General features: G+C 39.3%; 1 protein-coding gene and 1 long non-coding RNA gene across 2 annotated transcripts; both read left to right on the forward strand.

The window, feature by feature from the left end:
- Positions 1–52,174: 52,174 nt before the first annotated feature.
- On the forward strand, positions 52,175–91,636 carry STMN2 (stathmin 2). The gene is made up of 5 exons (XM_090282899.1): positions 52,175–52,354; positions 73,506–73,601; positions 78,242–78,414; positions 86,114–86,305; positions 90,334–91,636. Exons 1-5 carry the CDS (start codon positions 52,336–52,338, stop codon positions 90,391–90,393), a joined length of 540 nt encoding a protein of 179 aa, XP_090139025.1. The 5' UTR covers positions 52,175–52,335; the 3' UTR covers positions 90,394–91,636.
- Positions 91,637–117,792: 26,156 nt separating this feature from the next.
- Positions 117,793–121,921, forward strand: LOC150004565 (uncharacterized). Its single transcript, XR_016512299.1, has 2 exons — positions 117,793–117,900; positions 121,759–121,921. It is a non-coding gene; the product is annotated as an uncharacterized LOC150004565 (long non-coding RNA).
- The last annotated feature ends 22,258 nt before the right edge of the window (positions 121,922–144,179 follow it).

The following is a 144,179-nucleotide window of genomic DNA, read 5'->3' on the forward strand; positions in this document are numbered from 1 at the left end:
AGAAAAATCCACAGAAAACCAATGGTGAAGGAAAGAAATCCAGGATTCAAATCAATAATTTGGAACATAAGGAAGAAAAAAAACAGAAAAACTAAAAAAAAAAAAAAAAAAAAAAAAAAATGAGGAGAGGCTTAGAAACTACTGGGACAACTTTAAATGTGCAAACATCCAAATCATAGGGGTGCCAGAAGGAGAAAAGGAGGAAGAAAAAATTGAAAACTTATTTGAAAATATAATGAAAGAAAACTTCCCTAATTTGGCAGAGGAAATAGATATACAAGTCCAGAAACTACAGAATTCCAAACAAGCTAGAACCAAAAAGGACCATACCAAGATACATCATAAAGTGTCAAATGTTAAAGAGACTATCTTAAAAGCAGCAAGAGAACAGAATAGAGTTATCTACAAAGGAGTTCCCATAAGACTATCAGCTGGTTTCTCAAATAAAACTTCACAGGCTAGAAGAGACTGGCAAGAAGTGTTCAAAGTGATGAAAAGCAAGGACCTACAAAGAAGATTACTTTATCCAGCAAAGCTGTCATTTAGAATGGAAGGACAGATAAAGTACTTCCCAAACAAGGTAAAGCTATAGGAGTTTATCATCATCAAGCCCTTATTATACAAAATGTTAAAAGGGCTTATTTAAGAAAAATAAGATCAAAACCATGAACATTAAAATGACAACAAACTCACAACTATCAACAACTGAATCTCAAAAACAAAAACAAACTAAGCAAACAACCAGAACAGAAACAGAATTATAGGTATGGGGATCATTTGGAGGATTATCAGCTCAGAGGGGAAGAGGCAGAATGGGGAAATGGTGATGGGATTAAGGAGTACAAGTTGGTAGGAATAAAATAGACAGGGGGATGTTAAGAACAGTATAAGAAATGGAGAAGCCAAAGAACTTATATGCATGGCCCACGGCCATGAACTAAGGAAGTGAATTGCTGGAGGGAATGGGGGTACCAAGTGTAGGGGGGGAAACTGCGACAACTGTAATGTCATAATCAATAAAATATATTTAAAAAATAAAGATTCAGAGAAGAAAAAATGAGAAATAAGAAAACAATGTCCTTTATATGTAGATTTCTTTGCTTGTATTATAAAGTGGAAGTTTTCTTCAGGCCTTCATAGCTCTACCAAGACTGGGAAACCTAGCAAATAAGTATGTATCCATCAATAATTACTTTAAAGGAGAATGGATTAAATGCTCCAATCAAATGATATGATGACTGAAAAAATAACAAAACATACCCCTTAAAAATGCTTTCTGTAACAGACTCATTTCAGATTGAAGGACACACACAGATTGAAAGTAAAGGAATGGAAAAAGATACTTCATAAGAATGGAAACAAACCAACAAACAAACAAGCTGAGTAGCAGTACATGTACCAGAAAAATAGACTTAAACAAAGGCTATACCAAAAGACAAAGAATGTCTTTATCCAGCAACTTCATTTCTGGATATTTATCTGAGGAAACCCAAAACACTGATCCAAAAAGACATATATGAGGGGGACACCCCCAAAAACAGAATTATCATCTGGAGGGTGGGCCCCTTGTAGTACAGGCTTTTCCTGCTAGGTGAATGTTCTACAAACCCATCTGTACCAATGTATCAGCTGTCATTGTTGTGATAGGCTGCATTCAGCTTCAGTGAATTTTTCTGAAGATTCTTTCAATACATTTGCTTATTTCATGATGAGTGACTTGTAAGTACACCTGTACACATCACTCTGAGTGTTCAGCAGTTTTTAACCAAAAACAGCATAACCCCTATGCACCACCCTCCTTATTCTCCCAATCTCATTCCAAGCGACTTTTTTTCTCCCAGATGAAAGAAATCCTCAAAAGGAAATGTTTTGCCTATGTGGAAGAGGTGAAACAAAAAATGACAGAAACACTAAATGGCATCAAAAGCAACTAGTTCAAAAATTGTTTTGATCAGTGTAGAAAAACATGTCAGTGGGTGTATTGCATCAAACGGAGAGTACTTTGAAGGTGACTAACGTTTAAACATGTAAGAATAAATACACAATTTTTTATAAATAAATTACAAGGTTTTTGGGCCCCCTCATATATTTCAATATTCATTAACTAAGTAGACTTTAGATCTAACTTTATACATAATACTAAACAAACGCATTTTTATTTTTCCAAAATAGTAACTACTTATTAAGCATGTATCATATGTTTTATAAGCATTGCTTCAATTAGTCCTTACAGACCTGATAGGAAAACTGTGATGGTCCATTCCCATTGCATCCTATGTGACCATGCCTCCCAGGAATGATCCATCTGGTCCTGTGAAGTGACTTGCCCAAGTCCACCCATCTAACCAAAATCCCTGGTCCTATGGCTCAAAGTAAAACCTTCCCACTCTACACTACACCATAAAGTAAGTTTCCATGACTGCAATTTCAGGTAGTTTTACATTTCTGTTGAGCTGCAGCTTTGTGGAACTACATAGTTATGATGTATGAATTGAGCTCTTACCATGTGCCAAGCACACAGTATTTGATGTTCTTCATGTTATTTAATCTTCACAGCTCTCTCATGTAGATGCGATCATAACTCCATTCCACACACAAGGAAACTGAAATAGGAGGTAAGTAAACCTGACCTCAGGAAGTCACTGGTGGATTCAAGTTTGAACCCAGGCATCCCCAACTCATTGTGCAAAGCTCATATGAGAGACTATGGGGGATATCACATGCTCATGAGACTGACTTCCTCATAATAGTCCATCTGAAAGTATATTCACATTTATCTTTTCCTACTTAAACTGTCATACTACTTTGCAATGATTTATTATCACACATCAGATTTCATAGTCACCTCCACACAATTCTGTGGTTGATTAATTAACTAAAATTGGAAGACATTTTGATGTTGAAAAATGTTAAGTATTCCTGTGAATAACAATTAGTATGGTACTCCAACTAAATTATATGTCAGTATTTGGGATCCATCAGTTGAGGGAAGGTCATAGCTTAGATGAGCAGACCCAGTTAAGATGGATTAGCCAGGGCAAGACAACTAGAAAAGATATTAGCTGAAAACAACTTGTGGAACACCTAATATGTGCCAGGGACCAAGACAGAAATGGTGCTTGCCTTCATGGTCTTACCATCCAGGAGCAAGAGGAGAAGAGGGGTGGCCCCAGCACAATGGAGCAAGAATGAGGAAACCTCACAGTTAATAAGCAGACCAGTAGAAAGCAAGTTCAAGGTCATGGTGGCTGTGATTCAGGGCCTGTACTTGGTCCCTGAGAAGATTGCAGTGGGACAAGTCAGGACTGCAGTATTAGACAAGAACCAGGACAGGTGGGGCTGCAACAGGGATTCAGATCCAGAAATGAGGCTGTGACCTCCACAAAAAGTAAGCATGAGCTTGGATCCTTGAAGCAGATTGGAGCCTGACCATCAGGAAGGTCAAAATAAGGTTGGACTTCAGACCAGAATTTCTTAAAACTCTCAGCAGCCCACTAGAAACAGAAATACCCCAGGGACTGAGGACCTCTGAGGTTCTGTCCTTCGGTGCCATTGGCAGCTGTGGGAACCAGACAGCTGTGAGAATGGGAGAGCTGTAAGAACAAGAAAACTGTCCTAGTTTGCCAGGTGAGTTTTCTCTGCTATACAGCCCACAACACTTGTGTAGCTATAATGAGAGGCCATCCCACCAACTTAAGTCTCAAACTACAAATGATAGTCTCCCAGAGGGCTGTCCTCTTCCCTACTAAAGAGATTTTTTTTTTCTGAGCATGAATTAGATAGGTATCTCACAAGTTTTCTTGCCCGGTAATTGCAGTCAGGAGCAACTGTGACCTCCTTTTCTGGAAACTGGACTGCAATGTTTTCTCTAAGTGATGAACTCGCTTAAAAATGTGAGGCAACCCTGACTAAGGTGTGCACCTGGATGTGAGCTCTCTTGGACTGAGGGTGCACCCATGATCTACTCAGTTCTCTGACTCACATTCTTACCAAGGAGTCAATTTCTTCAAAGGTTTCATTTTATTCCCTTCTAATTCTGTGAGTGCCCTTTTCACACTGCAGGAGGCAACAGCCTCTGCTTTTGTCTGACTTGCATTCATTTTTCAGGTGTAATAAAGGGTCATTATTCTTCATTGATACTATACCCATTTCTATAGCCTTATGGTCCCTAGTGGTGAAAGGCACAACTTGCATTTACTTGATCAAAAATATCAGAGCAACTGTCTTTTGCAGAAAAGTCAATATTTTTCCAAAGGATAAAATTTTAAAACAGGGTATTTTGGGTATCACTTATCCCACTTTCTTTAAAGACATTTCTTCTCAAAAGTAATTGTAAACTATAAATTTATTTGCATCTAAGCTTAAACCTATGCATTGCCAAAGTTGTCAGATATTTTCCAGTAAGTATTTGTAATACAGTGGTGAATTTTTCAAGTGAGGAGTGATGCGTTTTCTCTTGTGGGGTGGCATCATGACTCATACAAGTTCTAGCAAATGTGACTGAGTCCTGAATGCTGAAACATTTTTTTTTCTCATCAAAATGTGATGAGTACAGGGTTTGATGAATTCTGAAGTCAACAAGTACCAAGGTATGACTGTATTTCCATCTAAGATATGTATTATAAAGCTAACTGACTCTTCTGTGAGCATATGGTAACTATCTTAATCAAATAGTCTATACAAATCACACAAAATAAACAAAGAAACAAAACAGAAACTGACTCATACATACAGAGAACAGACTGATAGTAGCCAGAGGGGAGGGGTGAGGGGCACTGAGGGAAAAAGGTGAAGACATTGAGATATACAGATTGGTAGTTACAGAATAGTCATGGGGTGTAAAATACAGCATAGGGAATATAGTCAATAATATTATAATAACTATGTGTGGTACCAGGTGGGTACTGGTAATATCAGGGGGAACACTTTGTAAAGTATATGATGGTCCAACCACTGTGCTTTACATCTGAAGCTAATACAGAATAATTTTGGATATGAAATGTAATTGAAAAAATAGTACCTACAATTTCTGATGCCTTAACCTGTAACTTACAAGGCTTTTTTCATATATTTCAAGTAATTTTATGGTGGAAACAGCCCAATTATGATACCCACTTGGCAGTGCTGAGTTCACACAAATGGACTGTGATGACAGCCCAGATCTCCATGCCTGACTCAATTTTCCTTTATGCTCAAAAGTTGTTGCCTGTTTGTTTGTTTTTTAATATGTTTCTGTCCTGTAAGGAAGCTGTTATATTCTGAATTTTTAAAAATATTTTTCTATGGAAGGTTGATTTTTTAAAAAGATGACTTCTAAGTGTATCTTAGAGATCACTTTTATCTGTCTTAGTCTGTTCATGCTGCTATAACAGAATGTCACAGACTAGGTGGCTTATAAAAAAACAGAAATTTATTTCTCATAGTTCTAGAAGCTAGAAAGCGTAGAATCAAGGTCCACCATTGACATGTTATGGTGAGAGGACTTTCTGGTTCATACTTTGGGCCTTATCACCATGTCCACACAGAGTGGAGGGGCAAGGGATCTCTCTGGAACTTCTTTTATAAGAGCACTGATCTCATTCATAAAGGTTCTGCCTCATGACATAATCAGCTGGCAAAGATTCCACCTTCTACTACCATCGACTTCAGGAGATAGAATTCAATATATGATTTTGGGGGGACACATTCAAACTATAGCACAGTCCTTTGCAAAATTCTTGCTAGGCTTTTTCACATTTTTCATGGGGGGATCTCCTTATTATCATAAAAGAATTTCATAGAAATCTATACTTACAGACAAAATAAAAGTGCAGATTGCTGCAAGAAGATACCTACTTTTTTTTTTTAAAGAGCTTTGGCAGCAAGATAAATTGCCATTATTCTTAGAGGGTCTGGGCAAGTGAAGGTCATCTCTGGACAAGACTGGTCCTAAAAACACTGGGTCCTGGTGGTGGCAGCACCAGCAGCAGTGGCTGAGGCCAGCCAGTGGAAAGTGCAGTCAAACATTACAAAAGTTGGGAAGGAAACATGAGGACTATCCCAGCCCCAGATCAGACCAGGGAGCTCATCATTCCAGCACCAGGGGAAAATAAAGCCACATTGCTTCTGTCTGTGAAAACCAGTGGCGGTTGGGGTGTGAGAAAAAACTGCTTATCCCTTAGCAGAGTTCATTTGTTTAGTGGAAAGAGGGAAAGTGATGAGCAGTCAGGATTGTTCCCTATCAGATCCCTCCCTCACATACAGCACCACCACATGGTGAAACAGGTCCTCTACCACCACACTGATGAATACCTAAGACTTCACCCCTTACAACCTAACAGATGCGACAGCTCTACCTAAGACACAGAGACAAACACAGAAGATTGTCAAATTAAGGAGACAGAAAAGTATGTTCTAAAGGAGAGAGCAGATCAAGGCTCCAGTGGAAGAACTGAGTGACAAGGAGATAGCCAACCCAACAGATGAAAAGTTTAAAACATTGGTGTCAAAGATGCTCACAGGCTTGACAGATATATTTGAATACAGTGTGCAATAAAGGAAAATCTACAGAACCAATGGTAAAGGGAAGGAAACCAGAGTTCAAATTAATGAGTTGTAACCAAAGGAAGAAATAAACAATCAGTAAAGAATGAAGAAACAAAAATTAAAAAATTAGGAGAGGCTTAGGAACCTCTGGGACAACTTTAGACATGCCAACATCTGAATTATAGAAGTAACAAAAGGAGAAGAGGAAAAGCAAGACATCAAAAACTTATGCAAAAAAAATATTGAAAGAAAACTTCCCTAATTTGGCAAAGGAAATATCCATACAGGTCCAGGAAGCACAGAAAGTCCCAAACAACCTAGACCCAAAGAAGACCACACCAAGACTAATCATAATTAAAATGGCAAAGGTGAAAGATAAAGAGAGAATCTTAAAAGCAGCCATAGAAAAGTAGAGAATTACCAGTAGTCTTATAGCCTATAAGACTATCAGTTTATTTCTCAAAAGAAACTTTGCAGGCAAGAAGGGACTTGCAGAAAGTATTCAAAGTGATGAAGAGCAAGGACCTACAACCAAGACTGCTTTATCCAGCAAAGCTATCATTTACAATAAAAAGGCAGATAAAGTGCTTCCCAGACAAGGTAAAGCTAAAGGAGTTCATCACCATCAAGTCATTATTACATGAAATGTTAAAGGGACTTAAGAAAAAGAAGATCAAAACTATGAACATTAAAATGACAACAGGAAAGAAGACGGCAGAGGAGTGAGGGGAGACTGTGCTTGCTTGGTCCGGAGACCTATCTGTGGTTTAGGCTAATTGTGAATAGAACATCTCAGTTAACACCCGGATACTGGCGAAAGTTGAGCCTTGGTGCTACTGGATCAGAGAAGACCATCTGGGGGTGACCTCTCTGGTGAAGAGAGTGGAGGAAAAAGGGATGAGACAGGATTTCTGACTGGCTTGGCTCCCAAAGCTGTGGCTGGTGGTGTGCAAAGATTTTTTAGTGACTCTAGGTTTAACCCGAGAGGAGTCAGAAGAAGAGCAAGGCTTTGCCCACTGGCAAAGCCAGGAGTGGGCCAGGAGGCATCTGGCTCTGAGAGGCAAGGAACAGTGTACTGTTGTGTGTATGAATGTGTTTTTCCTTTTTTTTTTCTCTCTCTCTTTTGATTGTTTTTTGTGGACAAGAAAGGAGAGGCTAGGGGTGGGGTGAGATTCCTGAGGAACACAGGTGCAGAAGCACATTTGCCCACTCCCCAACCCTCTCCCTAGGTCCCACAGCATGTACAGTGAAGAACCCCAGTCTGCCTGCCCGGGAGTGCAACCAACCTCCCTGTTGGCATGCCCAGGCACCCCCGGCCCATGCCAACAGGCAAGAAACCAACCCGCTGGCAGGCGTGGCCAGGCGCCCCTTATTTGCCCCAACAGGCGCACAACAAACCTGCCTGCCAGGTGCGTAGAGACTTCCCCATCCGCAAGCAACCAGCCCTCCCACTGCAGACCTCATGACAGTGTGCAGAAGAGCCTTAGACCTGCCTGTACTAGTGCTCAATGGGTCAACCTGCCCCTGGCCTGCGTGAGGGAGTGCACTCACCCCTGGCTGAGGCCAAAGGAGGGTGAAGTGAACTAGAGGCACTTCGTAATAAGTTTTAGGTGCTGGCTCTTGAAAAAGAGCTAGGAGAGCAGCAGACTAGGTCCCAGTACAAAATCAGCCCCAGTGCTATGAGAGAAATTATTTAAGCAGACTGATGCCCTCCAAGTGGCATCAGCTAGAGGCAGCAGCTCAGCAATTATATACAAGGTCACACCACAAAGGTAGAAAATAAAAGCAGATCAATCTAAGAAGCAGAAACAAGACAAGTGCCCAAGATGGGAAAAGCAGAATAACAGGCCACCAAACAGAAACAATGCCCCACGAAAAGGAAAGGAATAATTGCCAGAAGGAGGGATAGATGAAATATAACCAAGCAGACTATCAGACATGGAATTCAAAACAATAGTAATGAGGACGCTCGATGAACTCAACAAACTCAAAGAAAACTACAATGAACTCTAGGGTAATTACAAAAAACTCCAGGGAAACTACAAAGAACTCCAGAGAACCTACAAGGACCTTACTGAGAACTACACCAGCATAAAAGAAGACCTAGAAACTATCAATAAGAACCAGGAAGAAATGAAGAATACATTTTATGAACTGAAGAACACCATAGAATCAATCAAAAGCAGGCTAAACAAAGCAGAGGACAGGATCAGTGAGTTAGAGGACAATGTAGAAAAAATTCCCAGACAATGCAACAAAATGAAAATATACGGAAAAAAAAATGAAGAGAGTTTCAGAAAACTGCAGGACAACATGAGAGGAAACAATATCCGTATCATAGGGATACAAGGAGGAGAAGAGGACATTGAGATAGAAAAGCTGATTGAAAAGGTAATAAAAGAAAATTTCCCTAACTTGATGAGAGAAAAAGTCATGCAAGTCCAGGAAACACAGAGGATCCCAATAAAGGTAAACCCAAGCATGCCCACTACAAAACACATCATAATTAAAACAGCAATGTTCAAAGACAAAGAGAGAATCCTAAAGGCAGCAAGAGAAAAACAGCAAATAACATACAAGGGAGCTCAGATAAGGCTATCAACTGAATTCTCAACAGAAACATTAAAACCCAGAAGGGAATGCCAAAAAATATTTCAAACAATGAAAAACAAAGGCCTACAACCAAGATTACTCAACCCAGCAAGGCTCTCTTTCAAAATGGAAGGTGAAATAAGAAGTTTCCCAGACAAAGGAAGACTAAAAGAATACATCTCCACAAAACCAGCATTGAAAGAGATGCTAAAGGGAATGCTGTAAGAAAAAGAAGAAAAAGAGAAAGGGAGAGGAACACAGGAACAAAAGGAAATGAATAAATACATGTCAACAATAACCTTAAATGTAAATGGATTAAATCCTCCAATCAAAAGACATAGGGTAGTAAAATGGATATGAAAACATGACCCACATATATGCTGTCTACAAGAGAAACACCTGAAAACAAAAAATTTACACAGACTGAAATTGAAGGGATGGTAAAAAGTATTCCAAGCAAAAGGATATTAAAAAAAGCTGGGGTAGCAATACTTGTATCAGAAAAAACAGATTTCATAAAAAAGGCCATAAAAGAGACATAGAAAGACATTTCATAATACTTAAGAGAACAGTCTATCAAGAAGATTTAACCCTCGTAAACATATATGCCCCCATCATAGGAGCACCCAAATATATAAGGAAAATCTTGGAAGACTACAAGAAGGATATCAACAGCAACACACTCATAGTAGGGGACTTTAACACCCAATTGTTAACAATGGACAGATCTTCAAAGGAAAGAAACACCAAGGATATTGAGGCATTGAACAGCACTCTAGATCAAATGGACTTAATTGATATAAATATAAATTTTCACCCCAAAGAAGCAAAATAAACATTCTTTTCAAATGCACATGGGACAGTTTGAAAGACAGACCACATGGTAGGACACAAAACAAGCCTCAACAAATTCAAGAAAATTGAAATTATATCAAGCATCTTCTCAGACCACAATGCCTTGAAACTAGAAATAAAACTCAAGAAAAAACTCAAAGACATTCAAAATCATGGAGAATGTATAATATGCTATTAAATAATGAATGGGTTAACAATTGCATCAAGAAAGAAATCAAGAAGTTTTTGAAAACAAATGATAATGAACACACAACAGCTCAAAATGTATAGGACACAGCAAGAGCAGTCCTGAGAGGAAAGTTCATAGCAATACAGGCCTACCTGAAAAGGATAGAAGAATCTCAAATAAAAAAATATAACCCTACAGCTACAAAAACTAAAAGAACAACAACAAACAAAGCCCAAAGCGAGTAGAAGGAAGAAAATCATCAAGATTAGAGCAGAATTAAATGACATAGAGACTAAACAAACAATTCAAACGATCAACAAAAGTAGGAGCTGGTTCTTTGAAAAGATAAATAAAATTGACAAGCCTTTAACCAGACTCATCAGGAAAAAAAGATAGAACCCAAATAAAAAAAATCAGAAACGAAAGAGAAAAAATCACAACCGATATCACAGAAATACTAAGGATTGTAAGAAATTACTACAAACAACTGTATGGTAAGAAACTTGACAACCTAGATGAAAAAGACAAATTTCTAGAAACATATAATTTTCCAAAACTGAATCAAGAAGAAACAGAAAGCCTGAACAGACCAGTAACAAAGAGTGAAATTGAAGTAGTAATAAAAAAACTCCTGGCACACAAAAGCCCTGGACCAAATGGCTGCACAGGTCAATTTTACAAAACATTTAGAGAAGAACTAATGCCTACCCTTCTCAAACTATTCCAAAAAAACCAAACTCTTTTTATAAAGCCAATATACCCTAATTCCAAAACCAGGTCAAGGCACAACAAAGAAAGAAAACTACAGGCCAATATTGCTGATGAACGTAGATGCTAAAATCCTCAACAAAATATTGGTAAACCGGATCCAGCAACACATTAAAAAGATCATACACCATGATCAGGTGGGATTCTTCTCAGAGTTGCAAGGATCATTAATATTCACAAATCAATAAATGTAATACACCACATAAGCAAAATAAAAGACAAAAACCACATGGTCATATCAATAAGTGCTGAAAGGCATTTGATAAAGTACCACAGTTATTTATGATGAAAACACTCAGCAAAATGGGAATAGAGGGAGCATACCTCAACATAATAAAGGCCATATACGAGAAACCCAAAGCCAACATCATACTCAATGGACAAAAACTGAAAACATTTCCCCTGAGATCGGGAACAAGACAAGGATGTCCACTCTCTCCATTCCTATTGAACAGAGTATTGGAATTCCTAGCCACAACAATCAGACAACAGAAAAAAATAAAAAGCATCCAAATGGGAAAAGAAGAAGTAAAACTGTCATTATTTGCAAATGACATGATAGTGTACATAGAAAACCCTATAGACTCCACAGAAAAACTATTTGACCTAATAAATAAATTTGGCAAAAAAGCAGGGTACACATCAATATTCAGAAATCAAAGGCATTTCTTAGTACACCAGCATTAAAATATCAGAGATATAAACTACAAAAAGAAATTCCATTTACTATAGCAACAATAAAAGTAAAGTACCTAGGAATAAATTTAACCAAAGATATAAAAGCCCTGTACTTGGAAAAATACATAACACTGAAGAAAGAAATTAAGGAAGATACAAATAAAGGAAAGCATATACCATGTTCATGGATGGGAAGAATCAATATCATTAATATGTCCATAATACCCAAAGCAATTTATAGATTCAATGCAATGCCTATTAAAATACCAGTGACATATTCCACAGACCTGGAACAGATACTTCAAAAATTTATATGGAACCAAAAAAGAGCCTGAATAGCCACAGCAATCTTGAGCAAGAACACAGAAGGAGGAATCACAATACTTAACATGAAACTATACTACAGGGCCACTGTAATCAAAACAGTCTGGTACTGACATAAGAGCAGAAATATAGATCAATGGAACAGAATAGAGAGTCCACAAATAAACACAGGTCTATATGGTCAACTAATACTGGACAAAGGAGGAAGGAACATAAAATGAAGTGAGAAGAGCCTCTTCAACAAAAGGCTTTGGGAGAACTGGGCAAGGGCATGCAAAAAAATTAAACTAGACCACCAACTTACACCACACACCAGAATAAACTCAAGATGGATCAAGGACTTTAGTGTAAGACATGACATCATAAAAGTCCTAGAGGAAAACATAGGCAGGAAAATTTCAAATATCCCACATAACAATATTTTCACTGATACATCTCCTAAGGCAAGGGAAATAAAGAAAAGAATTAACAAATGGGACTACATCAAACTAAAGAGTTTCTGCTCAGCAAAAGAAAACATCACCAAGATAAAAGGGGAACCAACCATATGGGAAAACATATTTTCTAAAAATACCTCAGACAAGGTATTGATCTCCAAAATATATAAAGAACTTACACATCTCAACACCAAGAAGACACACAGCCCAATTTTAAAATGGGCAAAGGACCTGAACAAATACTTCCCCAAGGAGGATATACTAAAGGTCCATAGGCATATGAAAGAATGCTCAACATTACTAGCCATCAGAGAGATGCAAATAAAAACCACAACGAGATACCACTTTACACTTGTCAGAATGGCCGTCATTAACAAATCAACAAACAACAAATGCTGGGCAGGATGTGGAGAAACAGGAACCCTACTGCACTGTTGGTGGGAATGCAGACTGGTGCAGCCTCTATGGAAAGCAGTATGGAATTTCCTAAAAAAATACTAAAAATGGAACTGCCTTTTGAACCAGTAATCCCACTGCTAAGATTATACCTGAAGAAAGTGAAACCCCATTCAAAAGAACCTATGCACCCCTATGTTCATAGCAGCACTGTTTACAATAGCCAAGTGCTGGAAACAACCTAAGTGTCCATCTGTAGATGAGTGGATTAAAAAACTGTGGTACATTTACACAATGGAATACTATGCAGCAGAAGGAAAGAAGGAACTCCTGTCATTTGCAACAATATGGATGGAACTAGAGAGAATTACGCTTAGCAAAATAAGTCAGGCAATGAAAGAAAAATACCATATGATATCACCCAATACAGGAGACTAATGAACAACACAAACAAATGATCATAATTGAACAAGGAACAGAATGACAGTTATCGGGGGGTGGGGGGGAGAGGGTAAGTAGGGGAAGGGTTTAGTAAAGGAGCTAGTATAAATAACCCATGGACATGGACAATGGGGTGGGGATTGACTATGGGAGAAGGGGTGGACTGGGTGTGGGGGAGCAATGAGGGAAAAAGTGGGATAACTATAATAGAAAAACAATCAAATAAAAATGAAATAAAATGACAACTATCACAACTATCAAGAACTGACTTTAAATAATAAAAACAAAAACAAACTAAGCAAGCAACAAGAAGAGGAACAGAATCATAGGTTGGGGGTCATTTAGAGGGTTATTAGCTGGGAGGGTGAAGGGGGAGAAAGAGGGAAATGGTGCAGAGATTAAGAAGCATAATTAGTAGGCTCAAAATAGACAGGGGGATGTTAAGAATAGTATAGGGTATAGACAAGAAGATGTTGAGAACTATATGGACAACCAATGGGCATGGACTAATGGGGGGGACAACTGAAGGGAGTGGGTCACTGGGTGGAGGGGAAGAAAGGAAAAGGAAATTGGGACAACTGTAACAGCATAATCAATAAAATATACTAAAAAAATTAAAATAAAAAAATAAAAACACTGGATCCTTTTCATGAATGCCCAGTTGGTTAGCTCTTCCTAAACTGGAAATTTCTACAACAAAATATACTCTTTTTAAAAAAAAAAATAATTAATTAATTTATTTGTTTAATTAATTAATTTATTTATTATTATTATTTTTTTTAGAGAGAGGGGAAAGGAGAAAGAGAGGGAGAGAAACATCACTGTGTGGTTGCCTCTCACTCGCGCCCCCAACTGGGGACCTGACGTGCAACCTTGTAATGTGCCCTGACAGGGAATCGAACCAGCGACACTTGGCTCGCAGGCCGATGCTCAATCCACTGAGCCACAGCAGCCAGGGGAAAATAAACTCTTAAGGACACCTAAACATAGGTTGAAACTTGTTTTTCCCCCTTACGTATCTAGTCTTCCTGGGGTCCTTGAATTTGGGAGACTCATCACCAAGAGCTCCTTCCCACAGATGGCAATCAGAAGAATACAAAGCTGTCTAGACCCATCATCTGGAGGCTGAGGAGAAGACTCAGAGCCTGTGTGGGGATGGGGAACATTGTGGAAGAAACAACTACCTGTTTCTCTCCTTCCTATATTATATTGTGAGATATAGAAAGGGAAGCTACCTGTTAAATGATAATATAACTAAATATCTACCCAGTAATTATGACATACCAGGTACTACTACCCTAGTATGTTTTCTCTGAATAATACCATTTATTCCTCACAACATTTCTTGAGAAAGATGTTATTACCCCTATTCTACAGATGAGTAAATGAATACAAAGAACTTTTTTAAATTGCTCAAAATCGCATAGTAAGTGGTTGTGCCTGAATCTGAACCAGGGAAAGGTAGTTCCAGAACCACTAGGCCACCATGTTTCTCATTGTGTCAATAAGCGCGCGCGCACACACACACACACACACACACACACACTCACTCACATGTACACACACTCAGATACACACACACACACGAACACTCACATAGACAAATGCACTCAGATACGCACACGCACTCACACACAAAATTCAGTTTGCATTATCATTCGCATTGCCGACACTCACAGTCTAGTGCCTGTCCCAGCACCTGTGCAGTTTTTATTATATTCCCTTTTTTTATCCACAACCATGCAAGTCAGGTGACTTATCAACTTAATATGTTTCAACGTAAATATGAAAAATTTTATTTTAAACAAAAATACAGATACAGAGTGAGAAGTATTAACTATGTGAAATCTTCTCCAATGAGCTGGGCCCTTTAGAAACATGACTTCTAACCCCTCATGTAACATACATATTTTTGCATTTTAACTGGAGGAAACCAAGACTCAAAGAATTTAAAAGTCCAGGAGGGATTTTATTATTGGGGAAAAAGGTAATTTCAATTTTCCACTAATAAGATCAGCTAAAGATGAATTTTTATCCCCTCCTGCTGGTGTCTGATGATTGGAAGAACATTCCCCTGCCTGTGAGATGCTCAAAAGATGAAGTGGAGGATGGATTCCTGAGACAGAGGCATCCCAGCCACTTCCTCACCAGATAAGGTTGTTTAAGAATTGCTCCAGGTAGTCTGCATGATCCTTCCCCATGTGGGAAGGCCACCCTCCCCTCCACACCCCCACTCTTATTAGGGATTTCTGGACCCAAGGGTAGGTAGGACGACGACCATGTCCAGCTTGAAGCAGCTAGAGGAGCTTGAGACCTTCGCCCATTGTCCTTTACAAGATTACAAAGGGTCTTAATATCTGAGAGGGAGGGATAGTTATTTTTTACGAACCATGGGTATGGACTTGGGGGGGGGATGCTGGGGGAGGGAGATACTGGGTGGAGGGGAGTAAAGGGGAAAAAATTGGAACTACTGTAACAGCATAATCAATAAAATATACTTAAAAAAAATGTAAAAAAAAAAAATAAATAAAAAAAAAAAAAAAAAGAATTGCTCCAGGTAAATGCATTTCCCCTCCAGAACCAAGGTCAGCCCCTCACTGTGTCAGCCCCCCACTGTGCATGGAAGTGTGCCCTCAGGACAGAGACTGAAGGAAAGAGATGTTGAAAAGGTGTCTCAGCTAATGACCACATGTGAGAAATGGTGTGTCCTCTCTCAGTCACTGTCATTCCAAGTTCTGCAAGGAAATGATTTGTGGGGTGTGGTGATCTGACAATTCACACATCACTTTGATCCCTCTTTGCCCCTTAGGTGGGTTCAGAACTTTAATTTTTAAAAAGATGACTTTTAGCTGTTCACATGACCTCCCATGTTGAGATGGTGTTTTTGTTCCTGGAATTTCTGGCTTTGCTTTCTAAAGGCCTGGGACAGGGGACTCGTTCAACACATATCATGGGGCAGGACAAATTCATGAGAATTAGAGATAGAAAAGAAACACAGGACTGCATTCTTTCACTTTCTCCTATACTCTCCCCAGAGAGGACACAAGTGCCTGCTAGGGCTCAAGGGCTCCTGGAAAAATAACACAGGAAACAGCACACAATAGAAGAGAGAGAAATCCCAATATTTTCCAAGAATGTAATAAAGTTCTTTCATTGAGTATAAACTATGTTCTGAACAAACATATTGCTCTACCTCTTTTCCAGAGAATATTAACAAATTAGATTATTAATTTTCTCAATTTGAGAAAAGATCCTACTATGGTTGATTTATAAAGACTAATAAGTCCTAATTTAATCTAGCCTAGGGAAAAAAAGAAGTTCCAAGAAAGGAGAGTAAAAATACTTTTAAAATGTTGGATCTTTAATGACTTGAAAAACCTGAAACTTATAAGGGAAGAAAGAAAAAGAAAAGTTTATTTGACTTATTGACTTGCAATATACAGATAATGTATTATAGAATTGTATACTTGAAACCTATATCATTTTATTAACCAATGAAACCCTAATAAATTTAATTTAAAAATAAAAAAGAATATATTAACTGTGAATCATATTAACAGATTTGGTTACTAAGTTACAAAATAAAAAACAAATGCCATTTTATATCAGGGTAACAAATAGTTTGTCTTTTTTTAAGTAGAACTTTAGTTCTTTTAAATAGAATTTGAAGAGCATTTGATATTAGACATATAAATATAGAAAAATTTTGCAAGTTTGGATAATATTCCTAAGAAAGTAAGTCCTACTAGAGTGCTGGGGTATGACAGCCCTCAGAGCTTCCCTACTTCCCAGTGTTCTCTGTAACTGTGAGTGACAAGAGCTGCATTTTCTAAATTGAAGCTAATAGAAATGGTATGGTAGTTGCAAAGAGATACAGTTATACCAAATGGTGAAAATGTTTTATCTGATGAAATTTTATTAGAATGGCAAATTCAATAAGGGTATCAGTTGACTTGGTCGTGCTGTAAGGCTACTATTTTTTAAATGTTAAATATCTAAGTAATTTTATCTGTATTTCAGTATGCTTAACACATACATATAAAGTTATTTTCATTAGTAATCAAAGAAAGCTTATAAATAATAGTTCAAGAAAATTGATTTTTGAGTATAATTTTTGTGCTTTTGTTATGCTCTTAAATAATTTTTTAAAGTTGTATTTCTATTTTCAATTGTAGTAAAATACATATAATTTAAATCATTTTAATGAAAGCACTTTGTTTCTGTTAGTACTTGCTATTGTGTTTACATTAAATATTTTGCTTTTTCTAAACCAAGTAATAATGTTTAACTTTAAGCATTTTGAGTTATGCTAATATATTGATATAATAACCAGTTTCCTCTAATGAATCTTTTTGATATTGTCTTTCTCAAGTATAGGCCCCAAATTCAGAATAATAAAATTCTTGATGTCTTTTTCACTCAAATAATCCTCCTTAAATGGACCACTGGGTTTACTGTTTTACCTATAAAGAATAAATATTAAGTATAATTAAAATATGATATTCTTTATATATTAATTATTTCAACCACCGTGAAAGCTAACTAAAATAAATGACCCAGAGATCCTCAGGATCTAAAATCAGAAAATTTCATCCTCTTTCTTAAGCAGACAGTACATCTCCTAAAGTCAGGCACCCAGGTATATAAAACCCTTCTCATTGGAGGTAAAAAAAAAAAAAAAAAAAAAAAAAAAAAACAAGTTGTATTTTATGGTTTTTATGCCCCCAACTGGAACCATGTCATAAGCCTGGGGCTTTCCTTGGAATTTCCCCTGATCCTGTAGCTAAGAATCAGCCATGGTGGTTACATGTAGTAGAGGCAGTACCTTCTTAGCTGAAGTGTCAACAGAGGGTTCTCGCTTTGCCTTTCCCACTACGACTCCCTAATTGAGTATGGGCTTCATCACTCCAGAACAGCACCCAGCACTTCTCAGCCAGCCTTATTACCATCTATAAAATTCTACTTTTTCTAATTCTCATAGAATAGTCAAATGCTGCTCCAGTCTAAATCTGACTACCTTATTTTCCCTTCCTGGTAAAAATGAATTTCCTTACTATTTAACAGCTGTTCAATACTATATCATATACTTGAAAGTTGATAAGAAAGTAGATCTTAACTGTTCTCACCACAAAAAAGAAATGTAATTATGTGACATGATAGAAGTGTTAGCTAATACTATAGTGGTAATTTTTGCAATATGTAAAAGTATCAAAGTAATACAACTTCAACTTATACAACATTATTTGTCAACTGTATCTAAATAATGCTAGGGAAAAAAGAAGAAATTAAAATGAATGGTTATCCATAATGTCCTGTCCTGACTTGGCTAATGTTCTCTTATAAACCCCAATATATTATTTCTTGATGACTCAGATCTTTAAAACAATCAATGTATATTTTCCATGGGTGTTTTTCTTTACAAAGGATAACTTATTTAAAGTTTGAATTTAACATCTTTGTTGATGATAGATACATCTTGAAAGTTGCTCATGATGGCAGCTTTGTCATTTTCTCCAGCAGCAGCATCTAAGACTGAGGTTCATTTGTGCAGATCATTTATTAGGTTGAACCTCTGAAAGGGAAGAGAGAGAATGCAAGATTTGGTAGTGGACATGGGTGGTCTGTGATAGAGTCTCTACCAAGACCTCATAAGGCCCTATGGAGAGCTATGAAGCAGGGTAACTTTTCAGAATTGTTCTCCATAACAGAGAAAACTCAAGCATTTTTACTCTGAGTCGATCACACTGAAGGAGGCTGCCACTCAGAAGAAAGTATTATATAAGCTTGGCTGACACATATGGGGAGAACAATTTCCAGGAAGAGCTGATAGCTGAGGGACTAGGTCCTTCAGTCCTGAAGGGGGATGCAGGCATCATTTCTATTACAAGCATGGCATGAAAACTAAAAGGTTTTCTTACATCCTGAGACACCCAACATGAAGACAAAAATGAATTTTAGTGGCGGTCCAACATACAAAAGAAATCTTAGTTATGAATTAAAGCCTGCACTTCTGAAGTTAAAGGAGTTACTCCACCCATAAACCACCAAGAACGAAAGTCCCCTTTATTAATTCTGTTTCTCTAGGTGTTTAAAAAAAGTTTCCCCTTTGATTTTATGAATTCATATTAGAATGAGGAGTAGTTATTTGAATCTAACAATGTGTCTCTTCAGGAGAGAAAAGATATCTCAGCACTGTCTCATATACTACAATGGGTATGAACAGTCCCAACACATTCACTCAATGGCACCCAACTGAGAATCCAATATTTCAGCCACATGCAAAATAAGCACCAAAAATGGTGAGGGCCAATTTGTCCAAACTTTTCCCAAATATAGGTGGGGAAACATCCAATGAGATACCTAACAGAGGACCAAATATTGCCTTCCCTGCAATTATAATAACTCAGGTAAAACTATAAAGTAAGTCATGACTCACAACACACCCCAAAGATCACCTGAGAATTTACAAATGGATTTTATTTAGTTGTCCAAAGCACAAAGCTTTAAGCAGGTTTACATGCTAATTTTTAAATTGTCTAGTTAAATTGACACTTTCCTTGCTTAAAGTCTAACATGATAACTTGGGGGGGAGGTTGTGTATTTTGTTTTATTGACCACTTTACAGATGAAATGCTTAAGCAGCTGTACGAGATTATTCCTTTAAAACAGAAGCTTCATTGACTTGTCAGCCCCCAAATCCTAGAGAAATAAAATGAATTAATGATGATTTTAATTTTTATATATTTTTATTTTTAATCCAAATTTATAAGAAAGAACAGTTGAATTAACTTCCATACTGTTCACCTACATTTACTAATTAACATTTCAGGCATTTGCTTTATATCTCTCTCTTTCTCTCTCACTCTTTATGTATATTATATTCATATAAACAATAAAATAATTATTATTGCTGATGTTGAACCATTCAAAAGTTGCAGATACCATGATTTTTTATTCCTAAATATTTCTGTATTTATCTCTTAAAAATAGAAACATTCTCTTACATAACCACAGTGCAGTTCTCAAATTCAGAAAACCCAATGTTAAAACAATATCATAATATACTAATCATCTCCTATATGTCCTTTATATAAGTTTTTTCTTGATTCAGAATCCAATCCAGGATCACTCATTACAATTAGTTGTCATGTCTCTAGTTTATCTGGAACAGTTTCTCACCTGTCTTTGCCTTTATGACATTGATATTTTTAAAGAATACTGACTAGTTTTATGGACTCTCCATCCATATGGGCTTTTTGATGTTTTGTCACAGTTAGTTATTTAATGTTTGGCAGGAATATCAAGTTACTGATGTGTGTCCTCAGTAACCTACATCAAGAGGCACATGGTGGTCCTGGCTGCTGTGGCTCAGTGGATTGAGCATTGGCCTGTGAACCAAGTGTCACTGGTTCGATTCCCAGTCAGGGCACATGACTAGGTTGCATGCCAGGTCCCCAGTTGGGGGGCATGTGAGAGGCAACCGCACATTGTTGTTTCTCTTCCACTCATTCTCCTTTCCCCTCTCTCTAAAAACAGATAAATAAAATAAAATAAAATAAAATAAAGTAATCTTGTTAAAAAATAAATTAAAAAAAAAGAGGCACATGATGTTAGTTTATCATATTGCCAATGATGTTAACTTCGATCGCTTGGCTAAGATGGCTTGCACAGGGTTTCTTCATGTAAAATCATCAATATTCCCTTTGTAAGTAATAAGTAATTTGTGAGGAAATATTCTGAGACTGTAATTGTCTGTTCCCCATCAAACTTTCATCTAACAGTTTTAGCATTTATTAGTGGTGCTTGCCTAAGTCAATTAGCACTATGGTAGTTGCAGAATAATGATTTTTTTCCAACCTTCTCTCTTCTTCTACATTTATTGTATAACATCCTGTGAGGGAGAAGTTTTTCTTTTTCTCCCATTTATTTATTCAGCATCACTAGAGACCCATGGGTTCTTATTTTATTTAACGAATTCTAATCCATTTATGCTGTATGTATATTAATGGTTAAAGTGTCCCAGATCTGGCCACCAGGGTCCCTTCAAGTTGGCTCCTGTGTCCCTGTTATAATGTCCCTTGTTTTTTAGAACTTTCTTAGCTTTTGACACAATAAGGTGCTTCGAACTCATCTTGCTTTCTCTCTGTCCCAGCCCTAGAGTAAACCATGTTTCTAAGATGTTCAGAAACCATGGCAGATTTTAAAATCTATCCAGTGTTTATTCTTTAAAATTATATCAATAAATTTATGTCCCCTCAATATGTAACCTTAGAGAATCTTTTTTCCATGAAATTAGATGGTCCTCCCATGCTAACCACATAAAAATGTCACCAGTACTTTGACAAGATCATCCTACTATAGGATTTAATAGAAAATGGTATTTCTGATCCAAAAGCTGGGTGCTAGCTGTGTTTGCTGTACCATGGTGTAATTGTTTCCATTCAGCAGATAGAACTAAGAAACACAGGCTTTTATTATAAATATGCAATATTTTAAATCATGAATTTGGAAAATATATATTTTTATACTATAAATTCTTATATCTCTCATTCCAATCTAATACCATATGTTCTTTTCTACCTTCTTTAATACATATTTGTATCTCCCTTCTCCAACATAGACAAGCCTAGTTCCCAAAAATGAGATTATATTTACTCAGTTTCTCAATATAATAAGATTATATTTAATCAGTTTGTATACACAAAATGGTTCCAGGATTTCCACACCTGCACTATACAAAGAAGAAACAATTGAGAAGTATTTAAGGATCAAGGTTTTGTTTCTGGGTTCTTTTGTTCATTTGTTTGATTGTTTGTTTGTTTGTTGGCGGTCTTTTTGTCTTTATTTTTTTAAGTATATCTCATTGATTATATTGTTACAATAGTTCCAGTTTTTTCCCCTTTGCTCCCCTCCGCCCAGCAACCCCCGTCCCCCAGCAACCCCCCCCCCCAAGTCCATGCCTATGGGTCATACATACAAGCTCTCCCACTTCACCATTTCATATCTTCTTCTTCTTCTTTTTCTTCTTCTTCTTCTCCTTCTTCTTCTCCTTCTTCTTCTTCTTCTTCTTCTTCTTCTTCTTCTTCTTCTTCTTCTTCTTCTTCTTCTTCTTTAATAAAAAATTAATTAATTAATTAATTTAACAATAAAAAATAACAATCCCTCCCTCTCAGACTTAAGACCCTTTATAATCTTATAAAGGGCAATGGGCGAAGGTCTCGAGCTCCTCTAACTGCTTCAAGCTGGACATTGTCATTGTCCTACCTATCCTTGGGTCCAGAAATCCCTAATAAGAGTGGGGGTGTGAAGGGGAGGGTGGTCTTCCCTCATGGGGAAGGATCGTGCAGACTCCAGGTCAGTTGGCTGTCCCAGACAACAGCGTGCTTGGTTTAACAGGCTGGCATATTTGTATTCTGGGGGCAACAGATTTGGAAACAGGGTGAAAAGACATCATTCAATCCATAACCACTAAATGACAAAAGGCAGGTATTAATTTTTCAATGTCCCACGTTAGGGAAAAGAAGGGCTTCTTTGGAGGAAGGTGTGCTAGGCACATCTCACCTGTCCAAAACCCTTTTGCCCATTATACTTAGTTTGGGCTGAGGAAAATATTTTAGGTTTCCCCCCTCTCAGACCTCTGGGCTCTTTCTGTCCAAGCCATTAAGACAGAAAAGAGAAACCAGTTTTAAAGTGAAGCCCACAGACCACCTCATTCTTTACCAACCCAGCCACTTAGTTCAGCCAAACCATTGAGTCTCAGGAGGCAGCAATGCAGACAGGATTAAGTGAGGCCTATACGTACAGACAATCACTCAGGTAATGAGATCATAGGCTTATGCCCTTTGAAAACAGAAAACACATGTTACTTTACGTAACATAACCCCCAAACAAGTCTCTAAATCTGTAAGACTGTCTTATTGAAAAGACATCCAGTTGCAAGGCGTTTGACATTCTTCTTGCTGTAAATTAAAAATCTTTGATGATACCACAGACATAGTTTAACTTTCAAATGAAAACAAATTTTAAATGAAAGAAACTTTTAAAACTGTTAGCTGCACTACTTTATAGTCTACCACTGATCATTGTGATTTTCCTTGAATCACGATGTTTCTCCCTAAGATTACCCTCCTTGTCATTAAAGGGACTGCATTAAGTCCAGTATTAATTTATCCTGTTCATTTGCATAAACACAACAAGAGCAGCAAATGATCACTTATGATCTTTAGTTCTGCTTTGCTAAAACTTACGCAAGGAACATTTAGGGTGACCTTCAGTCTGCCCTTCAGGGCACAGAAGCAGAGCCACATACCTGGCATACAGCATTGCATGTAAACACCTGTGTTTTCCAAGTCCTTCTGGTTTTCCATTGTGCCTTAAGGTCCCTTCTAGCCATCTTTCAGGAAAACAACCTTCATTCCTTCCCTGGAAAGATTGCTGTGGACTTCACAACCAACCAACGTACCACGCCTTTTATCTCGTGGGCTTTTATTACCTTCGAAAGTCAATCCCAGGTCCTCAGTGCTTTTTGGTAACAATCAAAGCCCAAGCATGTCTCCTTTAGGCATGACATTTCAGTCAAAGTCTTGGTCAAAAAAACCTCTATTAACATCTGGTATTATTAGTTTTATGCAAAAAAACTTATATCATTACTTACTTCTTTAGAATGCCAAACTCTGGAGGGATCAGATAGGGAGAAAAATATACAATGTGAAAAAAAATTTTGTCCTTCTAATATTCATTGAACTTCCATTTCCATTCTTTATATTTTCATTTTTCCCCCATTAAAATTTTTTTGTTTGTTTTTCCATTACAGTTGTCCCACCTTTTTCCCCCTCTTGCTTCCCTGCACCCTGCTCCCCGCTTCTCCCACAGTCAGTCGCCACCCAGTTGTTCATGTCCGTAGGTCATTTATACATGTTCTTTGACTAGACCCTTCACTTTCTTACCCCCTTTCCTCCCCACCTGCATCTCCCCTTGTTACTGTTAGTTTATTTCATGTTTACATACCTCTGATTCAATTTTGCTCATTTGTTTGTGTTGTTCCTTAGTGTCCTGTAATAGGTGATAGCATAAGGTATTTTTCTTTAATTGCCTAGCTTACTTTGCTAAGCATAATTCTCTCTAGTTCCATTCAACTTGTTGCAAGTGGTAGAAGTACCTTTTTTTTTCTGCTACATAGTACTCCATTGTGTAAATGTACCACAGTTTTTTGATCCACTCATCGACAGATGGGCACTTAGGTTGTTTCCAGCACTTGGCTATTGTAAATAGTGCTGCTATGAACATAGGGATGCAAAGGTTCTTTTGAATTGGTGTTTCAGGAGTCTTCAGGTATAATCCTTGCAATGGAATTGCTGGTTCAAAAGGCAGTTCTATTTTTAGTTTCTTGAGAAAATTCCAAACTGTTTTCCATAGTGGCTGCACCAGTCTACATTCCCACCAGCAATGCACCAGGGTTCCCATTTCTCTGCATCCTCTCCAGCACAAATTGTTTGTTGATTTGTTTATGATGGCCATTCTGACTGGTGTGACATGGTATCTCATTGTGGTTTTTATTTGCATCTCTCTGATAGCTAGTGATGTTGAGCATTCTTTCATATGTATATAGACCCTCTGTATGTCTTCTTCAGAGAAGTGTTTGTTCAGGTCCTTTGTCCATTTTTTAATGGGTTGTCTGTCTTTGTGTTGAGTACTATAAGTTCTTTATATATTTTGGAGATCAATCCCTTGTCTGAGGTATCACTGGAAAATATATTTTCCCATATAGTTGGTTCCCTTTTCATCTTGGTGATATTTTCTTTTGCTGAGCAGAAACTCTTTAGTTTGATGTAGTCCCATTTGTTTATTCTTTCCTTTATTTCCCTTGTCTTAGGAGATATATCATTGAACATGTTGCTAGGTGGGATATCTAGAATTTTTCTGCCTATGGTTTCCTCTAGGACTTTTCTTGTGTCCCATCTTACATTTAAGTCTTTGATCTATCTTGAGTTTATCCTGGTGTATGGTGTAAGTTGGTGGTCTAGTTTCATTTTTTTGCATGCCCTTGCCCAGTTCTCCCAAAACCTTTTGTTGAAGATGCTCTTTTCACTCCATTTTATGTTCCTTCCCCCTTTGTCAAATATAGACCTGGGTTTATTTCTGGGCTCTCTATTTTGTTTCATTGATTTATATGTCTGCTCTTATGCCAGTACCAGATTTTTTTGATTACCATGGCCTTGTAGTGTAGTTTGATATCAGGTATTGTGATTCCTTCTACTGTGTTTTCTTCCTCAAAATTGCTGTGGCTATTCAGGCTCCTTTTTGGTTACATATAAATTTTTGAAGTATTTGTTCTAGGTCTGTGAAAAATGTCATTGGTATTTTAATAGGGATTGCATTGAATCTATAAATTGCTTTGGGGAATATGGACATTTTAATGATGGTGATTCTTCCCATCCATGAACATGGTATATGCTTCCATTTATTTGTATCTTCCTTAATTTCTTTCTTCAGTGTTATGTAGTTTTCAGAATACAGGTCTTTTACCTCCTTGGTTAAGTTTATTCCTAGGTACTTTATTTTTCTTATTGCTATGGTAAATGGGATTTTTCTTTTACTTTTTATTTCTGAGATTTTATTGTTGGTGTACAGAAATGCCTTTGGTTTCTGAATATTGACTTTGTACCCTGATATTTTGCCGAATTCACTTATTAGGTCGAGTAGTTTTTTTTGTGGAGTCTATAGGGTTTTCTATGTACACTATCATGTCATCTGCAAATAATGAAAGCTTTACTTCCTCTTTTCCAATTTGGATGCCTTTTATTTCTCTTTCTTGTCTGATTGCTGTGGCTAGAACTTCCAAGACTATGTTGAATAGAGGTGGAGAGTGGACATCCTTGTCTTGTTCCTGATCTCAGGGGGAATGCTCTCAGTTTTTGCCCATTGAGTATGATGTTGGCTTCAGGCTTCTCGTATACGGCCTTTATTAAATTGAGGTATGCTCCCTCTATTCCCATTTTGCTGAGAGTTTTCATCACAAATGGATGTTGTACTTTATCAAAGCTTTTTGTGCATCTATTGATATGATCATGTGGTTTTTGTCTTTGATTTTGTTTATGTGGTGTATTATCAGAGAAGGAAAACTCTGATTCCAAAAAACCTCCGCTGCCTTGCGGCATACCTCTTCAGGGGAAAGGTTAAGGGAGTAAACCCCGACAGAAAACCCGGAGCCGGAGTCCCTAAGGCGGTTTGACATTGTAGTCAACACCGGCAACTCCTGCGGCGCACCTGAAGCCAAGCTGTATTGACTCCGTCTTTCCCTTGGACCCTTCAGCTGCGAAGAGAGGGGGGGTCTGCTGCATGGGCAACAGCAGACCCTCCATATCACCCTGCCCAGGCTCTGTAGCTTCAGCTTCACTGGAGAGGACACTCCAGCGTCATCGCAAGATGTCGATTCAACACGGGAGGAGACAGATACCGTGTCACTCCCGAGTCGGACTGCACAGACATTCTTGGTGGTGCAGATAGACTCTTAAGAAGCTACACCATCGTCTCTCGAGGCTCTGTAGCTTCAGCTTCACTGGAGAGGACACTCCAGCGTCATCGCAAGATGTCGATTCAACATGGGAGGAGACAGATACCGTGTCACTCCCGAGTTGGACTGCACAACCATTCTTGGCGGTGCAGATAGACTCTTAAGAAGCTACACCATCGTTTCTCGAGACGGACGGCTGCCGACGGTGTATTATGTTTATTGATTTGCGAATATTAAAACATCTTTGCATCCCTGGGATGAATCCCACTTGATCGTGGTGTATGATCTTTTTGACATATTGCTGGATCATGTTTGCCAATATTTTATTGAGGATTTTAGCATCTATGTTCATCAGCAATATTGGCCTGTAGTTTTCTTTCTTTGTTGTGTCTTTATCTGGTTTGGGAATTAGGGTATACTGGCTTCATAGAACAAGTTTGGGAGTCTTCCCTCTTCTTGGGTTTTTTGGAATCGTCTTAGGAGGATAGGAGTTAGTTCTTTCCTAAACGTTTTGTAGAATTCACCTATGAAGCCATGTGGTCCAGGGTGTTTGTGTGCCGGGAGATTTTAGATTACTGCTTCAATTTCACTAGTTGTTATTGGTCTATTCAGGCTTTCTGCTTCTTCTTAATTCAGTTTTGGAAGATTATATGCTTCCGGGAATTTGTCCATTTCCTCTAGGTGGTCAAATTTCTTGCCATAGAGTTGTTCATAATAATTTCTTACAATCCTTTGTATTTCTGTGGTATCGGTTGTGATTTCTCTTCTTTTGTTTCTGATTTTATTTATTTGGGCCCTCTCTCTTTTCTTGATGAGCCTGGTTAAAGGCTTGTCAATTTAGTTTATCTTTTCAAAGAACCATCTCCTACTTTTGCTGATCTTTTGAATTATTAATTTAGTTTCTGTGTCATTTAATTCTGCTCTGATCTTGATGATTTCCTTCCTTTACTCGCTCTGGGGTTTGCTTGTTGTTCTTTCTCTAGTTCTTTTGTTGTAGGATTAAATTTTCTTATTAGGGATTCTTCTAGCTTTTTTAGGTAGGCCTGTATTGCTATAAGCTTTCCTCTCAGGACTGCTTTCGCTGTATCCCATAGGTTTTGGGTTGCTGCATGTTTTTTATCATTAGTTTCCAGAAACCTTTTGATTTCTTCCCTGATGCCATTGTTAACCCATTCATTATTTAATAGCATATTATTCATTCTCTATGAGTTTGAATGTTTTTGACTTTTTTCCTTGAGGTTGATTTCCTACTTTAAGCCACTGTGATCTCAGAAGATGCTTGATATAATTTCAATTTTCTTGAATTTGTTGAGGCTTGTTTTGTGTTCTACCATGTGGTCTATCTTTGAAAATGCTCCATGTGCACTTGAAAAGAATGTATATTTTGCTTCTTAGGGGTGAAAAGTTCTATATATATCAACTAAGTCCATTTGATCTAGAGTATTGTTCAATGTCTCAATATCTTTGGTGTTTCTTTGCTTCGAAGATCTGTCCATTGTTGACAATGGGGTGTTAAAGTCCCCTACTATGAGTGTGTTGCTGTCTATATCTTTCCTGGAGTCTTTCAAAATGTTCCTTACATATTTGTGTGCTCCTATGTTGGGTGCATATGTTTACAAGGGTTATATCTTCTAACGGATTTTTCCCTTAAGTATTATGAAATGCCCTTCCTTGTCTCTTTTTATGACCTTTCCTGTGAAATCTGTTTTGTCTGATATAAGTATTGCTACACCAGTTTTTTTTTCATGTCCATTTGCTTGAAATACTTTTTTCCATCCCTTCACTTTCAGTCTGTGTAGATCTTTTGTTCTAAGGTGGGTCTCTTGTAGACAGCATATATGTGGGTCATACTTTCTAATCCATTCAGCTACCTTATGTCTTTTGATTGGAGCATTTAATCCATTTACACTTAAGTTTATTACCGATAGGTATTTATTCATTGTCATTTTCCCCCTTTGTACTCGTGTTCCTCTCTGTCTCTCTCTGTTTCTTCATCTTCTTAAAGCAGACACTTTAGCATCTCTTGCAATGTTGGTTTGGTGGAGATGCATTCTTTTAGCCTTCTTTTGTCTTGGAAACTCCTTATTTCACCTTCCATTTTCAATGAGAGCCTTGCTAGGTAGAGTATTCTTCATTGTAGGCTTTTGTTTTTCATTGCTTGGAATATTTTTTGCCATTCCCTTCTGGCTTGTAGTGTATCTGCTGAGAAATCTGATGATAGCCTTATTGGAGCTCCCTTGTATGACATTATATGGCAGAGGTGCCTCACACCTCCTAGGCTCGGTTGGAAGTTGCTCTGTCCAGCAGAGGCTTCGTGACGATGGCAGAAAAAACTTTTACCCAGGACATTTCATTATGTCTGGGGAAGGAAGGTGACTGCCTCTCTAGTGGAGACCAGCAGCTAAACTTTCATCCCTCATGTCTTTTATTGAGGAGGATACATACAAGAGATACAAGGCTAAAATTTATAAATTGTCTATTGTATTCAGGCATTTGACAGTAACAGATAACATACACTAACCCAGGAGTCACACTAACTGATTAGAGTCAAGGTCTATAAAACATTTGGACCAGGTGCAGGGTTCCATATACTCCCTATTAAAGATAGCTTACACTACATTGCTGATAAGGAATGCAGACCAAGTTCTAAAGCACAATGAGCTTATTAAGTGCTCTTTGATCCAATTCCCATGGCAACCCTCTGAGTGGTTGAAAGTTATGTTCTGCACACAGCCTTATGTTGAGACTTAGAGACAAGCATGGCCAGGATGCTGGCAGCTAGTCATGCTCAGGCCAGGTCTACAATTTTCTAAACCATGAGGAGTGGTTGACCACACCCCCCCCTTTTTTTGTGTGTGTGATTCCTATAGTAGATAGGCTTACGAAACTTGCTACTTGCTTTTCTTTATTATGATCATGGGTAGATAACTTTTAGACACATTGAAGGACACAGAGTATAGTAATGATCAATAAACATCCAGCTACTCCATTATCCAAATTCATAAACTTAGACCTTGAAACCAATTTTTAGGGTTAAGCCATTGAAGGTTATCATTTAGGATTTGAAACACTTTTTGTTCAGCAAGCTGCTTAATGTCCATAAGCTGCTGATGGAGTTCAAATTGTAGCCAATCAATTTGGCCTTTCAGGCTGGTGGGAAAGGTATCCTATAGATGATGTATTGTCAGCCTAAGAATGCTGACTAGAGTTCTATTTAAAGGGGGTAACATATAGTCTTAGGAATCCAGGGTTGCAGGCAAGCTGTTGTCAGGTGACCAGGGCATCCTGTCATTCCCCCAGTCACAGTACGGCTGATTTCATGGCTGAGAATTGGGCCAGGATTTCTTGATTAATACAGGTTTTTAGCAGGACATCATAGGGACCAGTCTGTTGTTTAGTCAGCAGCTATTTAGGGCCTTGAGTTTCCCAGGTCTTCAGTAAGATATGGTTCTCTGGTTGGAGTGAATCTAGGAGCTAGTCAGGCAGATAGATAAACCTGTAATGAATAAACTTGTACAAAATGGTTAATTTACATAATAACTTACAAACCAGACTTTGAGACTGTGGAGATATTCATTTGCAAGGCCTTTGCTGGAATGATAGCATTTTTGATGATGTTATAAACCTATGACTTTTTGTACGTAAAGCAGAGACAAGCCTATTTCTGTAATTAAGGGGTTAAACAGTGGCAGCTATATCCTGGGAGGGTGTTGGGAGTGTAGAGTGACCCCTATTCCTGCTTTGAAGCTACAGAAAGAGAAATAATTTTATTTTGGTGATTATTGCATTTAGAGGCCTTGAATGTTTTCCCAGAGGATAGAGAAGGCAGGGGAGATAGCAAGCTTGGCACACCTTGTTCTTGGGACTGCAGATTTAGGTGTAAAATTTACAATATTTTAAAGACTTATATGGTTACTTTTCCTTATTTCTTTTTTATTTTCACCTCTATTCTTGAGTTACCTACTCAAATGTCCTTTCTTTCCATGCCGCACACAATTTCCTTTCTTTATGCCTTCTTTTTCCTTCCTTTTTCCTTACTTTATTTTTTCTTTCCTTTTCCCTATACAATTCTTTTTCAACTTACACAGTCTATTTATGACTTACTTGGATTTTCTGCAACATACACAATTCTCTTGACCCAATATTCTACAAGAAACACAATAAAAAATTTCAAACTTAAGTCTAATTAGGTTACTAGATTAGTTAGATTCTAACTAATAATAAATTCTATGGGGAGGACTTCATACTCCCCCTTTTTTGTTTTTTGAGAAGTTCAAAGGTTTTAGCTAATTGCGCTTGTAAAGAGGCAGCTATTAAAATGTCATCTACGTAATGATAAATGATAGAGTCAGGAAAAGCTTGCCTGACAGGTAATAAAGTTTGGTGAACAAAGTACTGACAAATAGTAGGACTATTTAACATTCCTTGAAGAAGAACTTTCTGCTGATATCTTTGTAAAGACTGAGAATTATTGATGACTGGGATGGAGAATGCAAAGTGTTCCTTATCCTTTTCAGCTAAGGGAGTAGTGAAAAAGCAGGGTTTTTAAAAAATTAATGACTGGCAAAAGCTAGTCTTTAGGAATACAAACTGGGTTAGGAACACCAGGTTGAAGTGCTCCCATTGGCTGTATAATTTCATTTATTTTTCTGAGATTATGAACGAGTCTTTATTAGCTTTCTTAAAAGCCAATTGTTTTTGAGCTTTTTTGTAAAATTTTATTATTTGACAAAGCTTTCCAAGTATTTTAAAATGTATTAAGCCTGATTGGTCTAGAGTTTTCTTCTTTTTGGTAAGAAGAAAATAATAAATTCCTAAGATATTTCAAGGGCCTAAGGTTATAAGGAAGTTTTTTAACTTTTAAATCTTGAAAATTTTGTCAACTAAGGAATATATATTATGAAATATTTGACTATTTATTTAAAGTGATAATAAAAGGTATATAATATTAATATAGACTGACAAAAACTCAGTTCTTAGCATTGAGAAACATATATTTTTGGATATTAGTTAAGTATTTGAGTAATACATTAAGTTAATAAGATACCTTTTCTTAATTCGACATCCAATTCCTTTTACCAGTTGCTGTAACAGCTGAAAATAAAGCTCTTGTTTTTTAAATAACCCTGACCTCATTCTTTCATGGGAAGTGGGCCCCTTTTTTGTTGGTTTTGATTTTTCCCCTTCTCTGTCTCTCGTTCAAAGCAGAGCAGTAATTATTCTAACTTTAACTAGGGATTAATTAGTGTAGTGGGTCGAAGTGTGCTGCTTGTGAGAAGGGCTCCCAAGGGTGTCATGCCTTGGTCATCTCAATGTCTCTTACATGTCTCGGTTTCTTTCCCAGTCGTCTAAAACAACTGAAAGGGCTTGGAGTGCTGAATGACCAGTTCTTATTTTGCATGTCCCCGGATGAGCCAGGAATTATATTACAGTGAAGGGAATTTTTATGAGGCCCCTACACATCTTGGGGGATGACACCAGACACCTCTGCTAGGTCCCAACTCATGTAGGGACACCCGAGAATCAGGCCAGAGAGAGGAAGTGCCTCTTATCTTTGGAGCTCGGTCATTGACAGAGCCCCCATATAAATCCTATTTCTGTCCTAAAGCTTTTTTAAAAAGTATATTTTATTGATCATATTGTTACAATAGTTCTAATTTTTCCCCTTTGCTCCCCTCTGCCCAGCACCACCCTCCCCTAACAATCCGCACCCCCAAAGTCCATGCCCATGGGTCGTACATACAAGCTCTCCCGTTTCACCCTTTCATATATTCGTCTTCTTCTATTTTTTAATTAATTAATTAATTAATTATCTTAACAATAAAAAATAACAATCCCTCCCTCTCAGACTTAAGACCCTTTATAATCTTATAAAGGACAATGGGCGAGGGTCTCGAGCTCCTCTAGCTGCTTCAAGTTGGACATAGTCGTCATCCTACCTACCTTTGAATCCAGAAATCCCTAATAAGAGTGGGGGTGTGGAGGGGAGGGTGGTCTTCCCTCATGGGGAAGGATCGTGCAGACTCCAGGTCAGTTGGCTGTCCCCGGACAACGGCATGCTTGATTTAATAGGATGGCATCCTCGTTGTATTCTGGAGGCAACAGATTTGGCAACGGGGTTAAAAGACATCATTCAATCCATAATCACTAGATGGCAAAAGACAGGTATTAGTTTTTCAATGTCCCACGTTAGGGAAAAGAAGGGCTTCTTTGGAGGAAAGTGTGCCAGGTACATCTCACCTGTCCAAAACCCTTTTGCCCATTATACTTAGTTTGGGCTGAGGAAAATATTTTAGGTTTCCCCCCTCTCAGACCTCTGGGCTCTTTCTGTCCAAGCCATTAAGACAGAAAAGAGAAACCAGTTTTAAAGTGAAGCCCACAGACCACCTCATTCTTTACCAACCCAGCCACTTAGTTCAGCCAAGCCATTGAGTCTCAGGAGGCAGCAATGCAGACAGGATTAAGTGAAGCCTATACGTACAGACAATCACTCAGGTAATGAGATCATAGGCTTATGCCCTTTGAAAACAGAAAACACATGTTACTTTACGTAACATAACCCCCAAACAAGTCTCTAAATCTGTAAGACTGTCTTATTGAAAAGACATCCAGTTGCAAGGCATTTGACATTCTTCTTGCCTGTAAATTAAAAATCTTTGATGATACCACAGACATAGTTTAACTTTCAAATGAAAACAAATTTTAAATGAAAGAAACTTTTAAAACTGTTAGCTGCACTACTTTATAGTCTACCACTGATCATTGTGATTTTCCTTGAATCACGATGTTTCTCCCTAAGATTACCCTCCTTGTCATTAAAGGGACTGCATTAAGTCCAGTATTAATTTATCCTGTTCATTTGCATAAACACAACAAGAGCAGCAAATGATCACTTATGATCTTTAGTTCTGCTTTGCTAAAACTTATGCAAGGGACATTTAGGGTGACCTTCAGTCTGCCCTTCAGGGCACAGAAGCAGAGCCACATACCTGGCATACAGCATTGCATGTAAACACCTGTGTTTTCCAAGTCCTTCTGGTTTTCCATTGTGCCTTAAGGTCCCTTCTAGCCATCTTTCAGGAAAACAACCTTCATTCCTTCCCTGGAAATATTGCCATGGACCACACATACAACCAAGGTACCAGGCCTTTTATCTCGTGGGCTTTTATTACCTTTGAAAGTCAATCCCAGTTCCTCAGGGATTTTTGGGAACAACCAGAGCCCAAGCATGTCTCCTTTAGGCATGACATTCCAGTCAAAGTCTTAGTCAAAGAAAACCTCTATTAACAACTGGTTTTATTAGTTTTATGCAAGTAAACTTACGTCATTACTTACCTCTTTAGAATTCCAAACTCTGGAGGGATCAGATAGGGAGGAAAAATATACAGTGTGAAGGAAAATCTTTGTCCTTCCAATATTAACTAAACTTGCATTTCTATTCTTTATATTTTCATTTTTTTCCCCACTAAAATTTTTTGTTTGTTTTTCATTACAGTTGTCCCACTTTTTTCCCCCTCTTGCTTCCCTGTACCCTGACACCCCTTTTCCCACATTCAGTCCCCACCCAGTTGTCCATGTCCATGGGTCATTTATACATGTTCTTTGACTAGACCCTTCCCTTTCTTACCCCCTTCTCTCCCTCCCATCTCCCCCTTTGTTACTCTTAGTTTATTCCTTGTTTACATACCTCCGGTTCAATGTTGCTCATTTGTTTGTGTTGTTCATTAGTTTCCTGTAATAGGTGATAGTACGAGGTATTTTTCTTTCATTGCCTGGCTTATTTTGCTAAGCATAATTCTCTCTAGTTCCATCCATGTTGTTGCAAATGGTAGAAGTTTCTCCTTTCTTTCAGTACTTATTCATTGTCATTTTCCCCCTTTGTACTTGTGTTCCTCTCTGTCTCTCTCTGTTTCTTCATCTTCTTAAAGCAGACCCTTTAGCATCTCTTGCAATGCTGGTTTGGTGAAGATACATTCTTTTAGCCTTCTTTTGTCATGGAAACTCCTTACTTCACCTTCCATTTTGAATGAGAGTCTTGCTGGGTAGAGTATTCTTGGTTGTAAGCCTTTGTTTTTCATTGCTTGGAATATTTTTTGCTATTCCCTTCTGGCTTATAGTGTTTCTGCTGAGAAATCTGATGATAGCTTTATTGGAGCTCCCTTGTATGTTATTAGTTGTTTCTCTCTTGCTGCTTTTAGGATTCTCTCTTTGTCTTTCAATGTTGCCATTTTAATTATGATGCGTCTTGAAGTGGGTCTGTTGGGGTTCATCTTCATTGGGACCCTTTGTGCTTCCTGGACTTGAGTGACTCTTTCTCTCCTCATGTTAGGGAAGTTTTCTGTCATTAGTTTTTCAAAGATGTTTTCTATCCCTTGCTCTTCTTCTTTTCCTTCTGGAATTTCTATGGTACTGATATTATTATGTTTCATGTTGTCCTGCAGCTGTCTTAGAACCTCTTCGTTCTTGTTAAGTCTTTTTTCATTTTGTTGCACTGTCTGGGAGTTTTGTCTACGTTGTCCTCCAGCTTGCTGATATGATCTTCTGCTTCCTCTAGCCTGCTTTTAATTCCTTCTACTGTGTTCTTCAATTCAGAGATTGTATTCTTCATTTCCTCCTGGCTCTTATTGATAGCTTCTATGTCCTTTTTCATGCTGGTGTAATTCTCAGTATTTTCCTTGTAGTTCTTCTGGAGATTCTTGTAATTTCCCTGGAGTTCTTTGTAGTTTCTGCTGAGCTCATTGAGCTTCTCCATAATCCATGTTTTGAATTCCATATCTGATAGTTTTCTCCCTTCTATTTCATTTAGCACTCTTTCTGGGGATTCTCCTTTTCCTTTTGATGGGGGAGTTGTTCCTCTGTCTTCCCACTTTTGTGACTCTTATTGTTTTTTGCTGCTTCTTAAATTGATCTGCACTTCCTGGAATGTCTCTGGTGGCGTCAGATCATGTAACAGTCTGGCCCTAAGCAGCCTGTTGGAGACTACCAGGAATCTACTGCCTTTGTCTGTCTCCTTTAGTTGTTAATCTATTCAATCTGTGATTAACCCAGGGTATGGCAGCTTAATTCCTGTAGGCAGGGCTTTTGCTTCCCCTCAGACTGATGCCACTCAGAGGAGAATGGTCTGTCTGCAGTACTGGGGATGAGTCAGCACTGGTACCTGGTCGACTGCTCCCCCAGTTCTCTCCTCAAAGCCACCACACCGAACTCTCCCCAAGCATCTCTAGTCCTCTCTGCCTTCCCTCTGTTTGAACCCAGGGTAAGTGGGGGCCAAAATATTTTTATATGTGACTCACTTAAGAGTTCTTTTCCTCCAGCTGTTTCTCTCTGGCTAGCAAGAAACCCTGTGGCTTTTTGCTTTTCACAGCTGGATTCTATTTTACTTTCCACTCTCTTGCTGTAGGCTGGAAAGCCCAGCTGTGGGTTTAGGCCCTGCCCTTCTCAGGGGGAACCCCCAGCTGCTGAGCTGTTTCTCAGTCCCTTCAGCTGCCACCCTTGGGAGCCCAGCCAGCCCTTCCATGTCTCTGCACTCCCTACTGGTCACGTTGTAATGTAGCGGCCTTTTCTGTCTCTCTGTAGTTATAAGACTTCTTTCCAGCTAGTGTTATGTTGGTTATTCCAGATGATTTCTCCAAAATTAAGTTGTAAATCCAGACTAGTTCTGGGAGGAGGTTAGTGTAGCTTCCACTTACTCCTCCGCCATCTTGGATCTCAGTCTTGTTGTCTTTCAACTGAGGATATATAATGAAAGCACTGTGTTTAAAAGTTATGTACTAATGGCCCTGGCTTGTGTGGCTCAGTGGATTGAGCATTGGCTTGCAAACCAAAGGGTAACTGGTTTGATTCCCAGTCAGGGCACATGCCTGGGTTGCGAGCCACGTCCCCAGTTGCGGGCATGCAAGAGGCAACCACACAGTGATGTTTCTCTCCCTCTTTTTCTCCATCCCTTCTCATATCTCTAAAAATAAGTAAAAATCTTTTTAAAAAGTTATGTACTAATGGTATTTAAATTTAGGATAGTTAATATTTACAAAAGAATTCGATCCTTCTCATCCTGAAATTCTTCTCTAGTCTTAATCATGATTCAACTACATCACAGAATGCCCATAAGTGCTTACATTTTTGCTGACCAGCATTAACTTCATTAAATTCTATTTTTTTTTCAGGTGTTTTCAAAGCTTAGTATTATGTACTGAGTCATGCCCAACAAGTACAAAGTATATTTCCTAAAGCTATACCAGTGAACACACCCCTATACAATACACAACAGGTTATACAATGATACAAATGAAGGTCAGTCTCAGAACTATATTGAAAAAGACCATTTCAAAAGAGAGGTTGATGGAGTCTCAGATATATCACCAGCTTGCTGACTCTGTGGAGGGATGGTTTAGAAAAGAGACAACAGCTAGACAGGCACACTGCATTTCCCTCCACAACTAAGAAGGAATACAACTACCTCAAAACTAGAGACAACCAGAAGTTCCAGAAAGTCAAGCTGCATGGAAGTCCAACAAACAAAGTTATGAAGATGAAATACTCATCCAGACAGGGAGGAGGGGCAGAACTAGGGCAGAGAAGATGCGGTGAGGTGGCAGCAACTGTGCAGCAGCAGTGGCAGGCCAGCAGAAAGTACAGTCATATGTTTTAAAAAGTTTGGAGGGACACCTAGGAAGCACTTCCAGCACCAGACCAGACCAGACCAGACGGTGCAGCTTATTGTTCCAGTGCCAGGAAAAATAAAGCCTCATTGTTTCTGACTGTGCAAACAAGTGAGGGTAGGGGCAGAGGACGAAACTGCCAGTCTCTCAGTAGAATCTGCTTGTGTATAAAGGGCCTCCACGGTCCTAGTGTTGCAGCTACATAAGTGAGATTGAACACGCTGGAGCAGTGGATTAAAGCAAGCAAAAGATTTATTTGCCAGCGGTCGGGCAGAGAACTTGTCTCAAACAAAGCACTGACAGGAATGGGATTTTAGGCAACGTTTATATAGGATTTGGCTCCTTCTCTAGTGAGAAGCAGCTTTTAGGAAGCGGGGGTTGGGGGGGCAGGACAGGGTTGCAGGAGTGTCAAACAGGAACAAAATTCTCAGGGCCAAAAGTTCGCAGGGCCATAAATTTATCTCCGGCAGAGGCATAGCTCTCCAGCCAGGGTCATATTCTCTGCAAAGCAATTTATCTTCAAAGGGCTAGATATCCTGTAAAATATAACTTTAAAAATGTTATAAACAAGACACAAGCAAATAGAAGGAGATAGGGGCTGGGGTCTTTTAGCTTGTAAATCATCGAATGGCTGCAACACTCCTCTCTTACATTCCTTTCTCTAAGGCTTTTTAGCAAGTCTTTGCTACTTCTTACAGAGAACATCTGAAGCTTCTACATATTTACATATTTAACAAACCTCTGCGACTTTTTACAGAGAATAGCTGATGCCTCTACACTAGAACATCCACAGATCCATCCACTCTGGGAACGGCAGCCAGAGCAACAGCTAGAGAGGCGCCAGTCCCATACAGAAGTGGGAGAAGTACCTGGAAAAGGGGCGAGTGTCATGGACCTTCGACCAGTAGGGTCCACAGCATTATGGATGAAATAAATAAATGCACATGGACTGCAAGAATCCTGTGGAGAAGAGGGGACAAAACTGGCCACTCTCTAAAGGAGAGAGCACGGTTTGCCCCTGTCTGAACAGGCTTCTATTAACTCTTTAGGTGGATTACATCCAAGAAAGATATAAATCATTGTGCCAATTATTGCCTTATATGATTATTACTTTTATATAACAGAGAAAAGAATGTTATGCATGCATGGATGATAAGGATAACTGATCTAGCCACATCCTGTCCTTGAATATCAGCTCAGAACAGACCCTAAGAAACTTCTTCAAGGTTACATGCTGAACATTGGTGTTCTCAGCCCAGGATGAGGGAGTCCTTTAGCAGAAAGCAAGCTTTTAAGCTATTATAAAAATGCAGGCCAGGGCCCCCATGGGAAAACCAGTGTGTGGAGTGGGTCCTGTGTGCCTCCACCCTCCCAGTGGTTTTCCAAATCTGGGGCTGAGCTACATTTGCCACCACCAAGCACCCCAGCTTCCCATAGGTGAGTGCTGATCAAGCAGCATAGTTCCCTCAGACTCCTCCCCCATATACAGCACCACATTGTGATGAAACGGGTCACTCATACTGATGATTACCTAAGGCTTCACCCCTTACAATATAGCAGGTGCGACAGCTCTACCTAAGACACAGAGGCAAACAAACACAGGAGCCTGTCAAGATAAGGAGACAAAGAAGTATGGCCAAAAAAGGGGAATGGATCAAGGTTCCAGTGGGATAATTAAGTGAAGAAGATAGCCAACCTAACAAACGAGGTTATAGCCAACCTAACAGATGCAGAGTTCAAAACACTGGTGATGAAGATGCTCACAGACTTGACAGATATGCTTAAGTATGGCAAATACATAAGGAAAAAAATGATGGCTATGTTCAATGAAATGTAGGAAAATCCACACAAAACCAATGGTGAAGGGAAGGACCCTGTTGTTCAAATCAATGATTTGGAATATAAGGAAGAAAAAAACAATCAACCAGTACAGAATGAGGAAACAAAAATTGAAATAAATGAGAAGAGGCTTGGGAACGTCTGGGACAACTTTAAACATGTCAACATCCAATAATAGGGGTGCCAGAAGAAGAAGAGGAAGAGCAAGAAATTGAAAACTTATGTGAACAAATAATAAAGGAAAACGTTCCAAATTTGGCGAAGGAAATAAATATACAAGTTCAGGAAGTGCAGAGTCCCAAACAAGCTAGACCCAAAGGACCACACCTAGGCACATCATAATTAAAATGCAAAAGGTGAAAAATAAAGAGAGAATCTTAAAAGCAGCAAGAGAAAAGCAGAGAGTTACTTGTAGTGTTATAGCCTATAAGACTATCAGCTGATTTCTCAAAAGAAACTTTGCAGACAAGAGGGGACTGGCAAGAAGTATTCAATATAATGAAAAACAAGGACCTACAACCAAGACTACTCCATCCAGCAAAGCTGTCATTTAGAATGGAAGGTCAGATAAAGTGCTTCTCACACAAGGTAAAGCTAAAGGAGTTCATCATGACCAAGCCATTATTATATGAAATGTTAAAGAGCCTTACTTAAGAAAAAGAAGACCACAACTATGAACATTAAAATGATAAAAACCCACAACTATTAACAACTGGTTCTAAAAAATAAAACAAAAACAAACTAAGCAAACAACCAGAACAGGAACAGAGTCATAAGTATGGGGATTATTTTGAGAGTTATCAGCTGGGAGAGGGGAGGGGAAGAAATGGGGAAATAGTGCAGGGACTAAGAAGCATTGGTTGGTACAAAATAGACAGGGGGAAGTTAAGAATAATATAGGAAAAGGAGTAGCCAAGGAACTTATATGCATGACCCATGGACATGGACTAAGGGAAGTGGGATTGCTGGAGGGAAGGCAGGTACTGGGAAGAGGGGTGCAAAGGGAAAAGAAACTGGGACAACTGTAACAACATAATAAATAAAATATACTTAAAAATAAAATAAATAGTAGGAAAACAAACTGGATGGAATGTATGAATCATATTTGGGTCCCACTGCAAACAAAGAAATTGTAAAAAGGCAGTTCTGAGGTTATTATAAAAATATGATTATGAACCAGGTATTAGATCATACTAATACATTATTATTAAAATTCAGAGTAGTAACAAGATTGTGCTTTTGTCAGAAAAGGTTCCTATTTTTAAAGATTCACATGTAAGAGAAAAATTAAATGATGTCTGAGATTTCCTTTTAAAGATTTCAGCAAAGATGGGGGGAAAAGAAAGGAATAGAAAAACATTGTGATAATTTTTAACTTGATTGATACAAGTTCACTATCTACTCTCTCTTCCTTTATGTCCATCTGAAATAGTTCATCACAAAGCTTTTCATATATAACGTTCTTATATTTTGATGTAAATATTTAACATATATGTATGCACTGGTTTTTGGAATCCTCTTTCCAAAAGAGAATATTCCCTGCACAAGTAAACCCAAATAGCAAATTTGTGGGCAATTCCTCTTCTGCTGCCATAGGCAGCATTTGCTACCTAATCTGCTGTTGCACCTTTGTTACTGGACTGAATTCCTGAAAAGTTAGGTGGATTTACTTAGCCAGATATTCAGGAAGCAATTTTTTTTAAGTGAAGAATCTATCAAGATGAGAAAAATTAGAATGAGGTTCTATTGTCTGTAGTTGAACTCAAGGTTAGTACTACTGTCCAATTGAATATTTTATGAAGTAACTTTTTTTACAATGTTTATTTTATGCTACGTTTATCTTAGAGAAATATTTTTTTATTATTGTTCTATTACAGTTATCCCAATATTCCACCATTGCTCTCCCCTGCCCACACACGCCACCCCACTCTGACAGTCAATGCCCACTCTATTTGTCCATGTCCATGGGTCATTTATACATGTTTCTTGACTAGACCCTTTCCCTTCTTTCCCCCTTTATCACCCTCCCCCTCCCTTCTGGTCTCTGTCAGTCTGTTCTTTGTTTTTATGCCTCTGGTTCTACTTTGCTCATGTGTTTTGTTCATTAGGTTCCTCATCTAGGGGAGATTATATGATATTTGTCTTTCACTGTCTGGTTTATTTCAGTTAACAAAATACGTTCCAGTTCCATCCATGCTGTCTAGTATCCCACTGTGTAAATATACCAGTTTTTTGATCCACTCATCCACTGATGGATACTTAAACTGTTTGCAGCATTTGACTATTGTAAATAATGCTGCTATGAATATAGGGGTGCATAGGTTCTTTTGAATTGGTGTTTCAAGATTCTTATGGTATAATCCCAACAGTGGAATCACTGGATCAAAAGGCAGTTCCACTTTAGTTTTTTGAGGAAATTCCAAACTGGTTTCCACAGTGGCTGCACCAATCTGCATTACTACCAACAGTGCACTGGGTTCTCTTTTCCCCACATCCTCCCCAACACTTGTTTGTTGATTTGTTAACGATGGCCATTCGGACCAGTGTGAGGTGATATCTCACTGTGGTTTTAATTTGCATCTCTCTGATGGCTGGTGATGTTGAGCATTCTTTCATATGCTTATGGACCCTCTGTATGTCCTCCTTGGAGAAGTGTCTGTTCAGGTCCTTTGCCCATTTTTTAATTGGATTGTCTGTCTTCCTGATGTTGATTCATATGAGCTATTTGTATATTTTGGAGATCAAAAATTGTCTGAGGTATCATTGGCAAATGTTTTCTCATACCATTGGCTCTCTTTGCATTTTGATGATGTTTTCTTTAGCCGTGCAAAAGGTTTTTAATTTGAGGTAGTTCTATTTGTTTATTCTTTCCTTTATTTCCTTTGCCCCAGGAGATATAGTGGCAAAAATATTGCTGCATGGGATATCTGAACTTTTACTGGCTATGTTTTCCTCCAGAGCTTTTATGGTGTCGTGGCTTATGTTGAAGTCTTTGATCCATCTTGAGTTTATTCTTGTGTATAGTGTAAGTTGGAGGTCTAGTTTCATTGTTTTGCAGGTACCATTCTAGTTTTCCCAGTGCCATTTGTTGAAGAGGCTACTTTTACTCCATTTTATGCTCCAGATCCCTTTGTTAACATTAATTGACCATAGAGACCTGGGTTTATTTCTGTGCTCTCTATTCTGTTCCATTGATCTGTGTCTGTTCTTATTCCAGTCCCAGACTGTCTTGATTACAGTAGCTTTGTAATATAGCTTGATAACAGGTATTGTGATCCCTCCTACTATGTTATTCTTTCTCAAGATTGCCAAGGCTATGCGGGATAGCTTTTTGTTCCATATAAATTTTTGAAATATTTGTTCTAAATCTGTGAAATATGTCATTGGTATTTTTATAGGGTTTTGATTGAATCTATAGATTGCTTTAGGTAGTATGAACATTTAATGATATTAATTCTCCCAGTCAATGAACATGGTCTATGTTTCTATTTATTTGTTTCTTCCTTAAAATTTCTTTCTTCAGTGTTCCATAGTTTTCCAAGTAGAGATATTTTATCTCCTTGGATAAATTTATTCCTAGGTACTTTATTTTTCCTATAGCTGTAGTGAATGGAATTTTTTTTCTTAGCTTCTGTTTCTGATATTTTATTATTGGTGTACAAAAATGCCTTTAATTTCTGAATATTGACTTTGTATCCCACTATTTTGCCAAAATCACTTATTAGGACAAGTGGTTTTTGGTGGAGCCTATAGAGTTTTCTATGTACAGTATCATGTCATTGCAAATTATGATGGTTTTACTTCCTCCTTTCAGGTTTGCATGTCTTTTATTTATTTTTTTGTCTGATCATTGCAGCTAGACCTTCCAATACTATATTGAACAAAAGTGATGAAAGAATATATCCTTGTCTTTTTCCTGACCTTAGGGAGAAAGCTTTTACATTTTCCCCACTGAGTATGATATTGGCTGCAGGTTTTTCATATATGGCCTTAATTATGTTGAAGTATGCTCCCTCTATTCCTAGTTTTTATCATAAATGTGTGCTGTAATTAATCAAATGCTTTTTCAGCATCTATTGATATAATCATGTGGTTTTTGTCTTTCATTTTGTTTATGTGGTGTATTATGTTTATTGATTTGTGAATATTAAACCATTCTTGCATTCCTGGGATGAGTCCCACTTGATTCTTGTGTATAATCTTTTTAATGTATTGCTGGATCCAGTTTGTGAATATTTTGTTGAGGACTTTATTATCTATGTTCATCAGTGATATTGGCCTGTAGTTTTCTTTCTTTGTTGTGTCTTTACCTGGTTTTGAAATTAGGGTAATACTGGCCTCATAAAAAGAGTTTGGGAATCTTCCTTCTTGAATTTTTTGGAATAGTTTGAGAAGGATAGGGATTAGTTCTTCCCTAAATGTTTGTTAAAATTCACTTGTGAAGCCATCTAGTCCAGGGCTTTTGTTTGCTGGGAGTTTCTTGATCACTGCTTCAATTTCACTAGTTGTTATTGGTTTATTCAGGCTTTCCGCTTCTTCTTGATTCATTTCTGGAAGATTACATATTTCTAGAAATTAGTCCATTTTGCCCAGGTTTTCAAATTTCTTAGCATAAAATTGTTTGCACTAATTTCTTACAATCCTTTGTATTTCTGTGATATCGGTTGTGATTTCTCTTCTTTCATTTCTGATTTTATTTATTTGGGTCCTCTCTCTTTTTTTGTTGATGAGTCTTTAAAGGCTTGTTGATTTTGTTTATCTTTTCCAAGAACCAGCTCCTGCATTTATTGTTCCTTTGAATTGTTCTTTTAGTCTCTATGTCACTTAGTTATGCTCCGATCTTGATTATTTCCTTCATTCTACTTGCTCTGGACTTTGTTTATTGTTGTTCCTCTAGTTCTTGTAGAAGTAAGATTAGGTTGTTTACTTGAGATTTTTTTCATCTTCTTTAGGCAGGTCTGTAATACTATGAACTTCCCTCTCAGGACTGCCTTCACTGTGTCCCATATGTTTTGGGTGGTTGTGTATTTATTTTCATTTCTCTCCAGATATTTTTGATTTATTTCTTGATCTCTTTGTTAATGCACTCATTATTTAATAGCATGTTATTCAGTATCCATGAATTTGAATGTTTTTGAGTTTTTTCCTTGAGGTTGGTTTATAGTTTCAAGCCATTGTGATCAGAGAAGATGCTTGATATGATTTTAATTTTCTTGAATTCATTGAGGCTTATTTTGTGTCCTACTATATGGTCTATCTTTGAAGGTGTTCCATGTGCATCTGAAAAGAATGTATATTTTGTTTCTTTGGGGTGAAAAGTTTTATGTATATCTAGTCTATTTGATCTAGAGTGTTGTCCAGTGTCACAATATTCTTGTTGATTTTTTGCTTGGAAGATATATCCATTGTTGATAATGGTGTGTTAAAATCCCCTACTGTGAGCGTGTTGCTGTTGATACCTTTCTTGAAGTCCTCCAAGATTTTCCTTATATATTTGAGTGATCCTATATTGAATGCATATATATTTACAAGGGTAAGAACTTCTTGATGGATGATTCCCTTAAGTATAATGTAGTGCCTTTCTTTGTCTTTTTTTATGGCCTTTGTTTAAAAATCTATTTTTTCTGATATAAGTATTGCTACCCTAGCTTTTTTTCATGTCCGTTTACTTGGAATATTTTTTTTTCATCCTTTCACTTCCAGTCTGTGTAAATCTTTCGTTCTGAAGTGGGTCTTTTATAGACAGCAAATATGTAAGTCATTTTTTCTTATCCATTCAGCTAACCTTTATCTTTTGATTGGAGCACTTAATCCATTTACATTTAAGGTTGTTATTGATAGGAAGTTATTCATTGTCATTTTTCCTCTTTGTACCTGTGTTCTCTCCTCTCTCTCTCTCTCTCTCTCTCTCTCTCTCTCTCTCTCTCTCTCTCTCTCTCTCTCCTTACTTCTTCATTTTCTTTTGAAAGCAGTCTCTTTAGCATCTCTTGCTGCAATGGTGGTTGGTGGAAATTTGTTCTTTTAGCCTTTTTTTTTTGTCTGGGAAACTCCTTCTTTTGCCTTCCATTTTTCATGAGAGCCTTGCTGGGTAGAGTAGTCTTGGTTGCAGGCCTTTGCTCTTTATGACTTGCAATATTTATTGTCATTTCCTTCTAACTTGTGGTGTTTCTGTTGAGTAGTCAATGATAGCCTTATTGAAACTCCCTTGTATATTACTAGCTGTTTCTCCCTTCCTGCCTTTAAGATTCTCCATTTGTCTTTAAATTTTGCCATTTTAATTATGATGGGTCTTGGAGTAGTCCTCTTTGGGTTCATCTTCATTGGGACTTTCTGTGCTTCCTGGACTTGTGTGACTTTTCTGTCATTACTTTTTCAAACAGGTTTTCTAACCCTTGCTCCTCCTCTTTTCCTTCTAGTTTCCCTATGATACAGATATTATTGTGTCTCATGTTGTCCTGCAGGTCCATTAAACCCTATTCATTATTTTTGAGTTTTTTTGTTTTTGTTTTGTTGCTCTGTCTAGGAATATTTTTCTACCTTGTCCTCCAGGTCGCTGATCTGATCCTCTGCTTCAACTAGCCTATTTTTAATTTCTTCTGCTGTGTTATTCATTTCAGATATTGTATTCTTCATTTCCTCCTGGTTCTTATTGATAGTTTCTATGTTATTTTTCATGTTTGTGTAGTTCTCAGTATGTTCCTTGTAGCTTCCCTGAAATTCTTTGTAGTTCTCACTGAACTCCTTGAGCATCCTTATAACCACTATTTTGAACTCGATGTCTGATAGTTTGCTTGCCTCTATTAGAATTCTTTGTGGGGATTCCTCCTTTCCTTTCAATTTGGGGTTGTTTCTTTGTCTCCCCATTTTAAATGACTCTTCTTGTTTGTTTCCTCTTCTCGATTGATGTACTTTGACTCCCTGTCTTTGTGGTGTGACCTTCTGTGGTAGGAGACTTGTATAATTCAGCAGTGCAGATTCCTTGATCTCCTGAACTTAATGCTCTTAGTATGCCCTGTATGCTGTTTATGTGGGTTCTCTGGTTATAATTGGGTTTTGGTTGTTGTTGGATCATTTTTTGGTGGGTCCTTCCCTCCAGCTGGCTCACTGAGAATCACTCTGCCCACTATGTCCTGTATGCACTGTTCTCTTCTTGGATCCATCCTTGGTGATGTCAGATATTGTCCCAATCTGTCCCTAGGCAGGCTGTTTGACACTACTAATGATCCACAGCCTGTGGCTGTCTCCTTCAGTCAATGTGTAATCACCAGTCAGGCTTAAGCACCACAGGTGGGGCAGAGTAGTTCCTGTAGGCAGAGCTACTGCTCCCCTCTTGCTGATGCTACTTGGAGGGGACTGCTCTGCCTAAGCAAGATGGCTCCTGCAGAATGGGGAATGACTCAGCACCAAGATCCTGGTGGGTGTTCCCTCAGTTCTTTTCCTGAAACCACCATCCCCAGACTCTCTTAAAGTGTCTCTAGTCCACTCTGCCCCCTCTTTGGCAAGCCAGGTTAAATGGTTGCAGATGAAACTTTATGCGAGGCCTTTTAAGAGGCTCTCTGTTCTGTGTTTCCAGCCATTTCTTCCAGACAGACAGAAACCTCAGCTTTTCACAGCTGAATGTTATCTGGTTTCTTCTCTGACTCTGGTGCTATAGACTGGGGAGCCCAACTTGGGGTTTTGACCCCCACCCTTCTCAGGGGAAATCCCCTGGCTTCTGAAATTTCCCTCTGTCACTTTAGCTTCCACCCAAGGGAACCCAGCCAGCCCTCTCACATCTCCTTCATACTCCCTACCAGTCACATTGTGGTGAAGTGGTTTCTTCCATCTTCCCATGGTTATAAAGCTTCTCTCCACCTATTGTTCAGTTGGTTATTCCAGATGATTTCTCTGTAGTTTAGTGATAATTCCATATTGGTCCTGGGAAGAGGTAACTTCCATTTACTCCTCTGCCATCTTGGATCTTAGCGGAATTTCAACAGCAAATTTCTTTGACATCATGTCTTAATAATTCCAAACTAATTACAGATCTATGATGGTGGCAAGGTTTTTTTTGAGCTTTTATTTGTTTCGTTCATGTCCAGGGTCATTTGTGTAGTAGTATCTGGTTGTGGAAGCTCAGACTACGGTGGCAGCAGGCTCTGAAATAACCCTTCAAAACTTTGGCGATTCATACTTCAGGCTCACTTTCCCCTTCCCAGGGTCTCTCCACATGCTGAGGAACCTGAAATAGCTTTTAAAAAATACTACCTATTAATTCAATTCCACTTGATAAGAAAGTAAGATAGCAGTGGGGGAAGTTCAGAGTATCAGAGAATAAGTGAATAAATGATTAATAGGAAAATATCCTGGTAAGGCAGTATAATAAAAATGCTTTGGCTTTTCTTTTCCCTAATTGCCCCTCCTTCTGGGTGTGATTTAAAATAAACAAAGTTCTTAGGCAAAAATGTTAACTGAAATGTCATAGAGGGGCTGCTGTTTGAAATATAAAATAATATAAGGACTGTGGGATAAATAGAATGAATCATTGTTCTAGATTCTCTTTCAGGCACTTTAGTATTGTCTCACTCGAGCCTTGCAAACTGAAATGCTGCATAAAATTCTGAGGGGAAGCAACTTTCCAGCTTCACTGGTGTCCAACTAATGTTCTCCTTGGACTCAAATATAAATCAAGTCATGGAGAGAAGGAAAGAGTTGCAGTAGTTGCTGTTAATATAGCAAATACTTGTTCAACATTACTAATTTAATATAAAGATTTGGCTTATTAAATTTATATTAAGTTCTTCTTATGTTAGAACAAGTTCATTTCCAAAAAAGTTCAATTATGAAACCATCAATAAGACTTACTCATTTCGTGGGACAACTGTAATAGAAAAACAATAAATAAATAAGAAGATTTTTAAAGACATATCAAATAAGTCGTTATACTTCAGGGTAAATTATACTAATTACTAATATGTACAAGTTCCATTTGAAAAGAAAGAGAACCCTAGGTACAAATAAAAAGATAATAATTAACTAAGCATTCTTCATTTTTAAATAACTGATCTAAAAGGAAAATAATAAGAAATCTTCATTCAGCTTTGCAGAAACTTTAACACATTGGGAAATACCTGCACCATAAAGATTTCATTGTTAATAAGGAACACTAACTCCCCTGTCTTAGATTAACTTTCTTTTTAAATAAACCATATTGGATGGTTCTATTAAGGGCTATCCAATCCTTTTTATTTTTTATTACTCTGTAGGGGCTGAAATATGCCAAAATAATTAAACTTCCAGTCAATTAACTATTTTTCATCTGTTTCTACTTTAAATGTATCTCTAAATACCTTTAACTATAATTGCATTTCCGACCACGTAAAAAAAATTCTGTATTTATTTTTCACAGACTTCCTCTGTAATCAGCTGAGTTCAGATCAAAATAATTAATTCAATTCTAACAGTAGTTTTCATATCTTACTAACATTGAAAAATTACTTTAGGATTCTTTTCCAGATACTCGATTATTATTAGCAGAAAATCATATGACTGACTGCATTAGATGACATCAACTAATCCTCCAAAGCAATTGTTCCTCTCCAATTTGGAAAGAAATCAACACCTCAGGCCTCCACTCAGAGAGAATACACAATACGCTGTAACCCACAGTAATTAAAATCTGTTAGCATGTCTCTAATTTCTACAACTTCATCTTACTCTTATTAAAGTTAAAAAATTTCACAAGGATCTTCTGACCTTATCTCTATCCACCTATGTGCTTTTGTCAATGGGGCAGGATATAGATAAAGAAAGAATAGTGAACAAGCCCAGTACCCACTCCCAGCATGCTCAAATCAGAGAAGAGTAGTTGGAGCATTTCTGTGGCTTCGCTGGGTTTAATCATCTTGAATTATTTTCAAGTGTTTTTGTTGTTGTTTCACAAGTTTATCTACCATGTGAATCATAAAGCCAAGGACTAAAAAGGATATAAATACAAGTATATACACCCCTCAGTCCCTACTGTGACAAAGTTTAAATATATTGGAAACCATAAACACAATCACCACAATTTATTAAATATCTATGGTGCTTTAGGTGGTTTAAATATGATAACCTAAACTTTCTTTCTACCCAAGTCCTACAAGAAAGGATTTTATAATATCCTTATTGTACAATGTACAGATCTAGTACCTTTTCTTTTATTTGGGACCCACCTGTCCCCATGAATACCATTTGCTTCAGGGAAAGTTGACTCTCACCTCCAGACCTTTGGAATCCACTCTACCTTTGAAGTTAGAGGAGTCAGTTTGGGCTTTATTATTATTAATATTATTTGTACCAAAAAGACTAACTGATAAACAGGATAATATTTAACCTCCAAAAGTAATAACATTTTCTTAAAGACACGTGGCTTCTAATTTCCTTCATTTTATATTTTTTAGACCTTAAGAATAAGCTTAGCTGATTTCATAATACTAAAGGCTGAAACTTTATTAAATATTTGTTTGATGAATGATTAGCTGAACAAATGCATGAATAATAAATAAATTACTGAATATGAGATAATTTCTCTCTATTTTGACCTTATTCTTTCAGGCTGAGATACATAATTGGCAATAAAAAGAAGAGAAAAAAAGAAAAAATTAATAAATTATTATAACTCATACCTTTGAGTTTATTTAGTTTTTCTTAGTCTTTTGATGATAACTTGCTATCTTTATTCTACAGTAAATCATACTAACCTACCCTCTCCCCTGATTGACATTTTTTGAAAATCATACATATCTGAGTTCAGGTGCCTAGCACCCAGAAAGTCAGAAACAGAAGAATACCATGTCAGACACCATCCCTGTGTAACGTTCACTGGATAATGAGAGACTGGACAGCAGAATGTGTTTTGCTTTGATTTACTCATAGCAATCAAAAGTGCAACAGATCTTGTTCAACTGCCAATGGTAGTTGTTAAAGACATTAGTGCCATGGCTTAAAGACAGTTTTCTCCAAGGAAGCTAAAGAATGTGTAGAGATGACACATAGCTTGAGGGAAAAAGGTGTGGTGGGGAAAAGAATAGGTACTTTAAAGACATTAGTCACACAGACATGCTGAAGATCCCTCATCTCCTGGCTAGTAACTACTCTGCTGAGAGAAAATCAGTTCTCACATTTAAAGTGTGAAGTGACTATAGAGAGGGAAAAATTGTTTTTTATTTCCTGACCTGGCCAACTTCCATATTGTTCCCTTGCTGTGTCATAGTCACAGACCTATACAATGACAGGAAAAATGATGTCTAATCTTCCTGCTCAAGGAATAATTTTATTGATCTCCACTTTATCTTTTGTTTTCCCTGCAACTCAGCAGATCAGAGTAGCATCAATTCCAAGATGGTCATGGGATTAAAGTGTCTACAAGTTAATAGGAGGTAAAGAAATTTATTTCAGCACCAAGGAGAATGCTCTGTGGTTTTCAAAAGGTTATAGGCATTCAAAACTGCATATTATTCATGAGACTAGAAAGAAATTTTGAAATGTTTTGATATTAAGCTTCTAAGAACTTATTTCACACATGATAAAAATTCTAATCATTTATGTAAAATATAAACTTGCCAGGGTTTTGTACATGTTCATGATTTCAACCATGTGCTATGCTGTTTTTTAGCTCTCAATGGAACTGAAGTAGGGAACCTTTGCCTATTGTCAGATGTCTAAAATCACAGTTTCTGAATGGAGCTAGACTGGAGGAAGGTCAATAAAGTCACAGAAGTGTTACACTAACAGTGATTGAAAGCTCCACGAGAACAAGTCCTAATGTTTTTCCCACTTCTATATACTAAAAGTTTGGCACATGGTAAGTGTGTAGTGAATATTTATGTGAGTCAGTCAAGTGAGAATAAATGAATTGTTAATGACATTAGTTACATGACTGGGGATGAATTCATAAATGCCTCATTTGTAATGAAAAGTCACTTTTTGCAATTGGTCTCGGAGGTCTTCACATACCACACTGCTCAGCCAGAAACTTGAACACACTTATAATTGGCCTATAGCAATAGCAATGGAGTCGCTAGATCTCAAAAAAAAAAAAAAAAGAAAAAGAAAGATCATGCTCCAAACCACACCTTTTATCTTTACTAAGCTTTCAGTGGAAAGAGTTCTTCTTAGAGACCCGGAAAGGTTACTCAGGTTTCAACCCAGGTAATTAATATTACATCTCCAGTCCAGCATGGCCTCCACCCAACTGTGGCTCCTCCAGTGCTCAGAGTGACCAGTCAACCCGTTTCTTCCCTGTTAACAGATGGACAGGACTCAGGTCCAAGAGGTTACTTTTCATCCTCTTCCATGAGTTCTACAGGTGGCCCATGACTACTTGTCTCTTCCTAAGCAGCCCAGGAAACCCCTTCCTTCTGTGCCAAGAGTAGAAAACATAAAGTCTTGCTCCGCTGAGGTATCTTCAAGGGTCCAGAGACAACTGCACAGCTATGCTGGAGAGAAATGATAAGACTGTAGGCCTGCTCTCAGTTGCCACCATAGAGGACATGGGGTCACCCTGGGAAACTAGAATCTACCAAAGACAGGATTAAAGGCAAAGAGAAAAGATGAACAAGTAAAAACAGTGTTTAAACAGTTGTTTCCAACAGTCAGGATGCTATGAAGATCTCTCAAGCATCTGAATCCTTTTTCTTGGTTTATGACTAATTGTGCAATGAAACCTATGAATGAAGTTAAGCCTCCTGGCTCCCTGGTAGGCGCAGACCCAGTTCTCAGCTCCTAGGAGCCTTCTAGGCTAAGGCTTCACTCTACTTGGACTGTACTACCAGGCCCTCAAAACAGGGGGGAGCTGCCCGGGAAGCACTAATTTCCATTTCAAACTGCATTCTGGTACTTTGTACTTCAGCACCATTGGCCAATCAATATTGAATGCTCAGAGATTCTGGCTCTGCACAAGTCATGTCAGGGGACCTTGGGAGCCAATCCGCTTGAGCTTCTGCGTGATAATTATTCATGGGCTCCTGCCTCTCGCTCCTTCTCTCGCACGGTCCCACTCTGCAGACTCAGTGCCTTACTCAGTCTCATCTCTCGCTCTCTCGCTGCTGCTGCTGCTGCTGCTGCTGCTGTTGTAGCTGGACCCCTTGCATCAGCGCTCAGCATCTGCACATCCCTACAATGGCTAAAACAGCAATGGGTAAGGTAGCGCCTCGCTCTCCCTGAGCTTGACCTGGAGCCCAACCTCACCTTCTCTCTTAGAGCTTTGAAGGCATTGGGAGATATTTTATAGGAGATAAAAAGGGCACTAAGGGTAACACAGAAATCAGAAAGGACGGTTGGGGAAGGCCAAGAGGAAGGGGGGGAGATTTCTTTGAAAATCTAAAGCTAAGAATTTCTTTTTAAAAGTTGAAGCAGGTAAATTGCCTTCCCAGGGGTAGGGAATTATTATGCTGCTGTATTTAAATTAAGGCTCAGTCATGGGGGGGGGGGTGCAGGGCCACCTTTACCATTTGCTTTAAATGGAGGTAAGGGAAATTTTAGAAAGTGCTTTGTAACATCCTTTATTTCCTACCTAGTTTTTAAAAAGGAAAAGAAAAAGAAAGAAAATGAGAAAGAGAAAGGGGATGGGAGAAAAGAAAAATGTCAAGTCAAAGTGGTCCCATCTTGGCTGTTTGAAAGATGGGTGGAGTCTAGGGGGTGGGTGGAGAACGAGCAGATTTTACAGTATTGTCTCACAGGTTGGAGAAACCGCCAGACCTGGGACCCAACAGCAGGGAAGGGCTGGAGCTGGGGCGGGGGCCACGCTCCTTTGTTTTAGGGGAAGGAGGGTGGAAGACAGGGAGGGTACAGAGGGGGCGGTGGGCAGCTGCAGGGGTGGGGACTCAGATAGGGAGGGTTGGAAGGACAGAGTTTTCCCGGGCTCAGGGGCTGGGGTTTCTTTGTATGAGGACGCAGAATCCCAGGGGAAGGCACCTGCAGGAGGGGCGCACAAAGCGGGCGGCCCCACCCTGTGCTGAGCCTCTCCCGTGCCCCACCCCCCAGCCTGTGCAGCATCGCCTGTGGAAAGGGGACCGGGTGGAGAGTGCCAGCACGACCCTCAGGAGCCCAGCCCAGGGGGAGACAACGCCACACCCGCACCTGGCCCTCCTTGGCTTGGGAGTGCGACCTGACCATTGCCCCCTTCCCCATCCTGGCCTCACTGTTCTGCTTTACAGAGAGAGCAGGGAAAGAGGGTTGACATTTTTCTTTTCGAAACCACGTTGCATAGGGTAATTAGGCATAGACGCAGATAAAGGCTTTTTTAAACTCCTTTGATCGTTTTGAGGAAGAGCTTCTGGAATTTAGAGATGTGTATATATAATAATACAGATAGAAAAGAGGTCAAGGTCTTAAAATGAGTCACATGAATATCTGTTTTATAGGTCAGACAGGGTCAATTATTGGCAATTTTCATAGGCTCAACCTAGATCAGGGAGGCAGACTGCGGAGACAGAGCCCGAGCGAGATTCCGTATTGAGGGCCTCCATCTCCAGCCAGTCTTGTGCTTCCCCTGTTCCCGGGACTTGTGGCCCTGGGGAGGGGCCCGAGGTTGTTGGCTGGAAGCTGCCCTCCCCAGGGACCTGGTGCGGTGAGGAGCTGGGAATAGCAGTGGGCTAAGCCCTAGACAGCTCGGCCCTTGCCCCACCCTCGGCACAGAGCTGGGAAGACCTTGGGCTTGGAGTCTTGGCTGGGAAGGGGCGGTTGAGGCTCTGCAGTCCTAAGATCTCTTTTTCCAGCTCTGCAGTCTGGAACCTCCCGGGCCCCCTCCTTGTGCTCAGCCATCCAGCGTGGCTCTGCAGAAAGGCTGGCTGGAGCCCTTCCCACAAAGGCGTGGCTTTACCCCAGTCGGTGGGAGATGGTAAAGGTGACCCGTGCTCGGGGGGTAGAAGGAGGGTTCTCTCACCTCTGCTCTTGCAGCTCAAGCCCACCGCCCACTCTTGTTTTCCCAGATTTCCCCGGATGGGGAGTCCTTGGGCAGTCTTCCTAAAAGGGACCCTCACTCTTTGAGCTGGGTGCGGCTCGGACCCACCGCTCCCAGCTGGGGTTCGACCCGACACCCAAGGCCATGTGGGGGCGCATTTGGCGCTAGTGCCTGGAGCGCAGCTGGTCCTGCAAAGCCCCCCACCTTGCCCTGTGCTCCCCACTCCGGAGCTGGACGCTCGCCCCAGCCGGTGCAGCGGAGGAGACTTTTCTGCGCAGTGTCCTGAGCTACCCCTGCTTCCCACAATTCGAGGTTTACTCACAAGTCCAAGAAGGTTCTGAGAATGGGGGATGGAGCGCTCAGCTCCAGCATTGAGAGGCTTCTGCCGGGAACTGGTGGGGTGGGGAATGCGGATACAAACTCGTTATCATCAGTGTTATTGTTATTATTTCAAATCATTATTATTACTTAATGATTCAGTGGCCTTATTTGTTCAAAAGGTTTGTATGATTGCATTTGATTAAGGATTAACCCTTGTTGCGCTCCCTCTTCTTTTCCTTACTCCTCCCTTCTCCACCTCACCCCCAACAAGGAATTCTATCTCTAGTTGCTCATTCCACGTTATAAAACAAACGTATTTTCACGTTTTGTTGAGATTATGTATGTGCATGGGGGTCGGATGTATGCGCAGGTGCATACTAAGGGTAGGGCTTGTGTGGAAGAGACCCATGAAAAATTCACAGAGAACTGTGGCTGCAATGGGTGAAAATATACATATATAATTGAGATATTAGGGTCTTCAGCATGTATTCCATAAGGTATTTAAATAAATAAATAAATGTTAGGAACAAATTTTTAACTTTTCCCCCAAAACTGTTCTTCCCATTGCTGATTTTTGATACGGTCTCAACTCTATACAGAAACATGGTTAGTGAAATGGTGGCCAGCATGCCGTTAATAAAAACCCCACCCCAAATATGACAGATGCAAGGGTTTTTTTCTGCCAAAACTGAGCTGTTTCTGAAAATGATGAAGAGAACCACAACCTCTGCAATATTAAAATAAAGGATTTTGAAATTATTCCAGTTGCAAAGCATGATCAATTAATTTTCAGGAAGGGTGCTTTTTCCTGATTCATTAAACAATTATTGTATTCAGTGTAATTGCAGTAGGTGCATAGAATATTCCCCATACTTTCTCTAATAAAGTGGGTACCTTCTAAATAGATAGATAAATAATAGAAGTGAGAAGATAAGGGTTTGGTCATGATTTCAGGCTACAAGTGAAACAACCAGCAGTCACTTATCAATTAATCATATATATATATTTCATACCAGGTGAATAAGCTGAGCCTGCAGCAAACAAGTACTATGTGATTCCATGTAGCCCAACGCAGATCACTCATGTGATGGCATAAATTAATACCCTGGTGGTGTTATAAATTAATATACTGGGGGTGTTTATCTATGCATGTTCAAATTCTCTGAAAATACAATATATTTTAAAATAATAAAGTAAGATTGGATGGTTAGTAATATTAAAATACAGAATTTTATTTAGCCAAAATTCTCAATGGTTTTGTATTGTGATTTACAGGTTAGTACTGACATACTAGTCTAAGGGAGAGGAGAGTATTTTTATTTTGAGAAATTGCTTCTGCCCTTAATCATTAACATTTTTAGCAGGTTTTTATCTGTTGCATTAAAAACACTTTTACTTACTTTGAGGGAGGTTTTCCATTATTAATAGGTAAATTCCATTATTAGTGGAATAAGCATTTGATCAGTTGGCCCAATATGTTTTCAGCCTTCGTGATGGAAATGCTGCAAATTCAAGAAATGCTCTCTCAGAGTGTCAGGAAGCCAAGTTACCCATGAAAATACTTTTCCTCCCTATAATTTATTATCAAAATACTTAATTCTGTGAATCATAATTTTTAGTTCAATACGTACAATTAAAAATTAAATGGAAGGTTAATCAATTACATATGTAATTGGGGTATTTCTTATTAATAAATCCAGACCACCTTTAGAAAAAATTCCTGTTTTATCAATGACCATTGTTTTTCATTCCAGCAAAATGGGACTATGTACCCCACTCCAATCCAGTAGCAAGATCCTCACCTAAGGCTGGATGCAGCTGGCCTCCCAGCAGGTGGCTGCCTGCTCTGGGCGTGGCCACCTCAAGCTGCTGCTAGCTAACTCCAGCTCACTCCAATTTCCTCTTTGGTTTTGGAAAAACAGACATTATTTTGTGCTCACAAGATGTGTGACCTTATGTAAAAATGCAAGAAATTTGTCGGACAAGGGGAAAAATACCAAATTAGCCAGTGACCCAGATGTTTCCAGTAGGAGTGGCTCCCTCTCCTTGTCCTCCCAATTGAAAATCCTGGAGTCTGCATTAACTCTTCTTCCCACTAGAGGGCAATCAAGTTCTCTAATGAACTAGGTTAATTAAAATCCAAATATTAGTTTTTCATGAAATCCTTTTTAAAAAAATCAGTTTAATCAGTTGCTTATTCAATAAGTTAATGCTATGCTTTACCTTAGTGGATAAAAAGGGTGTGAACCTGGTTAATTACTTATTCTCTTACAATTTTACTTTCTAGTTTTGTTACATTGTTACTATAATATCATTTATGTTAACTGGGGTGGGGATTGTGGATAAACAATAGAAATGGTCCATCGTAATAACAAAATTACTTAGGAACAGAATATATTCATGTTTAAATAAACATTGTTTTGTTTAATTTATTCATTTATTTAAAGTATGCTCCATGTTGGGTACACACCTGAATGTTGGCCACCTTCAGGAAACTGTGGGCTCGTAGGTAAAATAGATGCAATGTAATAATTAGGAGAGGTACCAAAAACAAACATAAGTAATTTATAGAATCATCAAAGGTGGATTTTTTTTTCATGTTTGCATTGGTAGGGAATTTTTTTCTCTTATATTTTATGTAAGTATAATCCATCTGTAAAGTATTTAATAGTTTCATAAAACTGTGTTCCTCAAACTTTAATGTGCAAATGAATCACCTGTGATTTTCATCAAAATGTGAACTCTGATAAGAGGTGTGGTTGAGGCCAGACATTCTGTCTTCCTAACAATCTCCCAGAGGATGCTAATTCTCACCACCAAACACATCAGTTTTAAAAATATAAAATTTGTGATGTACATATCCCTTTCATATCAGCTCTAGTGTTATGCCTTAACACTTTCAAATTCATGGCAAATTTTACAAAATATTTTACTTCCAAACTCATTATTCCTCTGGAGTTACATGTTTTGTGCCATCATTCTCTCTTAACTAGATTAAAAAAAAAAAAATTCTATTGCAGGATATAGGATTCAGCAAAAGACCTCCAAGAGAAATGTCAAAAATGAGAATTTGGCTGTGTGTGTTAGTGTGTGTGTGTGTGTGTGTGTGTGTGTGTGTGTGTGTAAGAAAAAATGAATGTGTCTTGTGTCACAGTTGAGAAGAACTTATAAATCAATATCCAATTTCATCACTAGCTTACTGTTATTTACAAAACAACGAGTCCAACTCAGAAGTTTTTAGTGGTAGTATAGTATGCAAAAGCCTGTAACCCTATTTGTCATACAGCTAATTCACTGTAAATGCCCCACCCACTGAAGCAATTAAAACAAGATGAACTACACTAACACTACCTTCCAATATGTCCCATACTTACTACTAAACAAATTTTTCTAACAGAATTTCTTTCTGGCCACCAGAGGAGGAAATTAGTAATAGAGTATGGCTATAGATCTAAAAACAGAGTATCTGCATGTTTTCTGCTTACTTAAAGGATCTTCCCTTTTTTTATTCTTCCTGAGAAAGTCAACCCAAATGGGTAAAATGGGTCTTTGAAGCCTATCAGCAAAAACATCACATGTCAGTCCTCCTGTGCAGAAGATGGCTGGCCATGCAAAGATTACCATATTTCTGGAAATGCTGTCCTGCAAAAACAATACTACACATGAAATATCTCACATTAGAAATTCAGTGTTGCCCAAATAGGGTACTAAAAACATGGTCCCAAACAAAACTGGACACAGTGTTGGGAGGATAACTGTAATTCAACATGAAGTTGGATTAAGTGCCATTATCGATTCCTTTGCTGTTAACTTTTCATTTCAGAGTCTCTCAAAAACTAGGAAACTTTCAATTTTGCAACTCCTGGTACATTTAAAACATACATTATAATGCTCTCTTACCATGCTTTCTTTCTTTCTTTTTTTGACATTTAATCCTAGCAGTCTGTGGTGGCTGTATGTATACCTCATTTGTAGATAACAAAAATCCAATCTTAAGGACTTTCAGTCAAAAAATGTCTTGCCTGGTCCTTTAACCAACAATTTTACTGTGACTTTGCTTTCTTTTAAGAATCATTTTTCTGGCACAAAGATTTCAAAAAGTCTATAAGAAGTGGCTTTTTTACTGATTTAACTCTTAAATAACTTGCTAGGTACTAAGCACTTTACACATATTAGCTAAGTTAACTATCCAATAATCATAAAAAGTAGATAGTGAGGAAACAGAGGTACAGAGAATTAAAGTAAATTGCTCAAGGTCACACAGTTTGTCAGATCCAGAATTTGGACTCAGGCCATCTGGCTCCAAAATCTGCACCTCTAAGCAGTACCAGATACTCTTATATCTGCTCCTTGTTGAGGTGTTCCCATAGTGGAAGTCAAACCTGTGATGTCGCCATTAAGCTGAATAGACCTGAGATGGTCTTACCCTTTCTGAGCACAGACTCATCTTGAAGAGAAAATATCTTTAAACTGATGACTAGGGTTAATAGCTTACCAGTGACTTATGAAATAATTGCCCTTATTTGGGCTTTTGGGGAAAAGAGAGCTAGGAGAGGTTGGGGGCTGTAATGTATGGAGCATATAGAGCTCATTGCTCTCTTAAGACTGAGTGGTAGGCAGCAGGGATTTCCTCTGTGGACACACTATGATGATTAGTTTCAGGGGAAAAAGTCTCGACTTAATCTAACCAATATCATTATGGTTAACACATTTCAAAATGGATCTTTAACTCCTTCCATAGACTCTAGATATTCTATTCTAATACTCTGTATTATAAAATAAATCTAAAACTAAAAGAAATACACAGCCCTGGCATCCACATTTAATATAATCATTGGATATTACTTCAAGACTCTCCCCATCTTATTGCCTCCAAAGCAGGCAGGCAGGAAAGATCTGTGGAAACCCTGTGACATCCTTGTGAAACAATTTTAATTATTTTTTAATAAATGAATCACAGCCTGTCATTTGTCAAGGAGATACTTGCAGTAGAGAAATCTGTGTTTATATAACCTATCTTTATTAGTTGTAATTAAAGATAACATTTTGTGTACATTCGTTATCATAAAACATTTTTATGTCAATGTAAAGGTTAATTAATGCATCTCAGCAATCATTCTGCTAGTCATCTGGTTATATATCTTATCCAAGAACAGTGCTTAAAAGAAGAAGCCACATGTGCCCTGGCTGGTGTAGCTCAGTAGTCAGCTGGAGTGACTGTCACCTCCCTTGGGACCTTGCTTCATAACATAATTGTCTTTAATACTGCCTACCGCTTTTAAAAAAAATACACACTGGAGGATATGTTTATTGATTTTAGAGCTACAGGGAGGGAGAGAGAGAAACACCAATCAGTTGCCTCCCGTATTCCCCCCGACCGAGGATCGAACTTGCAACCTTTTGGTGTACAGGATAATGCACCAACCAATTCAGCCACCCAGCCAGTGTCTGCCTAGTTCTTTTTATTCCCAACACTGATATCTATTGTTGTTATTTAAGTCATAGCTTTATCTGAGAATTGCCAGTTAGAATCCTTCTCATTATAATTGTTCCATGGCTGCCCCTTGCCCACATCACTTTGACATTCTCTTCCCTCTGCTGGACCCCTGAGCACTTGCGCAAACCCATCTTAGACAAAGCAACCCAGGACCAGATGGTCAAGTGTGCTAAAAATTTGGTTAAAGCTGCCTCCAGGAGTTAAAAACAAAAAAGCTCTGTGTAAAAAGAAAAAGCAACTTGTCACAGAGCTCAAAAGAATGCAAAATCTTATGAAAAATAAAGGTAATACCATTAAGAAAGAGCTACGCTGCTTCACTAGTCACTCTCTGATAATGCTTGAGTAAATTATCATTTCTAGACCACAACTATCTCAATTATGAAAGGGGGGAAATAATACCTCAGAAATCACACAGTTGGTAAGAGAAGATTAAGTAAGTACAGTAATTGAATATTAACTACTTTATAAAAAAATATTAATCCCCTTTCCAGACAACTTAGATAAAATCATAAAAACACTAAATAAAAATATTAATTTAAAGTAAAAATCTAAAATTTTTGAGATATCATTGACATATAACATTATATTAGTTTCAGGCATATAGCATAATGATTCGATATTTATATGTGTTTGATAAATCTTATAATTTGTGAATTTCAAAATGTAATAACAAAGCTACTGGAAATTACTTAGGATTTAGGAAATGATCACTATTCAATAATTCCTTGTGGTAGAGGGAGAAATGATATTATATGTATGACACAGTTGCTAATATAGTGTATCTCCAAGACAAAGTCTTTTTGGGTCATGCCAGAATTAAAACTGTCTTTCTCCTGCACTTATTTCAAATCTTACATTTCTCTGTCATATTTCATATCTCATCCCGCTTCAAATATATACAGAAATAAAACTGACAGTTTCAATAAAACAGTTTCAATAAATTGATCCCTCTTACCTACCCAGTAAGGCTCATCAACACAAAATGTCACATTCAGTAGAAATAGAAACTGATTCTGGAAGAATTAAAATGTAGATCTCTACAATGAGGTTTCATGAAGAGCAGGAAAGGGGAAATTATATCACATATACTATACATGCATGCAAGTACACAGTCTCTCATTATTAAAATCTTATTAAACCATCAATTTTACTCAAATCCCACACCACCTGGTTGTTACACAATCTCTTGTTCCTACCTCTTCCCTCTCCTTCCTGCCTGGCTCTCTCCTGCTTCCTGCTTCCGTTTTCAACACCCTTCCTTCAGCTAGATCTTTTCTTTCACAGGTAAAGGTAACTCCAGGTATTTTACCTAGATTTGCTCAGCCTTTCTCCCCTCCACCCATTAATAGATGGTCACAACGAAGACACTAAAACCAAACACTACAAACAGAATGTTCCAGGACTTCTGGCCAAGATGGAAGCCTAGACAGACACATTGGGTCTCCTTTCACAACTAAGAAGGAATACAACTACCTCAAAACTAGAGATAACCAGAAGTTCCAGAAGATCAAGCTGCATGGAAGTCCAACAAACAAAGATATAAAGAAGAAATACTCATTAAGACAGATAGGAGGGATGAAGCCTGGGCAGAGAGGATGTAGTGTGGTGGCAGGGTGGCAGCAGCAGGCCAGTGGAAAGTAGGGAGGGACACCTGGGAAACGTTCCCAGCTCCTGACCAGACCAAGGTCCCAGCACAATGGAAAATCAAGCCTCATTGCTTTTGACTGTGCAAACCAGTGGGGTTGGGGCAGAGGAAAAAACTGCTGGTGTCTCAGAAGAATCTGCTTGTTTAAAGGGCCCCCATGGTCCTAGAACGTCTGCAGACCCACCGACTCTGGAAAGAACAACCAGGGTAAGAGCTAGAGGGGCTCCAGTCCCATACGAAAGTGGGAGAAGTGCCTGGAAAAGGGGCAAGTGCTGAGCAAGTGGCATTGGTCCCACTATGACCCCTCCTGCATGTACAGCACCACAATATGGTGAAATGGGTCTCCCTGTACTGATAAATGCCTAAGGCTCCGCCCCTTGCAACATAACAGGAGCAACGGCTCTACCTAAGACACAGAGGAAAACAAACACAGGAGCCTGTCAAGATGAGGATACAGAGAAATATGGCCCAAAAGGGAGAACAGATCAAGGTTCCAGTGGGAGAACTAAGGAACGAGGAGATAGCCAGCCTAACAGATGAGGAGACAACCAACCTAACAGATGCAGAATTCAAAACATTGGTGATAAAGATGCTCACAGGCTTGGCAGTATGCTTGAGTATGGCAGACTCATAACGGAAGAAGTGAAGGCTATGCTAAGTGAAATGAAGAAAAATCCACACAAAACCAATGGTGAAGGGAAAGAAATCAGGGTTCAAATCAATGATTTGGGATATAAGGAAGGAAAAAACAGTCAACTAGTACAGAATGAGGAAGCAAGAATTGAAAAGAAATGAGAGGCTTAAGAACCTCTGGGACAACTTTAAACATGTCAACATCTGAATCATAGGGGTGCCAGAAGGATAAGAGGAAAAGCAAGAAATTGAAAACTTATGTAAAAAAATAATGAAGAAAACCTTCCCAAATTTGGTGAAGGAAATAGACATACAAGTCCAGGAAGCACAGAGAGTCCCAAACAAGCTAAAGCCATGGAGGACCACACCAAGACACATCATAATTAAAATGCCAAAGGTGAAAGATAGAGAAAATCTTAAAAGCAGCAAGAGAAAAGCAGAGAGTTCCCGACAAAGGAGTTCCTATAAGAATAGCAGCTGATTTCTCAAAAGAAACTTTGCAGGCAAGAAGGGACTGGCAAGCAGTATTCAATATGATGAAAAGCAAGGACCTACAACCAAGATTATCCAGCAAAGCTATTATTTAGAATGGAAGGGCAGATAAAGTGCTCCCCAGGCAAGGTAAAGCTAAAAGAGTTTGTTATCACTAAGCCATTATTGTATGAAATGTTAAAGGTACTTATTTAAGAAAAAGAAGATCAAAACTATGAACACTAAAATGACAACAAACTCACAACTATCAACAACTGAATCTAAAAAATAAAAACAAAATCCAACTAAGCAAACCAGAATAGGAACAGAATCATAGGTATGGGAATCCTTTGGAGGGTTATCAGCTGGGAGGGTGAAGGGGGAGAAACCAGGAAATGGTGCAAGGACTAAGAAGCATAATTGTTTGGTACAAAATAGGGGGAAGTTAAGACTAATATAGGAAAAGGTGAAGCCAAAGAACTTATATGCACGACCCATGGACATGAACTAAGGGGAGTGGGATTGCTAGGGAAGAAAGGTACTGGGCAGAGGGGAGCAAAGGGGAAAACATTGGGAGTACTGTAATACCATAATCAATAAAATATACTTAAAAAACAACGTTTCTTAGAAGAGTATAGTGGGGAAAAGGATATGAATTCTTAGGATTTAGAATTAATCTTCCAGTCTTTCATGAAATTAACACCTTTACAATCAATAGTGTGTCTAGTACCAATAAAAAAATATAAAATGTTAGCAGAATCTAATTATTAGAATAAGAAGAATAGCCTGAGAAATCAAATTAGCATTCATTCCTTTGGCATCTGACATTAGAGAGGCTTCAGAGAAGATAATTGGCTACCCATATAAAAGAGTATTTTAACTATTTTGTTTTGCCTCCAAATTTTTAGTTCATGTACATGTGTGGTACAAAAACTAGGAATATATGTTATAAATGAAGACATGTTACTAGAAATATGTGTTTACATTTACAAAAACTCAGAAATATATGTAAAAAATTGTGTATTTATTCTTACATGTTTAAACTTCAATCACTTTCAAAGTACTGTCCATTGGATACAATACACCTATCAAGACATTTTTCACATCACTCAAAGCAGTTGAACTCATTGATTTTGATGCCTTTTAGTGCTTCTGCCAATTTTTGTTTCACCTCTTCCACCTTGGCAAAATGTTTCTCTGAGGAATTTTTCCATCTAGGAAAAAGAAAAGTCACTCAGGGTAAGATCAGGTGAGTAGGGAGGGTCATGCCATTTTTTGATAAAAAACTGCTGAACACTCAGCACAGTGTGGACAGGTGCACTTGTAAATCACCCATCATAAAATGAGCAAATGTATTGAAAGAGTCTTCAAAAAAATTCACTGAAGCCGAATGCAGCCTCTCACAACAACGTCAGGTGTACACTGATACAGATGGGTTCCTAGAACACTCACCTAGCTGGGGAAGCCTGCACTACAATAGGCCCACCCTTCAGAAGATTATTTCAGTTTTGGGGAGTTTCCTGTCATATAGTGGAGTCCTTTATCAAAAGTAGATACTGTTGATGATGATAGCAACCTACATATAAAAACACTCTTTGTCTTTTCACATTTTAAGCCATAAAATACAGATAAGATATATATCCACTTTCTCAGAAATGTGAAGTAATGATAAAGAAGGAGCTTAATCATAAGACATTAATACAATTTAAATCCTCACAAGGTCATAATATATTACACCAGGTAAGAGAGTTCAGCTTTAAAAAATATGTAGACATTTTCTCACCTAAAAGAAAAATCTAACAAGGTTCTTAAATGCCTTGCTAACACAAAAAGGAAAAGAGAAAAACATGTCTTCTATCAACCAAAAACTTGGTTTAAAAAATGTTTATAGTAGAAAAAATAAAAGGATGAAATCCGGTCTTTAGGATAAACATTTTTTTCTTAGTTCAGGACTAACATTGAATAAATATTGACTTAAACAGCTTAGAAAGAACTGAATTCCTTTTGTTGAATTTTTTCTTTAAATGCAGTTGTAAAAAAAACAACAACAGTTGTGGTCTATTTTGGTTATGCATTGTGGCAAAGCTATATTACAACCTACTAAAGAGGACAGATACAGGGAAATGTAATGTGGGAGAGAACACTGCTTGCATGGCTGGAAAGAATAAATTGATTACCTAAACTAGCTGAAAGGGAATATGTCATTTTTGAAAACAAATAGCCAAAACTTATTAATAACCCAAACATATATATCGATGAACTTAAAGTAACTCTTTGAAAAATAGTACTTAACAATCCAAGTCAACCAGGTTTCATAAAACTAGAAAAACAAAATGCAATAACCAAAACAAACTAAAAATCTTTTATGATATATTTCCTCAAAGTATGAAGAAACTCTACTGGTCTTTCAGGTGTTTTTATTTGTACAGTATCTTATGAATTGCATATATTGTGAAATCTACCTGCAGGAGAACATACAGTTACTCTTTTAAATCTTTCTGAGTTTGTTGTGCTATGTTATTAACCATTTCAACGAACTAAAAACCCAGTTTTCAATTTCTTTATCTGCTCCATAGCCATTTCCTTCATTATAGAAAAAAGCAAAATGATATTTTGACATAGAAAAATAATAACAAAACTACATTTATCATAGCATGATCTTGCAAAACTTTGGTGCCATTGAAAATTATAATTTCTTAAAAGAGCTTTTATTTCTAAATATTCAGAAGAAATAAAAAGCATGTGAAAGAAAAAAATGTAGAAAACTAACACCGGACTACTAAGTCATCTTTTATATTTGAATCCCATTTGTGGCAGTGATGACAGAAAACTTCCCATGGAAGTCAGAGGCTTCAGATATGACTCACTTGCTTTGTACATTGCTTTTCATTCCTTGCAGAAAATTATACTAATTAAAAGATTCTAGTATATGATCTAATGAATTGTATTTCAGAAAAGAGCATTTACATAGCAAAGCTTGAGGAAGCCACATTTGATTTCCAAAACAAAAAAGTAATTTTCATGGCATGTCTAGATTAACCTGAAAGATCACTTTCATGCTATTTAACAGCCTGCAAATGGATGCTGAGGAGAATGACACATGGGAGCTAATACATTAAGATGTTTGACACTCTTCTCAATGACTTCATTACCCTCACCTACTCCTAGAGATACTTAAATAATATCACTGCAATCATTTTTTAATATCAAGTAGTTCTAAACCTTGTCAATGTTTATGTCTTATTTTTTAAATATATATTTGTTCATTCTATTCTCCTTGACCCAAAGTGACTGTAGGGCATGTTACTTAAGTATGACTCACAAAGTCCTGAGACTGGTTTTCATTCAGGTGAAAAATATTACCTGACTGTTGTTCAGTTTTTTGTCCACTACAAAGTTACATAAGCATTTATTGCAGTTTCTGAATGGAGAACTAAAATAGATCTCTAATGAATGTGATTTGAAATTTTGATTTTTAGGTTATTATTGAGTAGTTGTTACATACTGTGCATTTTACAAAGTTTTATTAAATAAGGTTAGAATTCTTCTTAGGTTTTTGGAAACAAGTAAACTTTTCATGAGGCTTTTGTGACCTTTGTCTGAAATAGTTACCATCCAGGAATTATTTACAAATTCTTTATTTCCTAAGGAAGCATTTAGGGAGACTTCTATAAGTCTCAGATAACAGACTAACCCAGATAAGGATTCTATTCCATGGAATGGAAACTTAATAAGTATTAGTTGACACAAACACTAAATTAAAATATTTCTTTTATTCACAGATGATGCTAGTAACTATTGTAAATCAAATGAATTTTAAAAGGCACACTCAAAGCTACAGCAACACTATGGAACTCTTGGAATGCATAGAAATTTTACATCATCAATACTGGCTGGTTTGGCTCAGTGGATTGAGTGCCATCCTGTGAACAGAAGGGTCTCCTTTCTCTAAAAATAAATAAATAAATAAAATATTTAAAAAAACTTTATATCATCAAGGAAATAGAGAGGTTTATGTGCAAATTGTTCAAGAAATATGCTCTGAACTTTTAGCAAGTTTTCAGATTGGCAGAAAAATGAAATGAGGGTAGAACTAATAAGGTTTGCCACTCAAATTTTTGCAAAGGTTTTTTTTAAAGTATATTTTATTAATTATATTATTGCAGTTGTTCCAATTTTTTCCCCTTTTGCAGAGTTTCTGCTTAAATTGACTGTGTTTCTTCTCAATGCTGCATACAAATTAGCATATTCCATTACCTGAAGACAGGCAACTCTACTTCATGACATACAAGATTCCTTTGAATTCACTGTAATGTATCCTCAGTGTCTAAATCACTGGTCAATTCAAGGGAAAAGTGAACAGGCTCATAACTGAGATAAAGTCATCTTAATCTTACGTTACAGTTTTTTCATTTTGTGCTTGTAGTAAATGTCTCACATTTTCCATTCCTCAAAGCTCCTGCTTTCACTGAGAACAAAATAGGCAATTCACCTATTCATGTAGTTTTGTACCACTTCATTCAACAAAGACATAAGTCACAGTCAGACTTAATTCTAAAGTCCATGAAAAGTAGAAGCTGGAGCTTATTTTCTGGAGGAAGTTCACACATTACAACAAAGTGAACAAGGAAACCAACATCCTTATCTTTAATGACCAAAACATTTCAGACCCTAGAAATTGACCGCACAAATGCAATGATTAAGCTGCAAAGAAAGGAGGGAATTTTGCTGAATTAAAAGTAAATACAAAGTATTATTCTACTCTTTAGCCAAAAATTTTAAAAGTAATGACAAGAGATTTAAATCACTTGGGGGTCACATTCAGCCATTTTGGAGACACATTCCAGAGAATGTCATGGCCCCTCAAATGGCAGTTACATCCCGCTGAAGAGACAGCAGGGAAGGGAAGGTGAGAGCCATTCTGCGTGAGAATTCCACTCATGCAGGTAGACAGAAGTTTTTTTCACACTGGCTTTGTCTTATTTAAGACCCAACTAATTTAGTTATCATCTTAGACTTGTTAACACTGCCTGTTAACCTTAAAAATACTATTCCTCAGTATCCAGAAACAGGCTTGGTGATCAAATCCTGAAATCTAGACAGAATAAAGTGCTCTGGGTCTCCTGTAAACCACCATGTAGTTTGGTCTCCATGGAGGACAATAACAATTACTTTAATCAAAATGGACAACACCCTGCACAATATAGTGGCATGCTCATTAAACTGAGCAGGAGCTGAACTGGCATCACAAGTAAGGTGAGGTCCCAGGTTGGTACAATTACTGTCCTTATTACAATTTTCATCACAAGAACCGATTCATGCCATCCAATTTTTTTTCCTTGTCACAACTGTTTTGCCAAGATCAATCTAATTGAAATTTAAGAGCCTCAAATATTTTTGTAAAACCCACTAATAGGTTGTACAGCTTTGACCTTCTTAAAGGTTGCTTTAATTGATTCTATATCTATCCTTGCAGAAAAAGTATGCTGCTTCAGCTGATCAAACATTAATCTTCCAAAACCTCCTTGGTCACTATAGCTTAGGGAACCATAATTCCTATGGAGAGATGTGAGGAGAATGAATGCATACTGGATCCATATTTTTACTAAATCAGTTAGCATGACATCATCATAGGAGAAATATCTAGACCATTACCTCGTATCAGTGATCTGCTGGGATGTTAAAATTAATTTTTTTAATCTGAGATTTATTTTTCATTTAAATGTTGAACCCTCAATTATATATTCATCAACCAAAGTTTTTTAAGGCCAAAATTCAAGCCAATCTAGCATGCAAGTGTTAAAAAAATCATTTTAATCCATTTCATCTTTCAAGAAGAAAATCACAGTATTACTAAAATGAGATTCCAGATTCTACTTTTAGAAAATAATCTGACCCCAGCGTTAGGACCCCAAAACAATCAAACTACCAAACACATCACGCACAAACACACACACACACACAACATGGTCAAAAGTTAAAATGAGCATCAGGAGCTTAAATTTGAAACATATTAAAAAAGGGCACCACAAAAGAGCTAAGAAGTCCCACCTCTGTTAAGACTCAGATAATGAGAGGCAAAGAGTGGAGAGTACAATCAGGAGACAGTGGTAAAGTGTGGGCTCAGTGTTTAATAACTGTAGGTGGACGTTTCAGGTCTTCAGAACCAATTAGCAGAGAACCCTGATTCTCCCACTGTCTGCTGGTCGTTCAATGAAGACTGCCAGTAAGGTCCACAGTTCCGTCCCTAGTGTGCCCGGTCTTAAAGACACTCCTCCTGGAAATGACAGATTTTTTTTCCTTAAGATAATGTTTCCTTTAGTCAATGTTTATAAAAATTGGTAAAATGCAAAGACATTTTTAATGAAATCCCTCAGAAACCAATGTGAATGTGATTGCTGTGAAACCAAGTGCTCTACCCTGTATTCTGCATATTATCTGATTTTATCCTATACTTTCTGCCCAAAGGCTTTCAAAAGAAGAAATTTAGGTTGAATCCAAATTGAGTATTGAAGCCAAGAACCCTACATCCAATCCCCACTAGACCAATATGAAAACAAGAGAAAGGAAAAGAGAAAGAGAATGTGCTAACAGACCTTGGGCACTCTTCAGGAGAGTCATTCAAACACAGGTCCACGGTCACGTCCAGTCGTCTGAGTGACTATATTCTTACCAGTGGGCCATTCAGAGAATATGAGATATTTTCCTCCCAAAGTAGTACATTAATATCATTTCCACATGTTAACATAAAATCTAACACATATTGCCACTTTACACTCAGCATTAGTCAAAACTGAGGAGCCAAATAAAATTTTGCTCAGGATGAATAAACAAAAGGTATTTTACACCACCACTGATTCCAAATCAAACAAAATGGTAAGTATGAGAGCTCATTTTGGGGGTCATTCTCACACAAACCAAATTAAATAGAAAATTGAAAATTTTTATTTATTTCATCTTTTGAAAATAATGGGGTATATTGTTATGAATAATATATATTATTTTCTTGTTGAAACATGACATGTATAAAATTAAGAGGTATTTGAAAGTTGGAACAAAGGGTTTATAGTTTATGATATGTATTTAGGAGAATAGAGGAAATAATTATAAAAGTATGTGTCTATTTCATATTTTACCAAGTAAGCAAAATATCTCTTACTTTACTCCTTTCCAATGTCTAATGTAATAATTAAATCTCTAGAACAATTATGTTGTTCTCCTCCACTACTCTTTGTTCCTCAAAGAAAAAGAGTCACTTCCCAGATTTATACACACATAGGAAAAAGGGAAAAAATAGAAAAATTTCAGGTAATTACCTCCAAAATATATCATTCTTAAAATCCCCAAATAACTGATGCAAAACTGTTTTTCCTAAAATATCTAGAAAATTGCCACTTTCTCTATTTCATTGGCTGTGATATGAGGAATAAGAATATACTTACTCGTATAATAAGAATATATAAACTCAGAGTTCCTGTTTGTAAACACTGAGTTTTCTAACCATCTATACCAAGTAAAATCCACAAGTCCAAAAAGTGTTACTTTCTTTCTATAAACCTCTATATTCATAGCCATGTAGTCAATAACTCACATGTGCAAATTAAACAACAAATGCCAAAGAAAAATGGAAAGAGAAAAAAGTCTTGGCCTCTTTATTTTAAAAATCAGTAATCCTACTATACAAATAAATAAAAATTAATCTTATTATTTTCTTGTTAGAAACAATATGTAGACAGTAAGGGTGTGTGTAACAAATCTGAGCAAATTATTGGATAAAATGAATAGTTATGTTCAAACTGAACTGCTTCTATTGCACACTGGACACGTTCAATTTTCTTAGTCTTTATTTCATCTGTAAATCTGGGCTAACTATAGTACCTCTGTGAAAACATTGAGATGCTTAAATGGGAAAATGCATGCAAGTAGCTTAGCATCATGCCTACTACATTGTTTATGCTCAACAAATAGTTGTTACCATTATTCATAGTTCATTGTAACCATTCAGAAGAGTGGAAAAACTATAGCTGTTCATACATCTTCAGGTTGAATAGATATTGCTATAAAATCATGTGGGCTTAAATTCAAATGAATTCACTGGGGAAATACTCACTTGCAAACATTAATAGTTAATAACAAATGTAACCAACTATGAAAAAGATTATGTGGAATTATCTACCACCTCCCATATCCTTCCAACAAGCATACAATTCTGCTCGGTGTTGGAGTGCTGTGAAAGATTAATATATGCTGATTTTCCAAAGCCAAAAATAATAATAATTGCCAATTCAAAGTATGAAATATCAAGTGAAGTATTATTAGCATGTTTCTAATAGTCTTTGCATTTGCTTGAGGTTTTTTACTTGTTAGTACAAAAATTTATCCAAATCACATATATTTCAGCATCTCAACCCATGTCCTATTTTCTGCAAGAACGACTTACCTACTGAATTCAGTTTTAGCAATACTTTCTCTGGAAAGCTTCACTATCTACAAAGATCTCTCCTTTCTCTCTGCCCTGGGCCCCACAGTCAGATATTATTTCCTATCAATGCTTCTTTCATACAGTCTCTTGCATTTCCCTTTCTTTTTTCCTTTGTACTACCATTTTCTAAAGCCATACCACATTACCCATTAAATTTTATTCAATTGTTTCTTAAATTTGTCTCCAAGTGACAAATCTTCCTATATAAAATGGCCAAATAAATGTAAGAAGAGGCTTTTGTCAGGTAACCCCCACTTTGGAAATGTTCAGTGGCTCCTTATTGCAAAGATGAATGTAATGGCCAAACTTTGACAGTGAAAGGGGGTGTTATTGATGGGCTTAAACCAGAACTGTGCCAGCAAACCAGGACTTACAGCTAATGAGCCCATCATCACCTTTGTGCTCTTCAAACTTTCTCACAAAAATATTTCTAAGAGTTGACTCAAAACTAAACTCTCAAGTTTAAATTTCTTTTAAGTTTACATTTAAAATTCATGATATTTTAACATTCTTTGCTAAAGTATATCCATGCTTGTTTTCATGTAAATATAATGCTTTAAGTCACAACCCTTTTCCATGAGCAAAATTTCCAAACATCTTACCCAAAATTTTGGAGAATTGACTCCCAGGAAGACTTACTGTTATTGTAGCATGGTCTATGACAACTCCATTGTAGTACAGTCTATGACAATGTTGTCTCCTGGAACACAGAGAATGCCATTGACCAAGACTGGGAGCTGAATGATGCTTCCTGGAGTTATCAATCCTTCTGTGAACTCAGAGTCCATAAAAACCTCCCATACAGGCTCTTTAGAACCCCAATTCAATGTCAACAATAAGTATACCTTCTCTTCTTCTTTCCTCAGTGCTATTCTTTATGATCCAGGCCCACTTGTTCTGGTGGCCATGTAAAATACAAGACACCCAGTCAAATTTGAATTTCAGAAAAGCAAAGAATGAATTTTAGTATGTCCCATTTAATATTTGGATTAAACTTAACTAGGTGTCCTATATATTTATTTTCTAAATCTAGCAACTCTGACTGTAAAGCCATTCCTGACCACCTGTTTGCAATCTTGAGATTGATTTACTGCATTTTATCCAGAGGCCCAGTTTTGTTATTAGCCACATATAACTTTGCCCTCTGTGGGCCTGTTTCATTTGCAAAAATGGTAAGGTGAGTAGATAGCTGACTAAGTGCTCTTTTAGGACCATCCCAATCTAACATTCTGTAGCCCTAAAGAATTCTGGTATTAAATCTGTTTCTTGCTGGCCAACAAAAGATGTACCTGTCACCAACACCCAAACTGGTCTTCTGAGAGTTTCCATCTTCCCAAGGTACTCAATCTCCCTTGGGTTACGGTGATGATCAGAAGACTCTGCCAAGAGGCAAAAGTTACCTATAAGATTCAATATATTATAACATCACCATCTGTTTATACTTGCTCACAAGTTAGGTCATAATATACCTATGATTTCTCTCCTGTTTTTCTTAATTTAGTGATCTCTCTAATTAAAGAATCAACAAAAGTGAGGGGGTCTCACCTTCTTATCCCCATCTGCTCATCACTTGTCCTGGTGACAACCAACAGTGGCAAAATGCCTTCCAAGGTCATCTGGGAAGGACACCCTTGAAAAAAAAGGGGGAAATAAAATGGGGAGGGGGAGATAAAGAGGAAGGAGGTTCTCATCTGAGCTCCTGCAGCTACTTGGCAAGTTGAACACCCAAAGTGGGTCTTTGGGGAGCACAAGAGATCCTTATCAGGTTTCTGACCAGATTTTTAGTGTGTGTTGAAAGACAGACATAAGAAAAAGAACTTGGGAATGAAGAGAAAGCAGCAACCCAGGGCCCTGGAGGATGTACCCACTTACTAAGTATCCTGATGAGTTCTCTGCCTATCTCCAAATGAAGATGTGACCATTCAGATTAAACCAGCAAAGGATACCTCATGAATCTCACTTATACACAACAGATATGCACATGAGCTAGAATGGACCTGTCTCTCCACTTATCTTCTGTTTCTGTTTCCTCCAGTTCTTTCCTGTCTCTCCCTCCTGTCCTGCTGGATCTCAACTTCTTTACCTTCCTTTCTCTAACTCCTGTTCTCCCACTTCTTACCTAATCTGCTATAATGTAATATAGCATTCTGTAATGAGGAATATTCACTTTGGCATTCTGTTTTAATCTTTCACCATTTATATTTTGTGAAAGAGAGCAAATTTGGGTCGGTCCCTGGTTATCTACATTCTGGAGAAGGCTATTACTATTTAAATTAAATGAATCATTAAGAGAAAACTGAGAAAATGAAAGATACTAATCATGAGTTTTTTGTTTCAGCTTACAAGGAAAAGATGAAGGAGCTGTCCATGCTCTCACTGATTTGCTCCTGCTTTTACCCAGAACCTCGCAACATCAACATCTACACTTACGATGGTGAGTTTCACAATGAAAATGCCCCTGGAAGCTAGGTCATTTGGAAACGCTTGGATCCATTCATTTCTCTCTCACAACTACTGATAGAATTGAATTGGTATTTGGTGGATCTGACTATTGACTTGCTGTGTGTAGCTATTAGGCCTTATTGATTGTCTGCTGCTCAAAACAGTTTGAGTTTGGTGCTAATAACAGCACATTAAGGTCTCTTTAAAAACATGGCTGAATTATTATTGCAGCCACATTTAGCATATCAATATTCACAATATGTCCTAGGTTTTTCTTTTCAAATAATATAATATGCTAAGTTCCAAATTGAGCAGATCATAAATTCCAAGAAAAATTTTTATACTTAGAAAACTCAGGGGAGAAAATCAATTGCCATCAGTTTTTGCTTTCGTATAATCTTTATAATGTTCCCATATACAGTGTATGCATATCCACAACCTAATAAGTTCCAATTATAAAACTGACTTATGACTGAGGCCCTAGATAAAGAGGATTTATAAAGAAACCCTCCAGAATTGAACTATTTTGCAGTATAATCCATTCAGACTGATTTATCCTGATTTATTCTGCTCCCTCCTGGCTCTGCCACTAGCCACATGACCTCTGGCAAGTCACATAGGTTCTCTGAGCCTTATGTAACTGTAGTACTGTCCTCCTAGGGGTGATGTGAGGTTAAATAGCTTAATGCAAGTCAAACATTTAAAACAGAGCCTGATCCCTTGTAAGTACCCAAAAATTATTATCAACAATACCATCCTCATACAACTCAGTCAATATAATCAAAATGTTTGATACAGTTACATGTGTCGTAGATAAAGCTGAAGCATATTTTGCCGTGCAGCTCACAATTATTTTTCTTTTCCACATGGCTAAAGAAATGCATTAAAGTTCAGATTAAGGGATCTGTGGCCGCTAACCCCTCTGTGCCTTTAAAGCCTATTCCAGGACTCAATAGCATTTTCTTGCCAAAATGATTCTATCATGACACAAGCATCATAAGTGCTAATTCACTGTTTCATAAGGAAATGTTCTTTGTGTGAAATGGTTTCAGTTTCCAACCAAATTCTCATTAGAATGCAGACCCAATGCTGACTTTATATAGTCAACAAATAAGTGAAATGGATCCTTAATCTGCTAGATGCAACTGTAACTAGTAATCCAGCTGTTTCTTCTGCAATTCTAATATGTCACTCTCTGCTGTCACTGAGGCACCAAGGTGGACACAACACAGGTAGCTCCTTCTAGGAACTCAGGGCCTAGAAGAGCATCACACTATAGAAGTCAGTAAGGAGATGGAGTGTGGTCACATGCTGAGACAGAGGATGTACAAGGTGTACTGGTTGGACAGAGAAGACAGCGATGGTTTCTGCTAGCTTAGGGACTGAAGGGGGAAAGAAGTCAGAAGTTACACATAAGATTGGTCTTAGAAGTTGAACAGACAATTCAGTATTGTTCATGCTCTGCTTCCTAAAAGAACTGGTAGAGAATTTTAAATTTCCAAAGTCTTTAACTTTGCCTTTTATTTAGATTTGGATAATAACTTGAAGTGTTCATTGCAGACAAATATTACCTAATAATGATTATTATTATATAACAATAATTATGGTAACAATAATGTAACATTATATTATTATTATTATCATTATTTACATACTAAGTGTTATGGTCTGGGCATTTTTACCGATACTTTTTTTTTTTAGAACATCTTGGTAATTTAATTTTTTTGAGGATAAAAAAAGTTGACATTTTAATAAGTAATATCAACATAGGTTACAAAAAATGATTTAATATAAAAGAAATAAAAGAAATCCATATTGAAAAGAAATAGAAAAAAAGAGGTCTAAAAATATTTTTTAATTTATTTTTTAAACAGCTTTATTGAGCTATAATTGATATACAAAACACAGCACATCTTTAATGTGTATAATTTGATGAATTTGGAGAAGTATCATTTACTTTTTAATCTTCACAGCAATCTTCTAAGAAAGGTGCTCTTTTTATCTCTATCTATTAGATGAGGCAGTGAAAGCTTAAAGAAGTTAACTATTTCCTGTGTCACACAGCTAGTAAGGGGTGCTTACTGTTTGGGTGCAAATACAGGCAGTTCTGATCCCTGGTTCTGTAACCTAAGCTATTTAGAATCCTATCACCCTATCAAACAAACCATTTTTCTTTCCCTGTGTTCTCTTGAAATTCTTTTTCATTGGGTCCTATAATTTATTTTAGGGTTTAATGAATTTTATTAAAGATATAAGTATAAACTTGGACGCCTTCAGGAAAATTGAAAACATGTTTACATTTGTGAAAAAAAAACCCACATCACATCTAATACATTTATTGAACTGGTTTTGTTAACATCTGTTGGCCTTTGAGGTTCTAAGGTCACTTCCTGTGCATCTGGGTTTCACTTGACTACAACTTCAAAGTGCACTAACCAAGCAAAAGAACTTTAATGGAAGCATAATATTTGCATTAAAAAGAAGAATACTTCTACTCTGCTCTGCTCTAGTCAGAACTTACCTAGACACCTGGCCAGCTTGACTGCCACAACTTTAAAGGGACATTAATAACTAAAGAGCACTTCAGGATTAGGAAGCAGTGCAGGGATAAAGATCTAGAAACTGTTATTCTAAGGCACTGAGGATGTTTTAACCCACAGGGACAGAACTTGGAGTATAAAATCATAGCTGTTTTCAAATACCTATAACAGCGGTTCTCAACCTGTGGGTCGCAACCCCTTTGGGGGTTGAACGACCCTTTCACAGAGGTCACCTAAGACCATCAGAAAACACATATATAATTATATATTGTTTTTGTGATTAATCATTATGTTTTAGTTATGGTTGGGGGTCACCACAACATGAGGAACTGTATTAAAGGGTCACAGCATTAGGAAGGTTGAGAACCACTGACCTATAAGATGCTGATACAGAGCAGAAGGTGGCCTAACTTTATGTAAGTTCAGAAAGCAGAACAAGCTTGGAACAAGGGCCAGTCTGGTGTTCAAAATAAGCTATACTCAGGTAAAAATGAGAGTTCTTCAATGAGCTTTTAAGAAATCATTATCTTTCCTGAACTGTAAGTTGTATAATCATAAATGCCCCAACAGATGCTAGTTATCACTCTATTTTATATTATAAATTATATTATTTTATATTATAGATCATATTATACAGAATTAAAACTGGAGGGTCTGCTAATCTGCTTCTCTTTCACACCTAAGCTGTTTGTGAAAAACACAGCTAATCATTCTTCAGTTCTTAAACATTTCTTAAACACACAGTGTATAACTTAGATAAGCAGATGTCACCCCTTCCTCTTCCAACACAGTGACTCTTTCCAGGATCCTGTCTATAGCTAAGACATCCTGAAGGAAGAAGTTCTTAAGAAGCAACGAAGTAGGAGCAATGATAGTACAGTTGGATCTTGTCTTATTATCCCTATTAAGCTGTAAGCACCTTGAAGACAGGAACCCTATCACAGTGTCCTCCTCAGAGTGGACCCTACACATGCTTGACAATGAGTGGTCAACAAACACACCGAAGGGATACACCAGGAACTGGCAGGGTGCTTTGCACAGGAACACTGCAGGGCCCAGCATTTCTATCCTCTCATGGAGCTATGTTCATTCTAATAGCTCCTGCAATTTCCAACCACAGGATTATATATGGGAGCTGGAGAACTTTATTTCCCACATCATTTAGCCTGAAAATGCCTCCAACAATGGTAATTTATACACACATAAATATCTAAATCTGTTCTATTTGATTTTCATGTGAAGCTCATATTTATTCAAAAGGAAAATAAAGATTAGATTAAAATCCATTCAGGCTATTTTTTCCTAAGTCGTCGTCGGCAGCCGTCCGTCTCGAGAGACGATGGTGTAGCCTCTTAAGAGTCTGTCTGCACCGCCGAGAATGGTTGTGCAGTCCGACTCGGGAGTGACACGGTATCTGTCTCCTCCCGTGTTGAATCGACATCTTGCGATGAAGCTACAGAGCCTGGGCAGGGTGATATGGAGGGTCTGCTGTTGCCCATGCAGCAGACCCCCCCTCTCTTCGCAGCTGAAGGGTCCAAGGGAAAGACGGAGTCAATACAGCTTGGCTTCAGGTGCGCTGCAGGAGTTGCCGGTGTTGACTACAACGTCAAACCGCCTTAGGGACTCCGGCTCCGGATTTTCTGTCGGGGTTTACTCCCTTAGCCTTTCCCCTGAAGAGGTATGCCGCAAGGCAGCGGAGGTTTTTTGGAGTCAGAGTTTTCCTTCTCTGATGTACCCTGACTGGAAGATCGAACCAGCGACACTTAGCTCGCAGGCCGACGCTCAATCCACTGAGCCAAACCAGCCAGGGCATCTTTTTCCTAAGTATGCCTGCCATTACTCAACTCCCTATGGACATTGTTGAATTCTCCAACACCATAAATATTTATTCTGTTAAAATATATCCATAATCATACCAAAGAAAGAGGCCTTAGAGCTTCAAAACAAGGTAGAGCAAATGATCTTATGCCCCATTTTATTCTTATTTGACAGAATAGCAATGCTATTTTCAATTGCCGGAATTCAAGTTATTAAACTAAGACCATGCTTCATGCTCTGTTATGCTTAACATTCTCAAATATTTATTTCTCAGACATGGAAGTGAAGCAAATCAACAAACGTGCCTCTGGCCAAGCTTTTGAGCTGATTTTAAAGCCGCCATCTCCCATCTCAGAAGCCCCACGAACTTTAGCTTCTCCAAAGAAGAAAGACCTGTCCCTGGAGGAGATCCAGAAAAAACTAGAGGCCGCCGAGGAAAGAAGAAAGGTAACTTTTCCATAAGTTTTTTTTTAAATTTATTTTTAATTGTAGTTGACAACATTATAATAGTTACATGTGTATAACACAGTGAGTAGGTTATATACCTTTCTCTCTCATACACACACACACCACACCACAGCCCAAGTGGAGTTTCCAGAGGACATGACACCTGAATACGTATAGGTCTTCAGTAGACCTAGAATCAGCCTACTTCAAGTAAAGACTGCTGCTTTTAGACTAGCCAATGTCAGAGTTCTCAGACACTAAAAGAGCTTCAATGCTTTGGTGCCCCTCCCCCATCTTGAATCCCTTGTTATAAAAGTGGTTTTCCCTCAGGATAAGCACCAGGAGCTTGCTCCTCAAGACTTTGCCACTTGCTCTTGAAGTTGCTCCTCCCAAGATCAGGACCCTCTCTGGGATCTATGAGTATCTTCCTTTACTTATTTCTAAGCATTGATAACATTTTTTTCTCTTTTTTTTCATTCGTTCCTTTTTGTATTAGAGACCTTTTCTTTTGCCAAATTTTAATTTTCCACAATCATATGACTTAAGAAAAGTCAAGGATATTAAAAATGGAGGGCACTGAGAAATCCCATGGACTTTATACACAGAGACAGAAATTATGCCTGAATATATCATTACCAACTACATGATTATGGGAGTCCATCCCATCAAGATACATTTAATCAACCCAAATGGAATTATTTTAGGTAATTCATACCTACATTGCATTTCCCACTGACTTTATCATCATGTATTTTTAAAATTATTTAGTCACTAAGAATATGCTTCATGTGCAATCTTATGATTTGCATGGAAACTACACATTTATAACAATTTTTAATTTTATAAAAAAACAACCCAGTAAACACTTCTATGGGATAGTTATAAAGAGAATAAAGGTAGTCCTTCTGTGAAAGACTAAATTCTCTAACAGAGGTTGCAGGACAAACCCAAATGTGTGTTCGTGTGTGTGTGCACATATGTATATATGTGTGTGCATATATACACATACAGATATATACATACCAATGTAGTATCAAATAACAAAGCTCAAAGATTAAAAATTCTCAAGTTAAATATTCTGAACCAGAAAATATTTTTTGTGTTAATTTTCATGGTTGAAAAAAATCTTCCTCTATCATATAACACACTGCTCACAATTTCAATTTTTGCTGAAGAGTGAGATTCTCTAAGTGTCTGATGAGTATTTCTTTTTCTTTGCATATATATTTATTGTATTTGCCTAATTACTATTGTTATAGGCAAGAATTTTAAAAGGAGGAAACTAGCTACTAACCCAAGTAGTAGAGTAGCTTTAAAAATATTTATTAGCTTTTTCGGTTGTAATTTATAGCTTTCCTTTCCTCTCATAGCAATGCTAAGTTAATTTATTCAGTTACAGCCCATCAAGACTTTGCTGCCGATGTATATAAATAACAAACTGTAACAGTAGAGAGCACACTGTGCTCAAGGCTAAGTCCTCACCCAAGCATTGGCATGTTAGAGGCGACAGGTATGGGTCATGGATTGACATGCGAAGATATTATGACTTGATTAGAATACAAACTCAGTGACTGAACTAAAATGGAAACTTAGAAAATTCAACACCATTATGTTTTATGTTAGGTATTTAATTTAAAAGAAATTATTAAAGGAAAAAGAACAACAACACAAAGATGATATAATTAACTGGGAGTTTTCATAAAAATCCCTGAGTTAACTACTTATGATTCTGGTATAATTCCTGTCCCCTAACAACTTACCAACAATTATACATTTATATAATTGGGTTGAACTAGAAATTGGCCACATGGCTAAAAGACATCTCTCTTTTTTTATTATCTCTGAGAATTAACATTGATATTCATGAGACCATATTATCTCATGAGGTCAGCTTGAAGCTCATATTTTGAACTCAAAGTTTACATACTGTAACTGACCCACATGGGTGAAATGATATGAACACTTTAGTCATCCACCCACCCATCCATCCATCCATCCTTCCATCCATCCATTTATTCATTCAACAAACATTTAAAAGAGGCAAAAGAGCTAAGCTAACCATACATCCCAGGTTGCCCAGGACAACTCCAGCTGACTCCTGATGTTTTGATATCATTATTTTTTCAATCTCATAAGTGTCCCAGTTTGGACAGGAAATTACATGGACATTCTAAGCCAAGCACAGTGTTTAAGAGTGCTTTGTAAAGTATAGTGGTTAAGAACACATGGTTAAGAGAATGCCTATGACTCAAAGTCTGGTTCCATCATTTTATAGCTGTATGACTTTGAGCTCTCTAAACTCTCTATGTCTTATTTTACCTATCTGTAAAATGAGACAAATAATAGGATCTATATCACAGAGTTATTGTGAGAATTAGAAGAGTTACTCACTGTACAAAAAGACATATAACAAGCACTGTGAAAGCACTGTTAGTTATTATTGGGTAAAAACATATCCAGTTCCTGATGTCACAGATATGATGGTCTAACAAACTCATAATTTTATAAAGAAAAGAAGTTTCTCATTAACACAGGTACTGAAATGTTAACATACAATGTATTTAATAAATATTTTAAGTATTAAGAATACTATATCAAACTATGAAGAAAGATAGTATAATAAGTAACAAATATCAAATGGCCTGAAAAATAATGTTACAAAGAATGATGAAAAGTTAAGGATTTAAATGACATTGATAAAATCTCATGCTAAAATAGATTAAATTAAAACGAATGCTACTCAAATCAGTCCAGTGACTTATAATTGGCATACTGACAATATTGGCATTATCAACTCTAAAGTCACTGAACCTCTGAAAGAAAGATGTGTTGCTTATTTTTAATAAAATGGCATAAAAGTGGATCATTAGGCATCAAACATGATAGACTTATCTTTTCCATTTATTGGCATCTCACATTATAGATGACAATTAAAGTCATCCTCAGGAAAAGAGGGGGTGCTTTGTATAGCAATGAATTCTGAACTAAAGTGCTGGATCACTTATGATTCAACAATCATGAAGCATTCTGCTCCTCAGAGAACATGACCATGGGCCACAGACCCCTCACATGTGTCATTTCCTCCCCTGTAGTTCTGTTCTGAGCAGTTACCCACAGTAATGCATTCCAGGCTTTAGCAGAAGGTCTCATTCTAAAGGCCTTTACATTTTAATCATTTTACATTGCTTATTATGCTTCTGATCCTTCAACACAAAGTGAAGATTGTATCTTTTTATTTCATACAATTATATTCAGTTGTCATATTTTATGACATTCATAATTTTATTTGGGTTAATGTTTTCTTTCATTGTTAATAGTAAATCAATAATTAGATATATCATCTAACCTACTACGAAGACATCTAGTGTCTGATAAATGGTTCTAGATGGCAAGTAATATATCCAAATGATGAGAAGGAACAAGGAAATAATGGGATAGGAAAATGTGTTTACTTCAGAAGTAAATGGAAAACTAGCCCTATCTAAATGTAGTCTTAAATCTCCTATGTGTACCTAGCATAAAATGAGTTTTATGAACCACTTAACTCAAATTTATCTTCCATTTAATTTGCATAATAATTAAACTCTTACACTCAGTAATATAAGAAATGGTAATGAGCCTCTTTGAAAAATGTTCAACTGCTCTTAAATGTACAATAACTCTTCTCCCACGTTCATATACCTCGCATGTACTTACTCCAGTGATTTTGAGTTCAGTGTAAGGAGGTTTATGCCTAGAAAAGATGCCTGACAATAACACACTTTTGTTATTACAATGGCGAAATGGAGAAGGTTCCTTGGTCTACCAGAATGTCATGCTGGATGTCTGAGTTCTATAAATACATTTGCATTATATCTGCTTATCATTCTCATGCCCTAATTTTCTATTTTAGTATTTCAGTGAACTTCTGCGTTAGGTATATGATATTCAGAAATGTCCCTCTATGGCGATATCCTTTTCCCTTGAACAATTTATTTTTAATAGCTTTCAGCAAATCCCAGCTCTCTAGCTTCCCTATCAGTCAGTGCAATCAGGATTGCTTTCTACTAATCTACCTAAGCAAGGGATAAAGTAAAAGGATTTATTTCACGATGAAATGAAGACTTCTACAAAAATGAAGGCAAATGCTTCCATTTCTATGGATCACATTTTTATTCTGCATCCTCATACTCATTTCATGTCACGTTTTCATGTACTTTTCTGGACTAAATACTTATTTTCTCATTGGTAAAAATATTGGGATCAGAACCAGTTGTCTTCCTGGAGGCTATGACTGGGGGATTCAGCAAGATTCATGAGAGAATGTATTTCTCCAGGAAAAAAGTTACAGGCAGTGGTATCTGGACACAAGTTTACAAAACAGAGAAGAAGATCCATGATTTTATGCAGCAGTGGAGTTACAGAGACTTAGGAACCAAGGAAAGGCCCTCAAGACTATTAGCTCCATGAAGAACTAAAGAGTTGAGCATATGAGGAAGGACCAAAACAGGGAGCCATAAATATTTTTTTAGTGGGGAATTCATTTTGTAATCAACTTCTCATCCTGTAATTTTTTCGTGGACTTGAGTTTTAAATATTGGGAACATAGATAATTACTAGGTTCTATCAATGCATTAGTTGAAACAATGTGCCTGCAATGGTCTCTTCCAGTGTGTCAGAATGCACCCCAGAAGCCCTGAGTGTGGTCGGTCTCTGTCATGCTGCAGAGACCTCATGTGAGAACATTCTGTACTGCTTGTCTGTTTCTGTTTCACCCTACTAACTGTGCTAACAAAATGCACCTGACACATAGGCTGGGTAATCTCAGCCCCAGTGGCTGCAGAAGTACTAACACTATTATTTGGGGTACTTCAACTGAGCCAAACATCTCTCCAGTAAATGCAACAGACTTCTCTCCATCTCTAAAAATGAGGCCTGTGGAGTGTTCATTCACACAAATCAAGCATATTCCACCAAGGCAAGAGGTTTAAAAAAGTGCATGTTGCTATTTTAGCCTTTTAATTCCAAGGGCTTTCTTTCTCAGGCCTTTTCCCCTGCTATCTCCTGATTGTCATCAGCTCTTTCACAAAAGAAAATTAAGAATACAAAGTGCCAAAGTTAATCTGAGCATCTGAAAATTAAAAATCATGCAGTTGCCTCTTGATAACTATCCATGGTTATTTTCCCCCCGCCCCCCCACACACAAAAAATGGCCATAAAAAATCCAGGTAGCCTCTCTCTATCCAGGTAGCCCCTATCTAGGGACACATTGGATGTGCTGAGGAGGAAGGGAGAGAAGGACCTGCTAACACACTGACCAAAAGTTTCACATGTCTACCTGCTTTTAGTACAGAGGAGAACCATGCAAAAGGACTGCTATAGATAGAGAAGTTTGAAAAGTTACATATTGTTGTAGTTTATTTTGATCTATTCAGTTTTCTTCCCTGAATCTTCCTCATGGTTTCCTGTCCATTACAAGAGAAACCTAGGTTCTGACCTTATCTCTAGTTCTTGGACATATGTCACCCTTGTTTTGTGATAACCCAGACTTCTCTCCCTCTAGAAAGTGTTCTGGACTTGAGGCTACATAGATTGAACTGAATTTTATGAGATGAAGGATTAGTTGCTTCTTCCTATTTCTTTGACGTGCTTACTTCACTGTGAAATTTTCTGTAGCCCATTCAGCAGATGAGTGTGGGTGCAGAGGAGGAAGGTGGGAAAGAGTTGACTGTCATCAACATGAGTACCCCTGAGTTCACTGATGTCAATAACCAAAGAATTTTGAACAAATACCCTACATACAAGGCAGCCAAAATTTTACATTTGAGTTTAGCTGTACCATAGATTCAATTGCCATCATCTCCTAGTCACAGGGTTTAGAGTTTTACTTTCAGTAATTTGCTTAGTACTAACTTATTCCTTATTAGACACTGTGGTGACTACCTTGCTAACATGATTTCAGTTGCTACTTACAAGCAATCTTATGAGATAGGCCTATCTCTATCCATATGCCAAAATGTAATAATTGCATGAAAACTGTTCTCAGAGAGAAACATTAAACACACACACACACCCCTTCAGTCAGTCTCTCTTTCTCTGTGAAACAATTCAGTAGTCCTAGTAGCAGAAAATAAATAAAATCAATGTGGGAGTCACGAGGATGAACCAGTTAGAAAATATTTTTCATGTTTCTTCCAGAAAGGCTCCATTGATTTTGAACTTACTTTGTGTTAACATTTCCTCCTTGTTTTTCATATTGGTTTTATGGAAAGCTATAACAGAGCAAGAATGTGGTGGGTCCACTAGGATTTTCTGACTGATCTCCAATGAGTCCCTCAACACGTTCTTGATGAACATCAAAATAAACACATCAACAAGGATTCTGATTTTACCATTCCATAAAATTTTATCTGAAGAGAAGTTTCTTCCCCTGTCAGACTTCATATTGTTTATACTTCAAGATTTGTCTAATAAGACCCCACAACCACTACCATAAACAAAAATGTTTTCTTAGTAATGCTTTTAATGTTATTAATACTTAACAGCCCATGGACTATACATTTAATCTACTATTATTTAGACTCACATTTAATCCTATGAAGGTCATCTCAGAGGACCAGTGATCCCAAGGAATTACCCAGGAATAATCAGTGGGCAATAATTTAGTCTTAAACCTAGATAGTTCAGTATTAATTAGCTATATAATTGTGAAGAAGAAAATGAACGTGGAAAGAAGTTAATATGTCCATGGTTACCAACACAGCTAAAACTTGAACACAGGCCTGACACTGAAGCCCATACCAATGTATTTTTCAAAAAGTAGACTGAAAACTGCTGCATTATCATAACTAGGGATGATCATCAAAAATATAAATTCCTGGATCTCGCCAAAGAGCCACAGAATCAGAATCTCTGGAAGTGGATACCAGGCATCTGCATTTTTATCAGGCTCCCAGGTGATTGCTAACATTCCCTTATAACTATATCTTCCCCTCTGCTGCTGCAGGAGGGTTACAATTCACAAAATGTGGATAAAAACTTTCTGTTCTTTTACAAAATAAAATTAACCTAATCATGAGCAACCATGGGGATTCAAAAATGGCCCAGGGACCTCAGAATGTCACAGAGAGGTCCAAACAAGGACTTCTTGTTGTCTGCAGCCATGAGGACATTGTTTGCACTATAGACAAGTCTACAAAGATAACTTGGCATATGAAAAAAAAAGAGGAGGGGGACATGGGCATGGAATAAGACAAGATAGTGAATTTGGCGAATAGATTGGTGAAAGCAGGAAGCTCAAGCTCCTTAGAGGACCCAGCCTACAGATGACTGAAAAACAATGAGGCGGAAAAAAGATGGGAGCTTGACTCAATCCTACCTATTGTCCTCAAGCTTCAGTGGATGTTGCTATCCAGTGACTGACTACAGCATCCCCTGTCATATAAATCCTTAGCAGCGACTTATTAAAAACAGTAACAATCACTCCTCAGTGAGGGTTAAGTGTTTCTTCTTTGAAGACAGCCTGTCCAAAAAACTCACATCTGAAAATCCAGCTAACCACATTTCCCAACTAACCACCCTGTGGCAAACCCTAGCCAGGGGAATGGGAACAGAAAGGACAGCTGTGCTCGAGGGTGGGCAGACTGTTCCTCTGAAGAGAACACCCTGCAGTTTTGGGCTTGCATTGGGTGACTAAGATGGACGTATTTCTCTCATGCAGTCTCAGGAGGCGCAGGTGCTGAAACAGCTGGCGGAGAAGCGGGAGCACGAGCGAGAAGTCCTACAGAAGGCGCTGGAAGAAAACAACAACTTCAGCAAAATGGCGGAGGAAAAGCTGATCCTGAAAATGGAACAGATTAAGGAGAACCGTGAGGCTAATCTAGCTGCTATTATTGAACGTCTGCAGGAAAAGGTAATCACTCTAGTCTTGAACAGATACACTCAATCAAAACCTGCCCCTCAAAAGACAGCTTACCTGTGCACAGGGCCTCCCAGTATAGGCAGACCTAATGGGGCTGCAGGGTGGACCAGGAACGGGTACCCAAAAAGGGAGACTGGAATTTATGAAACTTTCCAGGGGGAAACACATTCAGGGAGGCTGACTTGTGATTTCAAATGTATAAAAGACTGCTGTACAAACCTTCAGAGCCAATCTATTGGCAATATTAAATATTTCATACCTATATAATATATAATGTTTAATTTTACTTTCTTTTAATTAATATGTAATAATAAATATATAAATATTAAGTTGGAAAACTATATTTGTCCTAAAAGGACAGAGTATTTATGAATGGTGGGAAGTCCATTTTCTCCATGTAGGAACATTTACATGGAAAACTTGGCTATAATAACATTGTATGATACCAACATAAAGAGAAGCTAATGGGGGTGTCCATTTCCTCATGTCAAGATACCCTGATGCCTTTCTCCTTGCCCCTGAACATAAAGTCGTTCCTATCAATCAGGAGGAGCAGTGCAAGAGATCCTCCAGATAATGTTCTTTCTTGCTCTTCTATAGGCTCTGTGCTAACTAGCCACCACTACCACCTCCACCACCTCTGCCACCACCCCTCAAAGATAATTTCCTTTGAAAATGGACAGTGTAGCTCTGAGTAATCTAGTTCTTTCCATTCCCAAATATCAGATTAAGCATTGAGAAAGAGGATCTTTGAGAAAGCCTGCCTCTATCCTTTTCTGAGCAGCACCCTCCCCACCTATACTGGGTGCTGTTATATGTTAAGCACTGGAGATACAGGGAGATGTGGGACTGTCCCTGTCATCAGAACACTGAGAGTTTAGACAAGATCAGTGCCCTGTTTTATGAATATTTCTTAGGAAACTTTGTGTCATCCATTAGAGTTGGCCCATCTCATTTAAGAATTAGGCAGCCTTATACTGACATTCTAGTGATTCTTTGTTTTCACTCCTGTTCTCTGACTACAAATATCAGGACAGAACCAAAGGAAATCATACATAAGCCCCCAAAATATATACATTTCATTTCATGGAGATTTTCATGGGTACCGATACTCTTGAGGAATATTTTTAAGTATATTTTATTGATTATGTTGTTACAGTAGTTCCAATTTTTCCCCTTTGCTCCCCTCTGCTCAGTACCCCCACTCCCTCCACTAATCCCACTCCCCTTAGTTCATGTCCATGGGTCATGCATACAAGCTCTTTGGCTTCACCCTTTCCTATATTATTCTCAACTTCCCCCTGTCTATTCTGTACCAACCGATTATGCTTCTTAATCCCTGCACCATATCCCAATTTCTCCACCTCCCCCCTCCCAGCTGACAACCCTCTAAATGATCCCCATACCTCTGATTCTGTTCCTATTCTGGTTTGCTTAGTTGGATATTGTTTTTATTTTTTAGATTCAGTTGTTGATAGTTGTGAGTTTGTTGTCATTTTAGTGTTCATAGTTTTGATCTTCTTTTTCTTAAGTAAGTCCCTTTGACATTTCATATAATAATGGCTTGGTGATGATGAACTCCATTAGCTTTACCTTGTCCAGGAAGCACTTTATTGGCCCTTCCATTCCAAATGATAGCTTTGCTGGATAGAGAAATCCTGGTTGCAGGTTGCCTTTCATCACATTGAATATTGCTTGCCAGTCCCTGCCTGCCTGCAAACTGTCCTTTGAGAAATCAGATGATAGTCCTATAGACACAACCCTGTAGGCAATTCTCTGCCTCTCTCTTGCTGCCCCCAGGACTCTCTCTTTATCTTTTATCTTTGACATCTGAATCATGATGCATCCTGGTATGGTCCCCCCTGGTCCAGCTCGCCCGGGACCCTCTGTGCTTCCCAGACCTGTATGTCCATCTCTGTCGAAAAATTTGGGAAGTTTTCTTCATTTTTTTCAATTCTTGGTTCCTCATTCCTCACTGGTTGACTGTTTTTTTCTTCCTTATGTTCCAAATCATTGATTTGAACCCCAGTTTCCTTCCCTTCACCATTGGTTTTGTGTGAATTTTCCTTTGTTTCACTTAGCATAGCCTTCACTTCTTCTCTTATGCATTTGCTGTACTCAAGCATATCTGTCAAGCCTGTGAGCATCTTTATCACCAGTGTTTTGAATTCTGCATCTGTTAGGTTGTCTATCTCCTCATCTGTTAGGTTGGCTATCTCCTCATCGCTTAGTTCTCCCACTGGGGGCCATACTTCTCTGTCTCCTCATTCTGACAGGCTCCTGTGTTTGTGTGCCTCCGTGTCTCAAGTAGAGCTTTTGCTTCTGTTACATTGTAAGGGGCAGAGCCTTAGGGGTTTGTCAGTACAGGGCGACCTGTTTCATCACATTGTGGTGCTGTATGTGGGGGAGGGGTTCAAGAGAGAACAATGCCACCTGCCCAGCATTTGCCCCTTTTCTGGGCACCTCTCCCACTTCCGCATCAGACTGGTGCCCCTCTAGGTGCTGCTCTGGCCATTGTTCCCAGAGTAGGTGGGTCTGAGGATGTTCTGGGACTGTGGGGGCCCTTTAGACAAGCAGACTCTGCTGAGAGACTGGCAGTTTCTTCCTTCATCCCAACCCCCACTCTTTCGCACAGTCAGAAGCAATGAGGCTTGATTTTCCCCATTGCTGCAACTGTGTGCTGCGATGTCCAGTGAGGTGCTGGGAACGCTCCCCAGGTGTCCCTCCTGACTTTTTAAAATGTGTGACTGTGCTTTCTGCTGGCCTGCCGTTGCTGCCGCTACTGCTGCCACCACACCGCGTTCTCTCCACCCCTCCTACCTGTCTGGATGAGTATTTCTTCTTTATATCTTTGTTTGCTGGACTTCCATGTAGTTTGATTTTCTGGAACTTCTGGTTATTTCTAGTTTTGAGGTAGTTGTAGTCCTTCTTAGTTGTGGAGGGAGATGCAGCATGTCTGTCCTCTTGAGGAATTTTTGAAAGCTTTGCTGGAGAAGGACTTGTGAGGCTCTCAGGATGTGTAAAGTTCGGGGTGACCTGAGCAGGAGCCAGAACAGCCACAGAGTGCCTTAGAAACTTAAAGTTAAGATTTAATTTGCTTGTATACGCTAGTCCTTTCCTCCTCTCAGAACTATGTCATTAGGTTTCACCTAAATGGGTCAGGTCAGGTTTGGCTGAGATGAAGGGCGGCAAAGTCGCATTGGCTAAAATTTTAGCCCTCACCCTGAACTAGTCAGTCTTTCTCCATTTGCCCTTAGTTCCCACTTTCCCACACCACTGAGGAGATGCTGCTGAAAGGTGCTTGTGACTCCACCTTTATCTCACATCCTAGGCCCTAAAAAAGTATCACATGGCATTGCTAGGAATGGGGCACCCTGATCTCATTGAAGCAGGATACTCAATTTGCCTGTGGAGATTCCCCACCTGATGGTAATAGTAACTCTGAGCAATAGATACTCTCTTATCAGACACAACTTGGAACTGTAACAAATGGTCAAAGCATGTATAATCATTTTAACACTAATACCTATATTCATTAAACATATAACTTTAATGTTAAATATTTAAATGTACATTTAAATACTATCTTATGATGGAAGCCAGGACATTTCTGTATCTAATTCTCCCAAAGTGTTCATAAGGAATTATAAAGCCCTTAAAATATTAGGGAAAAGGGAAAACACCATTAAAAATTAGAGGAGAAAACAATATGACATTGTATTGCTATTTACACAGTGACCATAACACTTAAAATTCTCTTTTGGTAATAGTTTTAATCAAATACAGTGTTGTTTTTTTTTTTTAAAGATGCTATAAGGCTTATGTAAGATCTTCAATGTGACACATATTGGGTCCCATTTTTTCCCTTCTTGGGAAATGAGAAGATTTTATAACGGTAGATGTCAAACTGGTTTACTTCCAGTCAAGCACATAGCATGCCAAGAAGTGAGAAGACCCTCCTGGTTCTGTATAGAGCAGACATCAGGCTCTGTGACATTGCTGCTTCTTGTGTTCTTTAGGAGAGGCATGCCGCGGAGGTGCGCAGGAACAAGGAACTGCAGGTGGAACTGTCTGGCTGAAATGATAGAGGGTATGGCGCACCCCACTGCTAGGAAATCCCCCTGCCTATATCATAATGGATAATGTGATAACAGTATGGAAAATGTATGACATGGTTTAAAAAGAATTCGCTATAGAAGAAACAGAATAAAAAGTAAAAGAAATTAATATGGTCTCTTTGCAGAATGTTTTGCTTGATGTTCAAAAAATACCTTGGATCTTATTTTGTAAATACTTACATTTTTGTTAAAAAATACAAGTATTGCATTATGCAAGTTATTTCATAATCTTACATGTCCTGTAACAGGCTTTTGATGTTGTGTCTTCCCACTCAAATGAATTTGCTAGGTCTGTTCTTTTCAAAGCTCCCCATGTCTGACTACCTTCCCTGCCATTTTCATTCCAACAGGAAAATGAGGTTAGCAGACAGTCTATGGTGCTAGAAATCCACCATTGCCTAATGACCTAGACAGCTCTGTCATCTCTGAACTTGACTAAGACGATCCACAGACCACAGGTGTTATGACTTCACACCGTAATCTACTTACTGCCTAGAAATGACAAAGACAAGCTAAGAATAACCACCAATTATAGCATTGACATTTGCTTCTACTGGATTGTGTGCTACCAATGTGCTTTGGTTTTAGGAAGGGATAGATAAGAGGACAGACCTGAAGTCAATCTGGGTAGAAGCAAAAAAAAAAAAAAAAAAAACCTTTAAAGTGCTACATTTTAAACAGTTCCAGCAGTTGTGAAATCGCTTAATTCTCTAGTTTAAGTTCTTTTGATGGAATGGATTAATTAATGTGTCAGGTGGCTCATTTGTGGACGCTATGATTGATGATGTTCATATTAAGCTCTTACCTATAGTACAAGTACATGATGCTACTGAATAGTTTTCACTTGGAAACTGTGAGTTGGTTGTTGCATTGAAACACACACACACATACACACAATCAGAAACACTGTGGACTTCCACTCAAACTGGTCTTTCCTCCCCAGTGTTAGGCAATCCTGCTGATTAAAAATAAAAAATCCATCTGTGAGGGCTGACACAGAGAAGAGGGTAGGCAGGACATTGTGCCAACTAAGAGAATCACCAGATATCCAACATAAGTACCTATCGCAGTTTTGAAGTGGTTTCTCCCCCAATTCTCAACTCCTGAAGGTTGCTGCCTGCATATTTACTCTTCATTAGTGCTATTTTCCTGTATGTCATTGTGAGCAAGCTGTGACTAATAAAGAATTGGAGTTCTGTGAACTAACAAAGGTTTGGTCTGTTCTCTTGCCCCTTCATGGGTCTGACCCTGGAGTTCAGATTTCAAAATGGCCAGTGGATTAGAGGATCTCATAACAAAGAGACACTGGAGCATTTGAGATCTTGCTCCCCAACATATGTTGACATATGTTGTCAGTTCAGCTCAAAAAAAAAAAAAAAAAAACCTCATAAAAATTATTAAAACAAACAACCAAACAAGCAAAGAGACCATAACTTGAGCTTGGAGGAAGCAAGTGTCCTGCTGGTTCACTTCCCTCTGCAGCAGCAGGCAGCCTCTTTCTTTTCACTGTCCCTCTGTCAGGCCAGCAGGCAGGAGGTGTCATCAATCTGTTCCCCTAAAACCTTCAGGACTGATGGGTATACCACAGGTTCAGACTGATCATTCTGAAGAAGAGACCCCCTTTCAAAGCACTTGAAGGTTCCTGGCACCACATCATGGTCTCTCCTTTTGGCTGCAGGCCACCTTCCCCAACCTGGTAAAGTGCAAACTCCTTGCCATCCTGCTGAACTTCATACTGCCAATCAACAGTGCACACATGGTCACAGCGGGGTCCTACCCATGACCCAGATGGTCCTGCAGGACCGACAGAACCATGTCCAGTTTTAGCAGGAAATCATAAATAAATGAAACCACATAGATTCATGAATAAGTAAACTGGGCTATTGTCCACAGTGGCACTAACAAGCCAAGGTGAGAGTTGAGGCCACCTGCTCTCCATCTTGAATATCTTTTGTTTGTGGGACTCTGACATTGCAACAGTGGGTACACACACATGCTTAAAAATGTGAGCTCCATGACGTTTTTTTTGGAAAGCCAATCAGAGCTTCCGATAGGCATAAAATAAGCTGTATTTCCACACTGGTTTTTATATAACTTAGTTTGGAAAACCTTACTTGAAGGGCTTCCATTGGGCCTGTGATTAAGCCCTGGAAACAAGAAAATAAATGACTATGAGAAGCTCACAGTCTAGTTTCTTATTGTGGACTACAACTAGCAAACAGGATATTTTGACCAGTACTTAACAGCATATTGAGGGGAAACATAATTTCCATGAAGTTTTCTGAAATATTGGAAATAGTGACAACTATTTCTCTTTACATGTGGGTAGTATTTCTCATACTACTTTGTGGATCCCTAAATTGGAACTGCTGGCCAGTCTAACTGCCTAATCTCAAAGGTAAAGACACCGAGGCCCAGATATTGCTCCAGGTCACAATGTCTACTTCTCACCATTTCTGTCCTTGTTAGTAGCTCATCATTAAACCATCCTCAAATCTCATAACCCTGGTGGGGATAGGTCATGTCTAGATTAGAGGTTCTCAAATTTCAGTAGGTTTGGGAGCCACTTAGAGGGCTTATTAAAAACAGATTGTGGAATGCCACCCTGGAGTTTCTGATTCCTGAGGTCTGTGTGGAGGCCTGAGAATGTGTCTATCTTGTCTGCAGTCTCACTTATGAAGGCCCAGTGCAAACAATGAAATTGATGCCAGTTTATGGATCAGAACATGTTCCATTTGCTGTCAGGCATGAAAAGAAACTCATCCCCTCTTATTCAAAAAAGTGGGAGTGGAATGCAAAGGAATCCAAGAAGAAAAAATGAACAATGATAGAAAGCACATAGGAGCTGGAATAGGGTTAAGACAGGTGAGGACAGGGTACCAATGACCTTGCTTCTATCAAGAAACATTATTTCAGTAGGGGTTCAGTCATCTGAAGATGCTGTATTTTATAACTTACCCACAGTTTGTTAGCCTAGTTCCACTTACAGATATTTTACAGAGTGTCTTGGTTTCCTCAAGACTATATTAAAATTGTGTCTATGACTTTGAAATGTTCCATGAAGAAAATTCACATAATCCCATTGGTTTGAAAATCCACCCACCTCTCCTATCTCTTTCACACTCACAAATGTATGGAAGGACTGGGTGTTGACAGTGTTCTGCCCTCTAGAGGCAGGCACCAGCCTTGACAACACTTCAGAGGAGAAAACAAAGGTGCACATGTATTGATAGCCACCCTTCCACCCCTCCCAGCCCTAGACAAGCCAATCATCTTTTACTTCTAATCAGACAATTGCTGAAAAATTGCTAAGCAAACACAGAGCCCAGAGCAAAACCAGGATTCCTAAGATCCTCCCCAAATAACCTCAGAATCATTTTGGAGTCCTCACCATCCTTGATGCCCACTTACAATGGCTCATCAAATAGCATCATTTTGTGCCCTCAGCTGTCCCTCCTTCCCTGATGCTTTTCTGTTCCCAGAATAACTGCCCCAGTCTGGGTCCTATTCGACTCTTACAGAAACCAACCAACAAGTCCCCTTTGCTCCAGTCTGCAGCCTCCTCTACCTTGTGACCAAAGTCTTTCCCATCTTTTATCAGCAGTATAAAATATACACTCCTCTACATGGTCTCAAAGTGTCCCACCATCCCTCTCTGCTCTTAAAAACATCACTCTCTTTGGACACCAAACTCTTCACTCTGACATGAAATTCCTGCCTCCCTGCACATGCTACATTCTGTCCAGATAATCCTCACTACAATAGTAGTCAGGAGAGGCTAGATCAGGCTGTGATAAAACCCACAAAACCTCAGTAAAATATAACCACAAAGGTTTGTTACCTGCTCCTGTTATACATGTCCAACGTGAGTCACTGTGGACTTGGCTCTGTGCTTTGGTCAGTGAAATGTGAAGAGAAGTAATGTGTACCACTTACAGTAGTAGTTTAAGAGCAAATTCACTGTTTACCATGTTGTCCTCCCCTGTGACCTAGAATAAGGATGAAATAGAACACAGCCCCATCTGCAAGAGACACGTAGCCTGAGTGAGACAAGCTCTTTTCAGACAAAGCCCTGGATTTTGGAGTTGTTTTTTATTAATAAGCATTAATGAGGTGAAATTCTTTTCACCATCACATGGGTCTCTCAGCCAGCTACCTCATCCCCAGTCTAAATGGAATATTTCGTGTTTTCATGTGGTTACATAGTTCCAATTCATTTGAGCCCCAAATGCCAAAGAAACAAATTAAAGGCATGGTTTTTGGAGGGAGGCCTTATCTAATCACCTGAACTATTTATCTCAGGTACTAAAAGGCAAAATGCATTTCTTCATGAGTCACAGGCATTATTTTAAAGGGTAAAAGAACAAAAGGGTAAAAAGGAAACTGTAGCACACAAAAGTTTCTTATGCACACTTATGTCAACCACCTCTGAAAATTCTAATTTCCTAACACACCATCCCCATGGCTGAGGCTGCAACAGACCCTTCTGTGTATTTAAGGTAGGAGCAAGGTTTACTAACATTTCATTCAAACTCATGGGTACCCTCAAAACTCTTTTTAAACCTGCTTGTGATAAGTATGGCACCTCACACCCTAAATACCAATTAAATAATCATACCAATTCAGTTCTTCAAACTGTATGACAGAGAGTAAGCCAGACCACATTAGTGTACAATGGCACAAATGATCATTGAATTATCCCCCCTCCCTCTTCTTGGGTCATATCCAACTCTTCTCTCTTCCTCGCCCCTCACAATACAGTGGGCTCCATCCTGTACCAAGGGCAAGAAGGTAATGGATATTTTAGAGACCACCTCTGAATCCAACAAGAGGGCCTCTCTACTTTCAGGTTTGCAGTAAGCACTCAGGTCTTTTAAGAAAAAGAAATGCTATGCTCTATTTTATTCCAATTCTACTGTCATATTTTTTCCACCCATTTCAGTCAAGCTTCTAGAAGCTGTTTCTCCTCCTTTACCTCCTATGCACCCCTTAACCTACCAGCATCTGCCTTCCATTCTCACAGTCCAGTGAAACTGACAGTACCAATGGCCTCTTTGCTGCTAAACCAAATAGAAACTCTTAGTCTGGCCAATACTACTAAGGTCAGCCCTGGGTTCTACCTACCCTAAGAGCCTTCCTTGAGGCCTTCCCACCCCACTAAGCTGGTGAGTCACCCACTTCTCCAATGTGCTCCCAAAGCACCCTGTGCAAAATAGTGTAGTGGTCAAGGTCTTGGGCTCAGGGTTAAGGTTTCTAGCTTTCTGACCCTGGGCAGTTGCTTATCTTCTTTGGATTTCCTCACCTGTAAGGTGGTGATGGTTGATGAACTCATTGTTCTCAACTCTTCACTCTCCTTGTACCCTTGCCCTTTGTCATGTGACTGTGTAGTACTCCCAGTAGAGGAGGCATCTGATGCTGGATTTGGCCATGCATCACACTTTGACCACTGGAATAACGATGGATTTGACATGAACAAAGGCTTTAAATGTGCAGAGACTTGCTTGTTTTCACTTTTACAACCTATCATGAGGACATGTCATACAGGAGCTACTGAGACAGGGAAATGTAGAGACATGTGAGCTGACCTGAACCCACTCAAAAGTCTGGAGCCAAGCCCAGCTGACTAACAGCCTGAAACAGAAAAGAAAACGTGCAAAAAAGTAAATATTTGTTGTCATGAGCCACCAAGGATTGAAATAGTGTGTAACACATTATTTTGAGATGATTAATGTAATGTCTGAGAAGATTGCTGAGATTAAATGAGATAATATAAAATAATCTTCTCACAGCACCTGGCACATAGTAAATATTCAATAATAATTAATTATTAACATATTTCATACTGTGTTATAATTTCTGTTTGCTTAGCTGTTTCCCTCATTTAACCATTAGTCCTCTGAGGGAGAGTCTCTAATTTATTATTGAATCCCTAGTATTTAGCAAGTGTTGAATACACACACATACACACACACACATACAAATGAGTGAATGAACAGAATAAATGAATTAAAATGAGAAAAATACATAGTTCTGTGCTTGGCACATGTAAGCACTTAATAACTATTAATATCCATCATATTTTCTTCCTCTGTAGTCTGATAGTGTCTGCTTGGTTTTAAATTATTTGAGCTTAAAATTAAACTTTTTGTCCTACAAAGGACCATTTTAGATGATCAGGATATTAAACTTCTGTGAAAACTGGAAAACTTGCTAATATCTACAGTAAAGAAAAACAGACTAAAGTCACTTGGAGGCAACTTGCTGATGAGAAATGTAACACCGGACTTTCAGCTACATGCCATTAAACCACTGCTGGTCTCCAATCATGAAGCCATCTCCGTTTCTCAGGATCTGGAGTCTGGCTAAATGAAACTATCTTCAGAAATGGAACAGTGTGGCACCAGCAGTTTCTAAAGTTTGGTGACAACGAAATCCCTAGACTTTCTGTCCTGAACAATGTAAGTGCACCGTCCCCTTTAAGCTTTAAGTTCTTTCTGTAAACATCTTTCCCAATGGAGACCATTGAGAACACTTCTTCCCCTGCAGGCTTCTCAAGGAGGTGGGCTAAGTCTCTGCGTTGCTCTTGTTGGCCACTTCCAGATCATTCTACCACCTCCTTGAAACACCTACTCTTGAATCTTATGTCACCAGACTGTTCAATCTCCTCTCTTCATTGTTGCTGTTCACTACCAGCCCCAGTGGCATGTCCTCTCACTTCCCTAAGATTTCTAGTTTCTGATCGCTGTTACTCTCTCTTCAGTTCTGTTCCTGTCCTATGACTGGCCATTTTAATATCCACACAGATGATGCTTCCACATTCTGCTCTGAGTCCCTCCTCTGCTTCCTCTAAATTGCTCAATCTTATAGTTATGCCCTAGACCTTATCATTATCAATAATCATAATCTCTCCACCATCTCCATGCCATACATCCCACTCTCAGATCTCCACCTCCTGCCTTTCCAGACAAATACCTTTGGTACCTAGACTCCTATCTTTCAACCACACTGGACTCCAATCCCTGGATGTCCCTTCTCCCCACAGTCATCACTTCCCTTCTTACCAGCTTATTTTCCATGGGCAAGCACTGCAATCTCTTTCTTCTACATCCCTACAACTCCTTACCAGAGTGTGTTGTTCTCAGTTGGCCAAACCCATAGCCCAAGCTAAACTAACTCTCCACCTACTCCATGCCTATTCCCATACAGATGAACATAGCTGTAGATATCACACAGCTATTCTGACCATTCTTCCTTTAAATTCATAAGCATGAACTTCAAGTAAGCGCTTCATATTTCCTGGCAACCATGCTTTATTTCTCTAGATTTTTTCTATGCTCTGTTAAAACTATCTTCACACTCAGCTGTTGACTTGCTGAGCAAATGAAGTATTTAGGATATGATATACATAAACTCCCAGCAACACATCTCCCTGTCCACCACACTTCTGTTCTGCCTTCCTATCTACTAACGCAGATGAGCAATTGAAAGCAGTTCTTCCATTTCTCAACTAGACCCATCTTCTCTCACCAACTCATAAATCACTCCAGGAATTTTCTCCTGTCTCTCATATTTCATCATTTCTTTCTACAGCAACAGTATAAAAACATTTCTACTTCCATCTTAGAAAGTACTATTGTATTTTCCCACCAGTTGCTGAACTATTTCTCCACTTCACTGTGCAGCAAAACTCCTAAAGTGCTGTCTCCACTCATAGTCATTTCTCTCCTCCTCAGCTCTCATGAGCCCGCTCCAATAAGTTTTTGACCTGCTAGTGTTCTATACCTACATGAGCCTTGTCAGGTTACTGATGATCTCCATGCCAGTAGGTCTGAAAGTTAATTCTCAGGTTTCATCTTGTTTTTGTTTTTTGACATAACTAATGATTCTCTCCTCCATGATATCTTTCTTTATATGGTTTTCACTGCCCCAAAGATAAACATCATCTATATGCTGACAACTCCCAAAATTTTATATCTAGACTTGTCAACTGACTACTCAACATCGGCATTTGTATATTTCTATAACAAGCACCTCAATTTAACATGCCCACTCAAAACTCCCAATATTCCTTCCCAGGCCCCACCGTTCTCTTGCATTTTCATTCTAATTGCTCAGCAAAAATCCTTATAGTTATTTTTCAGACTGCCAGGGGGCAGTGTCTGATCACATGTGATGATGATGCTTGACCCTGGCCATCAATTTTGCACATAAAGCGCTCCTATCTGCTACATCTGCTAAAAAATAAAAGACCTGGACATAATATGCTATTCATTCCTTTCACATTACTAATTAAACACATGATACTCAGTGATGAAAAATACTATAATTGGATTAAAATGTATTAAAATGGAAGAAAAAGTGTTCTATATTCATAATTCTATAATTATCCTTATCTAACTGAACAAATCTCCACTTCCTAATCGTTTATCATTTTTGTCACTTAGCCACAGGTCACAGCAGGTACTAATACTGGGTGAGAAGGCGTTTTCTGGCTCCTACTTGGCACTGATGCTGTTCAAGCACTTTCATCGCTGCTGCCTTCATATTGAATAGTCCTGTTTCACCTCATCATAACTCATTTAGATAGACAAGAGGCAATTATTATTTTTGCTTGGTAGATAAGGGAACATGGGGAAGGGCTCTGCCAGTTGGGGCAGAATTGAAAGTGGCTTCACAAATTTGACAGGCTGCTCAGAATTCTCAACTCACTGTCTGCAAGTGAATGGGCCCTGGAGCACTGCCATTTCCTGGCAAAAGGCAATGGCCAGGTGCTTTCAAGAGAGTGTCATCTGAGACACCTAGAGCTGTTAATCCTGGCAGAGCACAGCAGGGCCCTTATAAAGAAGGTGGGTCCCAGAGGCCTCAGCAACATCTCCACTAAGAACCATTAATGGGAGAGCCCAGATACTGTTCCAGGAAATAAAAAGCCATAAAATTTGGAAGGAAATAACCCAGGCTTGGCTACCTGGTTATTCAATCAATGGACATTCATTAAATAGCACTGCAGGAGTCACTGTGGGGATAGCAATGTATAAAATATTGTCCTTACCCTAAAGGAACTTAAATCTAATTATGAGAGCATGGCATAGAGTCATAAACCACTTGTTAACAATAATATAAAATAGACTCTACTTCTTTGTGGCAGGGTTCAACAGAGAGTGTCAGTAAGTATTTGTTGATTGCTTACTAAGTTCCAAATATCGGCAAGATGCAACAGTATGTATAACAGACATGTGCTTGTCCTTACAGACTTTACACTCTTGTTATAAAAGGTATGATTTATTCTATTAATTAATGTATTCAATGCAGACTAATGAACCACTTATAACACAGGGAGTATCATGAGAAACAAAAAGGAAATGAATTTCCCACCATCCCACCCATGAGGAACTCAGTCTGGTAGAGGATGCAGATGTGTAAACAAATTGCTTACTTTCAGTGTAGTGTGTATGTGTCCGTGCATGTATGTTACTTTGAAGACTGAGCTATTTGTAGATAGATAGATAGATAGGTAATGCTTAAGATAAGCATGAGAACTAGATAATACACCACCTACAGGTGACACTGGAGGAGAGTCTTGAAGGTGTTTCCAAGTAGACTCATGAGTGAAGGGTCTTCCCAGTGAAAGGAGCTGAGTGTGCAAAGACACAGAGTCAGGAAATGACATAGTGGTTCATTCATGGCTGAAGCTCAGAGTAGACATCAGTAATGATGGGAAATGAGAATAGTAGACAGCAGAGACTAGGTGGCAAACAGAAGGAGAGTTCAGCTTTACACAATAGAAAGCCTTTAAAATATGAAGAGGAGACTAGGGTAATTTTATGTGTATTTATAATATTACTTTAATTGCTGTATGGAGGATGTTTTGAAGTAGAACAAGATCAGAGGCAAGGAAAAAGGACTCTGTTTCAATAATCAAGACAAAAGCTAATGAGAGAGATAGAATATGGAATTATTCAGGATACGAAACCAATATGGTAGCCAATTGATATAAGAAATAAAGGATGAGAGGGGTCAGTGATAATATATTTCTACTGAGTATTCTTAATTTCTATTGGGTCATGACTGGGTGTCCTCAGCTCATCCCTGCCTAGCAGCAATAGGAGAGGAAATACAAGAAAATGAATGAGAGGAGTGGAGAATAAAGAGTCAAAGGTAAATATGTTGTGTTCAAGAGCACATGTGAAATATCTAATGGGGATGACCCATAAGTAGTTGAAAGCTGAAGCAGTCATAGCATACTTCCTGGGAACATTTGCATTAATCTAGAAGAATGTGTAAGATTTGTGGATTAGAGGTGGAGAAAAATACGTTGGAATGGAGGATAATTCAGGTAATATTCCTGATGAAGTCAAAGAGATAGGAACAAGGATAGTAGATGAGACCAACCTGAACAAAGCAAAGTTAAGAAAAAAGGTGACATTCCAAAGACAATAAATTCAAGGTCATGGTGAAAGTGGGCTCTGAGAAAGAATATTATGGTGATAAGATGCAATATATAGTTTAGAGACAAGAAAATCTTGATCAAAGAAACAAATGGAGGTTAGTAAATTTTTCAGGGCATTAAGAATATAAGATTGTCATTTATCTTCACAAAGTAAAAGGCAGAACCTCCAAAATTTAGTACTGAAAGTAGTTTCATGGTAAAAATGAAAGGGTGTTATAACATTTGTTATATACTAGGCACTGTCTTAAGCACTTGACATATATGGGGTGGGACAAAAGCAGGTTTACAGTTGTTTGTATGCAAAATAATATAATAATTACTAAATAATAATACAAGAATAACTCTGTCTTGTATACTCACAACTGGAAAGCTACCTTTGCCCCACCTTGTATTTCATCTTCCCAGCATATTGAGCAGGTATCATTATTATTGTTTCATGGGTGAGGAAACTGAGACAGAGAGGTGTCCAGTAACTTACTGCAGGTCATGCAGCTAGTAAGTGGTGGAACAGGAGTTGAGTTATGTTGCCACATCTTCAGTTACTTCACTACATTGCTTCCCAAGCTCTACAGCTGCTTTGGCTCAGTGACTTCTCTTTGAGCTCATCCACCATCACCACAATGCTGATTCCAGGGAGGTCTGCTCTGTCCCCTTGCAGAACAGACACAAGATAAGTCCTATAAAAGTCTTTACTAAGTCATAAAAGAGAATAAAGTGGAAACACAGGAAGAGTGCTCAGAAAACTAATCTGACTAATAAAAAACAAGTCTCTGATGCTTTTATAGTTAGCCTGCCCTGTTCTTTATGTTTTCCTCTGAACACAACACTCACCCCAACAACTGGCATCCCACATGCCTCTTGCCTGAGACCCTTCACTTCTTGTCTGTTCCAGGTGGTAAAACCATCTTTAAAACTGGTGATATGGAGCAACTACCTGGACATCTAACTTAAAGAACATCTTTGTTAGTGAAACTTCTTCATCATTTCCACAGATTTACCAGAGGGCCCACCTGTTCCCCAGGTGAATGGCATCACATGTGACTTCATTCTACTAGTGAGATTCCCAGCCCAGAACCCTCATTCCCACAACATTCACCCTGCAGTGTGTCTTCATTCTTCCAAGCATTACCAAGCATTAAACCAAAAATTGTGTACACCTGGGAGGAATTATACACCTGTAAATTGGGAGTATTCATATCATTACAAGTGTTTGACCAGGGAGGAAGATTTGGGCATAGAGAGGAAAGGTTTGGACTTGACAGAAGTTGAATAAGCATCTTGCTATGAAAGTTGAAGATTAAAAATTTCAAGTCCAGGGAGGTCCAAGATAGCAGCAGTGTAGGACACTGAATGCACCCCTCTCATGAACAAAATAAAAAATACATGCATATAGGTAGCAATTACTCCTGCAGAACAACAGAGTGCTGAATGAACAGCTTCTGACAATGAACAAGGCAGAAGGACTGAATAGACAAGGCTGGGGAGCTGGGAGCCCTCCCGGAGCTGCAGCAACTCTCCAGGCTAAGGCTCAGGTAAGTGCCATTGTTCACAGCCCCCTCCACCTTTATAGGGTGCTTTGGCCTATCTGCAGTACCAGCAAGGTGCATTCACAACTATGTTCCCTGGCACCTTTTGCCTCTAAGCAAAGGGAGCTGGCAGAAACAACAGGGCATCAGCACACCCAATTGGCCTCCCTGCTGACAGCTGCTCCTCTGAGCAAGCTCTGCCCCAACAACACCCTGAGCACAGGCTTGGCTCCATGCACCTTCCCAAAATGACCTGGCACTTTGAACTGACACAGGGGTCTCTTCTACACCAACCACTTTCGGTACAACAAACCAAAGACTAGATAGAGAAGGTGGGAAAGCCATGGGAATTCTCCTGTCAGTAGGGCTGGTGAGTGCCATTGCTTACATCCCCTCCACCTTCATAGGGAGGGTGGGGCCACGGTCCAGTTGTTCAGCCTGCCTGCAAGTTCACTACAGTGTGTTCTCCAACACACTACCTGAGCCCTTTCCAGCCCTAAAAAAGGGTGGCAGGCAGGATCAATAGAGCATTATTACTATATGCACCTGATCTCCCACCCAAAGCTTCTTTGCTCAGTGGGCCAGACTCAGATGCCTTACATACCCATGTAACTTCTACCGGCCTGCCAAAACCACCCTGCACCCAGTTTGCACAGAGGCCACTTCTATACAAGGCCACATTTCAGTACTGGTAGAGACAACTATTTTGTCTAATTATATAAACAAAGATAGAGTGTCAAACAAAATGAAAAGATAGAAAAACATCTCTCAAATGAAGGAACAAAGAGAATCCCCAGTTTAAAAAAAAAAAAAAAACCCTAAGGAAAAGGAAATAAGTAACTTGCCTAATTAAGAATTCAAAAACATTGTCATAAGGGGGCTCACCAAATTTGAGACTGGAATAGAGGACTTTGGGAGAACAACAAGAAGTCAGAAAATATAAAGAAGAACCAAGCAGACCTAGAGAATACAATAAATGAAATAAAAAGCACATTAGAAGTAATTAACGTAGATTAGCTAAGGCAGACTGGAGGAGTGACCCAGAGACAAACTAGTGGAAATCAACCAAACAAAATAGCAGAAAGAAAAAATAATTACAAAAATAAAAAATAGTTTAAGGGACTCTGGGATAACACCAAGCACTCAAATATTTGCATTATAGGAATCCCAAAAGAGAAGAAAGTGAAAAAGAAACAGAAATTTTTTGTATTGTTTTTCTATTCCAGTTGTCTCATTTCTTCCCCCATTTCTTCCCCTACACTGCCAACCCCCCTTTCACATTCAATCCCCACCCTGTTGTCCATGTCCATAGAACATTCATACTAGTTCCTTGAGTAGACCCTTCCCCTTCTCTCCCCTCTTTCCCCACTCCAACCTCCCCTCTGGTCACTGTCAGTCTGTTCCTTATTTACATTCCTCTGGTTCTATTTTGCTCATTTGTTTGTGTTGCTCATTACTTTCCTGTATTAGGTGAGATCATAGGGTATTTGTCTTTCACTGCCTGGCTAACTTCACTAAGTATAATTCTCTCCAGTTCCAACCATGTTGTCACAAAAGATGGGAGTTTATTCTTTCTTTCGGCTGCATAGTATTCCATTGTGTAAACATATCACAGTTTTTTGATCCACTAATCTACTGATGGATACTTAGGTTGTTTTCAGCACTTGGCTATTGTAAATAGCACTGCTATGAACATAGGGGTGCACAGGTTATTTAGAATTGGTGTTTCAGGATTCTTCGGGTATAATCCTAGCAATGGAATTGCTAGGGAAAAAGGCAGTTCCATTTTTAGTGTTTTGAGGAAATTCCATGCTGTTTTCCAAGGTGGCTGCAGCAGTCTGCATTCCCACCAACAGTGCACTAGGGTTCTCTCTTCTCCACATCCTCCCCAGTACTTGTTGTTTGTTGCTTTGTTTATGATGGCCATTCTGACTGGTGTGATGTGGTATCTCAATGTGGTTTTAATTTGAATCTCTCTGATGGCTAGTATTGTTGAGAATTTTTTCATGTGTCTGTGGGCCCTGTGTGTCCTCTTTGGAGAAGTGTTTGTTCACGTCCTCTGTCCATTTTTTATTGGATTGTCTGTCTTCTTGGCGTTGAGTCGTATAAGTTCTTTGTATATTTTGGAGAACAAACCCTTGTCTGAGGTATCATTGGTAATTATGTTTTCCCATATGGTTGGTTCCATTTTTATCTTGCTGATGTTTTCTTTCACTGAGCAGAAACTCTTTAGTTTGATGTAGTACCATTTGTTTATTATTTCCTTTATTTTTCTTACCCTAGGAGATATATTGGTGAAAATAGTGCTATGTGGGATATCTGAAATTTTCCTACCTATGTTTTCTTCCAGGACTTTTATGATGTCACAGCTTACATTTAAGTCTTTGATCCATCTTCAGTTTATTCTGGTGTATGGTGTAAGCAAGTGGCCTAGTTTCATTTTTTGCATGCCCCTGACCAGTTTTCCCAACAGTATTTGTTGAAGAGGGTCTTTTCACTCCATTTTATGTTCCTTCCCTCAGTCAAATATTAGTTGACCATAGAAACCTGGGTTTGTTTCTGGGCTCTCTATTCTGTTTCACTGATTTATATGTCTGTTCTTATGCCAGTACCAGACGGTTTTGATTACAATGGCCGTATAGTATAGTTTGATATAAGGTATTGTAATTTCCTCTTACTATGTTCTTTCTCAAGATTGCTGAGGCTATTCAGGGTCTTTTTTGGTTCCATATAAATTTTTGCAGTATTTGTACTAACTGTGAAATATGTCACTGGTATTTTAGTAGGGATTGCATTAAATCTATAAATTGCTTTAGGTAGTATGGACATTTTAATGATATTGTTTCTTGTCAGCCATGAACAAGGAATATGCATCCATTTATTTGTATCTTCCTTAATTTCTTTCTTCAGTGTTCTGTAGTTTTTTGAGTACCAGTTTTTTGCCTCCGTGGTTCAGTTTATTCCTAGGTACTTTATTTTTCTTGTTGCTACAGTAAATGGGATTTTTTTTTCCATTTTCTATCTCTGATATTTTATTGCTGGTGTACAGAAAAGCCTTTGATTTCTCAATATTGACTTTGTACCCTGCTATTGTGCTAAATTCACTTATTAGGAAGTAGTTTTTTGGTGGTCTATAGGGCTTTCTATGTATACTATCACGTCATCTGCAAATAATGACAGTTTTACTTCCTCCTTTCCAATTTGAATGCTTTTTCTTTTTTTTTTTCTTGTCTAATCACAGTAGCTAGAACTTCCAAAACTTTGTTGAATAGAAGTGGAGAGAGTGGACATCTTTGTCTTCTTCCTGATCTTAGGGGAAAAGCCTTTATTTTTTGCCCATTGAGTATGATGTTGGCTGCAGGTTTCTCATATATGGCCTTTATTATATTGAGGTATGCTCCCTCTATTCCAAGTTTCCTGAGTGTTTTCATCATAAATGGGTGTTGTACTTTATCAAATGCTTTTTCAGCATCTATTGATATGATCATGTAATTTTGTGTTCATTTCATTTATGTGGTGTATTACATTCATTTATTTGTGAATATTAAACCATGTCTTGCTTCCCTCGAATGAGTTCCACTTGATGGCTGTGTACAATCTTTTTAATGTGTTGCTGGATGCTGTTTGCCAATATTTTGTTGAGGATTTTAGCATCTATGTTCATCAGCGATATTGGCCTGTGGTTTTCTTTCTTTGTTGTGTCTTGACCTGGTTTTGGAATTAGGATAATACTAACCTCATAGAAGGAGTTTGGGAGATTCCCCTCTTCTTGAATTTTTGGAATAGTTTGAGAAGGATAGGAGTTAGTTCTTCCCTAAATGTTTGATAAAATTTGCCTGTGAAGCCATCCAGTCTGTGGCTTTTGTGTGCCGGGAATTTTTTTTATTACTCCTTCAATTTTCTAGTTGTTATTGGTCTATTCAGGCTTTCTGTTTCTTCTTGATTCAGTTTTGGAAGGTTATATGTTTCCAGAAATTTGTTCATTTCACCCAGGTTGTCAAATTTCTTGTCATATAATTGTTCATACTAATTTCTTACAATCCTTTGTATTTCTGTGGTATCAGTTGTGATTTCTCCTCTCCCATTTCTCTCTTTTTTTCTGGTTAAAGGCTTGTCAATTCTTTATATATATATATATATTTTTTTTTTTTTTCAAAGAACCACCTTCTGGTTTTATTGATCTTTTGAATTGTTTCTTTAGTTTCTATGTCATTTAATTCTGATCTGATCTGGATGATTTCCTTCCTTCTACTCACTCTGGATTTTGTTGTTGTTTCTCTACTTCCTGTAGTTGTAGAGTTAGGTTGTTTATTTGAGATTCTGCTATCATTTGTAGGTTCATAGCCTATATTGCTATGAACTCCCCTCTCAGGACTGCCTCCATTGTGTCCTATAGGTTTGGGGCTGTTGTGTGTTCATTATCATTTGTTTCCAGAAAATCTTTGCTTTTTTCTTTGATGTCATTATTAACCCATTCATTATTTAATATCATGTGATTCATTCTCCATGAATTTGAATGTTTTTTGTTTTATCCTTGAGGTTGGTTTCCAATTTCAAGCCATCGTGATCAGAGAAGATGTTTGATATAATTTCAATTTTCTTGAATTTGTTGAGGCTTGTTTCATGCCCTACTATGTGGTCTATCTTTGAATATTTTCCATGTGCACTTGAAAAGAGTGTATATTTTGCTTTTTGGGGGTGAAAGTTTCTGTAAATATCAATTAAGTTCATTTTATCTAGAGTGTTATTCAATGCCTCTATATCCTTAGTGTTTCTTTGCTTGGAAGACCTCTCCATTGCTGACAATGGGCTGTTAAAGTCCCCCTACTATGAGTGTGTTGCTGTTGATATCCTCCTTGAAATCTTCCAAGATTTTCCTTATGTATTTGGATGCTCCCATGTTGGGTGCATGCATGTTTACAATCATTATATCTTTTTGATGGATTGTTCTCTTAGGTATTATGAAATGACCTTCTTTGTCTCTTTTTATGGCCTTTGTTGTGAAATCTGTTTTGTCCGATATAAGTATTGCTACCCCAGCTATTTTATGTCCATTTGCTTGAAATATTTTTTCCATCCTTTCACTTTCAGTCTGTGTAGATCTTTTGTTCTGAGGTGGGTCTCTTGCAGACAGCATATATGTAGGTCACTTTTTCTTATCCATTCAGCTACCCTATGTCCTTTGGTTAGAGCATTTAATCCATTTACTTTAAGGTTATTATTGATAGATACTTACTCATTGTGATATTTTCCTTTTGTACCTGTGTTCCTCTCTCTCTCTTTTTCCTCTTCTTATGAAAGCAGTCTCTTTAGCATCTCTTGTAATGCTGGTTTGGTGGAAATGTATTCTGTGAGCATTCTTTTGTCTGGGATACTCCTTATTTCACTTTCCATTTTGAAAAAGAGCCTTGTTGGGTAGGGTAGTCTTGGTTGTAGGCCTTTGTTTTTTATTGCTTGAAATATTTCTTGCCATTCTCTCCTGGCTTGTAGTGTACTTGTTGAGAAATCAGCTGATAGCCTTATCAGAGCTTCCTTGTATATTATTTGCTGTTTTTCCTTTGCTGCCTTTAGGATTCTCTCTTTGTCTTTAAATGTTGTCATTTTAATTATGATGTGCCTTGAAGTGGGGCTCTTTGGGTTCATCTTGCAAGACTTTTTCTCACATCATGTTTGGGAAGTTTTCTGTCATTACTTTCATAAACAGGTTTTCTATCCCTTACCTCTCTTCTTTTCCTTCTGGTATCCTTATAATATGGATATTGTTATGTTTCATGTTTCCTGAAGCTTTCTTAAACCCTTTTCATTGTTTTTAGTCTTTTTTCATTTTGTTGCACTGTCAGGGAACTTTTTTCTATGTTGTCCTCTAGCTTGTTGATTTATCCTCTGCTTCATCTAGCCTGATTTTGATTCCTTTCACTGTGTCCTTCAGTTCAGAAACTGTATTCTTCATTTCTTCCTGGTTCTTATTGATAGATTTATTTTGTTTTATTTTTAAGTATATTTTATTGATTATGTTACAGTAGTCTCAATCTTTTTCCCTTTGCTCCCCTCTTCCCAGTACCCCCTTTCCCTCCAACAATCCCCGCCCCCCTAGTTCATGTCCATGGGTCGTGCATATACGTTTTTTGGCTTCACCCTCTCCTATGTTATTCTTAACTTCCCCCTGTCTATTTTGTACCAACCAATTATGCTTATTAATCCCTGCACGATTTTCCTATTTCTCCCCCTTCACCTTCCCAGCTGTTAATCATCCAAATGATCTGTATACCTATGATTCTGTTCCTATTCTGGTTTGTTCCATTGGATTTTATTTTTATGTTTTAGATTCAGTTGTTGATAGTTGTGAGTTTGTTGTCATTTTAGTGTTCATAGTTTTGATTTTCTTTTTCTTAGGTAAGTCCCTTTGACATTTCATATAATAATGGCTTGGTAATTATTAACTCTTTTAGCTTTACCTTGTCCAGGAAGCACTTTATTTGCCCTTCCATTTTAAACTATAGATTTTTCTGGGTAGCGTAATCTAAGTTGTAGGTCCTTGTTTTTCATCACATTGAATACTTCTTGCCAGTCCCCTCTTGTCTGCAAAGTTTCTTTTGAGAAATAAGCTGATAGTTTTATAGGCACCCCTTTGTAGGTAACTTTCTGCTTTTCTCTTACTTCTCTTAAGATTTTGTCTTTATCTTGAACCTTTGGCATTTTAATTTTGATATGTCTTGGTGTGATCTTCTTTGGGTTTAGCTTGTTTGGGACTCTCTGTGCTTCCTGGACTTGTATGTCTATTTCCTTTGCCAAAATTGGGAAGTTTTCCTTCATTATTTTTTCACATAAGCTTTCAATGTCTTTCTCTTCCTATTCTCCTTCTTGTACCCCTATAATTTGGATGTTTACATGTTTAAAGTTGTCCCAGAAGTTCTTAAGCCACTCCTCATTTTTTTCAATTCTTGTTTCTTCATTCTGTACTGGTTGACTGTTTATTTTCTTCCTTATGTTCCAAATCATTGATTTGAACCCTGGTTTCCTTCCCTTCACCATTGGTTTTGTGTGGATTTTTCTTTGTTTCATTTACCATAACCTTCATTTCTTCCCTTATGTGTTTGCCATACTTAAGCATATTTGTCAAGTCTGTGAGCACCTTTATCACCAGTGTTTGGAACTCTTCATGTGTTAGGTTGGCTATCTCTTCATCTCTTAGGTTGGCTATCTCCTCGTTGCTTAGTTCTCCCACTGGAACCTTGATCTGTTCCCTCTTTTGGGCCATACTTCTGTGTCTCCTCATCTCGACAGGCTCCTGTGTTTGTTTGCCTCTGTGTCTTAGGTAGAGTTGTCACACCTGTTATGTAGTAAGGGGAGGAGACTTAAGGTATTTTTAAGTACAGGGTGACCCTTTTCACCACATTGTGGTGCTGTGTGTGAGGAGAGGGATCTGAGAGGGAACAATGCCACTTGCTCAGCACTTGCCCCTTTTCCAGGCACTTCTCCCACTTCCATATGGGACTGTTGCCTCTTTAATTGTTGCCCTGGCTGTGGTTCCCAGAGCGGGTGGGTCTGCGAATGTTCTAGGACCATGGGGCCCTTTAAACAAGCAGAGCCTACTGAGAGTCTGGCAGTTTCTTCCTCCACCCACCCCCCACTGGTTTGCTCAGTCAGAAGCAATGAGGCTCTATTTTCCCCTGTGCTGGGACCATGAGCTGTGAGGTGTGGTCTAGTGCTGGGGGTGCTCTCCAGGTGTCCATCCCTAGTTTTTGAAATGTTGACCAGGCTTTCTGCAAGCCTCCCACTGCCGCCGCTGCTGCTGTCACCACACTGCATCCTTTCCACCCTGGTTCCATCCCTCCTACCTGTCTGGATGAGTACTTCTTCTTCATTTCTTTGTTTGTTGGACTTCCATGAAGCTTGATTTTCTAGAACTTCCGGTTGTCTCTAGTTTTGAGGTAGTTGTAGTCCTTCTTAGTTGTGGAGGGAGATGTAGCATGTCTGTCTAGGCCTCCATCTTGGCCAGAAGTTTTTATTGATAGTTTCTATGTCCTTTTTAATGCTGGCGTAGTTCTCAGTAAGTTCCTTGTAGTTACCCTGGAATTCATTGTAGTTCCTTGGAGTTCGTTGTAGTCTTTTTCTGAGTTTGTTCAGTTCATTGATATTCCTTATTACCATTATTTTTAATTTCATGCCTGACAGTTTGTTTGCCTCTATTTCATCTGTCACTCTTTCTGGGACTTCCTCCTTTCCTTTCGATGGGGGGTTGTTTCTTTGTCTCCCCGTTTTAGGTGACTCTTCTTGTTTGTTTCTGCTTCTTAGATTGATCTGTTTTGACCACTTGCCTTTGGGGTATGACTTTCTGTGGTAGGAGTCCTGTGGGATTCAGTAGTACAGATTCCTTGACCTCCTGAACTTGATACTCTTGGAATGGCCTTTATGCCATTTATTTGGGCTGTCTGGTAATAATTAAGTTTTGGTTGTTGTTGTGTTGCTCTTTGGTAGGTATTTCCCTCAAGCTAGCTGACTGAGAGTCACTACATCCACCAAGTCTTGTAAACGGTTGTTGAGCTGCTACTAAAACAAAGCCATCAGCCCAGGCAAGAAACACACACCCACAATGATAACCCCTGACCTCAATCACATTATCAACTGCAAATAAGCCAGTATTAATAAGGATGTAAAGAAATTAAGATGATTATAAGAAATGTAAAACAAATGAGAGTTGAATAACTGAAAGAAAAATGATTTTTGAGAGGGCAGAGGGAGGAGCAATAATAGTAGTGAGTAAGAACAAGTCAATGAGAGAAAGTAAAATTTATATTGTGCATAAAAAAGGGAGGAATGAAGGCAGAATTAAATAAGAGAGGAGAAGAATGTGGTATTAGTACAGCCATTTGGTGATTTAGAAGCTGAGAGACCCTGGCCCACCTCCTTCCCATAGCCCCTACCTCCCATTCTATATTCTTGTGACTTATTTATAACTCTTGTAAAGTTATATCTTACAGAATATCTAGCCTTTTGAAAAGATAATTGGTTTACAAAGAATTCAACTGTGACTAAAAACTACAGCTGCAACTAGAGATAACCTTATGGCCCTGTGAACTTTTTTGATCCTGTTACTGCCAGACGCTCCTGCAGCACTGCCGAGCTCCTGCTTCCCAAAGCTGCTACCTGCCAAAGAAGAAGCAAAGCCTCTATAAAACCCTATCCCAACTCCATTCGGGGCTGGTGCCTTTTTAGAGACTCTGGTCTCGGCCTGGCCACTGGCAATAAACCTCTTGCTTACTCTATTCACTGCCTCAGAGTGTTCAGTCTCACCTGTGTAGCAGCTACATTTTGGAGGCTGCAGCAAGATCCCTCTGTAGAGCAGTGCCACCTTTGGTGAGTCCTGGGGGCTTTGTGCGGGTCCCAGGTGCCTAGCTGACTGCTGACAAGACAGCGGCCACATGCTCTATTTTGGAGCAATTCCCTGAGCCTTCAGTGGACATTCAGGAGCTGCTGGAACCCCTGATGGCCCAGTCTAGAGTAAGCAAAAGTCAGCAGACAGCCTTGGCAACAGATGGGTAGCAACCCATTTTGGGCAGCGGGTTCAAGCCACTGCCATTTGTGAGACTTAGTTTCTTTTGTCCTCTGGATGCAGAGGTACATATTCCCAAACAGGGAATCTGTTGAAGCCTACTTGGCAGACTTCATTTGAGTTATATAGAGCTCTTTTTTATTTTTTTTAATATGCTTTATTGTTTATGCTGTTACAGTTCTCCCAATTTCTTTTCCCTTTGTTCCCCTCCACTTACTGACCCCCTTCCCACAAGTTGTCCCCCCCCTTAGTCCAAGTCCATTGGTTGTGCATGTAGTTCTTCTCAACATCTTCCTATCTACTCCACTCCCTCCTACTATGCTTCTTAATTCCTGTACCATCTCCCTCCCTTTCCTGCCTTCCCCCTGACCTCCCCCCAAAATGTTTTCCATACTTATAATTCTTTTCCCACTCTCATTGCCTACTTAGTCCGCCTTTGTTTCAATTCCCTAGCTTCTGTTGTTGGTTGTTGTGATACAGTTTTCATTTTAATGTTCATAGTTTTGATCCTCCTTCTCCTAAACAAGTCCCTTCAACATTTCATATAACAGTGGTTTGGATCTGATGAACTCCTTCAGTTTTACTTTGTCCTGGAAGCACTTTCTCTGCCCTTCTATTCTGAATGACAGCTTCGCTGGATAGAGTAATCATAGTTGTAGGTTTTTGCTTTTCATTACTTTGAATATTTCTTGCCAGTCCCTTCTTGCCTGCAGAGTTTCTTTTGAGAAATCAGCTGAGAATCTTATTGGGACCCCTTTGTACATAATTCTCTTCTCTCTTGCTCCTTTTAAGATTCTCTCTTTATCTTTAATTTTTGACATTTTGATTATAATGTGTGTTGGTGTGGTTCTCCCTGGGTCCAGTTTTTTTGGAAGTCTCTGTGCTTCCTGGGCCTGTAAGTCTATTTCCTTCCCCAAGTTAGGGAAGTTCTGCTTCATTATTTTTTCACATAATTTTTCAATTTCTAGTTCTTCTTTTTCATCTTCTGGCAGCCCTATGATACAGATGTTGGCCCACTTATAGCTGTTTGATAAGTTTCTGAGCCTCTCCTCATTTTCCTCACTTCTCATTTCCTCTTTCTGCACTGGTCAATTGTTTGTTCCTTCCCTATGTTCTGATTTTTGATTTTACCCCTGGTCTTCTTTCCCTCACCACTAGTTTCGTATGTGTTTTTGTTCATTTCAGCAGGATTAGCCTTCATTCCTTCCCTATCTTGTTTAAGATCTGCTGTTAGTTCTTTAAGCATTTTTATAACCAAAGCTCTGAACTGAGCCTCGGAAAGATTTTCTATCTGCTGCTTCGCTAGATTAGATATTTGCTGTCTGGTCAGCTGTGTCACTGGGATCTCTATCACGATCTGTGCCTCCTGACCATTTTGTGTTTACCTTGCTTCCTGGGCAGCGCTGTCACACATCCTATGCTATAGGGGGCAGAGCCTCATGCACTTATCACAGCTGGGTTACCCGTCTCACCACAATGTGGCGTTTTCTGCGGGGGTGGGGGTCCAAGATGGATTCCTACCATTCACTCTCTGCTGAGAGACCAGGAGCCTCCTCTTCCATCCCCACCCCCTCCGGGCTTCACAGTCCAAGGCAATGGAGGTATGCCTTCCCCAGCTTTGGAATCGCAAACTGACGGGTCTGGTCTGCAGCCAGGGGTGCTCCCCAGGCACTTCTCGCCTCCCCCTAAATACGGGTGTCTGTGCTTACTGCTGTCCTGCCTCGGTCACTAATGCTGCTTTGGAAAGCACAGCTTGAACTCTCCTCCCGGGCTTTGCCCCTCCTACCTGTCTGGACGAGCACCACTTCTTTATAACTTCATATGTTGGACTTCCATTTATTTTCTGGAACTTCTGGTTATTTTTGGTTTTGCAGTAGTTGTATTCCTTATTAATTGTGGAGGGAAATGGAGCATGTCAGTCTAGGCTTTTGGTTTTGATTTCGGGTTGTGCTGTCTTTAGGCTGACACTGTTCATCTGATCATGGAAGGCTGGGAGGGGTTTGGGTGGGATTTAAACGATCTGAATGAATGTGTGAGTGAATGTTAAGATTGGAAATTGTTTCCTCCTTTTGTGTGACTCCACGGACTTCAGTCTATGGAGTCTGAGTGGGCCCTAACCTGTGGTTCCTCGGCTTATCATACAGCATAATGGCTGGATATAACCTGGACTCTACTTGGGCAGCCTTAGCTAAGATAAGTCTAAGTCCTCACAGGAGGAGAGGCCAGGCGGGCATCTGAGTGGCTTCCTTCAGGGAGTTCCCTACCCTTGTTTGTCTGCACCATGAGTGGGGAATTGCTCTTGTGCCTTGTGTTCCCAACCTTGATTGTAATCCAAATTAAGTGTATATTTGTAGCAGTTGCCTTAGTCATCATGGGTAGGTGTCAGTCCAAGTCCATGCCCACGGTTCTCGACTGCATGCTCCGGAATTTTTCCCTATTCCACAGGCAAGACCCTTCTATGAGCCCTGATGTCTCAGATATCCTCTGAAGATCAGAATGGCCCACTTTCAGGGTGGGATGGCCCCTGGGAAGAACTCTGAATCTAGGCATCATATGGGCAGTGTACTTCATTTTCGCAGGGAAGCCCGGTCACCCTGACCAGTTCTATTACATCAACCGCTGGCAGAAACTGACTAGGAACACACCTAATTGGCTCCGAAGGTGTGTAGGGTCAGAAGCCCATAAAGTTCCCTTAGCCTGACAGCCTCAGGACAAGGATCAGTGCGACGGATCAAAGTCCATTAAGCCACATTGTCCAAGCTCTCCACCTCTCCCTTCAGACCCTGAGGAGGATCATCTTCTGCAGCCCCGTCCTTATGGTGGAGCCCCTACATCCCTCTACCCCCAGGTCCTGAAGCAGAGACACACTCCACCGGCAGAGCCTCCTCTGAGCCATCTCCCCTGGGGAGTCCCCCTTTCTCCTGTCTACAGCTGAGGCACCCGCCCAGCTCTGCTAATTCTACTAGTGAGGCCCAGGCCGCCAGGCCTGTCCTCCCATTGAGGGAGGCTGTTGGGCCCGGTTTTGGGTACTGAACCACTTACATTTATGTCCCCTTCTCCACTAGCGACCTGTATTACTGGAGAGCTCAGAATCCGTCATTTTCTGAGCAGCCCCAAACTCTCACTAGCTTGTTTGAATCTATTTGTTGGTCACATTGACCGACCTGGGAGGACTGTCAGCAAATCTTGATGGCTCTTTTCTCTGTTGAGGAGCGAGAATTAATTCTTAAAGCTTCTAGGGAGGATATTAGGGGCTGGGCCATAGGAACAAAACAGTAAAGGGAGGAAACAGTGCGGGGAGTTCTACCTGCCCAGCCACCTGATTGGGACTCTAATACTATACCTGGAATGGCGGCTCTTAGAAACCATCACCAAGCCCTCCACTAAGGGATGATTAAGGCAGTCAAGAAGCTGGCTAACTTGAATAAGGTTTCGGAAGTTATTCAGGACCCCACCAAAAGCCCAACTGCTTTTCTTGAACAGCTTTGAGAGGCATACCCCATGTACACTCCTTTCGATCCTGGGGCTCCAAAGAATGCCCATACCCTCAATATGGCTTTTGTCACTCAGGTGGCATCTGACATTTGGAGGAAGTTACAAAAATTAGAGGGATTCAAAGGCATAAATTTAAGCCAGCTCTTAGAAATTGCTACCAAAGTATACTTAAACAGAGATGAAGCCAACAGAAAAAAGAACTTGAAAAAGAAAAGCGGCAGGCTAAAGTGTTAGCTGCTTCTCTAAAAGAAACCTCCTTTAACCCAGGTCCAGAATCTAGCAAGAAGTTCTGCAGGAAGGGAGAAAAAAAGCCAGGAAAAGAACTAACTTCAGACCAATGTGCATACTGCAAAGAAAAGGGACATTGGAAAAGTGACTGCCCTAAGCTAAAGAAACATCCTCCTCCAAAAATAATGACAACTGCAGAGGAGGATAGTGACTGAGGGAGCCAAGGCTCCCCCTCCTTAGGCCCCCAGGAGCCCATGGTTACAAGGACTGTAGGGGGCTGCCCAATGACTTTTATGGTAGACACAGAAGCTGAAATTTCAGTAGTAACTAAACCTACAGGACCTATTGTAAAGAAGAAAATAAGAGTATAAGGGGCACCAGGAGAAATTGCAGAGTACCATTTTTGTGAAGCTTGGAAGGTCAGTTTAGGAAAAGCTAGTACCACCCACTCATTTCTTCTCATTCTGAACTGTCCGTTTCCTTTGCTCAGGAGAGACCTCCTCAGAAAGCTGCAAGCTCAAATCTCCTTCTTCCGAAAGGCTGCAGAGCTTCAAGTAAACCCTCGAATGATTTTGTGTGTCTCCCTTCCCTTAGAAGAGGAGTATTAATTTCTCAAGTCTCCTCAACAAGACTCTGAGCCTTTCCCCAGGGATTTTCAGGCAGTTTCCCAAAGTATGTGCAGAAGACAATCCCCTAGGTTTGGAAAGCCATATACCTCTTGTGATAGTCTCGCTACTCAGTGATACAAGTCCTGTTCACATCAAGCAGTATCCTATTTCCTGGGAAGCCCGCAAAGTCATTAAGCCCCACATAGACGGACTGCTAAGGGAAGGTATACTAAGGGAATGTCAGTCAGCATGGAACACTCCTTTCTTACTGGCCTGGACACCTGGGACCAATGATTACTGGCCCGTTCAGGACCTGAAGGAGGTAAATGCTGTAACAGAGACTATTCACCCAACGATGCCAAATCCTTATGCTCTCCTGAGTCTCCTGCCACCTGATAGACTCTGGTATACAACATTAGACCGAAGAGATGTCTTTTTCTGCATTCCTTTACATCTGCAGTCACAAGACATTTTTGCTTTTGAGTGGGAGGACCCAGAGGCAAATAGAAAGCAACAACTTACTTGGACTCGGCTGCCTCAAAGGTTCAAAAACTCCCCCACTATTTTCAGAGAGGCCCTAGGACAGGATCTCAGCCCCTTCTCCATAGAAAATCCTCATTTGACACACCTTCAATATGTAGACAATCTCCTCTTAGCATCCGAGACTAAGGAGGACTGTCTAATGGGCACTTCTGCCCACCTCACCCTGCTTGAGGGAAAAGGCTATCAAGTCTCCCACAGGAAGCACAAATTTGCACCCATAAAGTTAAGTTTCTAGGGTTCATTTTGTCAGAAGGAACCTGGAGACTGTCAGCTAAGCGAAAGGAGGTAATCACCTGACTTCCCACCACCAAGATCCAAGAAGGACCTTCATAAGTTTCTAGGGACAGCAGGATTTTGCCACCTTTGGATCCCCAACTTCGCTGCAATCATACAGCCCCATCCATGAGGCCACCCAAGACCCCAATGCCCCGTTAAACTGGGGAGAAGAACAGGAAAGGGCATTTCAAAAACTAGAAGAGAAACTCACCCAGGCTCCAGCCCTTGCCCTGCCAGATGTCACCAAGTCTTTCAGCCTTTTTGTCCATGAGAAGAAAGGAGTATCCAGGGTAGTCCTGACTCAAACTCCTGGACCTTGGCGAAGGGCCAGTAACATACCTTTAAAAAAGACTAGACCCAATGTCCAGAGGGTGACCTGCCTGTCTCAGAGCTGTCGCCACTATGGCCCCCCTACTCAAGGAGGCCGACAAGCTCACTCTAGAAAAGGACCTTTCTGTTAATGTACCAGTTGAGGCCCTCCTAAGAGCTACAAGAGGGAAATGGCTCACTGGTAGCCGCCTCACCCACTACTAAGCAACTCTCCTTGAGGATCTCCGGATCTGCCTACAGGCCATCTGGGCTTTAAACCCAGCTTCACTCCTACCCACTGAAGGGGGGGGGGGGGGGGAGGAGTATGATTGTGAAGAAACCATTGACCAAGAATGTTCTTCCCTGCCTAGACTACAAGACTCTCCGCTCCCAAATTCAGATGCTGTACTCTTCATGGATGGAAGCAGTTTCGTTCGCAAGGGCATACATTATGCTGGAGCAGCTGTAGTCACCCTTGAGAAGGTAATCCACGCTGAGCCACTTCCACAGGGCTGGTTGGCCCAGAGAGCAAAACTTGTCACCCTCACCTGGGCATTAGAGGAAGCCACTGGCAAATGGGCCACTATATATACTGACTCTCAGTATACTTTCGCCACTGTTGATGTGCATAGGGCAATTTATTGAGAGAGAGGATTGTTTACAGCTGAGGGTAAAGCCATCAAAAATACTCAGGAAATTCTAGCTTTATTACAAGCAGTGTGAAAGCCAGCCCAGGTAGCAGCTGTCCATTGCAAGGGTCACCAGAGAGGCACTGATGAAATTGAAACTGGGAACCAGCTAACAGATCAGGCTGCCAAAGAAGCTGCACTGCAAGGTAAAGCCTCTGACCCAGAGGGGGGTAATATCCTTCCTGTGTTATCACAGGCTACAGAACCCCCACACTACTCCCCAGCTGAGGAAGCTTGGGCTAAGACTGAGAATGCCACAAAGAAAAATGACTGGTTAATTCTGCCGGATGGCAGGATCTTTGTTCCAAACAGCATTGGCCTACAGCTAGCCACCACCTTGCACCAAACCACTCACTTTGGGAAAGAAGCACTTGTCACATCTTTAAAAAAGGAATACTATATACCCAATCTCTGGACTATTTGTGCTTCAGTTGCAAAGCGATGCCTAACTTGTACTAACAATAACCCAAAGACTGACAGGGTCCTGCTGCTTGTGGTGCACCAGCAGGGAAATATTCCCTTTAAAGACATTGAGGTAGATTTCACAGAAGTAGGGCCAGCCCCCAGAGGCTATAAATATTTACTACTTTTAATTTGTACCTATTCTGGGTGGGTAGAGGCAGTCCCCACCCAAACAGAGAAGGCCAGGAAAGTAGCCAAGGCTCTATTAAACCTAATTATTCCTAACTATGAATTACCTATTAGCATAAGGTCAGATAATAGTCCAGCATTTATAGCAGGAACAGTTCAAGCTGTAGCCAAGGCTCTAGGAATTAAGTGGAACCTCCACACTGCCTACTGGCCTCAGAGTACAAGTCAGATAAAACATATAAACCAGTCCTTAAAGCAGACTCTGCAAAAGCTCCACCAGAAAACTAATTCTCCATGCCAGATCTTCTCTCTTTAGCTCTTTTCCAGTCCAGGTACATTCTGTATACTGATGGCCTAACTACTTTTGAAATATTATATGGTAGACCAGCCCATCTGACACCTCAGTTAGAAGATATACGGTTAGGGGTGACCACACTTCAATTCAGCAATTACAGGCCCTTCAGAAGACCCTTAATTCCATCCAGCAGTGGGTATTAAAGAGGCATCCCATTCCCATAGTGACCCCCACGCATCCCGTCAGACCCAGGGACCAGGTCCTCATCAAGGTCTGAAAAAGACAACTCCTAGGGCCGTTATGGGAAGGTCCTTACACTGTTATTCTTACTACCCCAATGGCTATAAAGGTTGCTAGCGTTGCTGCTTGGGTTCATCATTCCTGAGTCAAGTCTTATAAACCACCAGCTTCTGAAAAAAAGCCCAGTGAGTCCAGACAGACATCAGCAGGACAGTCAAACTCAGTCCTTCCCCACTGATCAGAGCGACTCAACAAAAGGAAATGACTAGACAGTGTTCTGCTTTATACTTAACCTTAGTTAACTTGCTTATCATCCTATTTGCCATAGGACTTGATGCCGTCGCCCCAGTTGATTTGGTCCCCTGGGAAAGTGTGGCTTTCGGATTCCTCTACATTTGTATGTGTTTAGTGCTTGAACTGATTTATTTTCTTCTCTATTAAGCCTCCTGGTAATAGCTAGTTGTTAGATAAACCTCCACAATGTTCAGTAAACCTGACTGGAGGACTTCTTATCTAGTCCTCTGAGCAAGCCTCACTCTTTGCTTACTTATGCCAGTCTCATCAACTCCCTTATGTTTCCATATCACCATGGGAACTGACCATGTCCTTGCCAAGAAGAACTGGACCAGAATTGATAAAACCCCACTAACTTTCAGGCTGCCCATTACCAACCTATTTGGCTACAACTCTGGGGCCAGCAAGGTCACATTTGGATATTATCTTTGCTCTGGCAAAAGGCCTAGTCCCCACTGTTATGATATTAGGAAATATTTTTGCCCTTATTGGGATTGTAAAGACTTTGGAGAATGGACAGGAATCCCAAATACATATTGGAAATTTAATCAAAGGTTTATAAGGGTCCAGACGCTACCCGGGGACTACAGCGCTAGACCCATTCAATACCCAAATTTCCGGCTCAACTTTACTAACCCGGAGGACCGCATTTGGCAAGATAGGGGACACATGTGGGGCCTAAGAATAGTTAACAAGATTGGGCCAGACCTCGGAACTTTATTATCCAGGCCAAGTTAATTCCCCACCGGTATACTCTTCCCTCTGCGCCAGGGCTAAGTTGGGACCATAGGAATCAATGCCCTGAGAGTTCAGTGCTATGGGTAGCGGCTACTAATGCTCCTCAAAACTCCTCTGAAGATTCCCCTTCCATTCACTGCCTGACAATCAGACCAGGACTTAGCTTATTTGGACTTGTAGAGGCCACCCACCAGACTCCAAACATTAGCAATCCAGAAATGGCTGAAGATTGCTGGCTGTATTTGCAGCTGAAGTCTCCCTTCTACATGGCTCTAGGAATTACAGCTAACTTATCATTCTCCTCCTTTCAATCATGTAGCACAAAGAGTTTGGCCCCACTCCTCCTTATCAACAAGGTATTTGGAAATGAATCATGTATCCAAAAGGCAACAGGAAAGTCACCTTTAGGACTGGGCCCATCAGCCTGTACCCAAATGATACTTCTCAACAGCACTCAGATTTCACATGCCCCAAACCAAACCAGGTTTATATGCCAAAAGGGAATTTACTCGTGCATAGACAACCAAGCTCTAGAAGCAGGTCCCTGCGTTTTTGCCCAAATCCTCCCTCAAGTCACTGTGTATTCAGGGGAAGGTGGAATTTCCTTCTTTCTTCCCAAGAAGGAAACCTGGGTATGCAGAGCAGTAGTTCTCCCCATCTTGGCAGGAACTGCCGTAGCTGGATCACTAGCTATGGAAACAGCCAGGCTCACAACTAGTCAGATAGGTCTGACAACAGTCTCCTCTGCAGTTAATCAAGACCTCCTAGCATTAAAAGGTACTATTTAAGATATAGCTACGCAGTTAAACTCACTAGCAAAAGTAGTCCTGCAGAACAGGAGAGGCCTAGATCTCCTTTTCATGAAACAAGGGAGACTCTGTGCAGCTTTAGGAGAAACCTGCTGCTTCTATGCTAACAAGACAGGAGTCATTCAGGACACCTTGCAAGCTATCAGGGACCGCATTAACCAGCAAGAGCGTGACCACCAACAAAACTCCTCTTGGTACTAGAACTTATTCCAGTGGAACCCGTGGATAACTACCCCCATATCCAGTATTGCAGGCCTTATATTTTTACTCCTTCTTGCCGTTACTATTTTACCTTGGGTCTTTAAGTACCTAGTTAGGTGCTTACAGGTCAGCATTGAAGACACTCAGCTTCTCATCCTTACCACCGAGCCGCCTCAAGCTCAGCTATCTAAGTAGCCCCAGGACTGACTCTAAAGGTATTGTCTAGGGACTAGAGGAAGGAATGTTACAGCTTCTCAGTGACTTACAAGCTGAGAGACCCCGGCCCACCTTCTTCCCATAGCCCCTACCTCCCCATCTATGTTCTTGTGACTTGTTTATAACTCTTATAAAGTTATATATTACATAATATCTAGCCTTTTGGAAAGATAATTGGTTTACGGAGAATTCGACCGAGACTAAAAGCTGCAGCTGCAACTAGAGATAACCTTATGGTCCTGTGAACCTTTGTTTCTGTTACTGCCAGACGCTCCTGCAGTGCTGCCCAGCCCCCACTTCCCAAAGCTGCTACCACCGAAGAAGAAGCAAAGCCCCTATAAAACCCTATCCCAACTCCATTCGGGGTCGGTGCCTTGTTAGAGACTCTGGTCTCGGCCCAGCTGCCAGCAATAAACCTCTTGCTTACTCTATTCACTGCCTCAGTGTGTTCAGTCTTGCCTGTGTAGCTGCAACAGTATTAGGTTTAAACATAAGTTATTATATATATATATATATATATATATATATATATATATATATATAGTGTGTGTGTGTGTGTGAGAGAACAAACACTAACAAAATAAGAAGAAAAAAAAAGGCACCAAATTAGAAAAAAAGTTTCACCAGAGCACTATCAACAACCTATGAGCTAAGATCAATATAGTTGGGATGGAAGTAAGAGGTAAAAAAGAAATAGAGAGAAGCTTAAGAGATGTCTGGAGGAAAGGGAAGTGATTTTGAGGTGATAGAGAGAGAAGGAATACCAAGAGAGAGGAATGAAAACAAGGCTAAGACCTGGAAAAATTCAAGTTTAAAATGAAAGAAGGAAAGGGCTGGAGGAAGGTACAAATGGATTAGGAGAGGAGCACTTAAGATTTGATTTGAAATACCAGAATCGTGAAGATCTATGAATAAATTTGCAGGAATGTCACAGATTGATCAAGGTAGAGAGAGAATAAGTGTATTTTATGAATGGGAAAAAGAATGTGAGGTGACTAATGACAAGAAAAATGGTATGGAGAGGCTGAAGAGGTGAGAAATAATGAATGCAGATTGGGAACAAGTTGTAGCAAGAGAGAAGATAGAATTTAAAACAAAAATAAGAAGAGGAAATCAGATGGTAAAATTGAATGAGAAAATGGAGGAGCAAAATATGAGATTTGAAATAAATTATGATATAAAGACTAGTTACTTATACTGTACAGACTGGGAGGATAAGAAATGACTGTTGAAAGGATATGCAGGAGACAAATAATTCCTGTAGAAGATTAAAGTGGAATTCATCTCCATAGTACCTGGTTTTTACCACATTCTTCTCTTTCTGGACCCACCCCTGGAGACATCAGATCATGTCCCAGTCTGGATCTAGGCAGCCTGTTTGAGACTACCAGTGTTCTACTGCCTGACTGCCTGTGTCTGTCTCTTTTGGTTGGTTTTTATTCTAGTCACTCTGTAATTTCCAGTCAGGCTTAAACACCATGGGGCAGGGTCAAACAATTTCTCCAGCAGGGCTATTGCTTTCCTTCTGGCTAATGCCACTTGGAGGGTGGTCTGCTCAAAAGATTTTCCCCGCTGTACTGAGGATGAGTCTGTGCTGGGGTCCAGTTCACTGCTCCCCCAGTTCTCTCTTCCCAACACCACTGCCTCAAATTCTCCCCAAGCGTCTCTAGTCAATTTCACCCTCCCTCAGCCACAGCTGAGGGCAAGAGGGCGCAAATGCAATCCTATGTACACTCCCTTCAAGTATATTACCCTGCCTCCAACCATTCCTCCCTGGTAGGCAAAAAAACAAACAAAAAATTCTTTTGACCAAGATGGAGGCATAGACAGACGTGCTGTGTCTCCCTCCATAACTAAGAAGGAATACAACTACCTCAAAACTAGAAACAACCAGAAATTCCAGAAAATCAAAGTGCATGGAAGTCCAGGAAACAAAGATATAAAGAAGAAATACTCACCCGGACAGGTAGGAGGAGCGGAGCCTGGGCAGAGAGGACACGGTGTGGTGGTGGCAGCAGCAGCAACAGCGGCAGGTCAGTGGAAAGTGCAGTTACATGTTTTAAAAAGTCAGGAGGGACACCTGGGGAGCGTTCCAAGCTCCTCACCAGACCATGCAGCTCACTGTCCCAGCACCAGGGAAAATCAAGCCTCATTGCTTCTGACTGTGCAAACCAGTGGGGGTTGGGGTGGAGGCAAAAACTGCCAGTCTCTGGGTCTGCAGATGTTCTAGATCTGTGGGAGCCCTTTAAGCAAGCAGACTCTCCTGAGAGACCGGCAGACCGACCCACTCTGGGAACGACAGCCAGGGCAGCAGCTAGAGAGGCACCAGTCTCATGCGGAAGTGAGAGAAGTGCCTGGAAAAGGGTAAGTGCTGGGCAAGCGGCATGTTCTTTCTCAGACCCCTCCCCCACATACAGTGCCACAGCGTGGTGAAACAGATCACCCGTTACTGATGAATACCTAAGGCTCCGTGCCCTACAACATAGTAGGAGTGACAGCTCTCCCTGGGACATGGAAGCAAACAAACATAGGAGACTTCTGGCGAAGATGGAGGCCTAGACTGATACGCTCCATCTCCCTTCACAATTAAGAAGGAATATAACTTCCACAAAACCAGAAATAACCAGAAGTTCCAGAAAATAAATGGAAGTTCAACATATGAAATTATAAAGAAGTGGTGCTTGTCCAGACAGGTAGGAGGGGCAAAGCTGGGGAGGAGAGTTCAAGCTGTGCTTTCCATGGCAGCATTAGTGACCGAGGCAGGACAGCAGTAAGCACAGACACCCGTATTTAGGGGGAGGCGAGAAGCACCTGGGGAGCACTCCCAGCTGCAGACCAGACCCGTCAGCTTGTGATTCCAAAGCTGAGGAAGGCAGACCTCCATCGCCTTGGACTGTGAGGCCCGGAGGGGGTGGGGATAGAGGAGGAGGCTCCCGGTCTCTCAACAGAGAGTGAACGGCAGGAATCCATCTTGGACCCCCACCTCCACAGAAAACACCACAGCATGGTGAGACAGGACGCCCAGTTTTGACGAGTGCATGGGGCTCCACTCCCTATAGCGTAGGAGGTATGACAGCCCTGAACAGGAAACAAAGTTAAACACAAAATGGTCAGGATGGCACAGATCATGATAGAAATCCCAGTGACGCAGCTGACCAGACAGCAAATATCTAATCTAACGAAGCAGCAGCTAGGAAATCTTTCCGAGGCTCAGTTCAGAGCTTTGGTTATAAAAATGCTTAAAGAACTAACAGCAGATCTTAAACAAGATGGGGAAGGAATGAAAGCTAATCCTGCTGAAATGAACAAAAACACATACGAAACTAGAACAGGGATCAAATCAACAAATCGGAACATAGGGAAGGAACAAACAGTTGACCAGTGCAGAAAGAGGAAATGAGAAGTGAGGAAAATGAGGAGAGGCTCAGAAACTTATCAAACAGCTATAAGTGGGCCAACATCTGTATCATAGGGCTGCCAGAAGATGAAAAAGAAGAACTAGAAATTGAAAAATTATGTGAAAAAATAATGAAGCAGAACTTCCCTAACTTGGAGAAGGAAATAGACTTACAGGCCCAGGAAGCACAGAGACTTCCAAAAAAAAACTGGACCCAGGGAGAACCACACCAACACACATTATAATCAAAATGTCAAAATTTAAAGATAAAGAGAGAATCTTAAAAGGAGCAAGAGAGAAGAGAATTATGTACAAAGGGGTCCCAATAAGACTCTCAGCTGATTTCTCAAAAGAAACTCTGCAGGCAAGAAGGGACTGGCAAGAAATATTCAAAGTAATGAAAAGCAAAAACCTACAACTATGATTACTCTATCCAGCGAAGCTGTCATTCAGAATAGAAGGGCAGAGAAAGTGTTTCCAGGACAAAGTAAAACTGAAGGAGTTCATCAAATCCAAACCGCTGTTATATGAAATGTTGAAGGGACTTGTTTAGGAGAAGGAGGATCAAAACTATGAACATTAAAATGAAAACTGTATCACAACAACCAACAACAGAAGCTAGGGAATTGAAACAAAGACAGACTAAGTAGGCAATGAGAGTGGGAAAAGAATTATAGGTATGGGAAACATTTTGGGAGGAGGTGAGGGGGAAGGCAGGAAAGGGAGGGAGATGGTACAGGAATTAAGAAGCATAGTAGGAGGGAATGGAGTAGATAGGAAGATGTTAAGAACTATATGCACAACCAATGGGCATGGACTAAGGGGGGGGACAACTGGAGGGAGGGGTGTCACTGGGTGGAGGGGAACAAAGGGAAAAGAAATTGGGACTACCTTAATAGCATAAACAATAAAGCATATAAAGAAAGAAAAAAACAGAAGTAAAAAACAAAACACTGTTTTTTGCCTCTTAGAGCCAGATGCCACCTGGTCCAACCTTGGCTCTGCTAACAGGCCCAGCCTGATTTCCACCCCCCAATTCTCTCAGGGGGAATCCTCAGGGCACTGAAAAATCTCTCTGAATGCCCAGTTTCTGGCCACTGGAGCCAAGCTGCCACTCATATCTTTCCCGCATCTCCTCTGCAATCCGTACCAAACAGGTCACTCTGAAGCAGCCTCCTCCACTTGCCTGCAGCTACAAAGCTTAACTCCAGCGAGTTCCAGTTGGTCATCCAGATGATTTCTCCACAATTAAGCCAAAATTCCAGACCAGTCCCAGGAGGAGGCAAGTGCAGCCTCCACTCACTCCTCTGAGATCTTCCTAGTCCCTATTCAGAAATTTTTTATTTAAAGAAATAATGACTGTAAACTTCCCTAACCTGGGACAGAAAATAGACATTCAGCTCCAGGAAGCACAGAGTTCCAAATTAGATGAACCCAAAGAGACCCACACCAGGACACATTGTAGTTACAATGGCAAAAGTTAAAGATAGAGACAATCTTGAAGGAAGCAAGAGAAAAACAAGTTACAAACAAATTTCTCATCAGCAACTACACAGGCCAGAAGAGACAGGCAGGACCTCTTTAAAGTGCTGAAAAAAAGAACCCTACAACCTAGAATAATTTACCCAGCAAGGAATTCAAGAAGAGATAAAGAATTTCCCAGATGAGCAAAAACTAAAGGAATTCATCACCATTAACTGAACTTTACAAAAAATGGTAAAGGGTCTAGTAGAAAAGAAAAGGCAATAACCGGAAATAAAAAATATATGTAAGAAAGAGAAAAACCTCACAAGAAAATCCAAATATTCAATAAATACAGCAAATCAGACATTTAAAAGCTATCACAAATGTTTCAAAAATAAGAATCAAACTCAACTCAAACTACAATAGGTAGTTAGGAGATATACAACACAAAAAGATTTAAAATATGACATCAATAACAAAGTATGAAGGGGGTGTAAAAATGTAGTCCTTATTGCATATATTGAACTTAAATTCCTATCTGCTTAATATAGACTGCCATAGATAAAGAATGATATAATAAACCTCATGGAAACCACAAACCAAAAACCTACAAAAAATATACAAAGAATAAAGAGAAAGGAACCTAACCAGACACTAAAGAAAATCAGCAAACGACAGGAAAGAGATTGAGATAAGAATAAAAGAACAGAGAACAATTATAAAAACAACTGAAAAACAATGATCAAAATGGCATTAAGTACATACTAATAATTATGTTAAGTGTAAGTGGATTAAATGCTCCAATAAAAAGACATGGGGTGGATGACTGGATTAGAAAACATAACCTATTTATATGCTGCTTACAGGAGACGGACTTCAAATCAAAAGGCACACCCAGACTGAAAGTGAAGAGATAAAAAAAGATATTTCATGCAAGTAAAAATAAAAAGAAAGCTGGAGTAGCAATACTCAAGTCAGACAAAATAGACAAAGGAGGACATTACATAATTATTAAAGGGTCAATCCCAGAAGAGGATATATCATAAACACCTACTCACTCAACATAGGAGCACCTGAATATATAAAGCAATTATTAATGGACATAAAGGAAGAAATTCACAGTAATACAATAACAATACGGTATTTGGATTACCCCACTCACATCAATGGATAGATCATCCAGATAAAAATTAATAATGAATAATGGTTTTAATGTCACATTAGAGGAGATTGACTTAATAGACATTTATAGAACTTTTCACCCAAAAACTTCAGAATATGTACTTTTTTTCAAGTGCACATGGATAGATCACATCTTACACCACAAACAAGCCTCAATAAATTCAAGAAGATTGACATCATATCAAGCATCTTTCTAGACCACAATGACATGAAACTAGAAATCAACTATGGGGAAAAACACAAAGTTGTGGAGACCAAATAACATGCTACTAAATAACCAATGAGTCAGAGAGGAAATCAAACAAAAAATCAGAAAACTATCTTGAAACAAATGAAAATGAAAACACAACTTTTCAAAATGTATGAGGTGCAGCACAAGCGGTTCTAAGAGGGAAGTGCATAGCTTACAGGCCTACCTCAAGAAACAAGAAAAATCCCAAATATACAATCTAATTCTACACCTAAAGGAACCAGAAAAAGAACAAACAAAACCCAAAGTAAACAGAAGGAAAGAAATAATTAGGATCAGAGTGGAAATAAACAAAATAGATATTTTTAAAAATAGAAAAGAACAATAAAACTAAGCTAGTTCTTTGAAAAGTTAAATAAAATAGACAAACAGTTAGCCAAACTCATCTAGAGAGGGAGCCCAAATAAATACAATCATAAAGAGAAGTTACAAGTGATACCACAAAAATACAAAGAATCACTATGAACAATTTTAGACAACAAAACTTGACAATCCAAAGAAATGGATATATTTTTACAAGTATATAACCTTCCAAGACTGAACCAGGAAGAAATTCAAACCCCTGTATTTTGTTCTGCAAAATTTCCAAAGTGCAAAGGTCCTTCCTGGACTCCAAGGGAAGCAGGCTACCTGGGAGAGTTCACTTTCACTGTGGGAACCTTCCATCAGAGGAACTTGCTCTGAGTCAACATCAGCCTTACTGTCCGAAAGCTGAGGACAGGCGGCTGTAACAGAGAGGAGAGCCTACTGGAGGCTTCTGTTCTTGTCTGCATGAGCACCCAGGACCTCAAGACAGTAATTTCACCTCTGAGTCTCACCTCCTCTCCCTTTAAATAGGATACCCTACCTTTCTCCAAAGAAAAAGTAGGCTGAGATCAATGCAGTTTTGTCTACAGCAGTTTTGAATTTTTTGATAGAAAGTACTACACAGGTTTTCATGATCCCACTCCCTGAGAAGTAGCTCCTTGAGAACATGTTCAGGAAGATGTATTACAGCATGATGTATTCACCTCGTGGTGAGAAGAAGCCTGCCCAGAGTGTCTACAAGACTAAATCTAAACTGAAGTCACACTTGCTGGCAGCTACTGGGCTGCCAGAGGCTGTTAGGGAAACCTGGCATCTTTAGTCATCATTATTTGTATGAAAGAATGTGACAGAACTCAGGCAAGGCTAAAGGGGACCTCTTTACCAAAGAAAGCCCTGAGGGGTGTGTGTGTGTGTGTGTGTCTAATATAGCAACGCAGAGAGGAGCCTGGAGGTACCAATTCCATTTGGAAAAACTTTGTTATCTGCCATTGCTTCCAGAAAGCAAATTCTAACAACTTCAAAGCAGCTTCTTTGGGGTTACTGAGGAGCTAAGAATGAGGAGATATCCACACATTTGTGGTCAGGTGGTGAAGGGTGATGGGTTTGCCAGCATTTTCTATTCACCCAGAAGAGGGTGAGTTCCTGTAGCCAAAAGCCTAACTTATGATTTTGCATTTGCTACCTGCTTTTCTTGCACATGGCATCTAATGCAGGGCCCTGCACATAGGCTTATGCAATGTTGATGTCCATACACCAGGTATTTACAGCTGAAAGATTTCTAGAGTGTTCTATGGAGAAAAGTCAATGAGCCACAGCCAGTGAAATCTAAAACATTACCCAAAGCTAGTAGCCCACATTTAGACATATAACCCAAGCTTTTAACTATCTTGGTGTCCTTTTACCCCTTTTTTAAAATATCAAAATAAGGAATTAAGAAAAATAATTATCTCATAGAAACAGGTAACAGAATGGTGTTAACCAGAGGTAAAGGGGGCTGCAGAGAGGTAGAAGAGGGTAAAGGGGGGAATAAGTGATGACAGAAGCAGATGACTCTGGGTGGTGAACATACAGTACAATATACAGATGATGTAATATAGAATAGTAAACCTGTAACCTATATAATTTATTAATCAATGTCACCCCAATAAATTCAATAAATTTTTTTAAAAAAATAAGTAAATAAAATAGCAGAATAAATAGATCACCTAGTACTCTATGCACCCACATTTACATATATATTCTCAAATGCAGTCCAGGAGCTGCTTACACACTTAAAAATCAACTCTATCATCACTCATTGAGCACAAACCCTGTACACAGTTTAATTATTGTACCACATAACATTTAGTGTGTGGAACTTAAAGTGTTATTTGTTAAGACAGACAATTGAGACTAATGTCTTGTGTGTACACACTCCGGGCTGAGTGAGCATCGACTCTGTGCCCTGGGCCGGATGATACAGGCATGGAAGTGTAGGAGGGCAAGCCGCTGCTGTCCAGGGCAGGATGAGAGTGCCCTGGAGTGCTTCAGCAGAGTTTTAAATGCCTGCTATACCATATCTCCCAAGGTCTATTTCTTGTCTATTAAATATGGAAGCCAGGACAGTGGACAGCATAACTCTAATATGAATAAGCATAAAAGTCCATTTTTGTTAATGCCCGTACTTGTAATCTTAGATAGCCATCATAAAATTGCAATGGGGTATATAAACAGAGCACCCAGGGGTCACAAAGTGGGAAGGATAATTTGTGCAAATACCCACTTTTCAATGAATAATTTTCCTTGGATTTTTTTTTTGCCTTAGGAAATATTGATGGGAGAGGGAAAAATGGAATGGAAGGAGGGAAGAAGCGAGGGAGGGAACAAGGGAGAAAGGGCAGAGCAAAGGAAACAAGGGAGGAGAAATAAAGAAAAAAGAAAAGCAAGCAAGATCCATTCTTTAAAAAGAAGAAATTTTATTAGTTACCAGCCAAAATAAAAGTCTCTTATCATCCCTCTGCTTATTCTGGAGTTACAGTGGCTCAGTTCCCAGGGTCACGTGCACCTTCCCAGCTTAGAGGAGGCCCCAGGTGTCAGACTCATTACTACTCTGTAGTCCTGGGTATTTGCCACAGAATCTCCTTCCCACCCCTGACGACTGCCTCTCAGGTACAGGGTCACAGAATCAGCACCAGGTTTCAACTCGGAGACCTGGTTAAATTCAGAGGCCATATGGGATGTGAGTGCAGTTTGAAACTTACACACTTCACAACTAGATCCTTCTTTACAGGAGAATAGGGAAAGGTTGGTGAAGGGGTAGAAACTTGAAGCTGTAAGATGAATAAGGTCTGAGGATCTAATATGTACCAGACTATAGGTGAAAGAAAGAGTAAAGGGGAGGGGAGGGTGGGGAGGTTGGGGAGGGCAGGGGAGGGTGGGAAGGGGAGAGGAAGGAAACAAGATTCCTGGCTGAATAGGGAACCCCAGAGACAAAACAGAGGATCTGAAACTTCATGGAACGATGTTGTCAGGCTGGAGCAGCAGCGTGTGGCCTGGTGTTCAGACACTGAATAACCATAGCTGGGCCTAAAGAACAATTGCAGTGAGCATAGGAGCCTCTTCCAACAGTTTCTATTCAAGTGTGGCTGTTGCAGAGCCAGGTTCCGGCTGAGGCTGCAGAGAGGCCATTGGTCAGCTCTGAGCTCTGTCTGGGAGCCTTGACATCTTGCACGTTCCTGTGCCCCCTCCCCGTTTAGACAGACTCACTATTCCTAAACTTAAAATGTCTGTGTCATTTGAGCCTGCAGATATAGGCAGAAGACTGAGGCAGGACTGAGATCACTGAGGAAAGCATGCAGCCTCAGGAAGATCTGATTTTGTTACCAATGCTCAAGTTATAAAAGAGTTCTCCTAAAATACACAAGAACTTCAGAGAAAAACTCCAGGAAAACGAAGCACTTTTATTGCCAAAATTGAATCCCTTATCCTGTAACGTCTCTTACAGAATTCTCACTTTCAAAGCATTTAAGTTTGCACATTGGCCTTGACAAACAGCCAAAGGTCACACTTTGTCTCTGGTGTCAGTTTCACGAGTGGTCAGAGAGCCACAGAAATCTTAAAAATCAATGAAAATTTTCTGGTTTCTTTGTGGATATTGATTTTGAATGATGCAGAGGGGAAGAGATCCCACCATGTGTCTGGAAGCCGGCAAGTTATTTCCAAAATCACTTAGTCATCAGGGGTCTTAAGCAGTGAAATTTCTGATTTCACACCACTTGGGCAGCCCTCTGCTTCCACTTCTGTCTCTTCAGTATTAGCTCATTTCTGTTAGTATCAAATCTGTCCCTTTAGTCATTAGGGTTCTCACAAATTTGTCCAATCACTCACTCATTTTACAAAAATTTTAGTTCAAACACCTACGAAAATGTGGAACAAATGCCACCTTACATTAATTTGTCTGCATCTCCACAAGCATGACCATGCATTCTAATCATGAAAGAGAACCACTGTCCTTACTTACTTGGTCAGTACTTACTTGGTCAGTTAATTTAGTAGATGCTGAGACTCCAAAGAGAATGTATCTGAAGAATGGAAGCAGGGTTTTAAGTTTCACTGCATGTTCTCCCTCTGTGCATTACATGATTTCCTCTCTCTTCATCACATCTCCCGTTTTTCACCATCATTGAAATCACTCTTCATCCTCCTCCACAGTCTCTACTCATGGGCAGCAGTGGATTAGACATTCTTGAAGTACTTTCAGATCCTGGCCCAGAGTAACCCAGAGCCTCCCTGAGGAAAGTAACTGGGTTTAAGCACCACCCTGGCTCTGCCTTTAATCTATGTCAAATCAGTGACACCAACTCTGAAGCCCTCCCTCATCCTTGTAATCATCCAAGAATGTTCCCAGACCGGGCAGAAGTCCTATACAACAGGGATGGGCATAAGAGCTTTGTTTAAAAAGTGCTCCGAGTTCCTCATGAAGTTTCCAGGCAGAAGACAATCAGGCAAAAAGTCTAGCCATTGTTAATATAATGAGAATGGTTTGCGCAACATCGATGTAATCTGGCAGCCAAGGACAGTGGACTGGATGTGCATGCGTGAATAATGATGACTTCACTGTACTAGTCAGTGGGGGCAGTAGACAACATTGAGTGAGCATGTGTACTGTGTGGTTGTCACATTCAAACTGACTGAGCAACTAGAGCAACAAATCTGCATCAAATTTTGTGTTAAGCTTGAACATTCCTCATTGAAACTATTTGGATGATTCAGAAGGCCAAAGCTATGTAACTGAAGATTGGCAGCTTCATCACAACAATGCACCCACTCATGCATCATGTCTTGTGCAGGGTTTTTTGGTGAAACATCAAATCACCCAGGTGCTCAGTGCCCCCATAGTCCAGATTTGGTGCCCTGCAACTTCTGGCTTTTTCCAAAACTAAAATCACCTTTGGAAGAGAAGCAATTTCAGATCATTGACGAGATTCATAAAAATATGATGGGGCAGTTGATTGTGATTAGGAGAACTAGGTGAGGTCCCAGGTGCCTACTTTGAAGGGGGCTGAGGCATCATTGTCCTATGTACAATGTTTCTTGTATCTTGTGTCTTCTTCAATAAATGTCCCTATTTTTCATATTACATGGCTGGATAACTTCTGGACAGATCTCATATGGGGCACTGGGCAATGAAGAGCTGCTACTATGAGGGGTTTATAAGAGATTGTCACTTGCTTTTTCCCCTTAGTCACCATATAAGATAATGTTTCAGTCAACTTTGATTTAACATTCTGTCTCTTTCCAGTAACTCAGCGGCCACAAAACCCCACAGAGATAGAAGACATAGCAGTAGTGCATTGGTCTAATATGCATCCACTCTAGTTCACAGCACTGCAATCTAATCCTTTTTAAGAAAAAAAAAAAAAAAAACAGAAAGGAAGGAAGGATAGAAAGAAGAAGAGATGACAGTTTTTTAAGTAAAATGTCTGGAGTCAGAGATACTCTAATCTGACGGTAAACATATAATCTCTAAGGGTTAGAAAGGCCATCAAAGAACATCTCCCTTATATCTACACCTTCTCACCAAGTCTCTGCTAAGGGGTCCTTATGCTGTGGTGATTGCTACTGAAGGAGAATCAACACCCACCAAGGCTGTCATATGCCATGCATGCTAACACAGTCTGGCATCTCAAAAGGGCACAACCTTAAGGAGCAGCAGGCACTATCCCACTACTGTCTTAATGCTATCTTCAGACAGCAGCCTGAGTTCCTTTTCTGAAGTATGTCTCTTTGCTCCCTGGTTTGGTCTTAAATAATTACAGTGTGTGCTGGAGTCAACACCACTCATCTCTTTCTTGATCCTTCTCAACTGAGCTATGCATGATTCTCTCCTTATAATTCTAAAATCATAAATCAATCCCCAGTTCTGTATCAGTAGCCACCTCATGGGTTTGTTCTGAGAACTAAATGAAGCATAAATATGAAGTGACCAGAGTGGTGTCCAGTACATAAAAAGTCCTCTATCAACATTGCCCTTATCTACCATCATTATTCACACACATTGCTCTTCTCATTCCACTGACATGAGCCTGTTTGAGGACAGGCATTGACTGAGACTGAAAACCGGTCTTGGTATTCTATGCACTGTCACCCTCCCTCCTCCATACGGCATACCATCCAGGACAGCCCTGCTCTTTCCAACAGGGAGAGCACTTCACACACGTGAGCCTCATCAGCTTCCCTTTATCTCCCTGACTTCGTTGATGTCCCTGTCCCTGTCACTGTTCCTAGAGTTTAAAATATACTTTGAATTATTTTCCTTGAAAATAAATAAATACCATCTTCACATAGTTGTTTTTTATTAGTTCAAGTCCTTCACTAGTATCCATTTAAAATTATCTTCCAATTGTGATGTACTGATTATATTTCTTTTTTAGGTTAAAAAGGTGCTGATTGGGGCATATGTAGAAATATTTAATTAAGACATGTCAATCACTGGGCTGGTGGTTAATGACATACTGAGTGCAGAGCACTGTGTTTGGAAAATATGACTGGCACTTAACAAATATGATTGATTCCTACCATAGGCAACTCACTATGGCATGTTTCTTATGTGAAAAAAAATGTCTTTTTACGGGAAAAGATAGTTTGTAATTGAAATGTAAATATGCATAAAATGTGTAAGATTGAAACAGATACTTGCTATAAGAATCATCTGAGCCCTGGTTGGTGTGGTTCAGTGGATTGAGCACCAGCCTGCAAACCAAAAAGTCACTGGTTTGATTCCCAGTCAGGGCACATGCCTGAGATGCAGGCCAGGTCCCCAGCTGGGAGTCTATGAGAGGCAACTGAATGATGTATCTCTCACACATTGATGTTTCTCTCTCTCTCTCTCTTTCTCCCTCCCTTCCTCTCTCTCTAAAAGTAAATAAATAAAATATTTTAAAAATAATAAAAGAATCACTCTTTAAAAAGAGAAAAGAATCATCTGAGGTATTTCTCCGTGAATCAGGAGCAATGGCAAATAGACTGCCATCCCCATCCTGAGCTTATGGCAGAGGGCAGTCATCTGTCATGTCCCAGACGATTAGAGGCCCTGGAATCCTTCCCAACACAGCTCCTCAGGCCATCTGTGCCAATCTAGAATTCATCTAATCACTCGTTTATTTAACAAATATTCACTGTGCACCTACTATGTGCCAAGTATTGTCATCAGTGGTGGGTAATAACAGCACACAATACAGAATATAGTTTCTGCCTTTCTGAAGGATTAGTGTGATGAGAGGTTGATATTTAATGCAAAAGATATTTCCACCCCTGTCTTAGGCTATCCATGTGCTATTACATCATCTCATAAGCAAGACACAATTACTCTTACTCTCTGTTAATTCAAGGTCTCCAAGACTGGAACTTCTGGGTAAACAGACTGGGAAATGGGTCCATCAGTCATGATCTCTTTGGCTACAACTTAACAGAAAATCCAGTATAAATGTATTTTAAATGGTAAAGACATTTCCTGAGCCTCACTGTGTTAGAGACTGACTTGTCCCTCAATATTCCATACTAATACAACCCTCATTATTACCTGGTGACATCTGGCCACCCAGAATAAATTCTACTGTCCAGCCTCACTCACACTGTTTTAGCTGACAAGACATAAGCCAAAGCATATGTGGCAGCTTCTAGGCTCTCCCCCAAGAGGCAGATGGTAAGTACCCTTTGCCTTCTTCTTCCCAAGCCTTCCTCCTCTAGTTGCCTAGAAAATAGATGCCATTATCATGGACCTTTAGGATAAGAGCCATATCCTAGAGATAGAGCAGTGATGATCTGGAAGAATCCTGGGTCCCTGTGGACTTCATGGAATGTAGTCAGCACACCAGACCTGACTTGCATTCTTACAGACTTTTACATGAAAAACAATTAAGCACTTTTAATTTTAATTCTATTAAGTCATTGTTATTTTAGGTCTGCATGACTCACAGCAAAAGCTAATCCTAATGATGTATCCATATAATGGGAAGTTCTGCTGTAGGTAGGCTGGAGGAATGGTGTGATCTAATGACTCTGGCTCCATTCTTCTGCCATCCTGTTGGCCTCTGTTTCCTCCATGAGGGAGACTCATAGTGGGCTGGTAATGATGTAGACACAGTGGTTCTGAAACTCATGTATGCCCATGACAAAAACCTAAAAGAGAGGTAAAAAGTATCTTCCAGAAGTTTTCCCAGAAGTGAGAAGAACATACAAAGATATCTCCAATCTCTCTTCTTGCATTTGGGCCTGAATTGAATCCCGAAACAATCATTGGCGAGTGAACAGGAATACCCTTAGACCAAATAGAGCCATCTCTGGAACTGGGATGGGGCCAACTTCCTCTAGACCAGGCACTCAAGCTGGTGGGAAAGGGCTGAAAAGTTCAACAAGACTGAAACTATGTTAGGAAGGAAGAAAAGTAACATTCTGGTTACTTATTAGCATAGCAGGCTACCCAGAACTCAGTGGCTTAAAACAATCTCAATAACAATCTTATTTAGCTTATAAGTCTTCAATTTGGGCAGGACTCATCAAGGACAACCCACCTCTGCTCCATATGGCATCAACTGGCTCGGGGAAGAGCTGCTTGAAGATCAGGGCTGGGAGCACCTTGGTGCCTGTGTCTCTGTGTGGCCTCTACATAGACTCTCAAGCACAGAAGGCAGCTTCCAACTCACTGGATTTCTTACACAGTGGCGTAGGGCTCTGAAGGTATGAGTCCTATGATAGAAGTATCAGAGGGGTGCTATGTAGCTTTTCTAACTTCGCCTCACTTCTACAACATTCTCTTTGTACAGCAAGTCACAAAAGCCGACCCAGGTTCAAGGGGAGAGCACATAAATTCCTCATCTTGATAGCTCTGTGGCAAGGTTTTGGATGAATGTAAGAGAGCGGAATTGCTGTTGATAATTATTTTGGAAAATGTAATCTGCCACAGGGTGAATGGGAGGTTGATAGGCCACCAGTAATGTCTGATCTCAGGAGACAAGATATATCTACAGACATCTACTTGCAAGATAACAGCTGCTGTCAGATGTAGGGGACAAGTACTACAGCAGTATTTTTGCTATATTGTCCTGATTTTCACCCCAGCTCTCCTCTGTTTTAACTATGTTACATGTGGGTCACATGAGCGAGACACTTGGGAGCATTTCACCCTCCGAAGTACCTATGCCCTGGACAGAAACTGCCCCCAAACCCACTTGTCCCAGGGAGGTGGCCATGGGCCCCCACTGTAGCAGTAAGACACTCAGACCCTGGATTACAGATGCAGCTCACTGAGGCACAGGGAGTACATGACAAACAGAGGGACATGGGGCTATGTCAGGTAAGCAAGTTTAAAATGAAAAGCTCCCTCAGTGGGGAAAGCAAACTAACCACTGAATCACACCTTCTCCTGACTGCACATCCCACAGTTGCAAAGCCCATTTTGTTATTACACTCAACTGTAGCCACACCTGCCTCCCACTCCTCTGCTTTGCCGCAGAACATGAACTTCAAGCCTCATGTGATGGCTGGATCACAGATGAGGTGTAGCAGAGCAGGTGCTTACTCACAACAAGTTAGTGAGGCCATGATCATTCGTTATTTTAAATAAAATGAAACTAATAAAATGACAAATTTAAAAAGTGATCATTTTTGGCTCTGATGTGAAGCCTGTCTAAAGAGCAACATGCCCCAGGGCAAAGAGTAGGACCTTGTAGGCCTACAACTAGTCATCAAAGTCTGGTCTTTAAGTATGAACCTTCACTGACTCCCTCTGAGCCCATTTCCTGCTCCATAAAGTGAAGGGCTCAGAAATGCCTAGTTTGGAGGTTCGTGGTGACTTGGATGTATGGATATGGACAAAACAATTTGGGATTTGAAGTCAGGCAGCCTTGTGTTCAAAAGCTAGAACTCCCACTAACTCCAGTCTTGGAATCTTTCTCTAATGGATACAACCTCCTTCAGACCAGCTTCGGCCAACCTCTAATGCAGCACATGCACATCTTTAAATGTCCCCAAAGCCCTGGCTGACCAGTCCATTGGTCAGTAGAAGGCATAGTGGTGAGCTGAGGGCTCCCACAAAGACAGGTCTGGATGGCTGAGCAGCATTGGGTGCTGGTACTATCACAATAGTGTGTCTCACTCAGCCTTATGTGATCTCAAGAGCACCTGAGAGCAAGTGTAAATGAATTGGCCTCTGGCTGGAGTCTGCAAGCACAGATAGCATGTGGCTTCCCTTTGTGGGTTCCAGATCCTCAGTCACACACAACTCAGATCCCCCGTACACCACCAGAAGGTTCCAGTTTCCCCAACGAGTCTCGGCCAGTTGGGCACTGTTGGCCTTCCAGTCCGGTGAAGAGCAGCATGTATCTCTGCTTTTTCACCAGAAGTGACCCTGTAGTGAGGCTCCAGGGGCAATGGACCTTTGCAGTCCATATTTGGGTCATAAGCTATTGATGATGCATTTCAAGTCAGAGTCCCTGGGTTCAGCCATTGTCTAGATACACACTGAGCAAGTCATTGAAACTCTCCAGCTCCAATCTCCTCACCTGCAAGATGTTATTTTATCATTAAGTTTTGCCACAAACTCACGGTTTACAAAAAGAAAAACATCAACTAGAGCATTTGGTTCCAAGATTAACCTAATCTAAAGGCTAACATGCCACAGAGCAAAGCATAGGAGCTTCTGAGTCACAAGGTAAGGAGAAATCTCTTCACTGTTCTAAGCTGTGTCCTCTTCTATACAGTGGGTTATGGCAGGTCAAACGGTGGTGAGTTGAGCCATTCTGAACTCATTCAGTGGTGTGTGGCCTTGAGGTAGTCACTCAGTTTCACTGAGTCTCAGTTTCCCTCACTGTTCAGTGGGACTAATATTTTCTATTTTTGCATGTAATTCTGATACTTATTTTTTTAATTTTTTTAGAGATTTTATTTATTTATTTTTAGAGAGAGGGGAAGGGAGGGAGAAAGAGGGGGAGAGAAACATCAATGTCTCTCACACGACCCCAACTTGGGATCTGGCTTGAAACCCAGGCATGTGCCCTGACTGAGAAACAAACTGGTGACCTTTTGGTTTGCAGGCCAATGCTCAATCCACTGAGTGACACCAGCCAGGGCTAATTGTGATTTTTAAATGGAATAATGAATGCATGTAAAAAACTTCTAGAGAGATGCCTAACATTAAGAGGCACTTAATAAAAAGGATAAAATGGAAACTAAATTTTTATCATAAAAATTAATAAAATTAGCAAATTAATACAAATAAAAAGAATAAAATAGAAACTAAATTTGTATTATAAAATGGAAACTAAATTCTTAAATGGAAAGTATCATTATCAATATATGTAAATATGCCTTGTAATTGTGTGAAAGGTTGCACACATATTTGTTAACTTATCTTTTTCTCCCACAGTGCCTAAGGATACAAACATAATATAGTGCATAAAATTATAAACTTAGAAAAGTAAATAAGTTAAGCTGTTATCAGAATACAGTCATTCAAATAAACACATTTGGAGAGTCAAGAGCTTAGGCTAGAATCAGGCTGCTTGGTCTAAATCCCAGTTCTGTGATCTCAGACAACTCATCTAACCTCCCTGTGCTTCAGTTTTACATCTCTAAATGGAGTGATAATTGCTGCTATCTCATCTGGTCATTATGAAAATTAAATAACCCCAATAAATTGAAACAAAGGAGTCCTAGAAAGTGTGTAACTCATAGCAAATGTACAGTAGACGTTGGCCGTGTGACAATGGCTATGCTAAAAGTTTGTAAATCAGATCACTATGCCAGGCTAATGCTTCCCTTAAATGACTCATAATCTAGGGAGAAAATAGGTCCTATAGAACCAAATGGTGCACTGTGCAATTTTGGAAAAGCTACTCTTTTCTCAAGATGTTTTATGATTATATGCCATAAATTTTTCAAAATAAATATGCAATAATTATTCATGTGAATGCTGTGTACCCTACTTGCACAGTATAGAGCCTTAATAGCCATGTAGGAGGCCCTGTGTAGCTGGACATAAAAAATGTGTGTGCATGCATGTGTACAAGCACACATTTTATTAGTAATTGAATAAAGAACCAAGTGAAGGGAAAGAACTGGGAGAGAGTGAAGGAAACTTTGTGGAGAAAATGTCATTTCAACTGGACCTTGAACAATGAGCACAAATTGCTAGGTGGAGTTGGGGAGCAGGGGGGAATGAAAAGGGAATCCAAGCAGAGGAAACAAAATAAGCAAATTTTGGAAGCATGAGTATACTTACGGATCAGCAAGAGGAGTCTGATTTGTGAACAGAGGAAGGTGAAAGGTTAGACCTGGACAGGGAGGGTGGGAAAGTGCTAAGAAATTTGTAATTAGGTCATTATTTTGTAGGTGCTTCTCAAAACAGAATCACCCTGTATATGTGTTGAAAGCAGTATCCTGGGCCTCACTCCAGAACTCCTGAAGCCAGCTATCTGGAGGTAAATTCTAGGGGCCCACATTTTTAATAAATGCCTCAGACAATTTTTGTGTCTAATAAAGTCTGAGAACCACTGTGGCAGGTAGCAGTGGTCCATCCCAAGTTCTGAAATGGAGGAAGATCCCAGAATAAGTTGGTTTAACTCATCACTTCCCTCCCAGTGAGGGGAAGGGAAATTTTACACAACAGCAGGTCACCCAATGGGCTCAGTGAGTTCTTCTTGACATCACAAAACAATGCATGGACCTCAGGAGCCTAAAAGTTAGAAGGAATTGCCTGACTCTAGGAGGCAGGATAGTAAAGGAGCCTAAAAGTTAGAAGGAATTGCCTGACTCTAGGAGGCAGGATAGTAAAGGAGCCTGGAAACAACAAACCAGCTCATCAAAGGCAGAAAGGCTAAGTCAGCTCTCCTGTGTTCACCACACCAAAGCACATAAACAGTAACTAAAAAAAAAAAAAAAAAAAGGATATAGTAAAAGACCTCCAGGAAATATTGTTAATTGAAAAAAGCAAAAGACCAAACAAAACACAGAGTATGAGCTATCTTTTGTAAAGCACACATACATGTCCCATAACCTTTGCACATGCATATACATGAATTTAAATGCATGGAAAATGTTCTAGAAGAACCCTCAATGCCTTGATAAAAACACTGACTTCTGAGAACAGGTTGGACTTGGGAAGAATGGTCAAGGGAAACTCAGAGTCATCATTCCATTTGTATAAAGACAATACATTCGTGTATTACCGTGTAATTAAAAATTAATTTTGAGAAGAGATCAGATTAAAATGGAGCTGGGTTTGAAAACAACTTTGTCCCTCTTCCCAATTTTGATCCCAAAGTGACATCAACCAAGCACCCCCACAGGTGTCTCCAGACAGGACTAACCTAAGGTCTTCTACTTCCCAATAAACTAGGGCAACTAAAGCTACTAATGTGAATGAACACATGGCACAGATGATTCTGAAACATACCATCTCCTTCGATGCAGGGTTGTCTTTGTAACTAAGATTTAGTTGTTTCTGGGTAATTTGGCAAGAAGGATTTCATTGCAGCAAAAGCTTTATGACTTTGAGAAAAGAAGCATATGACCACTCCACCAAGGTAATAAAGAACAGAAATCCCAGTGTGCTTTTCTTTCCTCATATGTTTTAAGTTCTGGCTCTAGTACCATAGAACGGAAGGGTATTCTGCTAGGAATTGTTCATGGAGAAGGAGGTCTTCTGTCAACCAAGGGATATAGCAGCAAAACTAGCAAGGTAACACTTAATTTTCTGTGCACAACCATCATTAACTCCTGCAATACTTTTTACAAATGCCTGTACTCAACCCAAGAAAACCTGTTGAAGTCACACACAAGAAACTGCCTAGAAGCCAAACCTTGTTGTTAAGTTAAATTAAGTGTTTTATGTGTCACTTTTTGAAAACTAAACTGCATGACACATTTGCCAGACCCAGAAACTGCAGAAATACTTAAGGTTTTGTCCTTCCACAATTGAGATTAGTATGTCTTGCTTCCGTAGAAGTAGGTTTTCCATTAAGGTATTACAGAATGGAATACTTAAGGTAACTATGAGTTGTTATAAAATGAGTCAGCTAATGCTGTATGGCCAGCTTTGTAGTGAATACGCAAAGCAAAATGCCCAGAAAGCTCCTACAGCTGACTCAGTACTTTGCAAATTCTATTCTCTGTGGTGACTCAGCATGTCACTCATTATTCTTAGAATTGCCAGCATTGGCACTTCTTTCTCTTTCTCCTCTGCACATTACTTAGAACAAAATAAACCTTTAAACAAGAAGGCATTTTGTGTTCTCCATTTTAAGTGCCCTTAGCCCATTATTAGTATGGGTTTCATAAATAAATACCAAGCTTCACAATACCCACAAAATATTTAAAATATGATACATGCAAATACAAAAACACATTTTACCAGAAAGTATCCTAGTAATCACAAAGGCAACAATGGAAATTTAAATATTCAGGGTTTGGGTTCAGATGCTCTTAAGTTCAAAATACCTGGAGATGGTTGTGGGTATCTCCTTTGCTTTATCCATGCCAAGTCACAACACTAGACACCACTATGATCCCTTGTATGCTATGGGTAGTTAATAAGTCATCTATAAAGATAGACAACCAAAAAACATTTATTAGGTGTTTTCTATGTCCAAGACACATGGAGAATACAAAAAAGAATTAATCTATCATCCATTACTACCTGAGAATGGTAAAGCCAACTGGGTAGTTCTTACAGACATTTTCGACTTAACATATTTGGGCGTGTTGTCACCTTATAATTCTGCCTTGATCTTGCTACGCTTTTTACCAGGTAATCCCACCTGACCACAGCCCAATGACCCAGGTCTGAGAACCAGTGGCCTATTAAGTGGCCTGGTGGAGACCTCTGCCTGACAGAGTCACATTTACAAAATGAGGTCTGACCATCCCAGTGAGTTATTCTATACTGGGAATTTAACACAATTCATACAATGGGCATCTGCAGACCATGGAGGGGTGAAGTTCTAGGAGGAGAAGTAAGGATATAAAATTTTTTACTGCTTGTGCACCATTTTCTTAAATGGGTCATGATTTTGTTGTTGGATTATACACCATAGATTCATTGAAAGGAGTGATATACAAGTTTTATTTTTGTGTCAATATTTATAAAATATCAACAACTCAATACTTGACAAGTATTTAAAATTATGATGAAAAGAATTAGACTTTTATTTTCAAATGTTCAAAATTCAGTTAGGAGCTATGTAAGCAAAGTCTTGATTGAACACTGGAGCTCTAATTGAAAAACCACAACCTGAGAGATGTAAAGGGAATTTGCTGCACTCTAGAGAAGCTGATGACAGGACACCAGTCACTTGTATACTAACAATAAAAATCAAAGTGATCTTTATTCTGAGCAAGAAACATTTGGCGACGTTTCAAGAGGTGAAGAAGAGGAGAAAGGTATCAGGACCTTCCAATACATGACAGCATCAGTCATTGCAGGATTCTGAGGTGCCCAACAGCTGCGTCCTCTACAACAGGTTTCCTTATCAATGACTGTCCTCACTTAAGGATTCCAAGACTTGCATGAATAGCCTGTCATATCAATTCATATTTTAAATTTTAGATTGTCACTAGGGAATTATATGCCTAAAATAACAAATTAGATGTGTTAATTATATATTTTCCTACTACATAATAAAATAATACAACTTTGCCCTGGCTGGGTATCTCAGTTGACTAGAGCATCGTCGCATACACCAAAGGGCTGCAGGCTTGGTCTCCTGTCAGAGCGCATACAGGAAGTAACCAATGGATATTTCACTCTCACACTAACGTTCCTCTCTCTCTGTCTCTCTAATAAAAAGAAAAACAGTTTTGGGTGAAGATTTTAAAAATATATTTAAAAGAAGTGAAAATAATAATACAACTTTAAAAAGCTCTCTTTTGTATCAATTAAACACATTCTGTGCACCCACTGATGAAACTACCATGAGGCATCATTCTGATGGAAACTGTCAGTGAACTAAGCCTCTCATGTTCCAAAAATGGGTGGACATAACTACCTTATTACTCAAGATAGAGTTGGGCTCTTTCAGCAACTTGAAAGGTGTAAGTCTGCCTCAGGTTCAGA

The sequence above is a fragment of the Furipterus horrens genome, unplaced genomic scaffold (assembly GCF_987537825.1).
Source record: "Furipterus horrens unplaced genomic scaffold, mFurHor1.1.pri manual_scaffold_7, whole genome shotgun sequence".
In the NCBI taxonomy this organism is placed as follows: domain Eukaryota; kingdom Metazoa; phylum Chordata; class Mammalia; order Chiroptera; family Furipteridae; genus Furipterus; species Furipterus horrens.

Coding starts and splice junctions, on each gene's coding strand:
- STMN2 (XM_090282899.1), top strand. Junction 78,415..86,113: donor CCGCCGAGGAAAGAAGAAAG/GTAACTTTTCCA, acceptor TCTCTCATGCAG/TCTCAGGAGGCGCAGGTGCT. Junction 86,306..90,333: donor TTGAACGTCTGCAGGAAAAG/GTAATCACTCTA, acceptor TGTGTTCTTTAG/GAGAGGCATGCCGCGGAGGT.